At 40.0% G+C, this 137,923-nt stretch overlaps 3 protein-coding genes and 1 pseudogene across 3 annotated transcripts; 1 reads left to right on the plus strand and 3 right to left on the minus strand.

The window, feature by feature from the left end:
• The first annotated feature begins 20,886 nt into the window (after nt 1–20,886).
• On the plus strand, nt 20,887–47,715 carry LOC148365009 (histone-lysine N-methyltransferase SETD1B-A-like). Its single transcript, XM_088334967.1, has 18 exons — nt 20,887–20,893; nt 24,830–24,874; nt 24,975–25,090; nt 25,168–25,272; nt 27,358–27,628; nt 27,701–27,813; nt 29,431–30,336; nt 31,924–32,460; nt 32,535–32,633; nt 32,701–32,976; nt 33,626–33,743; nt 34,332–34,721; nt 36,606–37,514; nt 38,086–38,246; nt 38,327–38,443; nt 41,958–42,077; nt 46,939–47,076; nt 47,167–47,715. Exons 1-18 carry the CDS (start codon nt 20,887–20,889, stop codon nt 47,338–47,340), a joined length of 4,602 nt encoding a protein of 1,533 aa, XP_088191093.1. The 3' UTR covers nt 47,341–47,715.
• Nucleotides 47,716–50,403: 2,688 nt separating this feature from the next.
• Nucleotides 50,404–79,247, minus strand: LOC148365010 (4-hydroxyphenylpyruvate dioxygenase-like). The gene is made up of 15 exons (XM_088334969.1): nt 78,510–79,247; nt 75,141–75,215; nt 70,665–70,691; nt 70,007–70,069; nt 65,666–65,770; nt 63,925–63,967; nt 62,105–62,187; nt 61,943–62,032; nt 61,761–61,864; nt 59,601–59,678; nt 55,570–55,732; nt 55,431–55,502; nt 54,114–54,236; nt 50,951–51,067; nt 50,404–50,890 (listed from the first exon to the last, which is right to left on the minus strand). The coding sequence occupies exons 1-15, from the start codon at nt 79,245–79,247 to the stop codon at nt 50,768–50,770; spliced, it is 2,004 nt and encodes a 667-aa protein (XP_088191095.1). The 3' UTR covers nt 50,404–50,767.
• LOC148365011 (U2 spliceosomal RNA) lies at nt 58,368–58,504 on the minus strand (annotated as a pseudogene).
• Nucleotides 79,248–100,557: 21,310 nt separating the features above from the next.
• On the minus strand, nt 100,558–103,584 carry LOC148365012 (apelin receptor A). The gene has a single exon (XM_088335383.1). It carries the CDS (start codon nt 103,458–103,460, stop codon nt 102,378–102,380), a length of 1,083 nt encoding a protein of 360 aa, XP_088191509.1. The 5' UTR covers nt 103,461–103,584; the 3' UTR covers nt 100,558–102,377.
• Between the last annotated feature and the right edge of the window lie 34,339 nt (nt 103,585–137,923).

A 137,923-nucleotide genomic window follows, 5' to 3' on the forward strand; every position in this document is an offset into this window, starting at 1 on the left:
TTCGAATCCCGGCTCGTCCGTGTTACATGTCGAAGTGTCCTTGGGTAAGACACTGATCCCCTAATATCCCGAATAAGCAGGTTAGCGCCTTACATGGCTGCAAGGCCGCTATTGGGAAATGTGGAGCACATTGTAAAGCGCTTTGGCAAGTCATTGACTTGAAAAATGCTCTATAAATGCAGATCATTTCATTTCATTTCATTTCTCATCTCATCTCATCTCATTAGCTACACCACTTATCCTCAGTAGGGTCGCAAGGGTGCTGGAGCCCATCCCAGCAATTATCGGGCAGTGGGCAGGGGACACCCTGAACTGGTTGCCAGCCAATCGCAGAGCACACAGGGACAGACAACTCACTCGCTCATTCACACCTAGGGACAATTTTGACCGGCCAATTCACCTGAAATGCATGTTTTTGGAATGTGGGAGGAAACCGGAGTTCCCGGAGGAAACCCACGCAAGCACGGGGAGAACATACAAACTCCGCACAGGAAGTCTGGAGCTGGATTTGAAACCACGCAGGAGGTTCCCAAGACATGAACTGTGCCGCACATGCGCTAACCACTGCGCCGCCGTGCTGCCTCATTTCATTTCATTCTGTAGATTTTGTATTTTCTTTTAATTATTAGACTAATGGATGCTCTAAACAAAGTTACATTAGTTATTTTGACAAAAATAATATTCTCATTAATCAAATAATGGTTTTCGAACATTTTTTGTTTGAACAAATTTATTGACACTTTTAACAGCAAATAAACAATGTTAGGTTTGAACAATTTTTCTCGACACTTTTAACAGCAATTAAGCATATTCACAATTTCATTATATCATTTTCTAACAATATGACGTTTGAACAATTTTTGTCAACATTTTAACAGCAATTAAACTCATTCACAATTTCATTATATCATGTTCCAACAATATGAGGTTTTATCGACACTTTTAACAGCAATTAAATACATTCACAATTTCATTATATCATATTCTAACAAAATGAGGATTTTTACGTTTGCACGCGCTCCGAAACACACCGAGAAAAGAAACGGGAATTCCATTATATGTGGTGGGTAGTGAAGGAGGGTGAGTATGTCGCGTGATTGCCTCTGTTAGGATTGAGAACTTTGGCTTGTGGCTCTGGTATCAATCTGTTTTAAGAGGTATATTGACCATTATCATATTGCATCCTTTCGGTCTGCGATATATTACGTTCTTATTAGCAAAGTAAAGCAGCCGAGTCCCGCCATGGCCGGTGTTAAGCCGAGAAATGCATCCCTGCCGAGATTTGCATCCCCTAGCTACTATAAGCACTTTTACCTCGTTTTATCTCACATTTATATCACTTTTCAGGAAATTAATGGTGAACATATAACCAAAACCACTTCGTCTTGCATTTGTTGGGAATGTAATCGAACGGTAATGCACACCGTATATAAATCACTTTTGAGAACTGTTATGCACTCTACCATAATGCTTACTATGCTAAAATAAGCTTTATGGTAAAGTGCATAACAGTTTTAATACGAGCGATTTGAGTAGAAAAAGGCAAAATAAGCATGTTACCTGCTTACCGTTCGATTAAATTCACAACAAATACAAAGACAGAATGGTTTGAATTGTATTACATTCCCAACAAATGCAAGACGAAGTGGTTTTGGTTATATGTTCACCATTACATTCCCGAAAAGTGACTTAAAAGTGAGATAAAACGGGGTAAAAGTGGTTATAGTAGCCAGGGGATGCAAATCTCGGCAGGGATGCATTTCTCGGCATAACACCGGGCAATTGCCGGCGGGCGGAGACATAACTGCGTGTGATTCCTGTTCAAAGATGTGGGAGCTGAATCCGAAAAAATGTCAAGGCTGGATTTTTCAAAGAGGTTTGTTCAAAAGTGTCTGAAGTTTAAACCGGAGGATATATACAGTGGAACCTCGGTTTTCGAATGACTCACAGTTCGAACAAATTGGAGTCCGAACAAAAAATTCGAGAAATTCTTGCTTCGTAGTTCGAACAAAAATCGGAGTTCGAACGCCGGTACGACAGCTATGGCTAACTGTAGTGCAGTGGTTCCGTCTAGGGGTGGATGTTTCACATCACATTTTTTTTACTCCTTTTAATTTTCTCAGGTGCAATTGCGCCTCCACTACACTAGGGAACGTCCGAGATTAAACAAACGTGTAGCAAATGGGCCGAGTTACAGAATTTTGTCGAACTCCACCACCCCGATGAAGCTGCAGCCACCAGAGTCAACAATGACTTTAACGACACTGTCACGAACCACTTCCGAAAAGTGCTAAAAAGAAGGCAGAAGCAAGTGTCATTGGACAGATATTTTAAGAGAAAATAACATCCTGTAGCCGAGTCATCCGTAGCAAAGAGATTTGAACGTGTGAGCATCCCTCAGACAGAAGAGCTCCCCGAAGTTTTTATGGAAGGGGACTCTCCTTCCAAACAATAATTTTCCTTCCTCCTCCATCCCTCTCCACCGTCCACCTGCACCTTCTGCTGACCACCACAAAGGTAAAAAAATCCTATTCATAATTCTTTTCTTTATCCTTTTTTTTATTTTTACACGTTCATGTTAGCGTAATCTTTCGTACGGAAGATTACGATAACGCGAACGTACGATTAGCCTGGGTTACTTTTATGTTTATGTTATTTGTGTCTTAAAGGTCAACAAAGGTAAACATTCAGGGTGTTGGAACGGATTAAAACAATTTACATTATTTGTAATGGGAAAAATGATTTCGGTGTTCGAACAAATCGCTTTTCGAACAGGGTTCTGGAACGGATTTTGGTCGAGAACCGAGGTTCCACTGTATTGCATTATAACCTTGCCTTTTGCCAAAGGCTTTGATGTAAGTTTTGTAACCGTGGCTCTTTTGCAAGAGTTTTGGGATCGCTTTGAGGGGGTGAGGCCCCAGTTTTCTGGATTTATGGTGGAGAAGCTGACTGATAATGCTAGTAAGATAGTCATTGTCAGAATGCATAACGAAGTGGTGAATGCAGATGACATCGGTTTTTGGTTGAGCAGATACTGCTCGATAAAAGGCCAGGCTATGAAGGTGAAGGATGAGGACGGCATTTGGATTTGTACCTGGAGGATACCCATCCAACAATGGCAAGACTTTCAGGGCTTCCAGGGACTGAAACACCCCCCTTCGATGATAGTCCTGGGGGAAAACCGTGGCTTTATCCACTATCAAGGACAACCCAAACTCTGCCGCAAATGTGGTGAGCATGGGCATCTGGCTGAGGTATGTGATCAAATTATTTGTGGAAAGTGCAGGGCAATTGGACATTCTTTTGAGGAGTGTACCAATAGCAAAAAGTGCAACCTCTGTGGAGAAACGGACCACCTCTATAGGAACTGCCTGAAATTGTTTGCTAACAAGTTGAAAGCTAGGAAGGAAGGTAATAAAGACAATTAAATGAATACAGACAACATAGACAATGAAATAAATAAATGTAACAAAGACAATGAAATGAATAAAGATAACAAAGACAATGAAATGAATAAAGTTATGGAAATACCCAAAGAAAATGAACAAGAAATGCACAAAGAAAATGGACAAGACAAACAAATTGAAAATACAGATGTCCCTCCCAAAACCCCTAGTCAGGAAGGACCTGGAGGAGAGGCCAAAGAATCAAATTTGAGTCAGGAAGGACCTGGAGGAGAGGCCAAAAACTCGAATTTGAATTTTCATACAATACCTGAATTTAGACAAGACAAACAAATAGAAAAGGCAACTGTCCCTCCTAAAACCCCTATTAAAAATGCGAATGTCCCTCCCAAAACCCATATTAATCAGGAAGGGCCTGAAAGAGAGGCCAAAAAAAAAATCAAAATTGTTTTTTCCTCCACTACCGGAATTTAAGAAGACAAACAAATCGAAAAGGCGAATGTCTCTCCCAAAACCCATACGGCTACTGGAAAGAGGGGTAAAAATAGGACAAAATTGGGGGTGGTGAATACACTGGAAACAAAGATAAGAGATTTAGAGGAAAACCGATTGCCGATGAAAACGCCCACAAGCGAACCGTATGAAGTTGAGCCGGAGGAAGTCGGGGAAGGAAAAAATCTGATCCCTTGTGGGCAGGGAAGTAAGGGACCCCCCGATAGGTTCTCTGGCCCACGCCCTAACCCAGAAAAAAGGGGAAGACCTCGAACCATAGACAGAGAGTCAGAGGATTCCAGAGTTTTCCCCAGTGGGTCTCCAAATGAGGTACCGTTCTTAAGTGGTGCTTTGTGCCCCAATCAGGAGTCCGACACAGGTGACACTCTCAATGACAACCAGAGAATGGACTCGGATCCCCCGGTTTCGTCTAAGTAGTTTGTATACTTTAACAACACTTATGAACATTACCTTCTCTACTATCAATGTGAGAAGTGTGAGTTCAAAGGTTAAAGCTCACAGCGTTTTATCGTTTTTAAAAACCATCAGAACGGATGTGTTTTTACTACAAGAATGCTGCATCCCCTTTTTAAAAAATTATAAACAGTGGGAAGAGATTCGGCCATATCCTTCATTATGGAATGGCTCAAATGAAAACCGTAACGATGGGGTGGCCATTTTAATAAACAACCCTCAACTCATCTTAAAGGGGAGTACAGTGATGAGAGACGGACGCGCAATTTTAGCAAAGCTTTCCTATATAGGGCACGATTTTAACCTCATCAACATATACGGCAATCCTGACAAACACCTCAGGTACGAACTTTTAGAAGACATCCAGTCACATATGCTGGGCCATCAACCACTAATCGTGGGATGCGATTTTAATTGCATCCTAAGTAGAAAGGATAGAAAGGGGACCGATGAGGAGTTTAAAGTAGATAAAACATCAATTTTATTACAGGACATGTGCCGGACATTTAACTGGAAGACTGTTTCAAATCCATACATCCAGGCTTCACCTGGTTCAGTAGTGACAATGCCAGAGCCTCTCGAATAGACAACATATTTACAAGGGGTTTAACACTGAGTGATGCCAGATTAATTCCTGTCTTTTTTTCGGATCACTTGCTACTGTCCTGCTCTCTCTCACTTCCTTCAGGTATGACTGTTGGGAGGGGTCTGTGGAAGTTGAACTGCTCCCTGCTGGAGGATGAGGCCTTAGCCGCACAATACAAGGAGCGGTACAAGGACTGGCAGACCCTTCAAGATTCGTATGATTCACGAGCACAATGGTGGGAGATGACAGAGAAACGAACGCAGATTTTTTCTTAAAATGCAGGGAAAAATAAGAAACTTAAAGAGATGAAACGCACGTCGGGACTACAAAGAAGACTCCAATGCTATTTTACCCTAACACAAAAGGGGATGAACTTTAATGATGAAATCAGAGAGATCAAACAAGAACTAAACGCTTTGATGGAAATAAAGAGCAAAGGCATCATAATAAGAAGCAAAGAAAGAGAAATAGAGAAAGGGGAAAAATGTACGCCCTATTTTTAAGAAAAATTATGAGCAAAAGTGAGGGGCTTTTTAAACTCCAAAACGAAAATGGGCTAATAACAAAGGAAAGTAGTGAAATAACCAAATTAGTTGAAGACTACTACAAAAAATTATATGAAAGGTAAGAAAAACATGAGAATGAAATGGGGCATGTATTGGATTATATCTCGAGATCAGTGAGTCAAGACCCCTTTTTTGCATCGGACTTTACGCAAGACCAACTGGATGATTGCATAAAGAATTTTAAAAAAGGAAAATCACCCAGGGAGGACGGGCTCAGCCTCGACTTTTATTGGACTTTTTGAGATATTTTAGCACCGGATGTGATTACTGTTTTTAACGAAGTTTTAAGTCGAGATAACATGCCAGACAGTTTCAGAATAGGGATAGTGACTCTATTGCACAAAAAAGGAGACAAAACTGACTTAAGAACCTGGCGACCCATAACGCTTTTAAACGTCGACTGTAAAATCTTCAGCAAGCTTTTAGCAACACGAATGTCTGTAGTCTTGGGAGACTTGGTTGATCCGTACCAGACCTGTGCCATCGTGGGAAGATCGCTTGACTTTTCGGGTTGTTGGGTGGGCCCACAGCGTTTTGGAAGTGGAGGGAGACATATTTGCTCCCCAGGAAGAGCTGGAGGTCAGGCACCCCATTCCCCCCTTTTTCTTTTTTTCTTTTTCATTGTATCTCTTTTTATCCTTTCCCACTTTGAGCACCAGATAAAGTGAAAGATGGCTCGGTCCAGTTGTCAAAGCACGTTTCTTTTGGGCATAAAAAGTAAACTGATTGATTAAAGTAATGGGAGGGTGATCGCTTTGATGATTAGGACCTAAAATGAAAGAAAAAAACAAAGGGTAAAAAAAGGGGAAAAGTTCACCTCTGACTGGCTCTCTCAAAATGAACGGTGGGGGTGAAGAGTGAAGTTGAGTTGTGTGTTATGCATAGGGAGGATTCACTGTATTACTATACATAAAATAATTAGTTGGCAGCTTCTCTCTTCCAAATAACGCACATTTGTCATGATTACTGATGCGAGGCATCTGGGTCTTCTCCTTTGGCGCCAACTGCCTCGGACGCTGATTGGCTGCTTGTCTCTTTTTAAACCACCCGTTACCCGTTGTCAGTCCGTCTGCGAACCTCAGCTACGCTAGACAAGCCTTCCGACCCTGACTCTTTCCTGTTCTGATTCCCGTTTGTTTCCCTCTCCGACCCATTTTCTGAACTTGACTACGTTTTTGCCGCTGATCTCTTTTAGCTCGCTCTCGACACTGCCTTCGCTCGCCACGGAAATACCACTTATCCTCAGTAGGGTCGCGGGGGTGCTGGAGCCCATCCCAGCTATCTTCGGGCAGTGGGCAGGGGACACCCTGAACCGGTTTCCAGCCAGTCGCAGGCCACATAGATACAGACAACTCAATTGCTCATTCACACCTAGGGACGATTTGGACTGGCCAATTAAACTGACATGCATGTTTTTGGAATGTGGGAGGAAACCGTAGTGCCCGGAGGAAACCTACACAAGCACGGGGAGAACATGTAAACTACACACAGGAAGATTCGATTTCATGACCTCAGAACTGTGCCGGACACGTGCTAACCACTGCGCTGCCGTGCTGCCACATTATTCATAACTTTGAAAATACAGGCTGTGCATTTTTTTCTGAACTGTGTGAAACGGAGGTGACTGGCCTTGCTGTAAACAGCGTTAATCACGAAATAGGGGAGTAGATTGCTTATGACGATATTGTCGATGATTTTGCAACATGGAAAGCAAGAAAGGTCAGGTTTTAGTTTGTTTTCTTTTCATGATACATCTACATTTTCTTGGTGTGTTTTCAAATGTGTGTGATTTCCTGCAGAAGAATGTAAGTCAATTTTATTGTTCTTTTCACAATTTTCTCTAAATGTTTGACATTTTTATGCATGTTGTGTATTTGTATGTATTATTTAAGAATTGCTTGATGAACATTTGCTAATTTTATTTATAAAGTGTATTTGTATTTATTATTTAAGCATTTTGATAAATATTTGTCATTTTTTTGTATATAGTGCCTTTGTATTTATTATTTGAGCATTTTTTGATATCAGCCACTTTTATGTATATAGTGTATTTTCATTATTTATTTGAGCATTTGTACGATTGACAAATATATCTACCTCTTTTATTTGTGTTAAACAGTTGTCTTGGCAATTTTTGGGTGGGGAAGCGGTGCTTGGGGTGGGGTGGGGGTTTTCCTGGAGGTTGGCGTGCCCAGGGAGTAATTTAGTATAGAACCGCCACTGGACCCGACCCCGGAAAAGCGGAAGAAAATTGACAGGTGTATGGATGACTGAGATGTCAATGTTATTGCAATCAGTTGTTGTTGTTTTTTGTTTTTAAACTTTTGGACAACTTACAAACCCTTACTTTAACGATTACTCAACTATAATAGCTCATGAGATGTCTTTTAATTTAAGAAATGAAGACATTGTGCTCTCCTTACGTCAAATCTTGCCTTACTCAGTCAGTAGCATCTTGCTCGATTGTGTTCGTTTAGTAGCAAGCCACCACACAGTCTACGATGCGTCTGATACCGTTGTGGGGGGGGGGGCACTGCCGTTTTGGGAATGGCATTCACGAAAACGGTTGCCATTTCACCTTTAATCATTACAACCAGATGCATTAACCTCTTTTTAGGTCAAATGTAGAACAGTTTCCCATCTGTGTAATTGTAACCTGTACAGTCCTCTGAGACATATCCTGTTAAGGGTTATAAATGTCACTTGACTTGACTGTGTAGAATGTTGTTTCTTTTCTTTTTTTAAAGGAAAACACCCACACAAGCACACACACACGCATACACACTCACAAACACGTGTGCACGCACACACAAACACACACACGCGCACACTCACACAAAGCTGTACAGTTTCAGTTTTTTCACCTGTGCTTGCAATACTGCCTGTAAGTCCTTCTATGGTGTTGAAAGCAGGAGTCGGACTGTATCCATGCAGTCATGCTATGCACTTTCTAAAACATGATTTCTAGCCTTGTACTTTAGCATGATAGCCTATTAGCAGAGGTGAGATCACGATCCTTAGGTCTCAATTTGAAGAGACTTTAGATTTTGTGGACTGATTATACAAAATATAACCTTGATGTTGTTTTAATTGTGTGTGCTGAGCTTTGTGTTGTAAATTTTACTCACGCTTTGAGAAAAGGCATGATCAAAGGTCCACGGGTCAAGAGGCTGCATGATCTTTCCACTGTATATTATGTATTAACTTTGAAATAAACAGAAAAGACAAACCTATGAAGAGACTTTGCAGAGCTAAGTTTAGTTTATCGCATACCTGTCAATCCCAGACAATTTCTACCCTTATTAAAAATTCCAATTCCCCTTATTAAGTGATAATAAACCTTACAAACACAACGCAGCACCTATTTACTCACAGCAAAACAGACTATGAAGGATCCAGCGACAATATTAGCCTTCTACGATGACGCTTTCTGCTACTATTGACCAAGATGATCAAGATTAGAGCCGAAATCGGGATCGGCTAACAACAACAACAAAAATATTTTTTTTTCCCGTACAAATATTCTTATACAATGTACACAATTTAAAGTGATCAATAATAATAATAAATTATGCGAAAATTTATAAGGTGACAGGTATGCTATTTTTCACATACTGTCCAAATGACCTGTTAGCAGAGGTATGATCACGTTCCTTTGGAAACAATTTTTAGGAGACCTTTGTTTTTTTTGGACTGATTATACAAAAAAAACAAACTTTTATGTTGTTTTAATGGTTGTTGTGCTTTTCTTTGTGGTGTATATTCTGCTTGTACTTTGATAAAAGGCACGCAAAAAGGTCCATGTCTCAAATGACTGGGTGATAAACAGAAGGATACAAACTCTTGAAGAGACTTTGCAGACCTAAATTTACTCTATTGTTCACATACTCAATGCAGATGACCATATTTGTAGTACTGGAGTGGCATAACTTCCTAGTAACTTAACAGACTCATAAATATGCTCAACATATATTAATATTTTGGAATTGCACCTGGTGATGCAAAATCTCAACTCATAGCAACAAGGTTTTGCATTACTATTTTGTACAATGTTTTATCCTTTTATAGTGACAAGCCAAATTTTATCCTATTGTTTATAAGATATTGACTTAAATAATAATTAAATCCATAGTTTTTTTGTCTCCACAACTGTCAAACTGGATGATTATTTACCAATCTCAAACTTGGAAAATTACCCAGCTTTTTTTCCCCCTAATAAAAATATATAAACTTACTTGTAAAAATATATAATACATGTATTTTTTTTTTACTAAAACGTGTATCAAAAACACAAATTCAACACTAAACATAACATTGTTATTAAAAGATAGAAATAACAACCAAAAAACAGCTTTGATACAAAATAATTGACAAGGTACTCTATATATACATATATATATATATATATATATATATATATATGTAACGGGTGTAATAATAACTTTTATTTTATTGAAATTCCTGCTAAAATATGTGTATAGTTTTTGGTAAATGTCCTGCAATGCTGAGTCCAACAGTGCCATCTGCTGGTATGGGGTGGGGTTTGGTTTTGGCTTCTAACATGTGACCAGGAGGCGGGGTTTTGTCAGTTTTACCAGAGTACTACAAAGGTAAGACATATCTTTTGGTGCTCCACAAAATAAGTTAATTTTAAACTTTATAACCCCAGCTGACAAATCTCTCACCATGCATAGTAATGTGATTGATATTGTCAAGCTGTTTAGGTTTATTTTTGTTTTGTTTCTGTTTTACTAAATATTAATTCCCCTTGTAGAGATCAAAGAGATCAGACCCAGCAGAAAAAGCTAATGTTGTGACTCATCCATTTGCAGGTAAATTGTACCCATTTTTATACTCATTATTGTTTTTATTCCTATTTTTCATATACATTAAAAAAAAGGATGATGTTGGTTAAAATTCAGAGTAAAGAAAAACATGTTGAATTCATTGTAAACGTTAAAAATCCACTATACGATCTCTTGTTAAAAGTATCTTGTTAAAATGCAAAGATTTATAAATGTATTGTGATATTCTAAAATGTATTTTCTGTAAAGTGAAAAGACAGCTCTTTGATATGCTTTGTTGTCAGTTTTACCAGAGTACTACAAAGAGATCAAAGAGATCAAACCCAGCAGAAAAAGCTAATGTTGTGACTCATCCATTTGCAGAAACTGTAATAATAAAAACCTCATCATCCAGTCCAGCGTGAATGTGGATCTTTGGTGGGACACGTACACCGCGGTGACATTGGTGCCGTGACCCGTGACTTCATTCAAACTCTCCGAACCGAGGACTGTCCTACCTGCCACATCGTTTCATGAAGTCATCAGCTCACAAGGAAGTTGCACTCCAACGCCTGCAGATGGTGTTTACTCGCCTCAAGGAACACAACCTCAAGCTCGCACCCAAAAAGTGTTTTTTCCTCAGACGGACTGTGAAATTTCTTGGGCATGTCATCAGTGAGGATGGAATTCGGACTGACCCCGAGAAGGCATGGTGATGTATTTCCAAAGCTTCATTGAAGCATGTTCTGCGAAGGCAAAACCTCTGTTCAGGCTCACATCTGAATCTGGTGACAAGCATAAGCGCAAGAGAGCCCGCAAGAAAGGTCAAGTGAAGCTGACGCCTGCAGATTGGTCCGATGCATGCCAGAACGCCTTTGAAACACTGAAGCACGACCTTGTGACAGGTGTCACTCTGGCCCACCCAGATTTTGATGCGCCGTTTATTCTGGCTGTCGACGCATCCTTTGATGGGATTGGAGCAGTCCTGTCACAGCTGCCACCTGGTGGAAAAGTAGCCAGACCAGTCGCCTTTGCAAGTAAGACGCTCTCTCGCTCCCAGCTCAACTACCCTGCACACAGGCTCGAATTTCTTGCCTTGAAATGGGCGGTATGTGATAAATTCAGCCATTGGTTGAAAGGAAGACACTTTACCACGTGGACCGACAATAACCCACTGACATACATTTTGACCAAACCAAGACTTGATGCGTGTGAACAGCGGTGGGTAGCGAAGCTTGCTGCATACAATTTTGACCTGAAGTACATTCCCGGCCCAAAGAACATCGTAGCCGACGCTCTGAGCCGTGAGCCATTTGTACAGTCATGTGTGGGTCATCGCCTTGTTACCGAGCCCTATACTTTGCTCTTGGACCAAGTCAACGGGGTGAACAACAGTACTGTGCAAGAGGTGTTCAGAGTATCCAACAATTGTCACGCTGTTGTAGACGAGAGTGCTGGGACATCAGACGAGTCAGTAAAAAGGGCAATTCCATCAGGCTCCAATGGTTCTGTGACATCAGAAGAAGTTGCTGCTGTCTTCAGTGCTCAGTCCACTGGTGGCGTGGGTCAAGTGATGGGAACAGATGCCAACCTCAATCTTCTGCAGAAGGGAGATCAGTCAACGGCACTCCCACAGAGTCAGCTTGTTGGTTTACAAGAACAGGACAACACAATAAGCAGAACCATGTACTTTGTGCATAGACACAAGAGACCTACCAGGCGTGAGAGAGCTGTCGAGTCGCCTAGTGTGATGAAACTACTGAAACATTGGAGCAGACTCACCATACAGAATGGCATGCTCTACAAAATAAGGAAAGATCCTCACATGGCCAAGAAAATCTTCCAGTTTGTGGTGCCTGATTCATTGAAACAGAAAGTCCTTCAAGGTTTACATGACTCAGCAGGTCACCAAGGCCAGAACCGTACTTTGTCTCTGGTGAGGCAACGATTCTTCTGGAGTGGCATGGAACGTGATGTTGTGAATTATGTCAAATCCTGTCAGCGCTGTGTAGTAGGGAAATCACCGGAACCACACAACCGTGCACCACTCAAGAACATAGTCACCTCTGAGCCTATGGAGTTGGTCTGTATAGACTTTTGGACTGCTGAGCAAGAGAACAAGTCTGTAGATGTCCTGGTCGTAACTGATCATTTCTCCAAGATGGCGCACGCCTTCCCTTGCAGAAATCAAACCGCCAAACAAGTTGCTCGCCGTCTGTGGCAGGATTTCTTCCTTGTCTATGGTTTCCCACGGCGTATCCACTCTGATCAGGGAGCTAATTTTGAGAGCAAACTGATCAAAGAGCTTCTAGAGATGGCAGGGGTGCAGAAATCCCATACCACTCCGTACCACCCCATGGGAAATGGTATCGCAGAACGATTCAACCGAACATTGGGAGATATGATCAGAACCCTTCCCCCTCAGCCCAAAGCAAAGTGGCCACAAATGCTGCAGCAGCTCACATTCTGCTATAACTGCACAGAGCATGAGACAACAGGGTTTGCACCGTTTTACCTAGTGTTTGGTAGGATCCCTCGTCTCCCTGTCGATGTCATGTTTCAACATGCTAATACCAATGATGCTGTTGTCAGCTACTCTGACTTTGTACGCCATCTGAAGAAAGATCTACATGAAGCTGCTCAAATTGTACAGAGGAATACTCTCAGAGAACAGACTCGTCATGCCAAGCTGTACAACCGTAGGGCCAAAGGATCACCTCTCGTCGTGGGAGACCGGGTGTTGATCGCCAACAGAGGTGTCCCGGGGAAACGCAAAGTTGCAGATAAGTGGGAGTCAACCCCGTATGAAGTCATATCAGTCAAGCCTGATCTCAATGTCTACAGAGTCAAGGATTGTCTGACGGGCAAAGAGAAGGTAGTTCACAGGAATTTGCTGCTCTCTGTTAGCTTCTTGCCCTGTGAGGAGGATCTGGCCAGCGAATCTGAACACTCAGAGTCTGACGCTGCTATGCATGGAAGTGATGTATGCCCTGATCTACCTGACGCGGTTGAAGACAGTGATGTCCGTACAGTAAACTGGGTGATACAGGCAGGTGAAGAGCAAGTTCATCCAGAGGTAGAGGATAACTCACTAGACAGCAGATCTGATGCCCAGTCCGACTCTCGCAGTGTTGATACATCCAGTCGAGGAAGTCAGCACATCCCCGAACAAGATGTTGACCATACTTCAAGTGACAATACGGAAAGCCCATCACAGTGCTCTGAAAACATGATCCCTTTGGGTATGGGTCTCCCAGACGAGACCCCATTGAACACTGACCATCTGGACGCAGACTCCCCTGATACTGACTGTTTAGACTTGACTGCCCCAGACCTTCAAGCTCAGGTTATTTGTGCTCAACCTAACCGTTATGGTCTTAGGGTCCGCCAGTCCATCAGGCCTCCTAGTCGTCTTATTTGTCAGATGAATGACCATGTGGTAGGTGACAATCCTCTGTCCGCAATATCTGCAAGTTCCTAGTTTAAGTTCAGTAGAGATGCACTTTCAGTTTGAGTAACAAAGCTTGAGTAAGAAACAAGAATTGTGCCTATGTGAGCACTTACAACTACAGGAACAATGTTTGATATTTCAGAGATGTAACAGGCATCTTTGAGTCTGTGCTTAGTTAGGAGTTTGATCGCCTCCTTTCTTTTCACACTCCTTTTTGGGAGAGTTTTAGAACTGACATGCACTTCAGTTTGTTCCTTGTAACACTGTACCAGTTTTCGTGTCCTCTTTTTCATCAGTATTTGCCTTTTTGGCATGTGATTTTTTTTCTGTTTAGTGTAGCACTCCCATATTTAGCAGAATTTCAGGGGGGTGTATGTAACGGGTGTAATAATAACTTTTATTTTATTGAAATTCCTGCTAAAATATGTGTATAGTTTTTGGTAAATGTCCTGCAATGCTGAGTCCAACAGTGCCATCTGCTGGTATGGGGTGGGGTTTGGTTTTGGCTTCTAACATGTGACCAGGAGGCGGGGTTTTGTCAGTTTTACCAGAGTACTACAAATGTAAGACATATCTTTTGGTGCTCCACAAAAGAAGTTAATTTTAAACATTATAACCCCAGCTGACAAATCTCTCACCATGCATAGTAATGTGATTGATATTGTCAAGCTGTTTAGGTTTATTTTCGTTTTGTTTCTGTTTTACTAAATATTAATTCCCCTTGTAGAGATCAAAGAGATCAGACCCAGCAGAAAAAGCTAATGTTGTGACTCATCCATTTGCAGGTAAATTGTACCCATTTTTATACTCATTATAGTTTTTATTCCTATTTTTCATATACATTAAAAAAAGGATGATGTTGGTTAAAATTCAGAGTAAAGAAAAACATGTTGAATTCATTGTAAACGTTAAAAATCCACTATACGATCTCTTGTTAAAAGTATCTTGTTAAAATGCAAAGATTTATAAATGTATTGTGATATTCTAAAATGTATTTTCTGTAAAGTGAAAAGACAGCTCTTTGATATGCTTTGTTGTCAGTTTTACCAGAGTACTACAAAGAGATCAAAGAGATCAAACCCAGCAGAAAAAGCTAATGTTGTGACTCATCCATTTGCAGAAACTGTAATAATAAAAACCTCATCATCAAGTCCAGCGTGAATGTGGATCTTTGGTGGGACACGTACACCGCGGTGACATATATATATATATATATATACAGGGAGTGCAGAATTATTAGGCAAGTTGTATTTTTGAGGATTAATTTTATTATTGAACAACAACCATGTTCTTAATGAACCCAAAAGTCTCATTAATATCAAAGCTGAATATTTTGGAAGTTGGAGTGGGGCTTTTTTAGTTTTAGCTATTTTAGGAGGATATCTGTGTGTGCAGGTGACTATTACTGTGCATAATTATTAGGCAACTTAACAAAAAACAAATGTATACCCATTTCAATTATTTATTTTCATCAGGGAAACCAATATAACAGCTCAACATTCACAAATATATATTTCTGACATTCAAAAACAAAACAAAAACAAATCAGTGACCAATATAGCCACCTTTCTTTGCAAGGACACTCAAAAGCCTGCCATCCATGGATTCTGTCAGTGCTTTGATCTGTTCACGATCAACATTGCGTGCAGCAGCAACCACAGCCTCCCAGACACTGTTCAGAGAGGTGTACTGTTTTCCCTCCTTGTAAATCTCACATTTGATGAGGGACCACAGGTTCTCTATGGGGTTCAGATCAGGTGAACAAGGAGGCCATGTCATTAGTTTTTCTTCTTTTAGAACCTTTCTTGCCAGCCACGCTGTGGAGTACTTGGATGCGTGTGATGGAGCGTTGTCCTGCATGAAAATCATGTTTTTCTTGAAGGATGCGGACTTCTTCCTGTACCACTGCTTGAAGAAGGTGTCTTCCAGAAACTGGCAGTAGGACTGGGAGTTGAGCTTGAGTCCATCCTCAACCCGAAAAGGCCCCACAAGCTCATCTTTGATGATACCAGCCCATACCAGTACCCCACCTCCCCCTTGCTGGCGTCTGAGGCGGACTGGAGCTCTCTGCCCTTTACCGATCCAGTCAGGGGCCCATCCATCTGGCCCATCAAGACTCACTCTCATTTCATCAGTCCATAAAACCTTAGAAAAATCCGTCTTGAGATTTTTCTTGGCCCAGTCTTGACGTTTCAGCTTGTGTGTCTTGTTCAGTGGTGGTCGTTTTTCAGCCTTTCTTACCTTGGCCATGTCTCTGAGTATTGCACACCTTGTGCTTTTGGGCACTCCAGTGATGTTGCAGCTCTGAAATATGGCAAAACTGGTGGCAAGTGGCATCTTGGCAGCTGTACGCTTGACTTTTCTCAGTTCACGGGCAGTTATTTTGCGCCTTGGTTTTTCTACACGCTTCTTGCGACCCTGTTGACTATTTTGAATGTAACGCTTGATTGTTCGATGATCACGCTTCAGAAGCTTGGCAATTTTAAGAGTGCTGCATCCCTCTGCAAGATATCTCACTATTTTTGACTTTTCAGAGCCTGTCAAGTCCCTCTTCTGACCCATTTTGCCAAAGGAAAGGAAGTTGCCTAATAATTATGCACACCTGATATAGGGTGTTGATGTCATTAGACCACACCCCTTCTCATTACAGAGATGCACATCACCTGATATGCTTAATTGGTAGTAGGCTTTCGAGCCTATACAGCTTGGAGTAAGACAACATGCATAAAGAGGATGATGTGGTCAAAATACTCATTTGCCTAATAATTCTGCACTCCCTGTATATGTAACCGCGTTGTACGTGTCCCACCAAAGATCCACATTCACGCTGGACTGGATGATGAGGTTTTTATTATTACAGTTTCTGCAAATGGATGAGTCACAACATTAGCTTTTTCTGCTGGGTTTGATCTCTTTGATCTCTTTGTAGTACTCTGGTTAAACTGACAACAAAGCATATCAAAGAGCTGTCTTTTCACTTTACAGAAAATACATTTTAGAATATCACAATACATTTATAAATCTTTGCATTTTAACAAGATACTTTTAACAAGAGATCGTATAGTGGATTTTTAACGTTTACAATGAATTCAACATGTTTTTCTTTACTCTGAATTTTAACCAACATCATCCTTTTTTAATGTATATGAAAAAATAGGAATAAAAACAATAATGAGTATAAAAATGGGTACAATTTACCTGCAAATGGATGAGTCACAACATTAGCTTTTTCTGCTGGGTTTGATCTCTTTGATCTCTACAAGGGGAATTAATATTTAGTAAAACAGAAACAAAACGAAAATAAATCAAAACAGCTTGACAATATCAATCACATTACTATGCATGGTGAGAGATTTGTCAGCTGGGGTTATAATGTTTAAAATTAACTTATTTTGTGGAGCACCAAAAGATATGTCTTACCTTTGTAGTACTCTGGTTAAACTGACAAAACCCCGCCTCCTGGTCACATGTTAGAAGCCAAAACCAAACCCCACCCCATACCAGCAGATGGCACTGTTGGACTCAGCATTGCAGGACATTTACCAAAAACTATACACATATTTTAGCAGGAATTTCAATAAAATAAAAGTTATTATTACACCCGTTACATACACCCCCCTGAAATTCTGCTAAATATGGGAGTGCTACACTAAAAAGAAAAAAAATCACATGCCAAAAAGGCAAATACTGATGAAAAAGAGGACACGAAAACTGGTACATTATTACAAGGAACAAACTGAAGTGCATGTCAGTTCTAAAACTCTCCCAAAAAGGAGTGTGAAAAGAAAGGAGGCGAGCAAACTCCTAACTAAGCACAGACTCAAAGATGCCTGTTACATCTCTGAAATATCAAACATTGTTCCTGTAGTTGTAAGTGCTCACATAGGCACAATTCTTGTTTCTTACTCAAGCTTTGTTACTCAAACTGAAAGTGCATCTCTACTGAACTTAAACTAGGAACTTGCAGATATTGCGGACAGATGATTGTCACCTACCACATGGTCATTCATCTGACAAATAAGACGACTAGGAGGCCTGATGGACTGGCGGACCCTAAGACCATAACGGTTAGGTTGAGCGCAAATAACCTGAGCTTGAAGGTCTGGGGCAGTCAAGTCTAAACAGTCAGTATCAGGGGAGTCTGCGTCCAGATGGTCAGTGTTCAATGGGGTCTCGTCTGGGAGACCCATACCCAAAGGGATCATGTTTTCAGAGCACTGTGATGGGCTTTCCGTATTGTCACTTGAAGTATGGTCAACATCTTGTTCGGGGATGTGCTGACTTCCTCGACTGGATGTATCATCTGTGAGAGAGTCGGACTGGGCATCAGATCTGCTGTCTAGTGAGTTATCCTTCACTTCTGGATGAACTTGCTCTTCACCTGCCTGTATCACCCAGTTTACTGTACGGACATCACTGTCTTCAACCGCGTCAGGTAAATCAGGGCATACATCACTTCCATGCATAGCAGCGTCAGACTCTGAGTGTTCAGATTCGCTGGCCAGATCATCCTCACAGGGCAAGAAGCTAACAGAGAGCAGCAAATTCCTGTGAACTACCTTCTCTTTGCCCGTCAGACAATCCTTGACTCTGTAGACATTGAGATCAGGCTTGACTGATATGACTTCATACGGGGTTGACTCCCACTTGTCTGCAACTTTGCGTTTCCCCGGGACACCTCTGTTGGCGATCAACACCCGGTCTCCCACGACGAGAGGTGATCCTTTGGCCCTACGGTTGTACAGCTTGGCATGACGAGTCTGTTCTCTGAGAGTATTCCTCTGTACAATCTGAGCAGCTTCATGTAGATCTTTCTTCAGATGGCGTACAAAGTCAGAGTAGCTGACAACAGCATCATTGGTATTAGCATGTTGAAACATGACATCGACAGGGAGACGAGGGATCCTACCAAACACTAGGTAAAACGGTGCAAACCCTGTTGTCTCATGCTCTGTGCAGTTATAGCAGAATGTGAGCTGCTGCAGCATTTGTGGCCACTTTGCTTTGGGCTGAGGGGGAAGGGTTCTGATCATATCTCCCAATGTTCGGTTGAATCGTTCTGCGATACCATTTCCCATGGGGTGGTACGGAGTGGTATGGGATTTCTGCACCCCTGCCATCTCTAGAAGCTCTTTGATCAGTTTGCTCTCAAAATTAGCTCCCTGATCAGAGTGGATACGCCGTGGGAAACCATAGACAAGGAAGAAATCCTGCCACAGACGGCGAGCAACTTGTTTGGCGGTTTGATTTCTGCAAGGGAAGGCGTGCGCCATCTTGGAGAAATGATCAGTTACGACCAGGACATCTACAGACTTGTTCTCTTGCTCAGAAGTCCAAAAGTCTATACAGACCAACTCCATAGGCTCAGAGGTGACTATGTTCTTGAGTGGTGCACGGTTGTGTGGTTCCGGTGTTTTCCCTACTACACAGCGCTGACAGGATTTGACATAATTCACAACATCACGTTCCATGCCATTCCAGAAGAATCGTTGCCGCACCAGAGACAAAGTACGGTTCTGGCCTTGGTGACCTGCTGAGTCATGTAAACCTTGAAGGACTTTCTGTTTCAATGAATCAGGCACCACAAACTGGAAGATTTTCTTGGCCATGTGAGGATCTTTCCTTATTTTGTAGAGCATGCCATTCTGTATGGTGAGTCTGCTCCAATGCTTCAGTAGTTTCATCACACTAGGCGACTCGACAGCTCTCTCACGCCTGGTAGGTCTCTTGTGTCTATGCACAAAGTACATGGTCCTGCTTATTGTGTTGTCCTGTTCTTGTAAACCAACAAGCTGACTCTGTGGGAGTGCCGTTGACTGATCTCCCTTCTGCAGAAGATTGAAGTTGGCGTCTGTTCCCATCACTTGACCCACGCCACCAGTGGACTGAGCACTGAAGACAGCAGCAACCTCTTCTGATGTCACAGAACCATTGGAGCCTGATGGATTAGCCCTTTTTACTGACTCGTCTGATGTCCCAGCACTCTCGTCTACAACAGCGTGACAATTGTTGGATACTCTGAACACCTCTTGCACAGTACTGTTGTTCACCCTGTTGACTTGGTCCAAGAGCGAAGTATAGGGCTCGGTAACAAGGCGATGACCCACACATGACCGTACAAATGGCTCACGGCTCAGAGCGTCGGCTACGATGTTCTTTGGTCCAGGAATGTACTTCAGGTCAAAATTGTATGCAGCTAGCTTCGCTACCCACCGCTGTTCACACGCATCAAGTCTTGGTTTGGTCAAAATGTATGTAAGTGGGTTATTGTCGGTCCACGTGGTAAAGTGTCTTCCTTTCAACCAATGGCTGAATTTATCACATACCGCCCATTTCAAGGCAAGAAATTCGAGCCTGTGTGCAGGGTAGTTGAGCTGGGAGCGAGAGAGCGTCTTACTTGCAAAGGCGACTGGTCTGGCTACTTTTCCACCAGGTGGCAGCTGTGACAGGACTGCTCCAATCCCATCAAAGGATGCGTCGACAGCCAGAATAAACGGCGCATCAAAATCTGGGTGGGCCAGAGTGACACCTGTCACAAGGTCGTGCTTCAGTGTTTCAAAGGCGTTCTGGCATGCATCGGACCAATCTGCAGGCGTCAGCTTCACTTGACCTTTCTTGCGGGCTCTCTTGCGCTTATGCTTGTCACCAGATTCAGATGTGAGCCTGAACAGAGGTTTTGCCTTCGCAGAACATGCTTCAATGAAGCTTTGGAAATACATCACCATGCCTAGAAAAGATCTGATTTTACTAGGGCATGGCGTCTTGCCATCCGACTCCATTAGATCAGTGACTTGTACGTCATTTATCGCTCTCACTTTCTCGGGGTCAGTCCGAATTCCATCCTCACTGATGACATGCCCAAGAAATTTCACAGTCCGTCTGAGGAAAAAACACTTTTTGGGTGCGAGCTTGAGGTTGTGTTCCTTAAGGCGAGTAAACACCATCTGCAGGCGTTGGAGTGCAACTTCCTCTGTGGGGGCAAACACCATCAGATCGTCGAGGTAACATAATAGGCTCATGAAATTCTGATCACCAAATATTGACATCATCATCCTCATAAATGTTGCTGGGCTGTTGCAAAGTCCCTGAGGGAGCCGGTTGTACTCGTGAAGGCCGAATGGTGAGGAGAATGCCGTGTACTTTTTGTCGTCAGGGTGCAAGGGGACATTGTAGTAGCCTGACGTCAGATCCATTGTGGAGAAAAAGGCATTTCCCCCAAGTGCGGCCAAAGCATCAGCTTGATGCGGTAGTGGGTAGGCATCCTTTATGGTTCTTGCATTAAGCCTTCTGAAATCAGTACATACCCTTAGTTCTCCATTCCGCTTCCATATGAGAACAAGCGCAGATGCATAGTCGCTAGTCGACTTCTGAATAATTCCTTTCTCTTCCATCTCGTTCAGAGTCGTCCTCAGTTTTTCATACTGACTTGGTGGTATACGTCTGTAGGGTAGACGGAACGGCTTATCATCAACAAGGTGGATACGATGTACAAACTCTTTGGCCTCTCCACAGTCCATCTTATGGCGAGAAAAGATTGACTCGAATTGTTCGATGATATGAAGGAGCTTGTCTTTACACTGCAGCGAAACCTCACATGACTTCAGGTCAATGTCTTGCAGTCCCAGAGCTTCCAATGCACGCATCATGTCCTCTTCTGACCTGGGTCGGACCTCTTTGCTCTGTACACTCTGCACGTTGCACTTGACCTCCTCTGCATTGGGCAGGTCTTCCGCTGCGATACAAGGAGACACATCTGCAATTTTCCTGTTTCTTCTCAGCACCACAACTCTGTCCGTGGGATTAAAGACTTTAACAGGCACCCATCCATCTCCCCAGAGTGGAGTAACAACTCGTCCGACAAGGACTTGTCTGGGCGCAGCCTTTGATTGGGTTGGCTCAACGACCACTGTGCTGCCCACAGACGTCCCGGCCAACTCAGATAACTTGCCCCAAATAACGTACTCGGTCCGTGGATTCAGCGTCACGCAACTCTTGATTTTTACTGTCCCTACTTTGTCTGGAATGCAGTCACCTCTCCATCTCTCTGTGTTAGAAAGCATTGACAGGAATTGACTGTGGTTATCGGACAGACCGTTGTCAGGAGTGGAAACTAATCTCCAGTAGCCATCAGTACTTTTCAATTGAGTCAAAATATATTTGATGGCATTGCTGCCAAGGATCATCTGTTCGGTCTGGCCTGGCACAACCATTACTGGTATTATCATTTGGCACCCGTAAACTGTGACGTGAATGTCGTACATATCTCTGGGAGAAACTTGGTGTCCACCGCAGCCTACAATGACATAATCATCGGCCGTGTAACTCATCATATCAGGGAATTGCTGCAGGAGGGACTTAGCCGTGTCCTCACTTACTGTACAAGCCATCGACCCGCTGTCCAACAGCGCTCTGAAAGTGGGGCCTTCTTGCACAAGTACAGGTGTGTAAAACAGTTCGTCAGTCTCCGCTATTCTCTGAAACCCCTGAAAGATCAGCTTCTTCGATGGAGGTATCTTGTTGCTATACAACTCATAAATTGATTTATTGTCTTGCATGTCAGGCTTCACATTAGTGGTGGGAGGTTTACTCAGTTGATCTGCACTGTTCTCCCCTAAGCGCAGATCAGTTAGTTTCCCTGAGGCAGCGGGACAACTTTCGTCACTGGACAATCACGTCGAGAATGCCCTGGGGCATGGCAGTGAAAGCAAAGGTTTTTGTCTCGGCAATGAGAGAGAGCACTGTGTTCGACTTCTTTGCAAATGATACATGGCTTGGCAGTGAAACCATTTATTCTGGCTCCAGGTCGCCTGGTTGGAGCTCCCCCTCTCTCTTGAAACTGGTTCGAAGTAACACGTATCAGAACTTTCTCCAACATACTAATAACGTCCGTTAGAGAGACATACTGTGGGCTCGAAGTCTGAGGTGGCTCGTGCACGAGGGTTGGACCATGGTTCACCTCAGCTTTGTGTACGGCAATTTCCGCTCTATTCGCAGGTTGTTGTAGGGAATCTGCTTTGTAGCTCTTCTCAGCGTGGTATTCATTCAGCACCTCTAGTACCTCACATGCTGACCACTTTTCGATGGTTTTTGATCTGTAAGTGAGTGCCAGTTCCTTGCATGGGCAGTTCCGAATAAACATGCGAGTAACCTCTATTTCAGGGTTGTCAAATGTTTTGCCCTGCTCACTCAAGCACTCAGAGGCAAGGTCAGCTGCTCTGTTTAGTCTCAGCCAGTAGTCATAGGGGTCTTCCTGGTCTTTGGGCAAAGTTGAATAAAAGTCAGCTAAAGGGACAGCAGAGTACTTGGTACAGCTAAAGTATTTCCTGAGAAGACTATAAATCATGTCAGGGCGGGTATAGACGTCTATATTACTGTTTCTAATGCTAAACCTAACTACATCTTTAGCTTTTCCTCTCAAATGTATAAGGATTTCCTCTGCTTGCTCTTCAAGTCTCACATCACTCCTTTTTATAAATGTCCTCATTAGATCTTCCCACTCATGTATTGTTATTGAGTCTGAGCCATCCCCAATAAATGACGGCGGTTCCTTAACCTTTCTCTGCGTTACCACCTGACTCAATCTGTTTGCTTCATCTTGTGTGGCAGCAGCGTTAGGTGCTACTATATTACGTGACTGTATATTTGTGAATATGCTATCAGCCAATTTATGTCCTATCTCCTGAATAATATTTGTCATCTGATCAGCTACACCCTCAGAAACGTCACTTGTGCTCTGAGTAAACATGTTTCAAAGATGTAAATAAGTCAAAATCGCCTGCGTAACACGTCACTGTATAGCAGTTTTAAATACTGTGAGCTGATGGCTTTATGAAATGATGTGGCAGGTAGGACAGTCCTCGGTTCGGAGAGCTTGATAGAAGTCCGGGTCACGGCACCAATGTAACCGCGTTGTACGTGTCCCACCAAAGATCCACATTCACGCTGGACTGGATGATGAGGTTTTTATTATTACAGTTTCTGCAAATGGATGAGTCACAACATTAGCTTTTTCTGCTGGGTTTGATCTCTTTGATCTCTTTGTAGTACTCTGGTTAAACTGACAACAAAGCATATCAAAGAGCTGTCTTTTCACTTTACAGAAAATACATTTTAGAATATCACAATACATTTATAAATCTTTGCATTTTAACAAGATACTTTTAACAAGAGATCGTATAGTGGATTTTTAACGTTTACAATGAATTCAACATGTTTTTCTTTACTCTGAATTTTAACCAACATCATCCTTTTTTAATGTATATGAAAAAATAGGAATAAAAACAATAATGAGTATAAAAATGGGTACAATTTACCTGCAAATGGATGAGTCACAACATTAGCTTTTTCTGCTGGGTTTGATCTCTTTGATCTCTACAAGGGGAATTAATATTTAGTAAAACAGAAACAAAACGAAAATAAATCAAAACAGCTTGACAATATCAATCACATTACTATGCATGGTGAGAGATTTGTCAGCTGGGGTTATAATGTTTAAAATTAACTTATTTTGTGGAGCACCAAAAGATATGTCTTACCTTTGTAGTACTCTGGTTAAACTGACAAAACCCCGCCTCCTGGTCACATGTTAGAAGCCAAAACCAAACCCCACCCCATACCAGCAGATGGCACTGTTGGACTCAGCATTGCAGGACATTTACCAAAAACTATACACATATTTTAGCAGGAATTTCAATAAAATAAAAGTTATTATTACACCCGTTACATATATATAATATATTTTATTTTCCCTATTATTACCTTGTTGCAAGTAATGTGTTTCCCAATTAGCGTCAATGTGAAAGAATAACGGCATTAATCCATAGAGGGAAACGCTTCTAGTTTGTTCCTCCGCCTTGGAACTATTTTACTGCAGGCGCACGGATCTGCACTCCGTGCTACCTGGGCAACGTTCTGTCTACACTAAGCCCCAAAAAGGAGGAAAAAAGTGGAGTAAAGAATGTTAGTCCATGAACGAATACAATCATAGGTAAGTTTTAACATACTTTATTCGGTTTTGAGTAGTTTTTGTCCAAGTGTCGGTTTGTATGAATATAGCTTGAAGGGGAAGCTAGCTGCATCACCGTATCACCTGTTGGGGCGTGTATGCCTCCATCACTGTAGCCTGCAAACTATATTCGGAAGGAAATTGCATAAACGTGAAGATTTCTTCATTTCAGGTCCGGACGAATGTAATGGAAAGCGAAAAACAAGTTTTAGGGGGAGAAACGACATCGCATCAGCCATGGAAAAGTTACAAATTGATAATTGATCCTGCAATAACGAAAGGATTGTATAAAATCTACCGCTATGATGGCCAAGACTTTGACATCCCCGTGAGCTCTTAAAGAGTATTAATCTTCTATTTTTACACTAGCAAACACGTAAAAAGCTTGTTTTTGTCCAAAAACAGGTTGACGACTTGGGTTTGTTTCCAGTGGATGGAGTAAAAGATCCGCGCATCTGTCGCATGTGGAGCAAACACGTCAACATTGACCTTCCCATTCCCAAATTCAAGGTTCTTTTTCTTAGTGATGTGTCGTTCGGAAAAAGAAAGTTTTATGAGCCGGTGTTGTGCCGACAAATGTATGAGTATACAGTATTCTTGTATTTCGTGTTGTTGCATCGAAAAGTCACATTTTTAAAACATTTACATTTAGTTGCTTTTTCAGAGATTCTTAGTCATCGACTCTGATGTTGCTTATTATAAAAACCTTCAAATGTAGACCAGGGGTAGGGAACCATATATATGCAAATTAATAAAATTACTAAATTTTGTGCAGTCTTGGGGAGTAAAGGAATACATGGAACGGCAAAAATGATGTTGGCAAGCTGTTTGGATTTATTTTCATTTTGTCTGTCGCATTTTATGTTAGTTTTACCGAGATCAAAGAGAACAAAGCCAGGAGAGAAAGCTTAAAACGTGTTGTGAGTCATAATTTATTCATATTTAGTTTCTTTTGTCTTTTATTAGCATATTTGGTAATGGAGTAATCCAAAAGTAATTGAAAGTAATCAAGTTTTTTTGGTTTGAACAAATTTATTGACACTAATAACAGAAAACAATCATGACAATCTCAACAGCAATTAAGCACGTTCACAATATTATATTTCAATATGTCTTTTTTAACAGCAAGCACAATGTGAGGTCTGAACAACCCTTCTCGAAAATCTTAATAGCAATCAAGCATATTCACAATTTCATTATATAACATCTTTGTTAGTGTCAATAGATCAGTCCAGGCCAAAGTCGATTATTTTTGGTCTGTGGTTTGAACAAATTTATTGACACTAAAAACAGAAAACAATCATGACAATCTCAACAGCAATTAAGCACATTCACAATATTATATTCCAATATGACGTTTTTAACAGCAAACACAAAGTGAGGTTTGAACAAACCTACTCGAAAATCTTATTAGCAATCAAGCATATTCACAATTTCATTATATAACATCTTTGTTAGTGTCAATAGATCCGTCCAGGCCAAAGTCGATTGTCCTCGGTCTGAACAAATCCACCGACACCAACAGCAGCAAAACAAACACGACAATCTCAACAGCCATCAAGCATATTCACAATTTTTTTATATCTGACAATATGACGTGATGATCAAGTTAAAGTAACTCTACCCAACCCTGCCTAAGACAGCTCTGGTCCATTTACTGTCGGTCCTGTATGACACAATTTTAACTATGGTTTACAGTCAGTGTGTCACACCAGCAGACCCAATTGTAGTTGTTAATCGCTAAATAATCCTTCATACGGAGGTTCATTAAACAATCTATGTTCCTTGTTGAGACATTTTATGATGAGAAGCCACAGAACAAACTTTAACAGAAATCATACGTTTTACCCAGAAGCTCTAGCTAAGCTCCTACAGCAATTTGATTGGGTGAGTGGTAGGAATGGGCAGAGCTATACACTGGGCACTCTTTCTCCTTTTCCCAGCGTCGTCTGCACAGAAGGTAAATACGTTAGTATCCTCGTTGTGCACCTTGTTTCGAAACCATTATTTAGAACAAAAATGACGGTCAAAATGAGCCTCAACAATCAAAAGTAACTGAAGGTGGGAGACACATTTTAAGTGGTTTATTTATTATAATATTGGACACAAGCTCTGGGCTATTGTTATTTCATATATTTTATGAAACCATCAAACATTACACAGAGAAATAAATTGGCTGAAGAATTAGCTTTTCTCTTTTCGGTTTGGCGTTTTTGTGGAATTTGTCTTAAAATATATGGTGTGGCTCTCTCAAAAAAAGAAAAACCCCAAAAATCAAACTATTTTTGCTTTTATGGCTCTTTGGGTCGAATGGTTCCTGATCCCTGTTGTTGAGTAGTAAGTAAACACATGCTATCATAATGTTATCATAGTGTTTCTTTTTTCATATGAGTCCATTTTCTATTTTTGCTTTATTTTTACCCATTATCAAGCATATTGTTAAATAATAAGTGGTTATTTATGGATCAAAGAAATAAAAAAATCTGAAGAGCTATTTGGCTCACTAAAAATAATTTCCATTACTAATATTTCTGGTTGATAATTAACTCAGCAAAAAGCCCATTTAATGTAGGTCTTTTGCGCATCTCCTTCCAGACTGATGAATTTTACATCGGCCCGATTCCTCCCAAAGAAGTGACATTTTGCAGCTTGAACGACAACATCAACAAGGCTTTCCTGACAGATATGTGTTCTAAATATGGACACACGGAAGAAGTAGAGATTTTTTACAACCCAAAGAACAAAAAGCATACGGGCATCGCTCGAGTAGTTTTTGACACTGTGAAAGCCGCCAAGGATACGGTTCATCACCTTCATCAAACATCAGTAATGGGAAACATTATTCATGTGGAAATTGATCCAAAAGGTAAAGAAGATTTTTTTCAAATTAAAAAAAAATGTTGTTGCAAAACTTTTAAAATGAGGTGTTATTCAACAGGTGAAAACAGAGTGCATTACCTTAAACTGCTCTACAATGGCATCTGCACTCCATGGAGTTTACCGGTGGGAAGCAGTGATCAAAGTTTGCCAAATATAATTGACAATTTACTGGTATGTGCATTGTGCAGTACTTTCCCAATCTAGATGTCTTGTGCAACTGTTACAGTATTTGATTTCATTTTTTTCCTAATGAGTGAATTGTGAGCACACTCATCAGATTTTAACTTTAGGAGAGAACCAATATATTGTACGCTTCAGTACTAGGAAAATGACTTTTTTGATAGAATATTTTTAAATCATCCAAGCCCGACATGCTAACATACAAAATTCAGATTGTTGTTTTCATTTATATCAAATGTGGCATTATCACTTTCTTTATCAGCAAGCAGTGGATATTAAAGGGGCAGTGTGTATTACTTGACCACTAGAGGCTGCTGTATTGTGTGGGCCAGGGGTCTCCAAAGTGGTGCCGGTGGGCTCCAGAGTGCCCCTTAAGGTCAGTTGAGGTCCCCTCAGTCCTGTTCTGAAAACAGTTCATGAAGGCAAAGGACATTCCGATGTCTTGCCGTGTGTTCTTTTCCGGGACCAGACCGAGTATTACGTCTTTGAAAAAAATAGAGCTGGAGAGAAGCAATTCAAGTTATAACAAAGCTTCAAGATAAAGATAAAATCAGAGTGCACTCAGGACCAATTGATAGAGACACGTTCTCCAGAGGTGGGTACATTTACTTCGTTACGTTTACTTGAGTAAGTTTTGGGAAATGTTGTACTTCTAGGATTATTCTTAAATTCCTATACATTGACTTCAGTTAATTTATAAAGAAAAAAAAACGGTACTTTTACTCTGCACCATAAGGCAACATTGAAGTTGTTAGATTGTTGATTAATAAATCCCTTAAACGTAAGTACGCGTCTGGCTGTCCCTGCTAAAGGCCCGGTCACACAGCCTTTCACGGGCGTATCGAGGCTGAATCACGGCCAGAAAATTCTGCCCGTGAAGCAGACGCTGTTGGACGCTTTTGAGATTGCGATACAGACGAGATACAGCCGTGCTTTACACGCGGTAAGAAATTCACACGCGGTTGGCCGCGCAAAAAATTTTTGCGCTGCTCAAAATTTTAGACCACGGGTAACCGCGGGCGGCACAGCGATGCAGCCGCGGTTACCAGCGATAAGGACGCGGAACAGTCGCCTGCCAATTTTGCACATTTTCCACCGCGGGCAACCACGGGCAAAAAAAAAATCGCAAAATTTTACCCGCGATACAGACTCAAAAGGCTGTGTGCCCGGGCCTTTTAGCACGTGACGGACACCTCCACTAGGTTGACCCTATTCAACCTAGTGGGGGAAATGGTGGTTTCCCCTCAAAAGGGACAGACAACCATTATGAAATCCTCTGATCTTGTACTTTATTTTACTAATATGATATAACATACAATTTAAAAAAAATGATAGGTTAAGTATATGTCAAGTGGGGTGAAGAGTATTTATTTGATTTGACCCTTTAGGTTAGGCGTGGGCAATACTTGGATTATTGGTATCAATCAGAGTCTGAGGGCAATTTCTTAAGACACTGGCCACACTTGCTAATATGACTTACACCTTCAGTTGGACAAATTTTACATATATATTAATAATATATTTTTTGGTGTATAAAACATTCATCCATATCAGGTATTGTTTTTTAATGTGACAATCTGCATCCTTTGTTTTTCCTAATTCTTGCAGTGCAATTCAGCCCTGCTGGGACATGGAAGCCCAAGCAGCCTGACAACGCCGCTCTCTCTCGACACAGCATATTCCAGTATTAGTCGCGACACGCCTTGGAGCTTTGGACTGACTCCTTGCTCACAAGGAACACCACGCACCCCTTGCTTTTCTGCGACTCCCCTTTCCCAGGACTCTTGCTACTCGAGTCTTCAGGGTACTCCCATCCTCCAAGGGGAACCCTCCACTTACAGTGTTCACAAATCGTTAAGACGGGAATTTTTCTGTCGAAAATTCCCAAAGGTTCACTGGGGAAGCAGAGAAGTCTCTGATGTCTTCTCGAATGTCAAGAACCGCCAATCCGAACCTTCCCTACAAATCTTGACTCAGAGTAGCTTGCCAAAGCATATATCGTCCTCTCCAGATTCTGGTAGCGTAGTCACAAGTACCTCAAAAGCACTACCAGTAAACTCTTTGAGCCTCTTGAGTGTTAATTTAGCAGCCAACAAGCAGGCAGACGAGCTCTTGCCACTTGAAAAACATGAACACCTGGATGAGTTACCTCATGTACAAAGGAACTTTCCCCCCCAATCAGAATCACAGACTTTAGATGCCCGAATACAGAGTTTGTTGACAAGCAGCCACATCTCAGATACGTTGCCTGGGAGCACGTTTGATGCTGATCTCTTGTGTCAGGAGAGCCCAACCTCTCCATGTTTACTGCCTAACTTCCCACAGTCAGACAACCCAGACAATATTTCGCAAGACGTCAGTCCAGTGCCACTCCTTGAAGACGATGAAACTTTGCAAGCTGTTTTTTTTCTTACATCCCAAAGGGAGGAAGGAAGTCCCTCTCCATTTGCTTTCACACAACCGGAGAGAACGTGGGATGGAAACAGTCATTCAAGATTGTTCCAGGTTCCTAAGGTAATAATTATCTTGAGCATAAAAATATTTCTAAGGTCAGTTTGATCTAATTGGCTGTGCAATTAATGATCAAATCAATCATCAACGTATTTATATACTTAATCGCTATTAGATACTTTTTCATTTCAAACTCTCTAAATCACACTCTCACGACAGTAAATATTTGTATTGTCTTTTACCTTAAAAATATTTTAAAAATGCTATTGGTGTAAAATGGAAATAAAGTTTTGGTAACTATTTAAAGTGGGTCATATTTATGTAAATTAACTACATATATTTAGGTTTGGTCACCTAATGACTCACAACACAGCAGTTGGGTCTAAAATGGCTGCATCGGCTCGCTACAGTTTAACTGTACGGGTCAGGTGTATCGACATTTCCTTCTGTGTGCATAGTTACAAAGAATGACAATAAAAGTAAATTCTATGTTGGTAATTCATTATTATTTTCACAATGTAAAAACAAGAGATCTTTTTGTGGTTTCATTGATAATCTTTACTTTGAATAAACCGTGATCAACATATTTTCTTATACGTGTATAGATATACGGTGTAGGCCAAACCAATTAATAAATTATTGTAAATTTATTGTTTCCACAATATCTATTTGAATGTGTATTCTACTTTAGAATATAATAATTTAATTTGTAACATCTTGATTCCATACAATTCACCAATTAGTTACTCAATTAGTTGATAAATTCATCAAATATTAATACACTTATTTGTTGCAGCTCTCAAGTCAAGCCAAGTCAAATTTATTCATATAGCCCTAATCACAAAAATGTCTCAAAGTACTGCACAGGATTACAATGATACAATTACCTGATCTTAAACCAACATGCGAACATTTCAAAACCTCAGCGTGATGAAAAAGAGAAACCTTGAGAAGGGACCTCACAAGTGGTATCCCCCATCCAGGATGACCTGGGTGAATTACATTTAGCATTACAGTACACAAACATAGTAAACACTGGGTAACATGTTAAAAATTTGTCCGGAAAGTGCATGACAGCAGCGACACCCCTAGCCTGTAAACTAGTCCAGAAAGTCTATGACGGCCACGGCGCAGCTTCCCATCTCTGCCAGCTGGTCAATGCAGGCGTTGACATGCTTCAGGTCAAACGCTGGTCCGCTGACTCATCTCAAATAGTCCTTCTCCTTCGTATCACCACCAGGCAGGCAGTCGGAAAAAGACTGTAGGCTGTAGTTTGAACCCGTCTTCATAGGCCATAATTTTATAAAATTGATATTTTTAGGGGTCTGGGACAATTTTTTTCTGGATTACGATTACTAATGGTCTGAAAATATTAATAAACCGATTTGTTTATTTTTGACACTGCCAAACCAGCAAATAATCCAATTGTTTTATGTTATGTTATATTACGGTTTAACAATACACAGATACAATAACATTTTTCTTTTAGTTTGTCCGATTCATTATTGAAAAATAAATAAGCCGGATATTAATCACACATTAAAATATTGCATGTTGTTTAAGACCAAGATTTAATCTGGTCTCTAGGATATGCAATTATGAAATGTGGAAATAAGAAACTGTGAATCGTCGCTGTCAATCTTTCCTTAGCCTCCTTGCCATACTCATCGTTCAGAAGTTGGTCCTTTCGTCACGTCTGCCATTCACCATCAGCCATTGGTGCCTTTATGTTTCTCCATTCCTACATTACCGCCTGTTCCACCTCGCCTGCCCAATGGCACAATTCCCATTCCGCCACCAGGCTGGCCCCCTCCTCTGGGTCATCATGTTGGCATCTGCTTTCCTCCACCTTCAATTCCACCACCTTTCCCAGTTCCCCTACCTAATTTCCCCCCACCTGTTCAACCTCCAGAGACCTTGAGCAAGGGCTATACACCAAGACTTGGAAGTTTTTCCCTATCGCATTCCACACAGTCTTGTGCCTCTTCACCTTTGCCCTCACGGCAACAACCACGCCTCCTACCCATAAAGGAAAATAATCACAAGATCACAGTGGAAAAGGCATTAGCTGTGTTTATGGACGAACTGAGGTTGATCATTAAGAAGGACATCAGTCGCAGAATAATTGAGGGCCTGGCCTTCAAGATGTTTGAAGACTGGTGGGATTATCAAGAGAAAAAGACAAAGGTAAATGATTCATCCATTGTTGAGATTCACCCCGTACTGTATTTTAACTTTATATTTCATTCTCTCCATGAAAGATCTATGTTTTGGCTTTAAATGATAAGAACACCAAATGTATCAATCCTCCAAATCCCATCAATGGTGAGCACAAGAAGCCTCCCCTCCCCTGCTTCAAGGTAAGCACCATTAGATATGATAGAAACACAACATTTGCATATTGAAAATAAATTGTTTCCAATGCAGATTAAGAAGAAAAGAGATGACAGTTGTGCACTTTCAGAAGTCACAGAAAGAAAAAAATCTGGGGAGGAGGACAGTATGCCAGAACCGACATTTGAGATTCGTAAACGGAGACAAGCCAGACCTCTTGATCTTGATAGCGATGATGATGATGAGGATAAAGCGAATCATGATGATGATGATAGAAATGAAGAATACAAGTCCCATCAAGTGGAAAAAAGAGAAATTGCAGAAGACAAAGACGAATTGGCGGGGCCTATAGAAGATGGAGATATTTTGGTAATTGAAATTTTAAACGAAAGCAGTCAATTGATTTAATTTTAATATAATAATAATGACACACATATATATATATATATATATCTATCTATATATATATATATATATATATATATATATATATATATCTATATCTATATATATATATATAGCTGAATGCAGTATAATTTAGTGTAACTATACATTTCCGATTGTATCCACCACATTTTACAGTTTATATTGTGCACCGGATTATAACGCGCACTTTCAAATTTCTGGTCAATTTTGGGTATTAAGGTGCACCTTATCGTCTGTAAGATACATTTTATTTTTTATCCCCATTCAAAATGTGTTTGATCAAACAAGTCAAGTTTTGTAATATAAATATGATGCACCTTTAAAGTTTCTGGTAAATTATTATGTCCCCTTACTGGTTAGCCAGTTTCAGACCTGTGGACTAACCATGTGGTGCTTGAGTAAACTAATTGCTTTTAAGTATTGCCGCAAACTTCCTCTAAATTGGATGCATAAAGTAAAACAAAAGGAAATGGTGTAGTTTGGAATAACACATTTAAAAAAGTCACAGCATTTTAAACACTAATAGAATACGGTTCTTGACCAAAGTCAAATGTTACACAGATGACTAATGATAACACTTTTTGTATCTCAGTGTTACAGAAAAGATACTGTTGAAAATATTGATGGGAATCTTCTGGAAAAACAGAACAGTGAAAAACAAACAGAAGCTGAAGAAACTTGCCTATTTAAGGATTTCTCTTCCGTCAGCGGTATGGTGAAAAGTTTTGCGTGTGCTCTTACTTCTTCTTAGTTTCAGTGTATGGCGCTCTTATGTTACTTGAAAAAAACAGTAAGTACTTTCATTTACTGGTTACTCTATTTAAAAAGTAATTCCGGTACCCCCTCAGATTACTGACACCCAAAAGTAGGGCATTACTATGAAAGTAACTACCTAGTTACAAATTACAGGGTATTCCTAAAACTGCTTTACAAAAGCCACATAATAAAATAAATAGAACTCTATTAACTGTACAGTATTCGGTTGTACTTTGTAGGTAAATATAAACCCACCCATCCTTCGCAAACATTGCTGGCAAATTAAGGGTTTATCTTTATCCCGAGCAAAGGATGAAGAGTTAGTGAGTAGAGGAAGTTGAAATCCATGTTCTGCTTTTAATAAGTAACGGAGTAACGCACCATGTTGTAGCGACAGTTTAGTTACAAAATTTTAATCATAACGTGTTACAGTACTCGTTACCGAGACAAGTAAATGCGTTCCAGGAATGCACTTCTTTGTAACAACACTGTCCCAACATTGCTCAATATAATGTTTACTGCATTTTGGTTTTCCTCTCTAGGGACATTGTCAGAGCCCTGCTCCTCTGAGGACTTCTCATCTGACTCTGACTCCCTTGACTCTTGCAGTACTGAGAGCTTTGACGACTCGTTCTACTCTGTCTTCAGCTCTGAAGATGACGATGAGGACGCAGGAGAAAGTGAAAAGGATGGCAAAGACTTGGAGTGTGTAGTGATCTCATCAGATGAAGAGTATATGGATCCGGAGCCCCCGTTAACGCCCTCAGCGCCGCTCACCCCTGGAGCTCAGCTGGAACTTGTTCTCCAGGAATTGTCAGATCCATCCGATAGGGAAAAAGAAGAGGACAACCGGTATATGCACCAAGAGAATTTCCCGACACATTTGGTCAAGTCTCAGGCACTACAGCCTTTACCAACTAGTGAACTTCCAGGTACGTAATTGCTAGGTTGAGCAAACAAGTGCTTTTAGTATTCGATTTATCTGTTTATTATTTAGTCACTGAAATGAATTAAAACATCTTATAATTTAAATCCCTGTATTCAAAAACAACAGATTAGTATTCATTTTACAATACAAATCCATGTTACTTTTCTCATTGTTTTTTCCCACAAAGCATTAGAAAATTAGTATACAAAGGGCATATTTATTCATGTATAGCGCACACCCCTATTTTTTGTTCACTCTTTCTTATTGTGAGTGACAAATGTTGTTGAATACTTGCGGCTATGATAAAATTGAATGATAACGGAAAACTATTTACCCAATAGAAAGATACAATTTACAATGTATTTATCTAATGTCGTGCTTTGTGAGTTTTTTTGCAGAAAGATGGCGGACAATTCGGTGATACTCATGTTACGTAAAATATATGCACATTTCTCGACCTACATGTAATTTAAAAAATGCACGTTAAAATGATGGGTAATTTTTTTCGCTTATTATTCAAATCAATATTTTTTGCCACTAAGAGGCATTAGATAACACACAATGTCCTTTTAAATTGAAATACTGGTATAGTGTTGTTGAGCTTGGAAGGATTTTATTTGTTTCTATTTGAGTCTGTCTAACAAACACTCGCTTTAATTTCCCTCCTTCTCTTTTTTATGCTCAATGTCATACGCAAAAATAGTTCTGTGCATAAAATAAATTACAATTAGTACAAAAATCAGCAATGCTTTATGTAAGACTAATATAAAAACACTCTCAAAAGGGATCATCATTAAAACATCCCCTGATCTGAATCTTGCACGACGGCAAGGAAACACTCAAATAACCTCAGCATGCGGAAAATTAAGAAAGTTAGATAAGGGGTCATTGTAGTAGTAACAAAATTGCACTGAAAAGTAGTGCAATAACATTTAGCAGCAATACAATTCCCAAAAGGGTCAATAAATAAGATATGAATACATGTTATTTTAGGCAAAATTGAATATTTTTGACTCAAGACAAAAATAATTTTTATGAAATACAACCAAAATCTGCAAATAATTCCTTTTTAGGAGCTAACATTTGGAGGGTTTGAAAAAAGTGTGAATCCAACTGGAAAGTGAATGTTTAAACCAGGCATGTCCAAAGTCTGGCCAGATACGACCCTGCGGCCTCTGTCATAAAATTAATAATATGTGGTTCGCCAGTAATGTTGACAGCAGTATAAAAGAAATTTGTCCACATTAATAGATAAATGCAAAAATGACCATTTGATGATGGCAGTAGGCTTTTTGTGAGAATTTTAGCCCCCATTTCAAACTTGGCGACTGTAAACAAAATAAGGGAAAGTTGACTATTAGGGCCGTGACAAGTGGAAATTGGAGTATTTTTTTGAATGAAATCCGAAACAACCTAATTTGCAAAGAGACTGTGGCTGTCTTTAAATATCAAGAGGCATTTCCTGAAGAATGCTCACTTCAAAAAGCTAGATGGAAACAAACGCTGTGAAAAGGTAACGCAAATTGAAAGTGGTTTTAACGGTACAGTAGCGCTTTTCACGAGACCCTGCGAGTCAAATGAAAATGCTACAGAGGTGAGCTACAAGGTCAGGACGCTGATAGCCAACCCCTGCAAACCTTTTACGGAGGGTGAATTTGTCAAAGATTATTCAAAGAATGCCAGGCTGAATAGTCAGCACTCATACATTTTCAGCTTACTAAATCTGGCCCCCTTTCTGAAAAAATATAGACACTGCAGGTTTAAGCAATTATATAAATTTGTTGCAGATCTTTGATACAATAATAAAAAAGTTGTGTCATTTCTGTAAATGAAAAATGTTTGACGGTACAAGGTTTTTTCATACTTATGTCGACAATCTATTTGGCAGTGGCTCTTGATCTCAACATGGCAACAGACTGCGGTGAATGGAACTTTGCATCTGCAGACTTCCCCTTGAGGCCTCTCACTCCCACTGGCTGTTTTAGTCTTGTAGACCCTGACCTTTTGATCACAAGCAAACCCACCTCTCCAGTCACGATGGAAAGGTTGGAACGACCACTGACCCCGGGCAAGGGAATAGTCTTTCAAATAGAAAGCGAAGAATCAGGAGACGATCATCTTTCTCTGCAATCAGACACATATTTGGTGGTCCGGGAAGAACCAAAAACCCCAGGTAGAGAAGAATCAACTGTTTGGAGTCCAAAAGATGGTGCAATGGTCTCAACAACTTCTTCATATACACAAGAGAATGCAAGAGTAACATATGCACAATTTAGAAAATCACAAGTAAGCAATACTTTATTGTTGCCGCCAAAGACTCCTGGAAGAGATATCCTTCTGCCACAGAGAACTTTAGCCCACAGAAAAACCACTGGAACAGTCGACTCCTCACAATTTGAAAAATCATTCAGAATGTCATCGCAGCGCCATCTTTTGGAGTCTTCATCTTTATCTGACGGCAAAGTAGCGAGAACATGGACAGGCATGAGAGACACAACTCTGCGAGGACTGGAGAACACTCAGGGTCTTCTCTATGAGGGAAGTGGGAGAAAGGCAAAATTGAGGCGACGAAGGAGAAATCTGAAGAAAAGTAGTTGGAGGAGGAGGAGGCGCCACTTTTTTCTCAGTCGTGGTCTCAAGTTCCGTTCGGAGCGGGAGGAGAGGAGGATACTTGACAGTATATGGAAGGACGGTCTGGATGAGGAGGATGCGAGGCTTCTGCGGGACACTTATGAAAGGCTTCGGGAGCGTGAGGAGTGCAGCTGGGTCAGTCACACCCACTGGATACCGCATCCTTATATCCTCCTCTGTTTGTTGTGGGAATTTAGTCACCTAATATGGTTTAGCTTTATTTTTCCTATGGTTACTTCTCTACCTTATAAAAAGGGCAAACAAGCAAAGTGTAGTTATATAAGAGAAAGGATCAGATGGACAGACGGATGGACAGATAGATAGGTAGATAAATTATTTGATTTTTGATGTATTTTAATTTAAAATTACATTAGACATTTACATATCAGGGTGGCATTGTGGTAGACTGGTTAGCATGTCCATCTCTCAGTTCTAAGGTCCCTGGCCAGTTCCAACTACCAGTCCCCCTGTGCGGAATTTTCTGGGCAATTCCGTTTCTTCCCACATTCCCCTAAAAATACATGGCAGGTAGTTTGCGATGTCGAAATTGTCCCTAGGTATGAGTTAGCGTGTGAATGGTTGTCTGTCTGTGTGCCCCTGGCTGGTATCAGCAGGATAGTGACACCTGATATTGACACTCCCATATCCCAACTTATTATGATTATTATAATTTAACATGAGAACAAATTTTGTGTGTGTGCATATTTTCATGTTTTATCTGCTTAACTGCTACTTACTGACTAAAGTCACAGAGAACAATAAAGGACACCAACAACGGCAGCAGAAACATGTGACTGGCTCAGCCCGAAGCGAAGGCTTTTACAAAATCAACTGGAGAGAAAAACTTGAACATCTCAACCAAGCCAGAACCACTGAGCCTCCACCAACAAGTTCTCAGGTGTTTAATTTAGAATGAGTCTTTCTTTGTGTGCAAATAAACACAATGGGCTACAAATTGAATGTGCTTTGTTCAAGCAGGGACTTCCAACAAAGCCTGCTGTACTTCGGGCAGGGTCGGACTTCAGGTCAGAACAGCGCCGTCTGCTGTCGAGCCTTAGCTGCGATAGTGACCTGATCAAATTTAACCAACTCAAGGTTTGTCAAATTTGGGGACCAAGTGAACTATGTCAACTTGAAAAAAAAGAAAGGACTAAAAACAAAAAGTTCACACGTAATTTTCTGGATTGCCTGAGTCATGCAGGGGTAATGCAGGGGTCATGCTGGGGTCATACAGGTGCTTGAAATCCTTGAAAATGCTTGAATTTTAATATTGTATTTTCAAGGATTGAAAGGTTGTTAAATTTTGGGTGAAATTCTTGTAAATTCATGAAATTGTTGCCATGTTTCTCAACAAGCCTGCTTAAAAATGATGCCGACACTGCTCGCTGTTGGCTGCACTTTGCCATTGCATTTCTTCTTGTCTGTGATAAACGGCAGCGTCCATTAGTTTGTAGGGCATTAACTCATTAAGCGTCATCGCCCCTACAGGTCGCACCCAAGATTACATGTGCATGCTACACCGAAACAAGGCACTAGAAATGTGTATTAGTGCAAGTATTACGTATCACTTATTGACATTTATTATGTGCACTGCAAAATAAGGTAGCGTTTCCCAGTGATAAACTGTAATAGGAAGAACATCGTGCAACTGAAAATATAAGCTATAAATTACTGTTATTTTTACCTTGAATATGGCCATGAAAGAAGTGTATGAACCCTGGTTATGACAAAGACAGCACTCTGTTTTTTTTAAAATTTCGAACACAAGATGTCACGACAGAACCATCAAAGAGATAGAGAGAGGGAGTGGGAGAAAGATGGCGAAGGAGAAAAGGGGTGGGGGAAGATGGGTGTACTTAACCCTCTTTGCCTGTTGAGATATGGCTAGCCTATCTTCCCAGGGAACCTTGAGTTCAGCTGCAATGGCGGACTTTTAGCCCCTAGAAAGAAGGATCATATCCAGTCGGACAGTAGTTGCCACTAGCTCTTGAGGAAAGACCAGCTTGTGCTTGAGATCTACCTGCAGCTTCCAATCTGATGCACGGTGCAGCATTGATGGTAGGTGGCTTAAACATTTTTCCTTTAGGACTTTGCTGCCCTCTAGTTGGAAGCTTGTGAGCCTCAATGGTACCGGTGGCTGCTTCTTGCTGTTCGTTCTCTGTAGTTCCACCCACTTGGTTAGCTCGGTGAGGACTGTGTCATGTCTCCACCAGTAACGTCCATCTGCCAGAGCTTTTGTAGAGGCTGGTGCCACGCTGATTACGGGATGCCTCTTGCTCTTCTCCCTAGACCTTCAAATTGCTTGGTGTGGGTAGGAGATCAGCCACAGTGCGCAACAGGAAGTTTAGTTTTCCTTGGTCGGTGTCCAGAGCTCCTTCTGAGACAACAGCTACCCACAACATCTAGAGTACCTTGGAGCCCAACCCTTCTACTTTGATCCGACAATCTTCTTCAGCTACTTCTTGCACCTTTTGTACAACTAAGTCCCTTCTGGCTCACACGTTGGTTTTCAACCAGCTCTTGACGGTGTAGTTGCCAAGCCCTAGTCGCGACACACAGTGCCCACGATTCCCTGATGCTGCAGTAGGCTTTTGCGTCTTTCATCGCCTCATGGGTTTTCCACTTCCTGCCACAGTTGATGCCAGAGCTTGTGTGCCTAACTCTTGCGTCCTTAGAGACTAAAAGGGTGCATGCTGACCTTGCCTTGGTGGCCTTGAATTCCTTTATGATATAGGAGCATGTTGACCGCAGTACTGATGACCTCGTGTAGATGCTGACTGAGCTGAAGGCCTGAGTAACACCCAGCCATTTGTGGATAAACCTTCTACAGACTCTCCCTATTGCTTCAACTCTGGTCATCGGGAAGTTGTAGAGCAGAAATGGCCACTAGAGTCTTGGTATGAAGCCATGCTGAAAACACCATACCTTGAACCTGCCCAGTAGCAAACTCCTGTCTACTCTCCTCAGCCACTCCTTAAGCTTGGCTGCGGTTTCCTCCAGATTCCCCCTCTCATTCAGAGTGCTGCTCTGTAGCTCTTTCCCTCTGCTGAATGGTTAAAATCTCTGACCCCTGGATGATGAAAGTGTTTTTAGACAGATTTCCCTTGAGGATGCGCAAGCTTCTGAAATTACCAGGCTTGAACTGCATGCGGGCCCAGGTAGTCACCTTCTGTCTTGCACTCAGCACCCATTGTGTCCCAAAAAGTCTCTCCCAGCTTAAAAAAAGTTGGAGACCCCTGATATATATTGTATGAGAAGCCTACGCTCGCCCCAGCCACCACCTCCTTGACCAGTTGCCCTCTTAAAGGTGCTACAGGTCCCTCGAATCAAGGACTAACAGGCTCAGAGACAGTTTTATCCCCAGGGCCGTTACCACCCGAAACAAGTGTGTAATCCTCTGAAAAATTTAAATCTTGCCAGTTGTATTTTAATTAGTTTGCTGCCAAATGTTATTGCTCTACTTTTCATTGCACTATTTTTACAAAAGAAATTGCACTTAGAACTTAGACCAATCGCTAAGCACTACCCTGTAAATATTTTTGCCTTTTTATCCCGGCATTTTTATCACATTTTACTCTTTTGAGTCACTATGATGTGAAACTGAATCGTAAATATATAAATAAAGGCAAAACACCATGGCGAGGGAAACAACTCTTATGGGTATCTGATGATGGATCTTACTTTGCGTTTATTGAAATCTTTTCAGAGACAATTGTCTAACTTTAGTTTCTGGCACCGTGAGTAAAACTAGTGTGATAACATGATAAAGTAGAATGTGTTTTCACAAGTGATTTGAACCACTGCAACCAGGGTTCAATTCCAGTTGCATGTAATGGCCTTGCATTCGCAATGATCGCAACAAGGCTTTAGGGCTAGGACCTTAGCTTAGCCTTTTGGCTGAGAGTAAGTGTCCCGGCTCCTAGGCTTTGTAGCGTATAATGAACTGACCGATAACGGATAATGGATAATGAATAACGAAGATAGAACAATAACCCTTAAAAACCCCAAAACCCCGTAATGCTTGGCAATTACTGTCAGCGATGATTTGCGATTGATCAAATTGAATAGTATACTATTAAATTACACGCATGTCAAGTCAAGTCATTTTTATTTGTATAGTCCTTAATCACAAAGAGTCTCACAGGGCTGCACAGGTTATTGCAAACCACAGACTATTATTACAGACTGTTATTACACCATTCCCTTGTCTAAAACCTCAACAAGAGGAAAATGAAACCTTGAGAAGGGACCGCACATGTGGTAATCCCCCTTCCAGGATGACCAGGCTACAATGCATGTTGCAATAACAACTAATACACATATATTGTCAACAAAAAAATATAGGTTATTTTTATGCTATAGAGTAGAAGTGTGTTTTAAGCCTAGATTTAAACATTTCCACTGAGGTTGCAAACGCATGAATGCAGTTTGCATTTCCAATGTTATCCAGTGTATTTTGCAATACATAAGCCACACTATAAGGTGTACTTTTACATTTCTGGCCAATTTGGGGTTCTCAGGTGCACCTTATAGTCCAGAAAATATAGTAACTTTAGGTTTTTGTACAAATTAATAATTTAAAACATTTACAAAAACATCTATCTTTCAGTTTCGGAAGAAGAGCATTAGTTTCAGCCGAAGTCACATTCACGATTGGGGTCTTTATGCCATGGAGGCCATAGCAGCAGATGAGATGGTGATCGAATACGTAGGTCAAATTATCAGACAGGTAAGGAAAAAGTCATGCACTCACACACCCGACCATCTTCAAATAGCCATTTGTTTAAGTTGTTGCCCATTCTAACAACCTGTGAAAACAGGGGTGTCAAACTTATTTTAGCTCAGGAGCCACATGGTAGAAAAAAAACATTCTCACGGGACTTGAACATAAAAAGTGGGCTGGGGGTCTTTGAGGAGGCTCACAATGAAATTATGATTCAGGTATTAAGGAATTGATAATAAAATTATAATTGAGGGGTTTTTTTCTGTTAAAAGTTTTTTTCCCCTTAGATTTAACCCCTTGTAGTGTTTATCGACTGTGCATTTGAAAAAAAAAATCCACTACAGTTTATATACCTCTTAATGTTCCGACAGGGTCAGAATGTTGATAAACAAAGTCGTGTCTTCATGATGTCTCCCGTCACTGAAATAAACCATGCCACATATTATTGAACAGCTTAAACTCTTGGAATTCAAGATATGATATGACCATTACAATATACTCATAAGAGAAACCAGTACAGTCTAAAACAAGATACCTGAAAACTAGCTACCCAATTACGTCCTGTAATTTGTCATTAAATTAGAGCAGGGGTCGGGAACCTATGGCTCGCGAGCCATATATGGCTCTTTCTATGAGTATCTGTGGCTCAGAGACCAATTTGATTACATGAAAAATTTCTCCATCTTGTTCAAAACCGGAGTTGTCTATCCTATCCAAGTACACGTAAAGCCAAACCAAAGCTAAACACGAGGGTAACACTTCGCAGTATATATAGGGCACGTTTTTCACTACAATTTACAGTCAAGGTGTCACACAAAAAAAGGGGGAAAAAAAACTCGTTTTGGCTGTACAACGCTAAAGAATCCTTTATTTAAAAGTTCACTATATAATCTGTGTTCAGTGTTCAGATACTTTATGATGAATCCACAGAACTGTAAATACGCCAAAACACCGGAAGAGAACTTAGTCATTTGATTGGGTGAGTGGGAGGGATGGGTGGAGCTATGCAAAAAGTACAAGCATTCCCTCCCATCTCTCGCCAAAGGTAAGCACATAAGGCTCCCTATTCTCAGAATGTTGTGACGTTTTTACAAAATAAATGCTTGCATCTGGTTTTGAAACCAATATGTATGAAAAAAAGGGTCAAAAGGAGTTTAACCGATCTTGAGTAATTGCAAGAAAGAGACAAGTTTAAAGTGGTATGTTTGTTGAATTTGGGACAGGGGCTCTGGCATTATTCTCTTTTCATAATTTTTATCAAATCATCAAAAATAAATGTGCTGAAGACTAAGCTTTTGTCTGGGGCGCCGGTTTAGCAATTTAGTAAATTTGTCTCATAATATATGGTGTGGCTCTTTCCCAAAATAAAATTAATATTTTTTGCTTTTATGGCTCTTTGAGTCAAAAAGGTTCCCGACCCCTGAATTAGAGGATGGTCCGCAAACTTGGTCTGGTCACATTCTTGAGAGTCTGGTGAATCCAACCGTGTAAAATATTTACTCAAACACAAGATAACGCCAACAGATAAAAACATTCCACCTTAAAGAATTCTTGCATCGTTTGATGATCCTTGTTGGAATCCGTTCGTTTCGCACCATAAATCCCCTTCAAAAATAAACATCTAATGATATGGCTGCTTTTGACCTTTTGATTGATACTTCTCTCGACCAATTTTATTTCCTTCGTCTTTTGCCCGTGACAACCCATAAGGGCCTGTATTGATAAAAACGTCATGACAACTTCGGCTTCGTCTTTAGCCAATAGTGACAGATTCAAATATTGATTGACGAATTGGTTAGCCAATGAAAATCCCAATGTAATTTTATGGAATTTTACCGGCTGTAAAGAAATCAGAGCCAAAAAAAAGACATGTGTAATGAAATCTCGGAACCTTATGCACGATAATAACGTGCAAGTGTGCACAATCATGGATTGACTTATGGAAAGAGAAGTAATATATTTACAATTCTCTTACAATGTCTAAAGTTTTTAGCGCTGTAAACTGGTCGTCTCCAAATGGCCACTTTTGGAAATGCTTTGACACACCTTTATGAAAATGTGTAAATGAAATACACTGCTTAGTTTTTCAAATAGTGATCAAGCTACTGCTTCATGCTGTTGTCCCAGCTGTTTCACAGCTAAGATGCCCATGCTACACTCTGCAGGCATGTGATTGCAAAAGAAAATTCAGGCGAGAATAAAAATGTCCTGAATTTGAAAATGTATTACTCTTGTGGATCAAGATTGAAAGGTTCGGGCGCATTCCTCAAGCGAGAGCCTTAGCCGTGACATAATGCTGCTTTTCTATACTGTGGAACACAAAGTGTAGTGTTCATACTTGAACGTTTTGTACTCCTTTAGCAAGTCATCGCTGCCTTAAATTAGCTTCAAGTGCACCTCTTTAATAACCTCCAAATCCGTAATTGGCCAAACTGTATGTTTGCTTAATGTAGTTTAATTTCTTTGCATCAGCATTTGTATATATTTTGGGATTCATTACATTTTTAATGTATACAGCTAAGATAATATCATTTGAGAAATATAAGTGATATATTTCTTAACCAATGCATTTGTGCCATTCAATATTGGAGCATTTGGGTTACAGTATGTGTCATATTTTTATATAATGTACAACAAACACACACTAATCATGTTTATGTGCTTTCAGCACTATTTATCTATGTCAATATTGTGGTGCTTGTAAGAATATTTTGATACTACAATCGTTACAGTAATTTTCGAAAGATTAAATATTCAACGATTAAAGTCAGGTTGTAGTCCAGGCATGCCAACCATATGGCTCGGGGGATATGGTTTGTATAGCGTGGTGAGTTGGTTCAGGTGTAAAACTGCATTCACTCAACTTTTCAAATAAACCATGGAACACATTCAATGCCAAACATTAACATCCCTTTCCCCATTGTTTGTGAATAAATGTGTTTTGTTTACAAAAACATTTCTTGTCAATCCGTGATCATGTATTATTCTTTAGGGTAAGTGTCTAATCTAGGCTGAATGATGAAGCGTAATGCCGAGCTAAAAAAATTGACATTGAATTGTCGACATTCTTTTACTCATCTAGCCAGCCTCAGAACAGAAAGTTTGGATCCAGCCCCAGAGCTAAACTGAATTTGACATCCCTGATCTAGTTTTTAAATTATTATTTTTTGGAGACGTGTTTACTGGAGTTGTATAATCATATTGCAATTGTAAACAAAATAAATAAAATGGGTTTTGTATGTGTTTTGTATGCTCCTATATCATAAAGGAATTCAAGGCCACCAAGGCAAGGTCAGCATGCACCCTTTTAGTCTCTAAGGACGCAAGAGTTAGGCACGCAAGCTCTGGCATCAACTGTGGCAGGAAGTGGAAAACCCATGAGGCGATGAAAGACGCAAAAGCCTACTGCAGCATCAGGGAATCGTATCAGTTATTGTTATCAACAGAAATAAGTTACTTTGCATCCCGACTCATGGCTGAATGCAAATAATTTCCACAAAGCAAGAGGATTGCTGGAAAAAGTGAACAAGACAACATATTTCTAGCCCATTAAGAATTTTGTTTTAATGTAATTTGTATTTCTCTCATTTCTTTTCTTCTTTTCAATCACGTTGCAACAAATATCACATCACAAAATGAACAAATCAACTGAAAAGAAAAAAGAGGGATGACAGGTTGAAGCCAAAGGCTTATAAGAGACAAGTTCCCAAAATAACTTTGGACGCTTCTTCTATCAATCATGTAGACAAACTATCATATCTTGTATCATTATAACAATCATTTGTTGGATTATTTTTCCAATCCTTCCAATATGATGTGTAAAACCTGAGGCGGATTTTTTATCCCTGTAATGATTAAATTTACTGAAACCTAAACCACTGGTGACAAACAGGCGGCACGTGGGACAGATCAGAAAGGGTTTTAATCCAGCCCAAAACGACACTGAGAGAAGCACGGGGATAAACTGAGCTGCAGTTTTAAATATGTCCACTGGATGTCACCCAAGCCAGGCACCACTTGCACAGCAACTGTAGTAGTATTTATTTCTCTCTCTTTCTCTCGCCCTTCTTTTTTTCTCTATTTTCTCTATCGCTCTCCCTCTTACTTTTTAAATCTCTTTCTTACTGTATTTCTCTCTCTTGCTCTCTTTTTTCTCTCATTAACTCACTCTTATTCTGTTTCTTTCTCGTCCTCTCTCTCTCTCCCTCTCTATTTCAATCATTTTTTTTAATTTTTATTTTCCTTCTCTCTTCCTTTTTCTATTTCTCTCTTCTCTTTATTTTTCTCTTATGCTTTTTCCTACTTTTTCCTCTCTGTTATTCTTTCTTTCTTTTCTTTTTCATGTTCACTTTTTGCTCTCTCTGTCTTTTTCCCTTCTTGAATTATTTTTATTTTTCGCTGTATTATTTTCTCTCTTTATTTCTTTGTCTTTTTTTCAGTCTCTTTTGCTTGTGTCTTTCTTTCTCTTCCTCCATTCTTTTGTTCTCCCTTTCTCTATTGCTCTCCCTCCCTCTTGTGCTATCTTTATTTCTCTCCCTCTTTATGTCTTTCTTTTTCTACCTCTCTCCTTCTCTTAAACCTACTAGTTTGGCACCCGTGAGATTTTTTTTCTAGCATGTGGCCCCCAGCTAATAGTTTGACACCCCAGGGATAAATAGTCCTTAAGAGAGCAGTTCTTTGTAAAACAATGAAATAAAAATGTTTACAGCTACAGTATAGAACACTTTTTATTGGTTAAAGGAATTGGTTTGGCCTGTAAAAAGTATTTAATTGTAAATATTATTAGATTTCGCCTATTGTGGGTGTTTTTTGGGAACGTAACATCATTGTAAACCTATTGAATGTATTTTTGTCTTGTTTTTGTTAGAACATTGCTGACAGACGAGAACGTCAATATGAGGATTCAGGCATTGGGAGCAGCTATTTGTTCAGAGTGGATCAGAACACTATAATAGATGCCACCAAATGGGGCAATTTAGCCAGATTTATAAACCACAGTTGCAGCGTGAGTATGGCACTCTACTTTTTGATTTCTCAATGTATTTAAAGGACAAAACAAATTGAAAAAATGTATTTGTTGATCCACATCCTTCAGCCAAACTGCTATGCAAAGATCATCACTGTGGAGTCCCAAAAGAAGATAGTGATTTACTCGCGGCAGTTCATAGGAATCAATGAAGAAATCACATGCGACTACAAATTTCCAATTGAGGACACAAAGATTCCCTGTTTGTGTGGAGCTGAAAACTGCCGGGGCTCTTTGAACTGATTCCGTCAAGAGATCCTTCGTCACATCACAAATAAAAGCCCGCCTTGCCAAAAGGACCAACACAGCCACTAATGAAATTGTTATCAGAAGCAATCACACTTTCTACAACTTTGTCCAAGATTTCTAAACAGTGGCGTGGGCATATCAAATGGACGGGGGCACAACTATTATCACCACAACAGCACTGTGTCCAGTGTTTTATCAGGGATGTGGTTCACAATTAGCTTTTTTTTTTAAATGTAAATTTTGTTTTTGTATTTTGTAATGTATTTGTTGACGCGCTGAAAAGTCAATATATTAATAGACATTTTGTTGTGTCGTGCAGGAATTCCAGATTAAAGTTGAGGAGTATAAATAAGTTTAAACAAGTTCAAAGTCACGGAAGAGTAAAAAAAATGCTATTATAACTTCGTAGAACAATAGTTTTTCAAAATGCATTGATTTATTTTGTGCAGAATATTACATTATTATTTGTAATATACTGAACAAAAGGGAGGTACTCGTCTTTTTCCTGCTTTTTTCTTCTTTTTCATTTTTTTTCTTTTCTGTTCTCCCTTGCTTTTACTCCCCCCTTATTTTTCTTGTTTTTCTTGTTTTGTTCTCCATTTCCTTTTTATTTTATTTTTCTTCTGTTTGTTTTCATAGCTTTATAATGATCTTTTTCTTGCTTGTTCATTTTTTATTATTATTTTCCTGCTTGTTTTCTTCTTTCTATGTGTTCTTTCTTTTTTATCTTTCTAATTCTTTTGTTTTCTATCCCCCTAGCTTTTTACTTTTCTGTTGCTTTATTTTTTTCTCCTTTTATGTTTTAAATATTTCTTATTTTATTTTTCCTAGCCTTTTCTATATTCTTTCTTTTCCTATTTATCTATTTTTTCCTCCTTTTTTACTTGTTCTCTTTCTCTTTCTTTCATTCTTTTGTCCCCCCCCCGGCTTTTTACATGTTTCTTACTTTATTATTTTCTTCTTTTCCTCTTTTTTCTTCTTTTGTTTGTCTTTTCTTCAATTTTTCAGACAGCCCTCACCACTACATTCAGTTTTCTTTGGGTGGACAGAGTGTGTCCATTGGTGGGTGCTGCCCACCTCTGTTCCCCTCGGCCCTTGGTAACACCCCTGCTTCAAAAAATCCCAGAAAAGGACAATGCAAATGTTCCCAACCAGCACTTAAGCTATTGTGTAAAGCAATTTGAACCAGGAGGCATTTGGATGCTTGATCTTTCTTTATTGAATGAATATACTGTACAGGCTTACTGAAAAAAACAAAACATTTTAAAGATATGCTATGAGAAGATATTTTTGACTAGACATCACAGTATGGCGGTCAGCACGGCAGCGCAGTGGTTAGCGCTTGTGCGGCACAGTTCATGTCATGGGAACCTGTCGTGGGTTCAAATCCAGCTCCAGACTTTCTGTGCGGAGTTTGTATGTTCTCCCCGTGCTTGCGTGGGTTTCCTCCGGGCACTCCGGTTTCCTCCCACATTCCAAAAACTTGCATTTCAGGTGAATTGGCCGGTCCAAATTGTCCCTAGATGTGAATGAGCGAATGAGTTGTCTGTCCCCGTGTGCCCTGCGATTGGCTAGCAACCAATTCAGGGTGTCCCCTGCCCACAGATGGCTGGGATGGGCTCCAGCCCCCCCCGCAACCCTAATAAGGATAAGCGGTACGGCTGATGAGATCACAGTATGGCAGGCGGTTAGGAAATTCATTTGGTGCCCTAGGTCTGGGAAGTCACAAGTTCAAGTCTTGGCCGAGTCATACCTAAGACTTACAACATTGGTACCCATGCCTTCCTGCTTGGCTCTTAGCATCAGGGGTTGGAATTGGGGCTTAGTCATTTAATGACTAAAAATCGGGAAACATGTTGGGCGATGTGCATGTATATACTTGAAATTATTGCCATGTTTCTGAGCAGTATGACTCAATAGACCACGCAATGATTGAAAAAAAGTAATCATGTCAGCTTAAAAATGACACAGACTTGCTTTAGTTCACACATAAGTTAAACTTTAGATCTGACTTTCATTTTACTAGTTTGTGGTCATTGAGTTCCAGTAAGAAAAAGAACAAGAACATTTGAAACAACATAGATCAAACAGACTGCAGCAAACACTAATGAAATGGGGCACAACTCAGTTTCATTTACATATTCTATGCCCCCAGGGTTGGGTAGGGTTACTTTAACTTGATTACTTTCAATTACTTTTGGATTACTCCAATACCAAATATGCTAATAAAAGACAAAAGAAACTAAATATGAATAAAATTACTAAATTTTGTGCAGGCTTGGGGAGTAACGGAATACATGGAACGGCAAAAATGATGTTGGCAAGCTGTTTGGATTTATTTTCATTTTGTTTCTGTCGCATTTTATGTTAGTTTTGCCAGAGATCAAAGAGATCAAAGCAAGGAGAGAAAACTTACCACGTGTTGTGAGTCATAATTTTAATAATTTTAATTAGCATATTTGGTATTGGAGTAATCCAATAGTAATTGAAAGTAATCAAGTTAAAGTAACCCTACCCAACCCTGTATGCCATACAGTAACTAATATCTGGTGGCTTAATATTTGGTTTAGGATTTATGACATTTTCTGTTTGTTTTTCCTACAGGCAGCACACAGGGACCTCAAACAACAGGGCTATATATTGATTACTGTTTATATATCGGTTGAATGGAAAGATCTGAAATATGGCTTTAAAAGTGCTTCAATTTTGCCATCAAAAAGGTGTACAAACCCTGTAGTAATGAATATGAAAATCAATTAATTGGTAATAAATCAATTTATTATTTGCTTGGGCTGCACTTACGGTAAACTTTCATATTAAGGCAGAGGCCTCAAATTGCCGATTGCGGCCACTGGCCTGTGCGTTTGAGACCCTTGAGTTGGAAAGATTTGGCCATTTAGATCATTTCTTCAGTAAATAACCAATGAGAGCTTCAACAACCACCCTTATCTTAGGAGGCAAAAAAATATATATTTTTAAAGGTATGAATTATTGCAGATACAATAATGTATTATTGGTTAATTTTTTAATTTGTTCTCTAATTTATTTATTGTCAATTGTTAGATACTGCAGATACATTTATTTTTCCACATTTCTCCTAATACACTCAAAGGTACCTTTTTAATTGTGCACCAAATTGACCTGTATAGGAAATAGGGGATACTACATGTTAACTGTTTTATGTATATAAATATGATTATTTGTTTTAGTTTCCACATTAACCCAAATTTTCATAACTCCAACTGTGTTTTCTTTCACTTTAATCTCAATTCAATTATGTGCTTAAAATGTGTTTCAAAAGGAATACCACCTAAAAAACACTGAATTGTAATCTAAGAGTCAAGTAAGTTTACATGTGTGTTTAAATAAGGTTTCTCTACGTAACTTGTCCAAGAGGTGTGTTAACCAGAATTTACATTGTTTAAAAATTGTTGAGATTATCCTTGGTAACACTGTTGGGTGTAAGGATAGTCAGATTTCCTCTGGCATGTTGATCCGCTTCAATGGCTTCAAAAAGAGATTTGAAGTTTCCGGCACCAAAACCCTGCATACATACAATGGGAATGAAAAAAAGTTTAGTCATTCCTTAATTTGGTGTTCTAACCTGGTGATTATGTCTCTGAATGACTTCCAAGAAGACAGTGGGGCGGTCCTGAACTGGTTTGGTAAAGATCTGAAGTAAGTAGCCATTGTCATCGTAGTCCACAAGGATCTTCAGCTCCTGGGAAGAAGGGAAATGACAGATGTAATCAGACTTTCTGTTATTTACGAGGCCAGTAAACTGTAGACAACAACAATAAAAGCTATACTATCCAACGCCATTGGCTGTGACTGATCAAACAAATATTATGCTGCTGTAGGATAAGGTGGCTCACCTTGTCGGACAGCAGAAATAGCCCTATGAACAAAAATGGCGGCTTTAGGAATGCTAGCTACGGACCGATACACATGGGCGTTGTTTTTTTCACCAGGCAGTTGCTTTGTGGCCCCCACTAGGTGGCGACAGAGAGTCAAAAATTACCATTGCAGTTGATAGAGATGTTAATAATAATAATAATAATTTCCTTTGTATTGTCATTCTTTGTAACAATGTACACAGAACGAAATGTCGATACACCTGACCCGTTGTAGCGAGTCGATGCAGCCGCAGCCAACAGAGGGCGCCGCCATTATACCAATTAGGTATGACTCGGCCGAGGCGCGAACCAGCGACCTCCCAGTCTCAAAGCGGGCACACTACCATCTAGGCTACTGAGCTGGTTGAGTGAAGAATTGAAAATTGCCATGAAACCTTCTTTATGAAGGGAAACTATCCTTCCGGGAATGAAAAAAAGAAAGCAAAAAAGAAGAGGAGAGAAGAAAGCAAGATGGTAGTTCACTAGCAATACAATAATGAACAGAGATCAATAGAGTGCTTCGAGGTCCTAAGATTACCCACAATGCATTGCTGGCGCCCATTTTGGAAGTCCACAAAGCTTTTCACTTCATTGTTATTGTTCAGCGAACCAGTTAGATTCTACATTGTAATGCCGAATACGTGCGTTATTGTTGGCTGTTGTAGCCGAGGGGAAAAGGGTGGGAAGGGCTTCTTTGGACTTCCGAAGTGTGTTTACGATCAGGGGATTGAAGCTCAGGAGAAAAGTGAACGACGAAGACGAATGTGGCTGGCAGCTATCAACCGGTCGAATTTGCCAAAGCTTGACTGTGTTCGTGTTTGTTCGGACCACTTTCTGACAGGTAAATTGAATTATTTATGATGTAGAAATGAATTTTAAAAAGGTTATGGGACATGTGTACGTCATGACAACAGCTCGACGACCCCAAACTACTTTTATAACATATATGTGAGGTATTTCGCCGAAAACGACATTTAAAAACCGAACAAAACTCCGTTTCTCATTCGTACACTATTTTGGTGGAGAAATTCAACGCGGTTTCAGGGAAAGAGAGTCTCCTTTCCTCAGTCAACTCGCGTCAATAGAGGATTTAAAGCCCCCGAAAGCTAAGCTATCTTAGCCACCGGTGCGCCGTTCGGAGAAGCGTTGCCTTTCCCGGGTTGTTCAACATAGAACAAAAGGGAAGCAACATGAGAACAACATTCCCCTAAACCTGCAACACAGTTGCAATGGGCACACAGAATCGATGATGACTTGTCAACAATGATCCATGGTTGTAAACTTGGCTGAGACAAACTCTGAGAATGTAGAACTTTCCCTTTCACAGTCTTGTTTTCATCACCTTCGCTTGTGTGCACAGACACATCCCGAACCCAACCAGACACAAATCTGTCGTAGGCTTCCATACTTTTGTAATTTTGAAAATCCTTCAGTTCACAAAAGGGACTTGGGTGGAAAATAAGATAGTTAACAAGTTCGATGTAAGTCACACACGGCAACAAATCGGGATCAGACTTCCAGTCCTTGTTTTTAATTTTGTAGGGATCCAATTTTCCCATAAAATGCAACTTCGCAGCGTACCGCTCGCGTGCTTGCTTGTCTAAACTCTCCACGTAGTTTTCCATAGTGTTGATGGACAAAATCCGTACACAAACGAAGCTAGTTGAGTAAATAAATAGACAAACTGAGTAAATATTTGATCCTCTCGCTATCACAGACTTCCAAGATGGCGGCACGAAGCCGTTTTACTATTTTTAGCACAAAGCGCGGAGCCCTCTATAGTATCTTTCCCCTACCGTTGATAATGAATGATGTAGTGTAAATGGGGCTGGTCTAGTTTCACTCACCTTAGCAATAGCATGACCATACTTTATTCATGTTGTTTTTTTAAACGTCAAAAGCTATGGCCATATTATTAAGTAGTCTACAATACAATAGTACTTTTTTTTTCTTTAAAAGCCCATTAAGGGTAATACAAATATACTCAGATTGTTGTGGATTTATTATTGCCATTTAAAATTGTAATTATTCTTTTTAAACGTGGCACGTTGTTCGTGGTTTGGAAAGGTGAAAGCTGTCATCAGCAAATCTGTGATGGTGATGCCAATATTCTGTATTTATTATTTTACAGGTGGAGCTACTTTTCAAGCTGTGCATCTGTTCAAAAATCATCAACCTGTTCAGATCACCCGTGTAAACTGTCTTTTCTAAGATTTGTTCCAAAATGAGGAAATATGAAACCCATGTAATTGATGAAACTAATATAGCCTATTTACCATCCATAGCCTATTTTCCTTCTATATACATTTATTTTAGGATCATTGCTAAAGTTTCTGACATTAGTATGTAAAGAAACCGAGAACAATGATGTTCCTTCTTTGCCAGCTGATGGCAGTAATCCAGCATCTACCTCCACTACACAGTCGAGACCTTCCTCCAGTGATGACCACCCAATTTGATGGTTATCTATTAAAATTATAAAGGCGCATAGTTTGTCCTTGAGAAATTCTGTTGCGTATGGGGGTCGGGCAGTTGTGGACAGCCCCCTGGAATAATTTAAGGGGCTGCGAGTCCCTCAGTGTTATTTGCAGATAGACATCTCCGTCTTCTGTCTTGATCAAAACGGATACGATAACATTTCAAATTGGGCTAAGAACCTTGCCGGTTGGCAAAGGAATAAATCATCATGGTAAAAAGTGGTGATTCTATTCTTCTGTGGTGGTTATTGGTATTTGGTTCAACTCAACATGCTTATTCAACTGCTGCGCGCACAAGTGCTCTTACCGTCCGCCATAGCTCTCATTCTGCCAGGGAAGGCGACGTGACATCACGTGCAAAGGACCAATATGGTTCTGCAAAAATTGACTCTACCTGAAGGACATCCAAGTCCTCAGAAATCTTCACATTGGAGTGTTTTAACTTCTCCCTCAGTTGGACATAGTAGGTATCAGGTACAGACATAAAATCCAACCCACGCTGTTTCAGGTTGCGGATCTGCAAATATATATATTATATACTGTAGGATTTAATTATGCAGTAATGGATAACAAACAAAAGAGGAATTTGAGGCCAATGTAAAACAAAACCATTCATCCTTTGCCTATTAAATGCAGTGGCAGGCTGTCTGTCTTACAAGGCCTTCTCTCCTGGCCTAAAAAATATCTTCAAAGACTTATTTTAAATATATTTTGTCCATCAATGCTTATAGAATAATGCCAAATTGTCAGCTTCTCTTCATTGTTTTTTTTCTGGTTGCACCACTTCCAGATTTGTGTTTTCATATTCAAGCATTTAACCACATTTTAGTCATGATTTGTTGCCAAGGACAGAAATCTACCTGTAGACCAGGGGTTTTCAACCTTTTTCAAGCCGAGAGCTACTTTTTGTTCCTAAATAGTGCAAAGGGCAACCAGTTTGATGTATATTTCTAAAACATCAACCTATTGTTGTTATTACTATGTTGTTACTATGATATTATTAGGTTACTACCATGTTAATAAATGTAAGTAGGGTTTAATAGACTCAGTCAACCACAAAAACTAGAAAATCAAAATATTCACAATTTCTTCTTTTTTAATTGTTGCATTTCTTCTGCTGTACTTTTCCCCTTTTTAAGTAATTTTGTGCATAATGTTACATAATAATTGGTATTTGTAATATATGTATTAAAGCAACAAAAACAATCAGAAGAGTCGCTTAGGAGCCGAAAGAGACAGCTGTTTTTAGTCAGCCAAGCCAAAAGAGCTGCTTCTCTAAAAAGAGACGGAGTTCCCAGTTTCCCATCACAACGACAAAGGGATATGAAGAGAGGGGCTGCTCCGTGGTGACTGACACACACGCTCTGTGCTGTATGCTGTAGGGGGCAGGAGAGTCCACGCAAGTGTCCGCTGACATACACAATATGAATGAGATAGCATATGCGCTGCCCAGATTGCAGTCACTACTATATCCACATTTCTTTGGGTGGGCAGAGCCTGTCCCTGGGTGGGCACTGCCCATCCCTGTAATAACGCCCCTGATACTAATAACAATAATCGGCACATACAATATATATCCATACATCCAGAATTTACTACATTCTAAGTGAGCTCAACCACTAGTAAATGTTTCGATATTTTGTGCAGGAATTATTTTGGATTTCAATGGAAAATAATTCTGTAATACCCAGGCTTAATTTTACAGACTTACTGATGTAACAATATCTGATGTGTTCATGGCAATGTGCTGCACACCTGGACCTCCATAGTATTCCACATACTCCTGTAAATACAATTTTTTTGTTTTATTTATCACACGAATGTTTGGCTGATAATGATTTCAACCAAACCTGGATTTGAGACTTCCTCTTGCCCATTGCAGGCTCGTTGATGGGCATCTTGACAGTCTCTTCATAGTTAGCTACTACAACAGAGCGCAAGGAACTAAACTCTGTCTGCAGCTGCTTGTCATCCACTGACCAGAATCGGTGAAAAAGAAGGTTCTTTCGGTACCTTAGGAGTCAGGAATCAGAGTTAAACAATAATTTGTCCCCCACCATCAGCTCGGTCAATTGTCTCAGGGCACATGTGTCAAACTCATTTTAGCTCATGGTAGGAAAGATATTTTCATGAGGGCCGGACTAGTAGATTGAACAGAAAGAAAGAGATTGAGGGAAAGGGAGGGAGCGAACAAAAGAGTGAAAAGATTTAAAAATAAAAGAAAAGAAAAAGATGAAAGAGAAAGGAAAAGAGGTAAAGAGAGAGACAGAAAGAGAGATATAACGAGATAAAGAATGAGAGAGAAAAAATATTGAAAGAAAGATGAGATAAGGAGAGAGAGGTGGAGAGGCAAAGAGAGTCAAAGAGAAGTGATAAAGGAATAAAGAAAAAGTAAGAGAGAAAGGTAGAGAGAGAGCGAGGAGAGAGAAAAAAGAAAAAAGGGAAAAAAATATGAAATAAAGAAAGAGTGAGAAAGAGATAAAATAGATAAAGAGGGAAAGAAAAAGAAGAGAGATGAAGAAAGAAAGAAATATACAGGGAAAGAGAGAGAAAGGTAGTGCTGTAAAAAAATAAATTATGTAACTGTGTAAGTAATTAATCTTATTTAAATAAAAGTCCTGTTCAATAAAATTATATATTTTTTTACTTCCCCCCTTTTTTACACCAACTTCTAAAACAGGGTCTCAAACTCTTGGCCCAGGAGCCGATTGCGGCCAGTGAGATGGCAGTTTGAGGCCACCACCCGAATACAAAAGTTTTAGAGGGAGTGTGTATAATTAAGTTTCCTCTTGGTAAAAACAAATTATAATTCATTAAAAAAAATCTTTTTCTTTTCTTTTTTCTTTTCTCTCTTTATCATTTTATCTTTCGATTTTTTGGCAAGGCAAAAAAATGAGGAGCAGTGTTTTTGTTCACTTTGAGTGTAGTTTGTGTTCTTCCTTGTGCTTTGTAGTGCTTGTTTTCATTTTTCACTAAACAATACAGCGACATCTCGTGATCAAATAATACACACTGTACCTTTAATATAGGTGCATCACATGCGCATTGGTGATTCATTTATTGATGATTGATTCTCATGATAAGTCTTGATGTTTTTTTAATAACTTTTTATGAGTAGCAAAGTGTTTGCTGAATATATACGACAATAATCAGACGTTTTATTGTGGATAACCTGACAGCCCCAACATTATTCAGATCTTAGCTCCGACAGCCCCGAGTAAGTTGAGTTTGAGACCCCTGTCCTAAAACCTCACTCCTCACAACAATGATCAGAGCCAGAGGCGGAAATGAGGGTATGGGGAAAAAAATGGATCCTTGCATTTTGATGAAAGGAGAATAACTTGAATTCATCCTAATTACATGTCCAAGAATGGGCGGCACGGCGGTTGAGTGGTCAGTGCGTCCCCAGCACAGTTCTGAGGTCATGGGATCAAATCCAGCTAGCAACCTTCCTGTGCGGAGTTTACATGTTCACCCCATGTTTGCGAGAGTTTCCTCTTGGCACTCTGATTTCTCCCACAGACTGGGATGGGCTCCAGCAACCCTGCGACCCTACTGAGAATCAGCGGTGCAGATAATGGAATATCGTGCCCAAAGATAACCAATAAGGATAGTTATCTATAATTTTAGTATAGAGAAAAACAGGAAGGCATGAATTGCCCAAATGGCAGGTTTCCTGTAGGGAGGTTGGTGCCTTCAAGAATGTGTTCTTCTCCTCCCTATGGAATCTACCAATCAGCAACTTTACTTGGCCTAGCCCTTTACGAGCTAAAACATGGTCCAGATGTGAAGAGCCACAATGGGAGAAAAATATGCAACGTCACCCTGGTTGCTGATGTACACCCAAAAACAATTGTGTGAGGTTCAGACAAAAAAGGCTATAGTCCAGGGGTCTTTTAATGAGTGCGAAAAGCTTTGAGATAAAACAAAGTCAAGCAATTATTTCATATGATCCGAAGAGCCAATTGTCAGACTTGCAAAAGCCGAGATCGCTCTTATGTAATAAGAGTTCAATTCAGTCTCTATAGGAGACAAGTTTAACTATCTCGGTCTCTGCTGATAGCGCTGATTTTAAAAGGGTCTATTGAACTGTCAGAGTATTCTACCTTAATATGCTTGCGTTTACTCTTAAGTTATTTGAATTGTCAGAGCTTCCTATCTGCTTTCATCTGAGTATTCTTTTAACGAATTATAATGAATATTCTACCTCTAAAAAAGGACGTATTTGACAGAATATTCTACCTGCCTTCATCTACAAGCAAGTGTTCAATTTTCCCGATAAGCAGTTAGGCTTCCTGGATGACTGACATTGCTGTCAGTGTGTTTAATGGATGGGTAAGTGGCACATTGCACACATATGACTAATTAGTAAGGGCCTATGGAGGTCTAATATGACTTGGATTTTGTCATGATAATGCACTGTATTTACCATTTCCAATTGACAATTTACAGTCAAAGTCTTACATTAACAGACCCTGTTGCGGCTGTAGGTTTTTTTTTAAGGGTTATTGTTCTATCTTCGTTATTCATTATCCATTATCCGTTATCGGACAGTTCATAATACGCTCCAAAGCCAAGGAGCCGGGACACTTACTCTCAGCCAAAAGGCCAAGCTAAGGTCCTAGCCCTAAAGCCTTGCCGCGATCATTGCGAATGCACCGTTCCCGGAGGTACTGCAATACCGGGCCGATGCGTGGAGTGGACAGAGCAAGCTCTTATTCCATCTCCGGATTGCAAAAATCAAAGATCATGGCTATTACACTTCATAGATAGAGTGAGAACGATGCATCAACACCAATATATCCATTTGCTCACAGCTGAGCATAAAGTACTCAGTGCTAAATAAGCCTTTTTATGGAAGCTCATTGAACAATCTATGGTAATTGTTGAGACACTTTATGATGAAATGCTACAGAACAAACTTTAACCCCAAAAAAACGTTTTACCCAAAAGCCCTAGCAAAGCACTTACAGCAATTTAATTGGGTAAACGGTAGGAATGGCCGGAGCTATACACAGGGCACTCTTTCTTGTCGCCCAGCGCCGTCTGCGCTGAATGTAAATACGTTGGTATTTTCGTCTGCTGTACTTTGTGACATTTTTACAAAATAACTTTACTAGCACCTTTCTTTGAAATCATAATTTAGGACAAAAAAAGGCAGTCAGAATGAGCCGCAACGATTTTAAAGGTGGGGTGCGTAGTTTGAGGTGTTTTTCAAAAGTTAAAAGTTAAATCTTTTCTTTATTAAGGACTTCTCAACAATGCCCAATTGAGTTCAAAGAGCCCTTATGCTTTATTTTACATCGCACCTATCTGCTTTTATCTTACTTTTATAAGGCCTGCTCAGGGGCAAAACAAACCCCCAAAAAATGAAAAAGGAAGAGTTTTTTTCGAGCGTGTTAAACATGTGTTACTCTACTGCCATCACCTGGTGACTTTATGTCATGATTGCAGGCTCAAGTTTTCTAATGACTCACACCACCTTTAAGTAACTGCGAGAGGGAGACGAATTTTGCATGGTATATTTATCTATTTATATTGATATGGGACACAGGCTCTGGCATTATTGTTATTTTATAGATTTGATCAAATCATCAAACATCACACAGTGAAACAAAATGTCCTAAAGAAATAGCTTTTGTCTGGAGAGCGGATTTGGTGGCTTTGTTGAATTTGGTCTTAAAATAGATGGTGTGGCTCTCTCAAAAAATAAAAAAAAAACAAAAAATAAAAATCTAAATATTATTGCTTTTATGGCTCCTTGGGTCAAAATGGTTCCCAACCCCGGAGCCATACTGTAGTCATTATTGTTCAGAATATAAAATGAATCAACTGCCACGGAAACAGCCAAAACATAATAATTAAAATAAACAACCATCACCATTCCACCACAGGAACCATCTCATCTTCAGGTTGGTTTCCCACCACATGATCGATAAAGTTGAGCTTTCCCTCGGGCCTGTCGGTAAAAAGTGAAGTTGCGTTAATAGTTCCAACAATTGAATATACAGTAATCCTTTGTTTTTTGCGGGGCTTGCGATATTCAAAAAGTAGTAATCATTATTTATTTATTAAATACTCTCTTACTGTATTATACAATAAAATGAAATGAAATGAAAATGAAATGAAATGATCTGCATTTATATAGCGCTTTTCAAGTCAATGACTTCCCAAAGCGCTTTACAATGTGCTCCACATTTCCCAATAGCGGCCTTGCAGCCATGTAAGGCGCTAACCTGCTTATTGGGGGTATTAGGGGTTCAGTGTCTTACCCAAGGACACTTCGACATGTAACACGGACGAGCCGGGATTCGAACTGGGATCCCTTGATCCCAAGACGAGCTCTCTACCTCCTGAGCTACTGCCGCCCCAAAGAACAAACCCAATACACTTGCTCAAGTATTTGTTTAACAAATAAAAGTATTGTACTTTCCCCCTCCCAAAAAAGGGAAATTAACTATTTCCTTTTCTTTAAAAATAATTTGTTGTATTTCAAATAATTTGAAATTTTTTGAGCAAATACGAAACACCTGGAGAGATGTGAATTCCGATTATTTTTAGAGGACCAGCTTTTTCGGCTTGGCTTATTAAAAGAGCTGTCTCTTCTGGGTCCCAAGCGGCTCTTCAGGTTGTTTTTGTCGCTTTAATTCCTACATTAGCAATTATTATGTTACATTAAGCACGGAATGACGTAAAAAGGAGGGGAAAAAAGACTAAAATGAGAAATATTGAAAAAAATAAACAAGAGGACAAATACAATAACAAAAGGAAAAAGAGAGATAAAAGAACAAAGAATCAACTTTACATTTATATTGAAACACATTAATACTGAAAAACACAAAAATTATAATTGAAATATCAATAAATCTACAAGAAAAAGATAAAATACAAAACAATTTTAACATTTTTGTGCTCAACAAATTTAAAGTCAACATCTCCCAAAAATGCCTTTTGACCAATCAGAGGACGACAAAGGTGTCTCGAAGGGAACCTGTCATGATTGCCGATTCAGAGCACCTGCGACTGCTTATTGGCGCCAACAGCCCGGACAGCTGATTGGCTGATGTACTCTTTTTAAACCCGCGACTTCCAAGAGATCCCTGTCAGATCGTTATGCAAACCATTGCTCCCAGCTCGGTAAGCTCTTACGTCAGACTCTGTTCCTTCCCTGTTTTTCTGTGCCTGATCCTCGTTGCCAACCTGTTTCCGGACCTGACTCTGCCCCGTTCTGCCTGCCCGTTATCCGATCTGTTTTGCCCCGTAACCTCCCTGTCTCCTGTTGCCGACCTCGTTTCCGAACTTTACACCGCCCTTGCTCTCCAGTTCCGGCTAACGACTTGTAATTCCTGCCTGTCCTCGACCCTCCTCGCTAGACACGGAACTGCTACTTGTGCATCTCCTGCTCCTCTTGTCCGTCAACCATCGGATCGTGGAAGCAAGCCCTGCTCTCCCTCTCTATTAATAAAAACTGAGAAAACGAGCGCTATTGGGTCCTGTGTCTGTTTCTGGTCTGTGACAGAACCAGCTTTTGATTGGTGAGGAACCGGCTCGCCTTGTTCCCTTGCAACAACCGGCTCATAGAGACCTTTTGTCCGCGATCGAAACGAGTTGGTTGCCACGGCAATGATGGCTGCACATTTGCCTTTTCCTTTGGCACATTAGTAAATACTTTATTCGTAATTGCTATCTAACTATGTGGGAGTCGCTATCTTGAAAGGTGTTGGCGTTCTGCAGTCTAAGTAATGCATCGTTTTTACCGTCAAAACATGAATGCCGTTGTAACGGCAGAAAAAATAATTAGTTAGATTACCCCATTGAAAAAAATAGCACTGTTTCGTAACAGCGTCTTTTATAAAGCCGTTATCCCCAACACTGCTGGTAACGAGTTACTTTTACTATCGAGTAATTCAGTTACTAACTCAGTTACTTTTTGGAAAAAGTAGTAACTATAACCAATTACTTTTTAAAAGTAACATGACCAACACTGCTTACCAGCCACAAACCACTCGATAAGTCACTGGATGAATGAGGTGATACTCACAATGTGGCTAACAGGGGATCTCTAAAAGGAGGTGTCTGGAAGCCTGGCAAGAAAAGCCCACTGTATCCGGCCCTTTCCACAAATGTGTGTGTGGTGTCACCGTACTGTTGCAATTAAAAAGAAGCACATGAATCCTGATAAGGGATTCTTAAACATTTGAGTAAAATACATTTTTTTCTTACTGTTTGCAGTACAGCAAGCCTAACTTTGCCATGTTTGTCCTCAAGAGTGTAGGGTTCCTTTACGATGATTGCTCCTCGCTCTCTGGCTTTCTGTCACATATCATTAAGTTTGCTTTTTATTCAGGTTAATGGGCAGACGAGACTGTTTTCTTTTTGTATTACCTGAACCAAGAAGTCACAGTTTTCCACAGCAATTGCAATATCTTTTACGCCATCCCCATGCTTGACTAAATGATCTCCCATTTCTGACAAATAGTAGATAAGGAAATTTAATGTATGATTTACCAAATTGACTTATCAGTAAAGTCTTTTTTTGCCTATATTACACCAATTCCCCTTCTCTGAACATTTTGATGTCACCTGTGGCGTTCCACAGGGCTATGTACTTGGCCCCGTCTTTTTAGTATTAATATGCCCGCTTGGTGATTTTATCCGCAAGTACAATATTGGTTTCCATTGTTATGCAGACGACACTATGAGCTACTGGAGACAAACGCTCCGTTAAGTGGTATAAATTAGGAGGCCTACCTTACTGAGATACAAAGATGGATGTCACTTAATTTTTTGAGCCTTAACGCAGACAAAATTGATATGTTGATTGTTGGTCCAGCTCATCGTCGTGATTTGTTCTCAAACACTGCTCTGAACCTTGACAAATGTAATATCACCCAAAGAGAATTGGTCAAAAATTTCAGTTAGACGTGTAAAACATTGCTAGATTAGCTTTCTTCCACCTCGTTAATATTACGAGGATTCGCCCGACGCTGCGTAAAACAAAGACTGAGATTATAAATCATGCATTTATTACTTCTCGGCTTTATTACTATAATGTATTGCTCTCTGGTCTCCTGATGTCTAGCAGCAAAGGTTTGCAGCTGGTTCAAAATGTGGTAGTGAAACTTTTGACTAAGACAAAAAGTTTGACCATATAACTCCTATATTAGCTAGCTTGCACTGGCTCCCTATCCGCTTAAGATGTGACTTTAAGGTTCTCTAACTAACAAACAAATGTTTGCATGTACTTGCCCCCTCTTATCTCTCTGATTTGATTTCCCCCTATGTTCCTGCACGGAGCCTCCGTTTGTGACTTGTGACCTTAAGAGGCAAGAAGAAATCTGCAGGCTCAAGAGCATTTTCCAGGAGAGTCGAACTGCTGTGGAATGCTCAGCCACCTAAAATAAGATCTGCAACCTTAGTGGAAGTTCTTAAATCTAGACTAAAGACCCACTTCTATTCTATAGCTTATGACTGATGCTGAGCTCATACATTTCTTTTCCTGTCTTTCCCACTGCGGTTGTTGGTGAAATAATGTGTTAGCTGCCCAGAACCTGGACCTGAAGCATGTCATCATCTGCATCAATGAGCAGGCTGAGATGGGAAGCTGAGTCGTTGCTGTCATGGACTTTTTGGACAATGTTACATATTACCTGTGTTTTTTTATGATGTTGACTACATTTTGTGTATTGGTATCCAATGCAACATGTATTTCAGCATGGTCATTCTGGAAGGGGGATTACCACTTTTGTGGCCCCTTCCCAAGGTTTCTTCTTTTTACTTATGTTGCGGTTTCGAGTTTTTCCCTGTCCGCATGTTGGTTTCAAATCTGGGGATAGTGTAATTGTGGCCTGTGCAGTCCTCTGAGACAATTTGTGATTAAGGGCTATATAAAAAAAAGTGACTCGACTTGAAAAGGGTACCTTCAAGATTACATTTGTCATGCTACACTCGTGAGGAAAAGGGGTTGGAAAATTAAAGGGACATGGTGTAATATTTGACCACTGGATGTCACTGTATTTATTAGTGCAGGCAAGTCAAACTAATTTTAGCTTGAAGGCCACATGGTAAGAAAACCATTCTTAAGGGGGGCAGACTTGTAAAAATAATGACAAAAATAGTGTGCCTGAGCATGCAAATAGTTTCATTGACACTAACACAATTTACTTTGATTAAAAAGTATACAAGTATTTGTAATTCTGCTTTACCTTTGTTTCCAGGATTGAGAGCAGATGAGAATACATAAATGATCTGTTTGATATACACAAAAAAATGAATAAATGAAAAAATACATGAATGAATGAATGGACAAAATTTTATTACTAACATCAGAAAAACAAAAACAAAACAAGTCAACAAACAAAAGCAATGTTAATGTAACATGTCCGAAAAGGAATAGGAAGAGGCATATGCTTAAATATATCATAGCATAACGGAAAACAACTGTAACAACTGTTATTAATTAGGATGTTCGATAGCGGGATTTTTTTTTTTTGTATTTGCAGTTGTTGTCATGTCCTGCACGGTTGTCATGGCATCCAGCTAGCCCCACCCCTTGACACTGGTTGAGACGCATTGAACTGATTGTTTGTGGAGTACTTAAACGCTCCTTCCCACCGGTCTCGAGGTCCGTCCTTCCGCCTGTCTCGACGCCTGCCTTCCCAACGGTCTCGAGGTCCGTCCTTCCGCCTGTCTCGATGTCCGTCCGTTTGCTTGCCTTCCCACCAGTCTCGAGATCCGTCCGTCCGCCTGTCCCGATGTCTGCCTGCCATGCCTGCTTGTCGACCTGTCTGCCTGCCTGATTCACCCGTCCGCACGTCTGATTCTTCTGCTCCCCACTCCGACTCGTCTGCCTGCCTTTCTGACTCTTCGACTCACCCGTTCGACTCTCCTGCAACGCCCTATATGTCTGTGGTTCCCGCCTGCTTGCCTGATTCAACCATCCGCCTGTCCGATTCTTCTACCCACCGGTCCAACTCGTCTCCTGAATGAGCTCCTATTGGCAACGGCCCCGCCTTCCGCGGCTCCTTCTCTGGCCGCGACGTCACCTTCCCTGCCCACTCAAACCACGGCCCCGCCCGTCATGGCCATTGCTGTGCCTCGAATGGGGTTCCCGGGGAGATTTGGCGCCGAGCTGTCTGAGGCACCTGTCGGCCTCAACGCCGCGCCTGTCGGCCGACCTTCTATTCCCATCTGTCGGTCTGACTCTCCTGCTTGCCTGCCTGACTTTCCTGCTTGCCTGTCTGACTCTCCTGCTTGCCTGTCTGACTCTCCTGCTTGCCTGTCTGACCCTCCTGCTTGCCTGTCTGACCCCCTTGCTTGCCTTTCTGACTCCCTTGCTTTCCTGTCTGACTCCCCGGCTTTCCTGTCTGACTCCGCCGATCGCCAGCCCGACTCCGCCGATCGCCAGCCCGACTCCGTCGATCGCCAGCCCGACTCGTCCGCCTTCCGCTCCTGCCTCTCTCCGTTCCTGTGTTTTCGGAAGGGGGAGTGGGGTTGCCCTTATCGGGAGCGTCGACCCATTCTGGGGGGCAAGGTATTTGTTTCCTTTTGGGACCTCAGGAGCTGTCCCTTGAAGGGGGGGTTCTGTCATGTCCTGCACAGTTTTCATGGCATCCAGCTAGCCCCGCCCCTTGACACCGGCTGAGACGCATTGAACTTGATTGTTTGTGGAGTACTTAAACGCTCCTTTTGGGACTGCCCGTTGCCAGACCATTGCTTAACCTTGAGGAAAACCTGTTCATGCCTGTTTGTTCTGAGTAATGCTTAGTTTGTAATTTTGATTACCTTTGAACCTGTTTTGTTTTGTCTTTGGTCCGTTTGTGTGTTGGACAACTTTTATTTCCTAATTAAAGTGACAGATCCTCTACGCATATGAGCTCTGACTTCCTGCTTCCCTGTCCGTTTCCTGACAGTTATTTTTTCAAGATTTCTTTTAATTCATCTTACCTTTCCTTGTTTAACTGCATGGGACACGACATCTCGACTGCCCGTCTCCAAGCCTTGGTAAGCAAATGCTTCAAATCCAAATTTATTGCAGTAAAACGATGCTGCCTATCAAAAAGAACATTTGCGTTATACTACTTCATTTAAGGCAGGGGTGGGTAAAATATGTCAGGCTTTTTAACCCGTAATAACAAAAATACTACGGCACGCTGAATAAAACTGATAAACGTATCATAACAATATCCATCCATCGATTTTCAGTTTATCCTCACTAGGGTCGTGGGTGACAGAATATATAATTGTTAACAAAGTACTACTAGTAAAAAATGTTTTTTGTGGTGCCAGCTCTGTCCCCGTTATGCCTTTTTGTGTCTACTACAAAAAAGTACAACAGAAATACTACAAAGAATATTACAGAATTATTACAAAACTAGATATTCTTGCCCTCACGTAGGTTTGGCCCCCAATACGCAGGTAGTTTCCTTGCATGACCGATGATGCTATCGGTATGTGAGTGTGTGTGAATGCGTAAGGGTAAAACACTTTCGGAGGTCTTCATTGACTTGATTTCCATAGTACCTTTTTAATAATTTTTAATCATACATATTCAATATTATTTTATATGTATATATATATATATATATATATATATATATATATATATATATATACATATAACACAGTAGCATTACTGTAGTTGCTTTTTTATAGTATTTCTGTTGTGTCCTTGGCCGCGACGATCCCCGGCTACAGAAACTGGCTTTTGGGACATGGAACGTTACCTCTATGGCAAGGAAGGAGCCCGAGTTGGTGCGAGAGGTTGAGAAATTCCGACTAGATATAGTCGGACTCACCTCCACGCACGGCTTGGGCTCTGGTACCAATCCTCTCGAGAGGTGTTGGACTCTTCCACTCTGGAGTTGCCCGTGGTGAGTGGCGCAGAGCCGGTGTGGGCATATTAGTTGCTCCACGGCTCGGCGCCTGTACTTTGGGGTTCACCCCAGTAGACGAGAGGGTAGCCTCCCTCCGCTTTCGGGTGGGGGGACGAGTCCTGACTGTTGTTTGTGCTTTTGCACTAAATAGCAGTTCGGAGTACCCACCCTTCTTGGAGTCCTTAGAGGGTGTGCTTGAGAGCGCGCCCCCTGGGGACTCCCTCCTACTGCTGGGAGACTTCAACGCTCACGTGGGCAATGACAGTGAGACCTGGAGGGGCTTGATTGGGAAGAACGGCCCCCCTGACCTGAACCCGAGTGGTGTTTCTTTATTGGACTTCTGTGCCCGTCACGGTTTGTCCATAATGAACACCATGTTCAGACATAAGGGTGTCCATATGTGCACTTGGCACCAGGACACCCTAGGCCATAGTTTGATGATCGACCTGCGGCCGCATGTTCTGGACACTCAGGTGAAGAGAGGTGCGGAGCTGTCAACTGATCACCACCTGGTGGTGAGTTGGCTACGATGGTGGGGGAAGATGCCGGCCCGACCCGGCAGACCCAAGCGTGTTGTGAGGGTCTTTTGGGAACGGCTGGCAGAATCTCCTGTCAGAATAAGTTTCAATTCACACCTCCGGCAGAACATTGCCCATGTCCCGACGGAGGCGGGGGACATTGAGTCCGAGTGGACCATGTTCCGCGCCTCTATTGTCGAAGCGGCTGATCGGAGCTGTGCCCGTAAGGTTGTCGGTGCCTGCCGCGGCGGCAACCCTCAGACCCGTTGGTGGTCACCGGCAGTGAGGGATGCCGTCAAGCTGAAGGAGTCTTATCGGGCCTTCCTGGCCTGTGGGACTCTGGAAGCAGCTAGCAGGTATCGGCTGGCTAAGCGGAATGTGGCTTTGGCGGTTGCCGAGGCAAAAACTCGGGCATGGGAGGAGTTTCGCGAGGCCATGGAAGCCGGCTTCCGAACAGCTTCAAGGAAATTCCGGTCCACCATCCGGCGTCTTAGTGGGGGAAGCGGTGTGCCATCGAAACTGTGTATAGTGCCGATGGGGCGCTGCTGACCTCGACCCGGAACGTTGTGAATTGGAGGGCGGAGTACTTCGAAGACCTCCTCAATCCCACCGACACGTCTTCCTCTGGGAAAGCAGAGCCTGAGGACTCTGGGTTGGGCTCTTGTATCGCTGGGGTTGAAGTCACCGAGGTGGTCAAAAAACTCTTCGGTGGCAGGGCCCCGGGGGTCGATGAGATCCGCCCAGAGTTCATTAAGGCTCTGGATGTTGTGGGCGTGTCATGGTTGACACGCCTCTGCAACATCGCGTGGACATCGGGGACAGTGCCTCTGGACTGGCAGACTGGGGTGGTGGTTCCCGTCTTTAAGAAGGGGGACCGGAGAGTGTGTTCCAACTACACGGGAATCACACTTCCTCCCTGGTAAGGTCTATTCAGGGGTACTGGAGAGGAGGGGCCGCCAGGAAGTCGAATCTCGGATTCAGGAGGAACAGTGTGGTTTTTGTCCTGGCCGTGGAACGCTGGACCAGCTCTATACACTCTGCAGGGTCTTTGAGGGTGCATGGGAGTTTGCCTGTCCGGTCTACATGTGTTTTGTGGACTTGGAGAAGGCATTCGACCGTGTTCTTTGGGAGGCCCTGTGGGGGGTGCTTCGGGAGTATGGTGTACCGCACAGTCTTATCCCGGCTGTGCGGTCCCTGTATGCCCGGTGCCAGAGTCTGGTCCGCATTGCCGGCAGTAAGTTGGATTCGTTCCCGGTGAGGGTTGGGCTCCGCCAGGGCTTCCCTTTGTCACCGATTCTGTTCATAACTTTTATGGACATAATTTCTAGGCGCAGCCTTGGTGGGGATGGAGTCCGGTTTGGGGGCCTCAGCATTGCGTCACTGCTTTTTGCAGATGACGTGGTGCTTGTTGGCTTCCTCTGGCCGCGATCTTCAGCTCTCGCTGGAGCGATTCGCAGCAGAGTATGAAGCGGCCGGGATGAGGATCAGCACCTCCAAGTCCAAGGCCATGGTACTCAGTCGGAAAAGGGTGGTATGCTCCCTCCGGGTCGGGGAGGAGGTCTTGCCCCAAGTGGAGGAGTTCAAGTATCTTGGGGTCTTGTTCACGAGTGAGGGTAGGATGGAACGGGAGATCGACAGACGGGTCGGTGCAGCGTCTGCCGTCATTCGGACCCTGTACCGGTCCGTCGTGGTGAAGAGGGAGCTGAGCCCGAAAGGCAAAGCTGTCGAACTACCGGTCGATCTACGTTCCTACCCTCACCTATGGTCATGAACTTTGGGTCATGACCGAAAGAACACGATCCCGGATACAAGTGGCCGAAATGAGTTTCCTCCGCAGGGTGGCTGGGTTCCGCGTTGAGAGGAGCCAGTTGAGGTGGCTCGGGCATCTGATAAGGATGCCTCCTGGACGCCTCCATCTGGAGGTGTTCCGGGCATGTCCCACCGGCAGGAGGCCCGGGGGCGACCCGGGACACGTTGGAGAGACTATGTCTCTCGGCTGGCTTGGGAACGCCTCCGGGTCCCGTCGGATGAGCTGGAGGAGGTGGCTGGGGATAGGGACGTCTGGGCTTCCCTTTTAAGGCTGCTGCCCCCGCGACCCGACCTCGGATAAGCGGAAGACAATGGATAGATGGATGGATGAATTTCTGTTGTAATATTTCTGTAAAAGTATTTTTTTGGAATTTATGTCTTAATATTTATGTTGCAGCATTTTTTTACTAAAGTGTTACAGTGTTGGTATTTTTTTTAGTATTTCTGTAGAAATATTTTGAAGTATTTCCATACTAGTGTCTTTGTGGTATTTCCATACATATTGCTGTTGTTGTATTTTTTGTATTTCTGTTTTTATTATTTATGTAATAGTATTTTTGCATCATAGTTTTACTGTAGTAGTACTTTTCTTATCAGAATAAAATCAAAATAATATGTCCTTGCTTTAAGCACTAAATTTGATATTTAGTTTTGTAATATTTTTGTAGTATTTTTATTGTATTTCTTTCAAAATTGAGACAAAACAATATGTAAGGTCCCTGTTTTTAACACTAAATTTGATGTTTAGTTTTGTATTCATTTTGTAACATTTTTGTAGTACTTTTGTTCGACACACACAAAAGAACAATGGGGACAAAGTTGGCACCCCAGTTTTTTTATTACTAGTACTACAAGTAAAATCCTATATATCTTCAATATATTTTGACCATTTTTGTTTGGCGGGCCTGATGAAGAAGCCTTATAGGCCACATATTGCCCGCGGGCCATAGTTTGCGCACCCCCAAAGCTCTGAACCTAAAATCACCCCTGCGAGTAACCATTTTCATAAAAATGTATTTACTTCTAACTTCGAGCTGATCGTGTACTGTTTGTGTTTTGATTAGAGGCACCCACATTCAGCATACCTGTTTTGCATTCCCAACCCAGAAAGTCAAGTGATCAAAGCACAGGAACTGTCCATGCTGATGCTGTACACACACAAAAAAAACAAAAAAAAAACAACAAAAAAAACATTAAATGATGACTTTGAAGCATGGGCGTAACCAGCCCGTTATTGGCACCCACGATTTCAACGCAAGCACCCCCCAAAATTATAAAATTTTCAAAACTCTCTCTTCCTGAATAACAAACAGGATAGGCTCAAATGAGGAAAAACGCTAGATATATTCAAAAAAAGTCAAACAAAACTAAAATGTGAACAATGCAGCGTTGAAAATACTTGAAATGGTTCGGTCTATTTAATTTCCAGGACCGATACTTATGTATTTTCTCCACGTTATCATCACTTTTTGATGGATTATCTATAAACCTTTAAACATAAGAAAAAAAGTTATGAATTGATACTGATTTTTATGACACTGAAATCTCATCTTCTTAGTATTAAAACAGGTAGTTTTTTATTTATTATTCAAAATGTATTACTTATTTAAATGACTGAATTCATGTTTTTTAATGACTGAATGACGTTTGTATGTGGGTTTTGGTGGAAAGGGAGAGACACATGACATTCTGAACCTAAAATGGTCCCTTCTTTGAAGCATACAGTCAAGTTCATTTTCTTACCTTCTCGCCTTTGTCCGTGTATGTTGTCTGCAAAAGGAAAGCACATAAACAATTTACTATATTAAATGAAAGTTTATTCTACCAGGCCACCCTTGTGCCAAAAGCATGGTCTTATTATTTTTTTTTAATTTTTTTTTTCCATACTTTTTTCAAGTACAGTTTTTAAAATAACTCACCATGTTGTCCCTGGTGATATTTCACGTCCGTGAGGAATCCGATTAACCTTTGGATTGAAAACTGACAAAAAATATGTGCCTAAGCCATCCCTAACTTTGAGGAGGAGTTTTTGGAGGAGGAGATTAGGAGCTGCCACAATAGAAATATTTTAGAACAATCACTATGTAAATAGAATAATAATAGTAAAAACAATTTTCAAAAATAGATGGGGAAAACGAGCATATAGTGTCTTGATAGTTGAAATTAAACCTAATGATGAGGGACAAAAAGAGCAAATAGTAACACAAATGGTAAACATGAACCTAAATGAACAACTGTAAAAGTTGTTGTGCTAGTTTCCAGTTCATACATATTCATAGGAGCTGTTTATAGTCAACTTAACATGCTTACAAACAGTTGTAAAGAGAAGAGAAACAACTATATATGTACACAAAAGCCCAGAATTGCATACATGTTTTCTGAAACCAAACAGTAATATAACAGCCCATCTGTTATCGTTTAGCAGCAAGAGGAGGCTCAACTGTTAAGGGCTCTCATTGGTTTGAAGGAAGATCACTCCTCATTGTAAAACCTCACAGTTTTCTGAACTGTCTGGAAAAAATGTATATATTGTTGGGCATCAGTGATTAAAACAACAATCCATTAATTTGTATTTTTTTCATGTTTCCTTGGACAAGACACTGAACCCCTAAGAGGTCTTCAGTGACTGTATATAAATGTGGACCATTTACCATGCTTAAGGCACTTGTCGAGATACAAGTGCAGAGATACAAGAAAACTCCACAAAACAGTTTTTTCAATAAAATACTCTTGGGACTTAAAGAAATATAGATAGTGTGTCCCAAATATCTGTATACATCTTATCGGCTGGTAACTCAATTATTTATTCTTTCTTTATAGAGTAAACTAGAGGTAAGATCTTATGACTGGGCATGAAATTCGGGTGGAGTCTAAAATGTCAGTCATTACATTCAGGTTTGGGTCGGGTTGGCTTCTCTCTTGCTGACTTTTTTTTGCCGGACACAGAAAAGCAGGTGCGCGGCAGGAGGGCAGAGTCGGCCCAGATCAACTTTCCTCTTCCCCTGTCCTCACAAACAAAATATGAAAATTCGTTTACCCCGGGCTCGGTCCCTCATAGGTCAAGTGCGGGCTGGTTCGAGCTTTTACAACCCAGGTTGGTCCAAAATGGATTTCTTAGGCTCGAAATTACTTCTAGACCCAGGGTCTTAAACTAGTGGCCCAGGGTCCTTTTGCATCCCTAGGAGGAGTTAGCGGTAACCGCCATGATATGAAAGCTAAAGGGACAGTGTGTATTATTTTCCCACTAGATGTCACTGTATTCTGTTGTGCCACTGAAAACGAGTGCTAAAAGCGCAACAGAAGGAGACAAAATACAGAGAATCAAAATGACCAAAATGCACCTTATTAATTTGGAAAATAAAACAAATAGGAAAAGAACAAAGAAAAAAACACAAAGAAAAAAAGAAAAGAATAAAGGACAGAAAATAAAAAAAAGAGAAAAAAAGAAATAGGGCAACAAGTGAAACTCAAGATGAAAAAAAAAAAGATGGAAAAAAATTATTTGGTTTTTGTCTTTGTTCTTTTTAATTCCCTTTTTTTTCATTTTTCTTTCTTTTGCTCCATTTTTCCTTTTTCTTTATCTTTTTCCTTACTTTTCTTTTTCCCATTTTCCATTTTTGGTACTTTTTTTAATTTCTTCTTCCCGTATTTAACTTATTTAAAAAATATATTTTGCCTTTCTTTTGTCTTTCTTCGAGAAAGGTTGGGTAAAAAATGAAAAAAAAGGGCCTTTTTGTTTACTTTCAATCTCTGTAGTTTGCGTTTTTTCTTAGACTCATTCTTGGTATACTACACATCACAGTGACATCTAGTGGACAAATATAAAACACTGTCCCTTCAGGAACAGCATGATGTTTTTATCAGCGCTGTTGTGTGAAAAACTCAATTTGGACCAGCCACACCCGGACCCTAGCTTCAACGGCCCCCAACTCATGTGAGCTTGAGACCCCTGCTCTAGACTGAACGCATTAAACTGAGTGATGGCCGCTAGACTTGACTTTGAAGAAAGGAAATGTATTAAGAAATGTTACTGAAAGTCTGAAAATAATTCAGAAAGGAGTTTAACAAATAACCACCAACACGACTTACCATCAGTCAAATTAGAATAAGTTTAAAGCTGATGGAAGTGTTCAGATGGTAACTCCTCCATCGACAACGTTTCATGATGCAATAGATGATTTTGAAATGCCTACCTCACCAGTATCTGCTCTCAGCCTGTTTGTCTTTGTTTGAACCCCTTATCGTTCCTGTAAAATCTGACTAAAATCCCAATCCAAGACGTATCCGAAGTAAATTGAATGCTGTTTTTGAACCATTTGGAGAATATGGATTCTTTTGGTCTCTTCTGAAAGGTAATACTCTCAAGTTTTGTCCCAAACTCAAATAATCACTGCAAATGCTACTAACATTGAATAAGTGAGACATTTGGTGGGTGTAGAGGTTAGCACATTGTGCTAAAACACAAAAGGTCCCTGGTTGGAGACTGGCTGGAAACATCTGTTGGCCTGAAGAGGGATTGGCCCACGACAACACACAGGAAATGGTGCCGCTACGACCCTAGTGGTAACGGGATCCAACTCACCAACCAGTATTACAGTACCGGTAGTTTTGGGAGTCGTGTTCTGGTAGTATTTTTTGTGGTATTTTTAAAAGATTTTAATACTAATATTTTTGTAGTATCTCTGCATTTTTGTAGTGTTTTAATAGTAGAAATGTTGTACTCTATCTGCAGTATTTTGCATTAATATTTTGGTTGTATTTTTTTAGTATTTCCCAAGTAGTATTTTAATTGTCGTATTTTTGTAGATGCTGTCCACCCTACGAAATGAGTTAGGTTCCAGACAATCGTTCGTAAGTGGAATTTGTTCTTAAGTTCCTTTGGTGCTATATTTTGTATGTTTAAGATTTATATAAGTATGTTTAAGGCTTGTATAATCAACCTGTATTTTTGTACTAAAAATAAACATTCCATAAATCAATACGCTCTATAAAGATAAATAAGGTGGAGTTTACCTTATTCAGATGCACCCAACTGCATCAAGCTTTCTTATCCCACCTTAATTTCAAAAGAAACGGCTTGCCTCTTTAAACTCGGTGTTTGAAACTCGTGACAAAAAGTTACCGGACACCAGGACAGACAACTCTGAAAAGTTGCCTGCCCAGACATAAAGTCGCCTGCCCCATTTTTCACAACTTGAAACACAATAAGACGACTAATGGTAAAAAAAGAAAACATTGCTGCAAAGTATTAAGGATTGATAATCAGAATATATAACAGAACAACACTTTAAGATTTTAAGTTTATTATAAATCTACTTATAACATTCATTGCATGTATATGACATCACTGTTTTCCATCTGCCATCTGATATACCTGTATTTACTCATCTTCATTCATGCAATGTTTGCGTTGCGTCATCTGCTACAAGCCACGTGAACTCTTTCCACGATGCTTTTAATGTACGTTTACGTTTTGTAGCGTCATACATTTTGGTAGCTTCTTTTGAATATTTTTTCTGGGGCTGAGGTTTTGGCTTGATTCCTAACCACTTATGCATTTTTCTTGTATTCTCTGTGTGTCTACTTTTGTTAGGATTTGTCAATTTGATAGCGCTCTTACTTGTTATATTGCGTTAAGATGTTTTCCATTGTGTGACGTCATTACGCACGCACCATATTTCGTTTTGCTATTGTTGATTGCCATGTTGTATCGAATGGAGCCGTGTTCTTGTTTTGCTTGCTGTTGAGGAATAAATATGCTTAAAGACTGAACCACAATGTCCCGCTTATCTTCTCACGCATAAGGAAACTGCAAACTCTGACATATCCTTAACAACTTTGGAAAATGATATGCAAATGCGCGACCTTATAACGCTCGGGAAAGTTATTTGATGTCTTTAGATCGTGTGCCGAATATGCAAATTGCTAAACGAAACGAACAAAGATTTCAAAATCAGAATAAAGCAAATGTTTGATTTGAAAATAAATCTTTTGCCTTTTTTTTCCCCTTGAAAAAGTTGTCGGCCACCCTGGCAGACATCGTTGTGTAAGTTGTACGCCCGGTGCACGCCCCGGGCGTCCAGGCAAATCTTATTTCAAACACTGTTTAAACTTTACACCAACCATATTGAATGGATGTACGAGATATTAAACAATAAAAACGTCAAAGTTCTTAGCGCACTAGCGATACATTACAAGTTGTTACGATTACACACGAACCAGGAAGTAGAAGCCGGATTTCTTCTTCGGCGTGGATGCTGGGTGACCTCTCACAGCGCCACGCGGCAGAAAGCACTAGAATACTGTCCTCTACTCTGATAAAGGTGCACACAATACAAAATCTAACTTACAGCAATGTCCGGAAATTTTTCAACATCCAGAAAAAAAATGTTCGTATCTACCATTATGCGTAAGTCGAATGGCCACAAGTAGGGGAGCGTCTGGATTTCAGTAGTATTTTTGTCACATTTCTTCATTGTTTTTGTAGAACTACTATAGCAGTGTTTTTCTGTAGCATTCCTGTTGTAGTAATTCTGTTGTAGAATATGGGAATCAGGGTCGAAAAAGGCTTGCCTAGTATGTACTGGGGTTCGCAGATGGACTGACAACAGGTCAGATAAGAGTAAGGTGAAAGCAGATACGCGCAACAGAAAATAATGCATAAGGGCTCTTTGAACACAGTTTGGCATTGCTAACACATACTTAAAGAGAAAATATATGACTTTTAACTTTTTAAGAACACCTCAAATTATCCACCTCATCTCCAAAACGAATAGTAAATTAAAGGGATAGCGTGTATTAATTTGTGCCTCTTAGTGATGAAAAAAACTGTATTCATAAAAGAAAACAACAATTTAGGTTTAAATTATGAGCAAAAATACATAAAAAATACATAAACTGTCATACTTATTTTACATAACATGAGCCTCACCTAGAGGCAGCTGACATCATTGTTGGCCTTTTTGCTGCTATAGGTACCCAAAACCGACTGGCTGGCAACCTGTTCAAGATGTCCCCTGCCCACTGACCAAAGATAGCTTGGATGGGCTCCAGCACCCCCATGACACTATTGAAGATAGGCGGTGGAGATAATTAATGGATGGATGACACCCTAAACCTAAAAAAAGAAACATGGTTACCTTTGGTCACTTTGAGTCTCTGCAGTTTGTATTTTTTCATGTGTTTTTTAGTAAAAAAAAAATTATAGCACAGTACACTGACATCTAGCTGCCAAACAACACACACTGTCCCTTTATATCTTTAAAAATATACAGTTATACTGTATAACAACAATTCAACCAAAATATCTTTCATTGCACAATTTGTTTAAAAAAAGACATCAGTACAAATAAAGCGTAGACGCAACTTATCCAATCTGAAAGATATAATGTACGTATGTGAACTTACAATTCACAAACACAATTATTACTGTGCTATTTAAAATGGTAAGACATTTCGTTCTGTGTACATTGTTACACAGAATGACAATACAAGGAAATTATTATTATTATTATTATTAATAGTATCTATTTGATCCTAGTACATGCACAGTATCGATAAGATTGATATTTGGATCGATATGCAGCCCTTATAGAAAAAACAAAGGTCTGCTTTATAACCCAATCAACACCATACCGAAAAAGAGGATTGCCTTATCACCCTTACAAAATCCTTGACAGCACAGTCCCTAAATACTCCTCTCCTATGTAGTGTAGGTAATGGTCAACAAGTGTGAGGTCCCTAAGTCTGTCTGCCAGTTGGCGCCATCTGAAGGACGGGTACTCAGCCAATAAAAAAAAGCATATTTGGGCAATACATAAGTTGCATCGGAATAAAAAAAGTAGTATACATCATTTGGGCGCATAAGACAGTGACACTTCTTCTTGTTAGAGAAAGAGAACGCTAGCCTACTAGGCAAATTTTGACACAGAAAAAGTACACCACATTTTTGCACACAAAGGTAAAAATATATATTTTCAGGGTAGAAACCAACGTACTAGTCCACTCTAAGAAGATGGTTCTACTTTATGGCATACAATACAAAAACGCTAGTTTCTATCAAAGAAGACGTCATAGAATCCGACAAAACAAGAGATTTCACTGTGAAGAAAAATCGCTCGGGCAGCACGGCGGCGCAGTGATTAGCGCGTGTGCGCCACAGTTCTGAGGTCATGAGATCAAACCTCCTGTGTGGAGTTTCCATGTTCTCCACGTACTTACGTGGGTTTCCTCCGGGCACTCTGGTTTCCTCCCACATTCCAAAAGCATGCATGTTAGGTTAATTGGCCGGTCCAAATTGTCTCTAAGTGTGAATGAGCGAGCGAATTGTCTGTCCCTGTGTGCCCTGTGACTGGCTGGCAACCACTACCCAAGGATGGCTTGGTTGGGCTCCAGCACCCCTGCAACCCTACTGAGGATAAGAGGTGCAGATAGTGGATGGATGGAAAATCGCTCGCATTTTGCCACACTCGATACACACTACATCACAAAACAGGTATCTCTTGAAATAATATGTATATTTTCGTGATTAAGTCACTGCAAAGTATCCGTCCCACAGGAAAGAAAACTGACTTATCAAGAAAATCTGGTACTCAAAAAGTGGTAATGAACATTCCTCCATTCGCACATCATGTATTTAATGCAAAAATTAAGTGACAATGAAAAGTATTTTGATGGGTATAAATGTGTTTCCAAACTGCTTACACAATAATGACAGCTCAAAAATAAACCGTATTATTAAGTGCAACTGCAATACATTGTCCCTTGTGATATATTTTTCATGAATAAAGCGCACTCAACTATAACATGCATGGTATTGAAACTACGAGCTAAAGTTACATAAAAATACATTTAAATTAGAATACAGAAATTTATTTTATAGAACATAATTTAACATTATGATATCTGGTTTGCTGACTAAAATTATCTTTAGCAACAAACAATGAGCCTGTTAACAACAAGAGGGCACTCAAAGACTACTCTAAATGTTTATCAAAGGCAAACAGTTACAGAGTGAAGTATCATCTCACAACAATTCAATCGAGAGTATGTTATTTTGTATAAAACGTTACCATAAACAAAGATCTTCATTCAAGTAATCACAATTATTGTCCAAAGCAAAAACAAAAGAGGGTTTTCAATGAGCTTTCAAAAGTTGGCGTCTGAGCTGTCTTCGAGGTTCTGCGCTTCTCCTTTCTTTCTTTTTAGCAACAAACGATTGACACGTTAACCAAGTTAACCAAGAGGGTTCTCCAAGATGACTCCAGATTTCTCAAAAGCAGAACAGTTACCATGTGTGGTATCATTTAATTGTAACCAAACATTTACAATTTCACCATATTTTCCGGTATCTAATGAACACTGGATTATAATTAGTTCATTCAAATTTCTGCCCAGTTTTGGATTTTAAGTGTCCCTTATGGTCCGGAAAATACAATGCTAAAAGACAATCGCAGGTCATTGATTTTTTTTTCTCCCCATTGAATCTAACTTCAATACATAGACATCCAGGATGTTTGACATAAATCACTTTCTTATTTTGGGTTTTTCCCCAAAAGTCTTTCTGCCGGGGTGTAATGGCGGCCAAACCGGGGGGAGGGGCTTGCGGATCTGATAGAAAGACTTGTCAGCTGTGGTAGAGACCCAAGTCTCTCTTAGCGAAATTCTAGAGTTTTCCTGCTTCTTTGAGGAGCACAGAGTTTCAGATCGTGCACGTGGTCCTAAAATGATGGACGGGGAGGTCTTGGGGGTGATAGTGGTCATGGTCCGGGTCAAGGCCCGTCCTCTCTTGGACAACGCGGCTGCAGGAGTCTTCTGCTTCTTGTCTGATCCTCTGCCTTTGTGTTGCTCTTTGAGAGGTGCCCTTTGAATCTTACATTCCAAGTCTTTAAGAGCCTGTTCAATGTAAGACTGCATCTCGCTTCGAACTTGTAAAAGTTGCCCTTCAAACTCATCTCTTAGAAGCTTTTTGGTGTCCTCCAGCTTCTCCTCAAAAAGGGCACACAGCTCTTGTTCTCTCAAATCTGTTTCTGTTAACGGTTCTTCCTTCTCCTGCTTCCTTCCTCTGCTTTCCTTAGAAGACTGTTTATCTTTGAGCTGGCTAACTAACTGGATTATGCCGCCCTTTGAGGTTTTCACGGCCACCTGCGACCTGATCTGACTACGTACCTGCTGGAAAACAGAATGCATCTTTGCCTGCATCTCATTGTCCGCGAGGTCGCATTTTTCGATGCTTTCACCATCTGGAGACCCTGTGTTGAGCCGTTCGCCAGTTTCTTCACCGTTAATGTAGATCTGGGGATTCATCTCTGCTGACGGTTCACTCATGTCTGTTGTTACTGCTTTGAGACATTCTCTATTATAGTTATGTGAGAAGAACAAGCTTGGGAGGGGGTTGGAGTATCTCGAGTGACTAAACCATTAGGGATTTAGCGATGCAGATTTCTCCAAAGCATGATGAACTTTTTAACATTATGATAAATCAATTGATTATTGAGTAGCAGTTTGGTTGGCACTTTTTATATAATTGAAATTCCCTTCTAAGATCAAACAAATTATTTCATAATGCTTAATGATCGCATCCATTGGGTAGTATTGGATCCCATGAGCGTAGATGGCCGCCAGGCAACGATGGGAAAAACAAAGGTCCCCTGGGAAAAATATGTGTTTGATTGTGGTTGTTTTATGAGAGGTATTGTTTTGTGTCTAGAATCAATCGACAAAAAAACTGTTTCAGAGACTTGTGTTAAAAAAAAAAAAAAAAAAAAAAAAAAAAAACGTCCACTGTCAAAATGAAAGGATTTTGTAAGGGTGATAAAGCAATCCTCTTTTTCGGTATGGTGTTGATTGGGTTATAAAGCAGACCTTTGTTTTTTCTATAAGGGCTGCATATCGATCCAAATATCAATCTTATCGATACTGTGCATGTACTAGGATCAAATAGATACTATTGTCTTACCATTTTAAATAGCACAGTAATAATTGTGTTTGTGAATTGTAAGTTCACATACGTACATTATATCTTTCAGATTGGATAAGTTGCGTCTACGCTTTATTTGTACTGATGTCTTTTTTTAAACAAATTGTGCAATGAAAGATATTTTGGTTGAATTGTTGTTATACAGTATAACTGTATATTTTTAAAGATATAAAGGGACAGTGTGTGTTGTTTGGCAGCTAGATGTCAGTGTACTGTGCTATAATTTTTTTTTACTAAAAAACACATGAAAAAATACAAACTGCAGAGACTCAAAGTGACCAAAGGTAACCATGTTTCTTTTTTTAGGTTTAGGGTGTCATCCATCCATTAATTATCTCCACCGCCTATCTTCAATAGTGTCATGGGGGTGCTGGAGCCCATCCAAGCTATCTTTGGTCAGTGGGCAGGGGACATCTTGAACAGGTTGCCAGCCAGTCGGTTTTGGGTACCTATAGCAGCAAAAAGGCCAACAATGATGTCAGCTGCCTCTAGGTGAGGCTCATGTTATGTAAAATAAGTATGACAGTTTATGTATTTTTTATGTATTTTTGCTCATAATTTAAACCTAAATTGTTGTTTTCTTTCATGAATACAGTTTTTTTCATCACTAAGAGGCACAAATTAATACACACTATCCCTTTAATTTACTATTCGTTTTGGAGATGAGGTGGATAATTTGAGGTGTTCTTAAAAAGTTAAAAGTCATATATTTTCTCTTTAAGTATGTGTTAGCAATGCCAAACTGTGTTCAAAGAGCCCTTATGCATTATTTTCTGTTGCGCGTATCTGCTTTCACCTTACTCTTATCTGACCTGTTGTCAGTCCATCTGCGAACCCCAGTACATACTAGGCAAGCCTTTTTCGACCCTGATTCCCATATTCTACAACAGAATTACTACAACAGGAATGCTACAGAAAAACACTGCTATAGTAGTTCTACAAAAACAATGAAGAAATGTGACAAAAATACTACTGAAATCCAGACGCTCCCCTACTTGTGGCCATTCGACTTACGCATAATGGTAGATACGAACATTTTTTTTCTGGATGTTGAAAAATTTCCGGACATTGCTGTAAGTTAGATTTTGTATTGTGTGCACCTTTATCCGAGTAGAGGACAGTATTCTAGTGCTTTCTGCCGCGTGGCGCTGTGAGAGGTCACCCAGCATCCACGCCGAAGAAGAAATCCGGCTTCTACTTCCTGGTTCGTGTGTAATCGTAACAACTTGTAATGTATCGCTAGTGCGCTAAGAACTTTGACGTTTTTATTGTGTAATATCTCGTACATCCATTCAATATGGTTGGTGTAAAGTTTAAACAGTGTTTGAAATAAGATTTGCCTGGACGCCCGGGGCGTGCACCGGGCGTACAACTTACACAACGATGTCTGCCAGGGTGGCCGACAACTTTTTCAAGGGGAAAAAAAAGGCAAAAGATTTATTTTCAAATCAAACATTTGCTTTATTCTGATTTTGAAATCTTTGTTCGTTTCGTTTAGCAATTTGCATATTCGGTACACGATCTAAAGACATCAAATAACTTTCCCGAGCGTTATAAGGTCGCGCATTTGCATATCATTTTCCAAAGTTGTTAAGGATATGTCAGAGTTTGCAGTTTCCTTATGCGTGAGAAGATAAGCGGGACATTGTGGTTCAGTCTTTAAGCATATTTATTCCTCAACAGCAAGCAAAACAAGAACACGGCCCCATTCGATACAACATGGCAATCAACAATAGCAAAACGAAATATGGTGCGTGCGTAATGACGTCACACAATGGAAAACATCTTAACGCAATATAACAAGTAAGAGCGCTATCAAATTGACAAATCCTAACAAAAGTAGACACACAGAGAATACAAGAAAAATGCATAAGTGGTTAGGAATCAAGCCAAAACCTCAGCCCCAGAAAAAATATTCAAAAGAAGCTACCAAAATGTATGACGCTACAAAACGTAAACGTACATTAAAAGCATCGTGGAAAGAGTTCACGTGGCTTGTAGCAGATGACGCAACGCAAACATTGCATGAATGAAGATGAGTAAATACAGGTATATCAGATGGCAGATGGAAAACAGTGATGTCATATACATGCAATGAATGTTATAAGTAGATTTATAATAAACTTAAAATCTTAAAGTGTTGTTCTGTTATATATTCTGATTATCAATCCTTAATACTTTGCAGCAATGTTTTCTTTTTTTACCATTAGTCGTCTTATTGTGTTTCAAGTTGTGAAAAATGGGGCAGGCGACTTTATGTCTGGGCAGGCAACTTTTCAGAGTTGTCTGTCCTGGTGTCCGGTAACTTTTTGTCACGAGTTTCAAACACCGAGTTTAAAGAGGCAAGCCGTTTCTTTTGAAATTAAGGTGGGATAAGAAAGCTTGATGCAGTTGGGTGCATCTGAATAAGGTAAACTCCACCTTATTTATCTTTATAGAGCGTATTGATTTATGGAATGTTTATTTTTAGTACAAAAATACAGGTTGATTATACAAGCCTTAAACATACTTATATAAATCTTAAACATACAAAATATAGCACCAAAGGAACTTAAGAACAAATTCCACTTACGAACGATTGTCTGGAACCTAACTCATTTCGTAGGGTGGACAGCATCTACAAAAATACGACAATTAAAATACTACTTGGGAAATACTAAAAAAATACAACCAAAATATTAATGCAAAATACTGCAGATAGAGTACAACATTTCTACTATTAAAACACTACAAAAATGCAGAGATACTACAAAAATATTAGTATTAAAATCTTTTAAAAATACCACAAAAAATACTACCAGAACACGACTCCCAAAACTACCGGTACTGTAATACTGGTTGGTGAGTTGGATCCCGTTACCACTAGGGTCGTAGCGGCACCATTTCCTGTGTGTTGTCGTGGGCCAATCCCTCTTCAGGCCAACAGATGTTTCCAGCCAGTCTCCAACCAGGGACCTTTTGTGTTTTAGCACAATGTGCTAACCTCTACACCCACCAAATGTCTCACTTATTCAATGTTAGTAGCATTTGCAGTGATTATTTGAGTTTGGGACAAAACTTAAGAGTATTACCTTTCAGAAGAGACCAAAAGAATCCATATTCTCCAAATGGTTCAAAAACAGCATTCAATTTACTTCGGATACGTCTTGGATTGGGATTTTAGTCAGATTTTACAGGAACGATAAGGGGTTCAAACAAAGACAAACAGGCTGAGAGCAGATACTGGTGAGGTAGGCATTTCAAAATCATCTATTGCATCATGAAACGTTGTCGATGGAGGAGTTACCATCTGAACACTTCCATCAGCTTTAAACTTATTCTAATTTGACTGATGGTAAGTCGTGTTGGTGGTTATTTGTTAAACTCCTTTCTGAATTATTTTCAGACTTTCAGTAACATTTCTTAATACATTTCCTTTCTTCAAAGTCAAGTCTAGCGGCCATCACTCAGTTTAATGCGTTCAGTCTAGAGCAGGGGTCTCAAGCTCACATGAGTTGGGGGCCGTTGAAGCTAGGGTCCGGGTGTGGCTGGTCCAAATTGAGTTTTTCACACAACAGCGCTGATAAAAACATCATGCTGTTCCTAAAGGGACAGTGTTTTATATTTGTCCACTAGATGTCACTGTGATGTGTAGTATACCAAGAATGAGTCTAAGAAAAAACGCAAACTACAGAGATTGAAAGTAAACAAAAAGGCCCTTTTTTTTCATTTTTTACCCAACCTTTCTCGAAGAAAGACAAAAGAAAGGCAAAATATATTTTTTAAATAAGTTAAATACGGGAAGAAGAAATTAAAAAAAGTACCAAAAATGGAAAATGGGAAAAAGAAAAGTAAGGAAAAAGATAAAGAAAAAGGAAAAATGGAGCAAAAGAAAGAAAAATGAAAAAAAAGGGAATTAAAAAGAACAAAGACAAAAACCAAATAATTTTTTTCCATCTTTTTTTTTTTCATCTTGAGTTTCACTTGTTGCCCTATTTCTTTTTTTCTCTTTTTTTTCTTTTCTGTCCTTTATTCTTTTCTTTTTTTCTTTGTGTTTTTTTTCTTTGTTCTTTTCCTATTTGTTTTATTTTCCAAATTAATAAGGTGCATTTTGGTCATTTTGATTCTCTGTATTTTGTCTCCTTCTGTTGCGCTTTTAGCACTCGTTTTCAGTGGCACAACAGAATACAGTGACATCTAGTGGGAAAATAATACACACTGTCCCTTTAGCTTTCATATCATGGCGGTTACCGCTAACTCCTCCTAGGGATGCAAAAGGACCCTGGGCCACTAGTTTAAGACCCTGGGTCTAGAAGTAATTTCGAGCCTAAGAAATCCATTTTGGACCAACCTGGGTTGTAAAAGCTCGAACCAGCCCGCACTTGACCTATGAGGGACCGAGCCCGGGGTAAACGAATTTTCATATTTTGTTTGTGAGGACAGGGGAAGAGGAAAGTTGATCTGGGCCGACTCTGCCCTCCTGCCGCGCACCTGCTTTTCTGTGTCCGGCAAAAAAAAGTCAGCAAGAGAGAAGCCAACCCGACCCAAACCTGAATGTAATGACTGACATTTTAGACTCCACCCGAATTTCATGCCCAGTCATAAGATCTTACCTCTAGTTTACTCTATAAAGAAAGAATAAATAATTGAGTTACCAGCCGATAAGATGTATACAGATATTTGGGACACACTATCTATATTTCTTTAAGTCCCAAGAGTATTTTATTGAAAAAACTGTTTTGTGGAGTTTTCTTGTATCTCTGCACTTGTATCTCGACAAGTGCCTTAAGCATGGTAAATGGTCCACATTTATATACAGTCACTGAAGACCTCTTAGGGGTTCAGTGTCTTGTCCAAGGAAACATGAGAAAAATACAAATTAATGGATTGTTGTTTTAATCACTGATGCCCAACAATATATACATTTTTTCCAGACAGTTCAGAAAACTGTGAGGTTTTACAATGAGGAGTGATCTTCCTTCAAACCAATGAGAGCCCTTAACAGTTGAGCCTCCTCTTGCTGCTAAACGATAACAGATGGGCTGTTATATTACTGTTTGGTTTCAGAAAACATGTATGCAATTCTGGGCTTTTGTGTACATATATAGTTGTTTCTCTTCTCTTTACAACTGTTTGTAAGCATGTTAAGTTGACTATAAACAGCTCCTATGAATATGTATGAACTGGAAACTAGCACAACAACTTTTACAGTTGTTCATTTAGGTTCATGTTTACCATTTGTGTTACTATTTGCTCTTTTTGTCCCTCATCATTAGGTTTAATTTCAACTATTAAGACACTATATGCTCGTTTTCCCCATCTATTTTTGAAAATTGTTTTTACTATTATTATTCTATTTACATAGTCTCATCTCATTAGCCGTACCGCTTATCCTCATTAGGGTCGCGGGGGGGCTGGAGCCCATCCCAGCCATCTCCGGGCAGTGGGCAGGGGACACCTTGAACTGGCCAGCCAATCGCAGGGCACACAGGGACAGACAACTCATTCGCTCATTCACACCTAGGGACAATTTGGACCGGCCAATTCACCTGAAATGCATGTCTTTGGAATGTGGGAGGAAACCGGAGTGCCCGGAGGAAACCCACGCAAGCACGGGGAGAACATACAAACTCCGCACAGGAAGTCTGGAGCTGGATTTGAACCCACGACAGGTTCCCCTGACATGAACTGTGCCGCACAAGCGCTAACCACTGCGCCGCCGTGCTGCCCGTCTATTTACATAGTGATTGTTCTAAAATATTTCTATTGTGGCAGCTCCTAATCTCCTCCTCCAAAAACTCCTCTTCAAAGTTAGGGATGGCTTAGGCACATATTTTTTTGTCAGTTTTCAATCCAAAGGTTAATCGGATTCCTCACGGACGTGAAATATTACCAGGGACAACATGGTGAGGGCAGCACGGCGGCGCAGTGGTTAGTAATCTGGGGGAACGCAATTACTTAATAAATGAAGTTCCTTGTAACTGTAACCAAATATTTTTTCAGAAACTCGCCTAACACGGCTCAAGTGTGCCAATCTTAGACCATAATAAGATTTTAGACATCTATATATTTTGTGGCGATTAAAGTACAAGCGTCTGCAAAACGCAGAGCACTTGTTGTAGTAGCAGCATTGAACCAACAGGAAGCAGCAAATCACTGCCACAGCACTCCATTAAAAAGTGTCTGGCTTCATATTATCCTGTGGAATTGTATCATCTCCAATGTACTAAAAAACCTTGTCTTTTTGAGTAAAATTTCAATGTCCCAATATAAATTTATAAATTCGTATTTTGTAAACTCTCTAGCAACACCTCTTTCTAAATTTAAACCAAAATAGAATTCACCATGACTGTTTCAGCAGCACATCAAATACTCCAGATTGATTAACCCCTTTGGATTTAGTATGGAGAGTTAAACACTTTAGTGCCTCCCATGAGCAGCTGAGCAATCTTTTAGGGCCAGCCCCAGTGACAGAAGCTGCATTTATGCCTGAAGCGAGCGGGTCTCACAATGGACTGGATAGAGAAGCGCTTAAAGAGGATCTTTATGTCCCGCAGGATGATGAGTCTACTGCAAGCACATCCGGAAGGCCTGCACATTCAGGTCTGGCCAACACATCACCGTTTTCGGAAGTGGCATCTCTAGTTTAAATTATAACCGGCGGCGGGACTGCTCCTTACAATGCACACTGTGCTCTCTTCTTCCAATAAACGGCTGAACACTTGATCCAACGGCTTTAGAATTGACTAAGATAGGGTTTTAGAACTTATGGCTCGAGAGCCATGTATGGCTCTTTTCACGAGTACATATGGAGCAGAGATGATTATAGAACTTCATGTTATTAATTAAATTACTCCATTTTGAGCCGATAGTCACACATGCAAAGCTGAAATAATTCTAAACAAATGGAAACTCGGTCCAGTATATATTGTAAATTGTAACAGTTTACAGACAGTGTCACACCAGCAGACCCTGTTTTGGCTGTAAATCCCTAAATATGGACGTTCAATAAACAATTTAGGTTCACTGATGAGACACTTTATAATGAAAACTCAGAGACCAAACTTTAATCCAAAACAAATATTTTACCCAAAAGCTCTAGCAAAGAACCTCGAGTAATTTAAATGGGTCAGCGGTAGGAATGGACAAAGCTGTACACAGGACAGGACGCACGCACTCTTTCTCCTTTGCCCAGTGCCGTCTGCACCAAGTTAAAAGCGTTAGTGACCTCGTTTGCAGTATTTCGTGACATTTTCACAAAAAAACTTTGCTTGCACCTTGTTTTTGAAACTATTATTTGGGGGAAAAAAGACGGACAAAATTACCCTCAACACTTATAAGTAACTGCAAATTTTAGGTGGTATATTTAAAATGGTGGGGAACACAGGCTCAGGCATTATTGTTATTTCATAGATTTTATGAAACCATCAAACATCACATGTTCCAAATAATTTTGTTTTTATGGCTCTTTGGGTCAAAAATGTTCCGAACCCCTGGACTACGACATTTGCCTGTACTGTTAACGGATGGCTAATGCAGAGATGTTCAATCGCAGAATTTATATATGCGATAACGACTCTGAAATACAAATCTTCAGCAGTCATCCTTATCAATGGTCAGCCACTTTTACCAGTCGTTGTTTTACTGACACTAGTACGTTTCAGACTGAACATGAACCAGAACTTTTAGGTCAGGGTCCTCTAACATGCGGCCTGGGGGCCATTTGCTGCCTCCAGCATGATAGTTTGTGGCCTCCGCCTTTATATGAAAATTAAAGGAATGTGTGTATTAGTTTCCCACTAAATGTGGCTGTATTCTGCCGTGCCACCGAAAATAAGTGTTAAAAGCACAGCAACTTTAAAAAAAAAACGAAATATGAAGAAAAGGAAAGAAAATATAAATGAAAAATATGATAAGAAATGGCAGCAAAAAAGGAAAAAAGAAAAACAAGAGAAAAAGGAAAGAAGACAAAAAGTAAAATAAAAAAGAGAAAAATAATTTAGAAAAGAAAAACGATAAGACAAACATGAAAAAAGGAAATATGTCAAAAAATAAAACTCAAGAAAAAAGGTAAAAATTAATTAAAAGGAGAAAAATAAAAAAATGAAAAAGGGGATTTTTTTTTCATTTTTGTCATCTTTCTCTTTAACTCTTTTCTTTTCTTACTAATCCTAACCCCTTTTTATTTTTCTTCATTTTCCTTTTTCTTTATTCCTTTTTCTTGCCTCTTTTTCTTATTTCATCTTCCCTTTGATTCCTTCAAAATATTTTTCTCCCCTTCTTTTTGTTTTTGAATGAGTAAAACCAAACTTTTGCGCTTAAGGCCAATCAGCGTGGAGTATGAAGTTTACATCACGCTAGAAGGATTATAAAAAAAACTTATTTCTATACAAAAAAAATACATTGGCATGGAGTTGGAGAATGCATGTATCCATAAGTCAAGAACAAGATACCAAGACCACATAACATTGACAAACCTTTTGTGGGGTTGGTTCATTTGGTGAGTTGGTATTTTTAATGACTTGGATAAATGTGGGGTTTTGTGTTACACATTAGGATAGTGACCAGAGTGTGTTACTATCAATACGTCCGCCCCATAATTCAAACAATTGGGAATTATTTAAAAAGTATTTATGGATAAAATATAATTATATCACATGATTCAGATAGTTTTAGGCCAGCAGAGAAGGCCTTGTAGGCCCTGTCGTCTTTGTCTTACTTCACTGTACTGTCAACCTATTTTCAAAGTAAAATTAAACATACTTCAAATGGACCAAATTATCTGAAAAGGTCTGACCACTTTTCTTAAGTTAACCATATCTTTAATGCTTAGTAGAACTATTTAAAATTAGTGATTTTCAATACCACATTTTTTAGACTGATAAGATACTCAACTCTTAAGAAAAACAATACCAGGTACAAATGCCATCGGTGTATGAAGTGTTCTTCCATCTGTAAAAAAGGCTTACACTTATATCCTTCCTATCATTTCTACTTCCTCATTGTTAAATGCTCTCCACTATGGCTTTCTAAAGGTATTGATATTTACAACAGAGGGCAATAGCTGTGTTGCCTTTCTGGTACACAGCAGTGTTCATTTTACCTCTGAAAAGTGATGGGTCCCGGGGACTCGCATGCTCAAAAATCTATGGGTCCCAACAGAGATCTATGGGTCCCCAAAATTTAGTGAAATTGTAAATCGGCGACAAATATATAAATAGATATATAAATCTATATATTCATTCAGTTTTAATCATCACACTTAATCGGTAATACAAACCAGTTATCACTTTAGATTTTTCAGTTCACAAAAATATTGAACATTATACAAAATAATATTGCTGAAATATTAGTCTATGTATTCATGCAGTTTTAATCACTTCAGATTTTTCAGTTCATATATTCTTCGTGGTTTGCTGTCCCGCCACAGTTGTAATGCCTTCTCAAGGTCCAATCGCAGCAACGGAATTTCCATAGCTAATTTGTGGTTTTCATTGTCGTTGTGCCGATCCAATGTGCTTTTCTGAAAGTTCGTATTGCGAAATGATTTATGCGATCCAGTTTTTTTGTCACGCTAGGTGCACGCATCACAGAACATGTAGCCTCCATTATCATCCTCCTTATAGCGTAACCAGGAATATAATTGAGTCAATTTTGGCAGAAAAGTCCTTCTCTTGCTAGGAGTATTCTTTGTTTATCTTTCGTCGAATCATTCGCTTCAAAACACGTGTTTTCCTTGCCTTCGCGGTCTTCAGAAGAATTTCTCCGCCGTTTTTTCGTGCCGGAATGATTGCCGTTGTTACCACTTTCTGTATTATGTTTCGACTTATTACCGAAACTGAAGAAATTACCAATTTTTTGTTGATTTGCACCTTATACCAACTGTTTTTACGGAGGCATACTTCTCTTTCACTCGACAACCACCAAAACAATGACGTCATCTCGAAGCAACGAGATCTCGTTTGCCGAGATCGGCGCGAGACCAAAACAACAATGGCGGATCTGCCTGACGAAAAGTTTGGAATCTGGTAAATCTTTGTTAAAAAATAAAGTAATCGGGTAATAATGACAATTAGGTGTCAAAAAAGTTGCGTTGATTTGACACAATGCGTGGGGCGCGGGCAAACGAGAACACTGATACAGCGTCAAAGTGTGGTCTGCTGGGAGCAGACAGCAGAGAGAAAATGTGCAGAGAGTCATCAAAACAGCCCACAAAATCAATGACTGCTCTCTGCCCAGTCTCGAGGATATTGCCGGCATGCAATACTGCTTCTCACACCCAGCCACCTCCTTTTTGACCGGCTCCTGGTAGGCGCTATAGGTCCCTTAAAATAAGGACTAATCGGCTAAGAAGCAGTTTCTTCCCCAGGGCCATCACTACCCTCAAGTGCACGAGACTGTGAAAAATATCTATATCAGCTCTGATACATTGGGCATAAAGCACAAATTCAATGTCGTGGTTCTGTTAGACTAAACACAATCAAAAGATTTGTGGTTAACATGGTAAGAACACAACATATGTGCGAAGATCAATGCATAAAATTGGCATATGTTTATACTGGTAAAACTGCAACTACATATCTTTGATTGCAGATGCCAGGATTGCATTAAGGGACTGTGCTTCTGGATCTTCCCTGGGCTCAGAGTCTGTAAGGGAGCACTTGTTTTGGTACATGAGAGGCTACACTGTCTAGACAGGCACTGGGCCCCCTCTCAGCCCCCGCCTCACGCAGACGCTTTATATTATTAACTGTACATTGTGATCTTAATCCCTCGGACAGTAACTCATTACAAGGTGTCAATCCGTTGCTGAGCCAGAAACTTTTTTTATAATGCTGTTGTGTCATAGCAATAGTACGTTATCAAGCGTATTTGTTTGCTTGTATGCGAACCCTTGCATTTGTATTTTGCATCTTGCATGTATTACTACACCTCAGTTATGTTTAAATATAATAAATACAGGAATTGCCTTGCAAGGCCTAGAACATATCGAAATCACCTAGCGAAGGCCTAGGTGTAAAATGCATGGACTGCCACTGGATAAATATAATATACATCACAAATGAGGTGTTGATTTTGAGCATTTGAGCATATATGTCCATAAGTGAGCAACTGGTGGACAGACGCCACAGAGAATGTTGGCCAAGCGTTGACAGCCTACGGAGTGTGTAAAGATCTCAGTAGCCATGTGCATTTTCACATCCTGCTTGGGTGGGATGGTACAGTAGGGAGATCCGAGGTGAAGCAAACACTTGTGTCTGGGTGGCGGCCGTTTGTTGACACATGACCAGAACACACAAAATCAGGCACCTGTTTCTGCTTATTTAGTCCACTATTCACATTTGCTTGTTACCTTAAAAATTCTACAAAGTCAAACATTAAGGCATTACGAGACATAAAATAATGAATGGTGCAGGAAGCATGTTTGGACTGAAACATGAACAGGTTGAAAGAATTAGGGTTTGTTTTTTATGTTATCATTAGGCAGGGGTGTCAAACTCGTTTTCACGGAGGGCCATCAGCATAATTGCCGTCCTCAAAGAGTCTGATGTAACTTATGAATGTATCAAAATGTTATTGGAATGTAAATAAATGTAACTACTCCTTCATGTAAAGTTACTTTGAATTCATTATTTTTTTCAAGTCACAATCATAACAGTTGCATTGAAAAAAAAATCATTAAATACTGTATATATAATGCTATGAATTGAAGACAGTGATACCTCTAGATACAGTACAAGTTTCTTGACCTACAAGAATTTTGTGATTGAGATGTCTTTCAAGCAAAGATTTTACCCAATAAGCCAGAGACTTTCTAGACGTTATCTCAAGAGACCTGGTTTTAAAATCTTTTGACTATCATCTTTTTAATCATATGACTGCATTTTTAATTTTCATAACTTCAATGTGTTTTTAGGTGATCAAGAAGATGTGTTTATTAACTATTGAGGGTTAACTTGGACGCTTTTGGGAGGCTGGGAAAGAATTAATTTGTCTTCATTTATTTGGTATTGGGAAAATTTGCTCAAGATACGGGGAATTCGAGATACGAGCAGGATTCGGAAACAAATTTTTCTCGTATGTAGAGGTATCACTGTATAACAATATAAAAAAAAATCTCTGACATTTTAGGATTATTTATTTCTCTATTCCATTGAACGGCATCAATATAGAAACACAAGCAGGTAGTGGCGCTGAGCCTTCACTTAGCATTGGAGCTAGGAATATATGGCTAGCGAGCCATAAACGGATTGTTTTATGAGACAAAAATTGAGTCCATGCTAATTTTCTCCATGACGGTACCTATCTGAGTGATAAAAGCTGTCAAAGTGTCCCTAGGCAAGACGGTGAATCCCTAACGCCCCCAATAAGCAGGCAGTTGCCTTGCATAGCTGACACTGCTATCGGGTGTGTGTGAATGGGTAAGTATCAAGCACATTGTAAAGCGCTTTGGGAGGTCTTCGTTGAGTAGAAAAGTACTTTATAAATTTACATTATAATTCACGCAAGACCACATCAGCACTAGAGTACTTATCATATACGGCATCTTTACATTTTTAAATACAGTGGAACTTAGGTTTTCGAACGCCTCTCAGTTTGAACAAATCGGAGTCTGACCAAAAACTTCGAGAAATTCTTGCTTCGTTCATGTTAGCGTAATCTTTCGTACGGAAGATTACGATAACGCGAACGTACGATTAGACTGGGTTAGCTTTATGATTCGAGGTAAACATTCAGGGTGTTGGAACAGAGCCCAAAATTCAGGGTGTTGGAACGGAGCCCCTTTTCCAATGAACCGCTCACCACTTGTTATGGAGACCCGGGTGCTAAATGAATTGTAAACGACCTGATTTTTTCATTTCTACACGTTCATGTTAGCGTAATCTTTCGTACGGAAGATTACGATAACGCGAACGTACGATTGGCCTGGGTTAGCTTTATGATTACGTCAAACATTCAGGGTGTTGGAACGGATTAAAACGATTTACATTATATTTAATGGGAAAAATGATTTCGGTGATCGAACAAATCAGTTTTCGAACAGGGTTCTGGAATGGATTATGGTCGAGAACCGAGGTTCCACTGTACAGTTTACAGCCAAAGTGTCACACAAAAGAAAACTTGTTTTGACTAAACGTCTCCAAGGAATCCTTTATATGGAAGCTCAATAAATAATCCATGTTCACTGTTGAGACACCTTATAAAGAAACTTTGACAGAACAAAATAAAAATACTCCAAAACGGGAGAAGAGCACCGAGAGCAATTTGATTGTGTGGGCCATAGGGATGGGAGGAGCATACACCTCTTCCAGTCTCTCGCCCTGTTCTGTCTGCGCCGAGAATATGTCAGGATCCTTGTTTGCAGAATTTTGTGACGTTTTTACAACATAACTGCTTGGACCTTGTTTTGAAACCATTATTTATGAAAAAATCGGTTTTGTTAAATTTTGTCTCAAAACATATGGTGTGGTTCTTTCCCAAAATAAAATCAAACTATTTTGCTTTTATGGCTTTTCGAGTCAAAAAGGTTTCCGAAACCCAAACTTAGCGATATTGTAGTCGAAAGGCATTGTGGTAAATATATTTTTTTGGTCAAAGCAATCTTTGACCTGTTTTCTTTTAAGCTCTCGCAAAATGAAAGGGGAGATTTTGAACATGCAAGAAGAACAGGAGGAGAAGCCGATACTGTAATAGTCATAACATTGATCAACAGTTCTAAATAATAGTCTACATAACAAACTGGCATCCTATGAAATCTCCTCTGAAGGGGTCATATAACAAAAACAGAATAAACTTGTCAGCCACATCAAATGATATGGCGGCCATATTTGGCCGGCGGGCAATGATTTAAAATAAATGTTATGAGGTATCTTTACATCAGTTACAGTTTGACTTCCGAGCACATGAGAAAAAATGATCTTCGGGTGGAATAAGATTTTTATTATGTCTACACACAGCTGTTATTCAATTCTACAATTCATCATTTGCTTCAGAAAAAAAGGTCTGTGATTGCAATTTGATTTGGTCATATTTTAAATGTAATCAATTTTAATAAAAATATGATTTGATACACTCAAAGGCAGACAACATCCATAATAATAAACAATGACAACCAGGCAAAGTAATTTTTGGAATGATTTTCCCAGGCACATGCGGGCCACACACGATTATAGACAACGTTGACGTGTTTTCTTGAGTATCCAACTGTTGTTATCCTAGCGCAGCCATTTCCTATAGAACCCCACAACCCGCTTCACCCCCCACTTCTTTCTATGCAATGCTCGGGTCAGCTGGTCTTCTGTCTGACTTATCCTGAATTGTACTGCTAACAACATCAGACAAGTTGCAAGCCGCCCGGTGCATCTCAATAATAACAACGTTAGCTCAGTCATTCTTGCATGCATGATTGGTTCCTCCCGATTTCCACTACTTTGCTCTTGATCTGAAATTGGCTATGGTGTGCGAATATAAACCAGATGAGAACTTTGGGTCTTTTTTGTGACAGTATTTTTTAGGGTGCAGTTTTGTAAGTTTAGTTAAGTATAGATGCCTCTTTTGCCATTAAAAAACAATGGATTTTGTCCCACACTCTATTTTTTTTCATACAAAACTAAATCTAGCTCCAGAATATTAAAAACAAATGCAAAGACACAAACAAATCTTTGATGACATTGTAGAGCAGGGGTGTCAAAGTCAAAGACAAAAAAGTCATCAAATACTAATTCAGATGATTGATTTCCATTCAAAAGTCTTTCTGCTTTTAATTTTTTTGTATGAAAATGTTTATCCGAAAATTGTAACTTTGCTGTTTTATATCTATTATAAAAAGTACCAAAAGCTCCTTTGAACTTTTGCAAAGACAACCAGGTGCTATTTCTTAAAACTTTGTATTTTTCGTGTGGCCTTAAACAGCGCATCTTTGACTTTCGTTTTAAGGAAATTAACATTGGGATAGGGTCTAAATGTTCTCTGGTTGATTAATGGTATTTGGAAAATAAAATTTTGGGAGTGGTGATTAGCTCTGGCGATATGTAGTGGACATATTACACCCTCATTTTTTTCCATTGAACATACAGTGGTGACTCGACTTTCGAATTTCATTAGTCCTGGGAATAGCTTTGTAACTTGAAACATTTGTGGGTAGGGACGCTTTTTAAATGTAAATGCAATAATCCATTCCAAGCCCCACAAAAGTATGATTTTCTTCAATAAATCATAAAAGCGCATCAGATCATGAAACAAATACGTATTAAAATTAAATTTCTGCACAATAAACATAAAACAACAAAGAATAAAGGAAATAATAAATATATTCATTTAACTTGGCTCTTTGTTTACTGGTTGTCAACAGTGTTTTTTTGCCTCGCGTTTCTTGAAAAACAAATCCAATGACGTCTGCTTTTGCAGGCTTTTGACAATCCGTCGGAAATGCACGATAGCCTGACCTGTCAACACTTTCTCTGGGTGATTTCTTTCCACAATGTCTGAGACTTTGTGGGAATTTGCCAAATTGTTTTGAATTTGATGGAATGATGACTGCATCCTTCTCCCTGTCATCTCTGAACTCCAGCTGCACGGCAGTGAGTGTTTTCATACCTTTCTGTTGTCTTTTGCCTTGTTTCAATGGCCAGGAAAAGTCTCTTCCTCTTTTTTCACTCATAAATTAATTTAATGCTACCCTGGCTAGTGCCCTGGTTTCAGTAGCGCCCATCCGGCTTAAATCACGACCTAAAAGACGCACGCCTTGGTTTAATCACGAAACTAGATCCCTTAAACGAGAATGCAGGAAATCTGAAAAAAAATGGCGCGCTACCAAGCTTGAGGTTTTCCATCAAATCTGGTGTGATAGTTTGTTGAAGTATAAAGCGGGCCTTGCTTCTGCAAAATCAGCCTACCTTTCGAAGGTGATTGCGTCACAAAAGAACAATCCCAAAGTCCTTTTTGACACTGTAGCATCGCTTACAAGGCAACATACTATCCCAGATAGCTCCATTCATTCTGCCCACGACATAATGGTCTTCTTTACTAAGAAGATCCAAAGCATACAGGAAGAAATCGCTAAAGACAGTAGTAATTCAACACATACTAAAGCACTGAAATCTATAGATGCACAACATGGTGGCTGTCCAGGGATTTTGTCCCGTTTTAGTGAACTGTCACTCAATAATCTTAAATAGATGGTGAATGCGGCCAAACCGACGACTTGCCAGTTCGACCCGCTTCCAGGTTCACTTATTAAAGGTCTCTTTGGCGTTCTTGCACCTTCAGTTCTAAATATTTTAAACATATCACTCTCCTCAGGTGTAGTTCCAGCGGCTTTTAAGTCCGCCGTCATTAAACCCACACTGAAACGACCCAACCTTGATCCAGAAAACTTGTAATTATAGACCTGTGTCAAACCTACCGTTTCTTTCTAAAATACTTGAAAAAGTAGTGGCACAGCAGCTGAATGATTTCATGCCCGAGAACAATCTCTTTGAATCAATGCAATCAGGATTCAGGGCTAACCACTCTACTGAGACAGCTCTGATTAAGGTAACCAATGATCTCCTACGGGCAATGGACTCTGGCGCATCATCACTTTTGCTGCTGCTGGACCTTAGTGCTGCATTTGACACAGTGGACCATAATATCTTGCTAGAACGGTTGGAAAAATGGATTGGTCTCTCAGGAAACGTCCTCTTATGGTTCAGATCCTACCTCTCAGATAGGACACACTGCGTTAAATATGGCGAATTGACATCTGAGCCCTTTAGTGTTACCTGTGGTGTTCCGCAGGGTTCAGTGCTTGGCCCCCTTCTTTTCAGCATTTATATGCTTCCACTAGGTGATATTATTCGCAAGTATAATATCAGTTTCCATTGCTACGCAGATGACACTCAACTCTATCTCCCGATGGAGGAATCTGCGACACTAAACTGTGGAAATTTGGAGGCCTGCCTCACCGAGATAAAAGAGTGGATGTCACTCAATTTCCTGCGTCTTAACTCTGAAAAGACTGAAATGTTAGTTATTGGTCCATCTAAGTCCCGTAACTTTTTATCTCAAACTGCTGTGAACATCGACAATTGCCACATCACACAGAGCGACTCACTTAAAAATGTAGGTGTCATATTTGACCCCGATCTGTCCTTTCAAACACATGTGAAGAAAATTACTAGAACCGCTTTCTTCCATCTTCGTAACATTGCTAAAATTCGTCCTATACTTTCTTAGTCGGATGCGAAAATCATAATTCACGCGTTTGTTACCTCCCGTCTCGATTATTGTACTGCACTACTTTCCGATCTTCCGATGACCAGACTCAAGAGTCTTCGGCTGGTACAAAATGCCGCAGCGAGGCTTTTAACTAGGACAAAAAAGTTCGATCACATCACCCCAATTTTGGCTAACCTGCATTGGCTCCCTGTTAGCCTAAGATGCGATTTTAAGGTTCTCCTATTACTATACAAAATCATACATGGACTTTCCCCCTCATATCTTTCAGATCTGATTTCCCCCTATGTCCTGGCCCGAAGCCTTCGTTCTGAGAGCGCCGGTCTCCTGGTGATCCCAAGAGCCAAGAAGTGTTCCGCTGGTTCGAGAGCGTTCTCCATCCGGGCACCGGTGTTGTGGAATGCTCTTCCCCCTGAGATCCGATCTGCTGCCTTAGTGGACATGTTTTAGTCTAAGCTTAAAACTCACTTTTACTCTATAGCATATGAATAACCTAAACTTCTTATATGTAATAACTTGTGAAGCCCTTTGAGACTATTTGTGATTAAGGGCTATACAAATAAAAATGACTTGACTTGACTTGACTTTTTTTCCTCCCTCTTCTTTTTTCTGCATGTCTTTCGTGGGGTCCATTGTGAATGATAGCTCTTTGTGGCGGTACAATACATGACGAATACCCGTCAGTCGAACACATATTGCTGCTTTCAGATGTTGCCCCCCTCAAAATAATACTTTTTTCAGCATTATGCTGTACATATTTGGTGTCTGTCCTCTTCAGGGTGCCCCCCTGATCCATCCAACTGCAATCTTATGTCATCACAGACAAATATTGACTTGTTCAGTGGCTCAGCTTCTGCCCTGATAGAGCGCAGCTTCCTCCCCTCTATCACCAATCAGTACTCAAGTCGCAGCAAATCAAAGCGCATGCTTGAATTTTTGTCCCCAAACGCTCAAGTAAAATTTTTTATTTGACTTTGAATCATTTTTTACCCACTCATACATCATTTTCATGCAATTAAAGACCAATTTCCCCAAAATCATTTGAAATGCCGCAGTAACCACTGACTCATTAAGAAGAAGATATTAAGTACCAACACCACATGAATTTAAAGGCTTTTTTAACTAAACAGCTGGGTGTTGAAGAAGTGTTGAAGAAAATTCTGCTTGCTCTAGAAATTGGATCCCGGAATTGCCAGTCTGGAAAGCTACCATTGATATATCGTACAGCCTGGTACTTTTGCGCTGGGCGATATGGCCCAAAAAGAAAATCTTGATTTTATCAATTAATCATGTTTTAAAGTTAACTTATTATTAACACATATTATTTTTCGCCACTCATGAAATGAAATGATCTGAAATGTTCTGCATTTATATAGCGCTTTTCAAGTCAATGAAGACTTCCCAAAGCGCTTTACAATGTGCTTCACATTTTACCCCTTCACACACACTCACACACCAATAGCGGCCGTGCAGCCATGCAAGACGGCAACCTGCTTTTTGGGGGCATTAGGGGTTCAGTGTCTTACCCAAGGACAGTTCGACATGTAACACGGAGGAGCCAGGATTCGAACCTGCGATCTCTTGATCCCGAGATGAGCGCTCTACCTCCTCATGCAAAAAAAATATCTTAATGCAAAAGAAACAATGTTGATTTGGATAATAAGGGGAAAAAAATACAGTACATGAACTATCGTACAAACCTGGAACTTTTAAATACCTTTAGGTCAAAAATTGTGTTTTTGTTTTGCATAACATGAGGTTCACTGAGTTCACTGGGAGCTGACATAATTCTCTGCCATCTTGCTGCAGATTTTCAAAGTGTCAATTTTAGGGGTTCAGTGTCTTGCCCAAGGACACATTTAACTCAGAGGAAAAGGAAAAAATTAATGGGTAAGCTTTGCATAGCATTTGCATAACAAAGGCTAGGGTTTAAAAAAAAGGTAAAATGTCACATATATGTCAATGTAGAATTTTTTCTTCAATTAGATTAATGGCCAGTGTTATTCTTTCAATTTTTAATGAGTACTTCCTGATTTATAACAGAGGGTGGGCGACTGCCACCAATAACGTGATTATTAATACCTTGAAGTGAGGCCTCGTATCAGCCAGGTTACTCATTTTTTTACAAACGTTACACATTTTTTTTATGATTTTTCTAATACATTCTTTTTTTCATTAAAGAAAATATGTGTTCATTCACAACTAAATTTAGATGAGATTGACTAAATACGGAAAATATGTTGCGCCGCGTGGTAGAAGCACATATGTTACAGGTGAGTACTGAATACACACTTTCAAAGGATGGCCAATGCTTTGCATAATCTGGTTACAGTCTGGAATCTGACTGTGAATCAATAGAGATTAGAGATCAATTAGCCTCGAGGTGTAAACCAACTGCCAGGCATTCCTACCAAAAGCCGAAGATACATTATCACTCAAAGAACAGGATGGGGTCATGAAACTGACACGTTCCGTCAGTCTTTTGTTTCAACTTCAAGTTTCTGTGGTGCAATTTTGGGAATCGGGAATTTGGCGGATTGATCCAAATATTGATATTATCGATACTAAGTAAGTACTTGTATATGATTGATACTGATACTGAGACCAATACTTCACCCTCCTCCAATTTCCTTAAAACACTGCTTCTATTTGTAGATAGCACTGTCCTTCTCTCTCTCACTCAGCGCATTCGGCCCCTCTCTAAGTTTTGGCCTGTTTGTGTTACTGACAGGCACACTTATAGCAACTCTCCCTACCTGGCCTGTTGCTGCACCTTGCCTGCCAGGCAAAAAAAGGAGGGCCAAACCTACGTGGAGCACCCTTGTCATAAGCTAGATATGACAGAGGCCAACGGTGACTTTTTTTTCAACAAAAGAAAAGGACAAGCGGTCCGCTAATGTAGCAAATTGACATTAACATATGAAAAAAAGGTCACTCTAATGTAGTAGAAGTATTTCATATTTTATTCTGTTAAAGGTTTTTTTTTATACTGTATTATTTAAACCATTTACACTTCCTGACTTTATTTTAAAAAGCTTTGCAATCGAACAGTTGGCATATTGACTTTGTTACATTTGTATTTTTGTTAAATTGCTGCTTTTTTATTTGACTCTCTTGGGTTTTGTTCTGAAGCATTTGTAATCGATACTGTAAATGTTTTCTTTATGTTTATTCTGTTAAATTTGAGTTATTAAAGAAAAAAAAAATTCTTAATGCCTAAAATCTGAAATGTGCTGTTTTTTTTGTAAATATAAACTAACGCACGGGGGAGGGTTCAATTATTCAATGATCAAGACATTTCTCTAGCAAAGTATTGGTATGGGATCGGCTTCGATCTATACTACCATGTATTTACTTGCATTGGATCAATACTAAAATTCCCAGTATCGCCCAACCCTATAGTGCAATCGTAATGTGCACACTCAATGAAGCTTCGGGGACTCGGTTTCATCGAACAGGTCTTTAATGCAGTAGTTAGTTACAGTGATGTGAAAAATACAACATATACAAATTCACCAATTATGCGGAATCCCGTAAAGGAGCGAGACCACGCAAACTACCCATCCACCGGTCCCAACACTCCCGTCCCCCAACAACAACATTTGTCAACTGCCATCTGCCACTCAACACCCATCACCCAAATCTATATCGTTAAGCTGCAACACCTCAGTTCCCTCATCTGTCTCTAGGAGCTTAAAAGACACGTTGCAGGAAAAATAAACATTCAGTATACAAGTGCTTCTAAAACAAAACAGTAATGCATCTGAAAAAAAATGCCACGGTAAGAAAATACTGTACACCTTTTAAGATTCATCCAGTGTCATTCTTTTTTGCCCCCTGTAAATTCATTAAAAATTCAAACAAAAGGAGGAGGAACAAAGCAGCAAAGGAGCTCAGCCAGCTGGCTCTTGCCTTCCAATTCCTCTACAAATGATGAGTAAAACATCAAAGTTTATATTCCAACCTGTTAAAGACTTTTTTTTATACAAGCTTCGCAGTAGTCGGAGCTGGGACTGTCCCATCCTGAAAAATAACTTGCCAATTGGCAGATAATTGTGCTCTTTTTATTTTCTTTTTCCTGGTCTACTATATTTAGTTTTAAGTTATACCTTTTTAACTAAATTATCATACTCCCGAAGACTACAATTTTACTCGTTAGACAACCGCTTGTCTCCCCTTAAAAATCGCCTTTTCAAATTCCGACAACAACAAAAATTCTTTACTTGTGACTAGTATTATAGTCTTCAGCTGCTTTTTTTAAGCGAGAGTTAGTCTTTGTGCGTGACTAGACAGCTCCAATGATCACATTACATTTTCGTTTTAGTAAAAGTTTTCCAGTTCCGGTTATATGTATATTTCTAAATTGTACTTATTTTTAGTATTTTCATTTATTGATCTGATTTCACATCTGGTTGTCGATATATTTTTTTACTTCACATTCTTCTTAAAATTATTTTAATCTAAAAAAAAAAAAAAAAGAGAGAGAAAATAATTAAAAATAGCCAAATTTTCTCATATGGCAGACAACAAATCACTTTACTTATTTTAATGATTCATTTTCTTATTTTACTGTATTTAAATTGTTTTCTCTTGAAAAACAGGAATAATCTTAAATATTTTAGGTAATTTATCTTATGGCGCTGTTTTTTAAATCTGCTGTATCTATATTCAATTCAAGTATATTTTGTGTGCTTTTTTTAATTACATGTTTTTCTAGTTTAATGAGAAAATTAGTTTCAAAATTAACAAAACTGTCTGATATGCCAGATTAATATTCTAATCCTACTGTATTTTAACTTCTTTTTCTTGCCATTTAGGATCAGTCTTGAATGAAAATAATAATGTTCCTATAATTCGTAATGAGAAAAAAAAAAAAGTATGTTTTTTAAACAAGATAGAAAAATAAATTTCTTTTAATATTTAAAGAAAATCATGTTTTACAATAGAAAAGAAATAGTTAATTAAAAAAATAGAAAGTGAAAAAAATAATCAGAAAATTGGATTTTTATGTTTTTTTCTTTGCAGTCCACAGCTCGTTTTTGCTCAAATCTTGGGCGTAGTTTTGGCATGGAAGAAGGGGAAATGTCCCAACAATATCAAGCTATTATCGTTTTCTTCCGTCTAAAATTACGTGATTACTTAAAAAATATATGCTACGTTCCCATCAATGTTTAGGAATCATTGTCTCTTCCCTCATTTGTGGTCACTTAAATAATTTCGCTATATCTCCACCAAAGCCAAGACCAAACCTACGCCCATTGATCCTATGAAAGCCTTTCTCTCTACACCTTGGTAGCCAAAGACTGAATCTCAGACTTCTGAGTCTGGGCGCTGAGCGTAGACGACATGGAGCTCATGTGGCCGTGCATGGCCTTTTTCAGGTTGAGCAGGCACAAGCATTGTGAGCGAAAGCGGAGATCGAAAAAGGCGTACAGGAACGGGTTGAGGCAGCTGTTGACGTAAGCCAGGCAGGTGGCGTACGGGTGCGCCAGGAGCAGGAAACGCAGGAACCCGCAGGAGCTCGGAGCCAGGCTCAGGTAGGACAGGGCGTCCATGCTCTTCAAAACATGAAATGGTGTCCAGCATATGGCGAACACCACCACCAGGGTAGTGATGATCTTCAGCAGTCGCTTCTTCTTCTGGTCCTCCTTGCGCACGTTGTTAAAGTGGCGCGTGACGGTGCAGCCAATGAAGCAGTAGAAGATGGTCATCGCCAGGAAGGGCAGCAGGAAGCCCAGAGCCGAGGAGGACAAGCTCAGCCCAGCAATCCAGAAAAACTCGTGCTTCTGGTTGACTGTCACCAGACTGAAGTCCATAGCGCAAATGGTCCGGTTGCTGTTCTGGTCGTTTACAGTGGTGCGGAACAGTAGCGTGGGGAGAGCCAGGAGCCCGGACAGGAGCCAGATAGCACCAAGGGAAGCCAGCATGGTGCCTCTGGACCTCAACCTGCTGCTGGATAGAGAGTGCACAATGGCCAGGTAGCGGTCGAAACTTAGGCAGGTGAGACAGAAGACGCTAGCGTACATGTTGACCAACACCACATAGCTGCTGATCTTGCAAAGCGCCACCCCGAAGGGCCAGTGGTACCCAAGGGCCGTGTACACTGCCCACAGGGGAAGCGTCACCACGAAGGTCAGGTCGGCCAGCGCCAAGTTGCCAATGTAAACGTCAGCTGCCCGTCGCTTGGATTTGGACCTCCAGACGGTGAAGATGACCACTCCGTTCCCAGATAAGCCCAGGATGAAGATGAGCATGTAGAGGACCGGGATGAGAGAGTAGGAGGGCTCCCACTCGGAGAAATCGCACATGGTCTCGTTGTCGTCATAGTCGTAGTTGTACACGTATTCCCCGGTGGTGGCCTCCATGGTGCTGGGGGCAGACAAATATTGGGGGGAAGAATCAAAGTCCAGGTCCGAGAGAACTTGCTCGGAAAGCAAACTTGAGTGGATGTCCTGCTGCTGGCAACTGGAGACGGAGGCAGAGCGTGTGAGTGGCTGTTGCCGGCTGGCTGCCTTTTTTAAACTACCCACCGCCCCCCACCCCCACCCCCATCCCACTCGCAGGCCCCTGTCAGACCCCCCACCCTCCACAGGATGACCCCACCTTTCCACTCCTCCCTTAGCCCCCCTCCCACAAACATCTCTCAGCCCTCCCCCTCTTTTCAAGAATATGTTATTCTTGTTCAGACAGGTCAAACCCGATCTGGATTTGTTTTGTGTCACAAATTGCTGTAACGGTTTTCTACATTTGCGCTCATTGGGAAAGTATATAAAATATTTGTCAAACTCATGGCCCGTCACATCATCTCATGTGGCTTGCAAGAACATAATATGTCTGAACGTCTAAGTATAAACAGGTCAAAAGAGTGCCTTGACCAAAAAATTAATTTACCACAATGCCTGTTGACTACAATATGCATGAAGATACCATTACATTCCAGTATTTTCATATTGATGCCAGTGAGTGGAATTAAGGAATTAGTGATCCTAAAAATGGTCAAAAATATTTTGTTATTTTGTTATACTTTGATACCTGTACGTACCGGATTAATTTGTTCCCGTATCCTGCTCATATCACATATTTCCTATATTTCAAACACATTTCCCCCATAAGAAATTACTGAAAACCAAATAATCCATTCCCTAATCAACCATAAATAGCTATAAAGCACATCTTCCTGATAACTAAAACACATTCAAATGTAAACATAGAAATACAGTACTTACATGATGATAAAATGACTTAACATCTGGAACTTCTCATAAGGTCAATCAAGTCACGTTTTTTTTTGTATAGCCCTTAATCACAAGAAGTCTCAAAAGGATGCATAGACCAGTCGATTACAGACTACAGGCAATTATTTCACCACCCCCTAATCTAAAACCGACATGAGGGCAGGCAAAAAACTCAAAAACCTCAGCGCGAAGAAATAAAGAAACCCTGAGAACGGACTGCACATGAGCTAATCCTTCTAGGATAACCAGGTTTACAATGGATGTTGCAAGGGCATCAACAAACAAAACTCAGACATTGTCAACACAAAAAAGGTCATTCATAAACTAAAGAATAAAAGTGTGTTTTAAGCCTAAATTTAAACAGTTTCAATGAGATTGCAGATCGAATCTCAGAGGGCAGACCATTCCAAAGCACCAGGGCCCGAATGGAGAACGCTCTCGAACCTGCGGATCTCTTCTTGGCTCTTGAGATCACTAGTAGACCAGCGTTTTCTGAGCGAAGGCTCCAAGCAGGAACATAGGGGGAAATTAAATCTGAAATATATGATATGTGCATTTTCTCTCACATCTCGGGAAACAATTTTTTTCTCGAAAGACATCTCATATCTCAAGTTTCTTGTAGCCCAAGAAGCTTGTACGTAGGGCTACCGCTAAATTCAATTCATAACATGTCATACACTATAGGTGTACATTACTGTACAGTAATGACATTTTTTCAATGCAACTGTAATGTTTGTGACTTGAATCATTAATAAATATTAATAAGTTACTTTGCATGAACGAGTAGGTACATTTATTTTACTTACTAATTATGTTAAGTAACATTTATTATTTTCATTTTGCTCTTTGAGGACAACCTTGATACTGTTGTGGCCCTCGACAAAAAATGAATTTGACACCCCTGGTATATAAAGCTACAAGGACATTTTTTTCAGTTACACTCAAAAATACAAATTTAGATGTGATTTATTGGGGGGGAAATCTTGGGCAACATTTTGTTTCACATTTGCTTCTGCCCTGTGTGGGTTCATCAAAATTCTGTCCCAGACATGCCTTGACTTGACTCTTGAAATTTTACATCACAATTAGTCCAGTTAGGCACCTGTTAAAATGGTAAGTGTCAGACGTTTAGTCACTCCCTCTACCAATAAAACAAAACAAAAAAAAAAACCCTCCAGAGCCACCTAACTTTAATTATCACAAAACTTTTGATATCTGAATTTACATTAATCTTATTATGAGGTTGAAATTCCAAGTCTTAGGATAATTTTCGATAAGGATATAAAAGAAAAAAAATACTGATAAGTTGTTCGTTGGCATTCATATTATATAACATGGGCCTCACCTATAGGAAGATGACATAATTGTCCTCCATCTTGATGCTAATGTTACCCAAAAAATATGGCGAAAAGCTGGGCAAAAAAAAAAAGAAAACTGTTGTTTTAGGGTCACTATCAGTCTCTGTAATTTTCATTCTTACTTGTGATATGTAACACTCATTTTAGGTTTCACAACAGAATACTACAACAAGTAGTGAAGAAATGATACTCATTTTCTAATTATGGCGGGGGCCTCAAACTATCAAACTGAAAGCTGCAAGGCCCCAAGGCCGTGGATTTGAGACCCCTGCTCTAATGTGTTATTAGTATTCATTTAAGATGTGAAAACTTACATTTTCTTAAGTTAGCTCGGGTATCTAAACAATGAGACACTGTCGGAGTATATTTCTACAGTCTAATCTCAATTTGTTTTAATTAATTTGATTAATAACAATCTATTTGAAATATAGCTATTAGAAACTTCTTAGTGATAATGTAATTTGTTTTCCATCCCTACGTATGCTCGCAAGTGACCAGTGACCATTTGATCGTCCAAGCAAACAACGGCTGTGGAGTCGCCTACGCCTCTTTGGCGCTCCACATTGCCTCCTTGGGCTTTTTCAAAAATGTTTGATGATGGAAAATTGAATGGTTTCTGTCAGAGGGCAAACATGACACAAACATTTCAAGCTACTTCTAATGAATATAGATATATGGTGGGTGGTTCCCTTAACCACTAGGGTTGTAGGTGCACCATTTCCTGTGGTATGTCTTGGGCTAGTAAAGCTTGGTGTCGCCCATTCCTCTCCAGGCCAACAAATATTTCAATCCTTGTTTCCTTACCCATAAGGCTAATATAAAGCTTTTAATTTTTTGCAGCTCTTAACAGATGTTTTTGAGCGGGCTCCAATATGGCTCTTTCAACATTTTGGGTTGCTAACCCCTTGTCTATGTTGGTGTGGGCTCCAGCAGACTGCAACCATAATCAAGGGGGATTGACAACTGATGGAGAACAACCAGAGGCCACTAACGGTAAATATAGGTATCACAGATCCAGATTTGCACTTGGCACAAAATGTTAACACATCCATCACTCAGGAACCAATTAGGTGAGCACCCTAAAAGATATTTTCCCTAATTCATCATTTTAAGAAAAAATGTAAAAAAATATACATTTCAAAACTCTTCTAGATCACAAATGGGATTGTTTTCTTTACTATTTTAGCTCAAATCTTCCAAGAGAAAACAATTATTAAACAAGGCCATCAAAATTATCTCAACCATATTTTCATTTTTCAGATATTCTGATTCTTTGTTTAAAAAAAATGCCAAAACGTCTGGGTTGTCAGTAAAGTTTAGTCAGTTTTGCATTCAATTGTGAGGCCTAGTTGAAATAACCCGAGTAAAATTGTTGCAGTGATAAACTTAAAACGATGTGCAAAATACCTTAAAATTTTAGGATATGGGTCAACAGCAACATTGTAGATAAAACTTTCTGCCACTTGTTTAACAGCGTAATCTAAAATAAATGAATCACGCAAAATAGAAGTTAGAAAAGTTTTTAACCAATCCAAAATTTAGCAAAGCCTAACAATGTTACAATTTTTCAAATATTTTAATTAAAAATATTTTTAAAAATCAATATATTCCTGGGTTTTACATTCTCCGACACTATGTTGACACCAAAAAACTAATTGAACAGAACATGTAACACGAAAAGGCGATTAATCACTTAATAAAAACAAAATGTCCGGAAATGCTATTTACATAAACTTTAGGAAAAATATCTTCGTTGAAAGCAGAAATTGATCATAAATATATTACGGGTTTATAATCATTTTAACTCTAATTCTGTGAATGTATCACAAAACACACTATGTAGAATTTTAGTTAATATTATCTTTTGCAGGAGTGTGAAATGGATGGAGGGCCAAATTAAAAATCTAGTTAGAAGCAGGGGTCCATAGTGATCAAATGTTGAAAATGAAGAAGGCTTCTAATGCTCTTTGCTAGTCACTGCTAGCAACCCCTATAGCAATGACAATACAGATACAAAAGCTAACAGCTACCCTTTATTCCAAAATATGTTCTCACTGCTTAAAATAATTATTTTTGTGGTAATGTATGTTCATTTTTAATTCCCATTTTTTTAAATTGACAAGATTGATGCCAGTATTGCCCTCAGTGAAGATAACCACTATTGTCCATGCACCATCAGTGGTCAAGTCATGTTTATTCGCATAGCCCTTAATCACAAGGAGTCTCAAAGGGCTGCACGGACTACAGACTAATGCAAAGGGCAAAGAAAACAACTCCAAAACCACAGCATAAGGAAAATGAAGAAACCTTGAAGGGACCGCACATGAGGTAATCCCCCTTCCAGGATGACCAGGCTCCAATGGATGTTGCATTAACAAAGAACGAAATAAAAAATAAAGTATAAAATAATTAAAGTGTAATATAAAATGAAAAATGAAATAAAAAGGATGACCAGGTTGAAATGGATATAGCATTAACAAACAATACACACATATTGTCAACATGAAATATAGGTAATTTATAAGCTATAGAATAGAAGTATGTTTCAAGCCTGGATTTAAAAAGTTCCACTGAGGTTGCAGATCGACTCTCAGTAGGCAGAGCAACGTTCTCGAACCTGCGAATCTCTTCTTTTGCTCTTGGGATCACTAGTAGACCAGCATTTTCCGGAACGGAACATAGGGGGAAATTAAATCTGAAATATATGAGTGAGCAAGTCAGTGAATGATTTTGTATAATACCAACAGAACCTTAAAATTGCATGTTAAGCTAACAGGGAGCCAATGCATGATAGTTGAAATCTGGGTGATGTGATCAAACTTTCTTGTCTTAGTTAAAAGACTCGCTTTTGCACCAGTTGCACCCTCTTGATTTTGGACTTTGGGTGACTGGAGAGTACAGTAGATCATTACATTAATAGAGATGGGAGGTAACAAAATAGTTTCTGTTTTAGCAAAAATGGGCTAAATTGACTTAAAAAAAAAAAATTCTTCAAGAACTGCACGGCGGGGCAGTGGTTAGCGCGTCTGCGGCACAGTTCTAAAGTTTCAGGAACCTCCTGTGTGGGTTCAAATCCAGCTACCGGACTTACTGTGCGGAGTTTGTATGTTCTCCCCCTGCTTGCGTGGGTTTCCTGCGGGCACTCCGGTTTCCTCCCACATTCCAAAGACATGCATTTCAGGTGGATTGGCCGGTCCAAATTGTCCCTAGGTGTGAATAAGCGAGCGAGTTGTCTGTCCCTGTGTGCCCTGCGATTGGCTGGCAACCAGTTCAGGGTGTCCCCTCCCCACTGACCGATGATTGCTGGGATGGGCTCCAGCACCCCCGCGACCCTACTGAGGATAAGCGGTGCAGCTAATGAGATGCGATGAGATCATTCTTCAAATTTTTTTTTATCTTAATATAATTGGATAGAAATTTGATCAAATTAAGTTCAAAGATTGATTAACCATAACAACAATAAAATATGCAATAATTCCTGGTGTATGATACAATAATGTACCTTATCAAGATGATCTCAGCTGCCATAAAAAACATCACATCTGGCCCGGGGGCCTTGACATATGTGATCTGTTTTAAAAGAGTACATCTCGTTATTTGTATGGTTAAATCAAAACACTGAAAACAAATGACGGCAATTTACTAAAAGGAGCCCACTCCAATTGTGTCTCCTCACCTGAGAAGGAGAAACGGTGGTAGGCGGCGGAACACACACCAGGTGGGTCCCACCTCAACCTCGCCCCCCAGTGAGAGGATTGGTGCCCTGCCGTTTGCAGCCCTTGGACAAATAAATGTATAGATTTAAAAAAATAAAAGCGAGAAGATAAGAAACAGATGGCCAGATTAAAGCCTGGTTTTGGATATCTTCTGAAGGCCTCTTTAGTTGGTAATCACAATAATGATAGTGAAAAGATAAAGACCTGATGCTGATCCCCGAGACACTTTTATGGGAGCTGGAAGGTGTTTTCTTTTTCTATATTTTGGGGGGAGTGAAGATTTACTCCCCTTTGTTTCTCTATGAAAAAAGATGCGTGACATTTGTCAACGATTGTGGGCGTTATGGCATTTATCTGCAGTTTGTGATATAGCGCCGTAAAATGTGAGCACATGGAGACACGGGGATCGTTTAGAATCACTGCATGTTGTGATCAGAGCTGAGATAAAATGACTGACGTAACCAGGATTGTTTGAAGTGAACATTTTTGCCGGTGCCAGCGCTCTCCTTTACATGATTTGCAGCCAGAGAGACCCCACAAATCAGGCGTCTGCATTCGGAGAGGTCTAAGGTCGCGTGGGGCTTTTTGGGGAGGCGATGCAGCTTTGCCAGAATCAGATTGGGAACTTGGTTGGATACAAAGCGGGCCAAGTCCCCGCTGACCGCTTCACACTGCTCCAAAACAATACAGTGGTACCTCTTCATACAAGCCTAATTATTTCCAGGATCGTGTTCGTAGCTTAAATTGCTCATCTTACAAGCACATTTTACCCATATAAAATAACAAAAACTAATTGGTCTGTTCCCGTCCTCCCAAAAAGAATTGAACCCCAAGGTGGTGGGCCGCAAGGACTTCTCTGCTGGTCTAAAAAATATCTTAATGATGTGACGTTAATTAGATTTTGTCCATGAATACTTAATAACTCATTCCAAATCATCTTTCAGTTTCCTTTCATTGCCTTTCCCCTGTATTCGCTGCTCCCAGATGTGTGTTTTCATATTCAACCATTTAACCGATCACATTTCAGCTGTGACTTGCTTCCAGGGTCAGAAATCTACATGGAGGCCTTCACAATCAGTTCTGTTGGAAGAATTGAATTAAAATACTAAATCAAACTATCCCATTTGTAATCTAGAAGAGTTTTGAAATGTACAGTATATTTTTGAAATTATTTGAGCAAGTGTGATTAAAGCTGGTGTTTTAACCAATCAGATTGGTCTTTTAGCTGGAATAGACAAAAATCAACGTTTTCACAAACTATGATTGGCTAGGGGGCAGTAATGCAACTACGTGATGGTACCAACTGTTAATGATTGGCTAGTGATAGATTTACTAGTCAGAGCAACTAAGGTTCTGCTTTAACTCCGTGATGCCATCTTGGCCATCAGCCTCGCCAAACAAACTACCGTGATTGAAAATGCCTTGAGCAAGCTGAAAGCTGACCTCTACAATAAGTTCACTGACAACCTTCAGGTAATCAGCGTTAAAATGAAAAACAATGACTGATCGACCAGCGAGACTGGTGTCATCGGATCAAGATCGACTTTTGGCCCGTCTCGTACAATTTAATTAAACACACACAATAGAAAAAGAAAAGAAAAAAGGTTAATTAGTGAAAACAAATGATCAATAACAAGGGTGGGTCATCAAGGCGAACATAAAGGCAAACATGAAATTGACACATTGTGTTAAACATCCATCCATTATCTGCACCGCTTATCCTCAGTAGGGTCGTGGGGGTGCTGGAGGAACGTGTGAATGAGGGAGTGTCTGTGTGTGCCCTGCGACTGCCCACTGCCCGCAGATAACTGAGATGGCCTCCAGCAGATGACAACGTCCTTGTTGATTCATAATTTTGTCAGGGTATTCTGCATAGTTTATCTTGCTGTAAGTAAATAAGTGCCGTGTTATGTTTGTATAGTGTATCATTTGCTTAATAAGGATGATTTGCTGTCTTTATTAACGGGAGCAATTGGCTGAGGTTGACAGGTATGAAAATTAGAAACTTGATACGTAAGCGCTTAATTTACACTTAAAGGTGTGGTTCGTAGTTTGAGGTGTTCTTAAAAAGTTCAAAGGTTAATATTTCCTGTTTTAAGTATGTGTTAGCAATGACCAACTGAGTTCAAAGAGCCCATATGCTTTTTTTTCATTGCGCCTATTTGATTTTATCTTACTTCTATCAGGGCCTGTTCCGGCGGAACAAACCCCCAAAAAGATGTAAAAAGAAGAGTTTATTCAAGCCCATCAAATAAATGCACGGAATCTATGTGTTACTTTGCCGCCATCATCTGGTTTAAAGTCAAGATTGCAGCCTTAAGTTTTCAACTGCCGTACCCGACATTTTAAAATTACAGTCGCTGTAACTTTATATGAACATATACAAATGTTTGACATCACAATTTATCTATTCATTTTTGCATGTAGTATTTTGCCCATGCTAGTGGTGAGCAGTCACGAGCGGTAAGCAGTCACATGTGGTCCCCAGTGGTAGCCTCTGGGAATGCTCGTAAATGGTAAATAGTAAATGGTCTGCATTTATATAGCGTTATTCAACTCAATGAAGACCTCCCAAAGCGCTTTACTATGTGCTTCACACCCATTCACACACACACTCACACACCAATAAGGAGTCACCGCCCCCTCGTGACCTGTATTTTGCTCTCCATAGCGAGCACGATTTTTGTTGCAAATAAAACCCGTATACCGAAATTCTTGTGTGCTTGAGCGGTTTAGTTGTGATCGGAGAAGTTTCGCACGGGCCTGCTAAGTGCCGACTCATCTGTGTCAGACGGAATCACACACTTGTGCTGCGGAGCCTTTGGGCATACCCCCAAATGTGTGAAGGCGCGAGTCCTGCTGAGGCGTCTGCTGATTGGCAGAACAGCCTGTGACATTTGGCCGTTTGCTGTCTTTTTGAAGACAAGTTTATAAGAAAACTTAACCATGATTGATTCTTTTGACTTTTATTATGAGCGACCCCAATTGCACTTTTCAACTTAAAGTCATGACACAATACATTTCATTCACATCTGACAAACACTTGAAGTAGTCCAGCTAGAACACAAATGTAAAAGTCACATTTGGCCCCTGAGATAGTTTTCTTCGGCCCCTTGAGAGGATCATACACCAGGAATTTGTTATGTATTTGTATCACTGTGCGGTACTTGTCCTATTTTATTGTAGTTTAGTGAATGTTTTAAAAATGCTATTTCTTTTGCTTTGAACTCATTTCAGCCCACATTTGCAGAAATATAAAATATAGGCTACTGACAGTGCAAGAAAAAAAAACAGGTTATTTCATTACATGTCCATGCATTTGGCATTTTTATATCAAGGACATTTGTATTCTATTAAACACCAGGTATTGTGTAATTTTTTTCACTGTACGTTACTGCTCCTTAAGGTTGTTTATGGTCAATTCATTTTGTAACTTTGTTTTACAGTATTTCAATTCAATTATCTCATCTCATCTCATTAGCTACACCGCTTATCCTCAGTATATTTCAATTGATTTATAAAATTACATATGATTTTAAGCCAATTTAGCTTAATTTTGCTCATATAGAAGTATTTTGATGGAGAACGAGTTATATTACCTTCTTTTATTCAATGTTCAGCATATGGAGACTTTTCACAGAATAAAAATGGGTCTTTTGTGCTTGTTAAAAATAAAAAATGAATTTATCTGATCACATCATAATACATTTATTAGCATTTCAGTGGGTTCAATCAGATTCATTAGACTTTATACATGTACAGCATTTTCACATTTTTCAACATTCGACATGTCTGGTCCTCAGCTTTTAGTTTGAAAATCGTTGGGAACAAAGACTAAAAGAATCATCTTCTAAAGTAGAATGTTGTAATTTTAACAGCAGATGAGCTCATGTTTTCAATATCCCTGTTTTTGCTAGGATTATGTGTCAAAAACAACTTATTAGAAGTTAAATCAGAAAAGTATTAACAAGTATTTTTTCATTTTTGATCATTATACAATCAAACACAATTCCAAAGAACAAAACCTTTTTTAAATCAAAGATTTTCTGGAACAGAAAAGTACAGTATACTATAGCTGTAAACATTTTTAAAATTATATTTTCATAGACTATTGAGCGGAATGTAGAATACAGTGCACAATGCAAATCCATAAAGCATGAAGACCGTGAAAAGTGAACCGGGTTCTATATTTTTTACCCATAAACGAAAATTTTTAACGATGGATACGTCATTTGAGGTGTCCTTAAAAAGTTGAAAATAGATTATATTCTTGGTTAAGTATGTGTGTACGATGCCCAACTGAGTTGAAAAAGCCTTTATAATCTTTGTTCTACCGCATCTATCTGCTTTTGTTTTATTTTTATCAGAGCTGTTCGGGACTTGCAACACATTAGGAAGCAGGAAAGGGGGTAGGGGGTTGGTGAGTCATTTCATCCTCGTCCTTGCAGTTTTCTGTTAGTTTAGCTTGATATGGTGAAAGTTAGAAAAGGACTGTTTCGAATACAGTCTAAATGTTGTCAAAAAAATACTTTTTTCGAGTGGGTCTAAAAAATGCACATACTTGCATGGGCCACACAAGCAGCTTGACAGAGGCTGTAAAGTTGATTTAAGCCTGAAGTTGACGTCAGCGAGTTGAATATTTTGATTTCTGAATAGCACCTTTAATTTAAGCAAAAGTCTCTCACATTCCACCAATAAAAACAAGTAAAGGTATTGTAGAACGAAAAATTCCCCCAAAATTAATTTCCAAAGGTAGATTACAGTTTAAAAAAAAAAAACTAAAACGAGCAAAATCTGCCAGTGAACCAGTATACCCATCAGCACTAAAGTCCACATATTTAGAATCATGTCATCTATTGGTTCTTGTCACACATAAAGCTGTAGAGCCATTAAAACATGTTTTTGTACTAAGCAACAAAGTGGGTTTTATGTGTCATCAACCTTAAATAATCAAACAGCCATTTGGGTCATGACCAAAAGAACAAGATCCCGGATACAAGCTGCTGAAATGAGTTTCCTCCGCAGGGTGGCTGGGCTCTCCCTTAGAAATAGCTCGGTCATCTGGAAGGTGTAGAGCCGCTGCTCAGCCGAGAGGAGCCAGTTGAGGTGGCTCGGGCATCTGATAAGGATGCTTCCTGGACGCCTGCCTCGGTAGTTGTTCCGGGCATGTCCTACCGGCAGGAAGCCCCATGGAAAACCCAGGACACGCTGGAGAGACTATGTCTCTAGACTGGCCTGGGAACGCCTCAGGATCCTGTGGGATGAGCTAGATGAAGTAGCTGGGGATAGGGAGGACTATCAGAGGACTCGACCCCGGATTAGCGAAAGAAAATGCATGGATGGAGCAGAGAAGGCCTTGCAGACCCTGAGGCCTACCAAAGCTTAAGTACCTTTATTTGAAGTAGAATGAATCCAAAATATGCTAAAAGACAAAACTCAAAGTGCAGTCTTAGCCTTTCCAAAACAAGATCGTGATTCACTCCCTTCTATTTTTGCTTTTCTGGGCTCATGGTCGTCCAGCCAGAAGGGTCACAAGGTGTTTCCTATCTCACTATTCGGGAGCCCAGGCAACCCCCGCCTCCTTTCCAAGATGTATTTGCTAGTGCGTGAGTGAGAGCAGGTCAATACATAATTTTTTTTATCGGAACAGTGAGGCCAATTGTTTTATGTAATGATTATATCAATGTACCATACAGGAGATGTTTGAGGTCAAATGGAACACCAGGAAGGAAACGGTGTAAAAAATGCATAGGAAACCATATCACTGGAGAAAATACAGGAGTGCTAGATGAGCCAAATAACAGAGAGGATGTTGTGGAAGAAGTAGACGGACAAAGTGACGCTATTGGCATTGATGAGAGGGCAGCGGCTGCCGGGTCGGCCCACTTAATGGTGGAGATTAGAGACCCGGGACTGCTGGGATCTCCGGGCTCCGGCCGGGACCTCCCACACCCAGGAGGAGTGCGAGAATCTGACTCCATTTGCTCTTAAGTCTGCTGACAAAACAAAGAGCTTGTGGACCAATTAAGGAGAATTTGCTCTCTTTTTACATCAACAATGCTCACTTGAAGACTTGAATATAACTTCTGACCTGAATGGGCTTCTTTATGTCCTGTAAAAGTAGGAGTGGGAGATACTGGAAAGTTTGGTATCTATGTGATCCAAGTAAATACAAGGTTAGAATCGATCAATTCCAATCAGATATTGATACTTTTTGCTTGGATGTATTAAGATCATTTAATTTTTAAACCCTTCCACCCTTGAGTTAGTTTATATTTTCAATATACACAACATTAAGATTTTAGGCCCCAGAAAGGTTTATTTTTTATTAAATAAATACATCACGACATTAAAGGTACAAAAAAGTAAATATAAATAACTATATTACAACCTTTTTAAAACAAACAAAAAAAAGCAGCAATGTAACAAAAATACAAGTAAAGTGAAAACTCAATTTACGAAATTAATTCATTCTGGGAGTAGCTTTGTATCTTGAAAACTTCATAAGTAGAGACGGATATGTATATGCACTCATCCGTTCCAAGCCCCGCAAAAGTACATTATGATATTTTAAATAAATCATTAAAGAGCATCAGGACATGAAACGAATACATGTTAAAAATTTATTAAATCTAATGATGTCTGCTTTTTGCGCCTTTTGATAGTCCGTCGGAAATGGGTGAGGCAGACGTAGCAATAGACCAACTTGTTTTTTTTTTTGGTTTGAACAAATTTATTGACACTAAAAACAGAAAACAATCATGACAATCTCAACAGCAATTAAGCACATTCACAATATTATATTCCAATATTACGTTTTTAACAGCTTGTTAACACCTTTTCCGGGTGATTCCTTTCCAAAATTCTGAGACTTGATGGAATATTGCTTTCATTTATTTTTCATTTGGGCTGATTGAATGATGGTTGCGTCTTGTCGGAACCCCTCCACCTCATCGTCTGTGAAGTCTAAACTGTGACTGTGACACAAAGAGCAGGCTTGGAGCACGCATGGGCACTGGTTAACGTGCAGATTTGAAGCAATAGCCAGTTTGTCTGGGAAATTCTGGAACCGGTGAATAGCAACGCGTAGTCTACTGTGCTTTTGACTTTTTAACTAGAGGCTATCTTTGTAATTAGAGCCAATAATTTACCGTTCAGGTACTTTATAACCTGAAACCTTTGTATGTAAAGACATTCGTAAGTAGAGGTACGACTGTACTGTAAAACAATGTCAACAAATATATCTCCCAATATTTTATAATGTTATTGCACTTTTTTTCTTTGCACCTTGCACGACTCACTGTTCTTTTCCATTGCACTATTAGTATAATTTAGGCCAGTCCCTAAGCACTACTACGTTGTAAATATTTTACCTATTTTCTCCTTAGGGCCCGGTCACACAGCCTTTTGCGTCTGTATCGCGGGTAAAATTTTGCGATTTTTTTTTGCCTGTGGTTGCCCGCGGTAGAAAACGCGCAAAATTGGCCAACCCTCTGTTCATCCTTTGTATGCCCGCAAAACAGACGCCGGCGACTGTTCCGCTTCCTCATCGCGTCAGTTCCACGTCGTTTCCGCGTGTGGACCACGGGTATAAAAGCTGCCGAGCCGGGCTGTAACCGCTCAAGACACAGTCCCATGAAGATAAAGATATCAAACTATGGCACCGAAGAAGAAGCCAATATGTTATTATTGTAATCCTTTTTCATTTTTATTTTATTATCTTGTTATGAAATGAAAAGAAATGTCAAGAAATAAAAATGGATTAAGACGAGGTCACTACGGTGACGGGGATCCATGTTCACCCCTTGACGTCTCGAGCACAACTGACGTGTGCTCGGCAAATCGCGCTGTACATACGCGGAGAAAGGCGTTTGACCATCACATGCGTTACACACGCTAATTCACGTGATAACACCGCGATACAGGCGCAGAACAAACGTGCTATGACCGTGCTCCACCCGCGATTACCCGCTAAAATTTCGCGTCCTACCCGCGTGTAACCACGCCCTGGCCGCGGCCGTAGCACGTCGTTCCGCGTCTGTAGCGCCATTACCTCATGTGTACCACATGTGTCACCCACGGTTACCCGTGGTCTAAAGTTTTGAGCAGCGCAAAACTTTTTCGCGCGGCCAACCGCGTGTGAATTTCTTGCCGCGTGTAAAGCACGGCTGTATCTCGTCTGTATCGCGATCTCAAAGCGTCCAACAGCGTCTGCTTCACGGGCAGAAATTTCTGGCCGTGATTCAGCCTCGATACGCCCGTGAAAGGCTGTGTGACCGGGCCCTTAATGTCTGTATTACATGTTTACCCTGGAGAGCCATGTCTAATCTCATAGAAAACAATGTTTTACAATGTTGACATCATTGACAATACAGACAATTCAGTTAAATTAAATTTTATACTTAAGTCAGCGGTGCAGAATAAGTATTATTGCCTCGTACTGGCTCTGTTTCCATATTGACACCGGTTTTGGTTTAGCAACAGTCCCATGTTTACAGTTTTGGTTGCAGCTTGTTGCCCTCTGCAGAGGGAGCTTTTTCAGGTGTTTTAGTTCATTTTTGGTGTAGCAGACCACTTTCCCACACAAATGACACCTGGAATTGTATTTTATTAAGAAAAAAAAAACACACTGCACTAAGATTCCTATTTGTCTTTGTCATTTTTAGCTTCGGGTACGGGTGGTCACATTGATTTGGCCCTTTATTTTGCCTGGCAGCAGCATGCCAGGCGGGGAGAGGTTCTAATAGTGTGCCTGTCAGTCACAGCCAAGGGCGCCGGGTGAGAGAGAAAGGGCCTGAGCTCTACATAGAAAAGCAATACTTTGAGGAAATTGGTGGGAGAATGAAGTATTGATCAAAAGACAGTAGTTTTGATCTGATCCAAGTACTTGCTTAGTATTGCTGATATGGATATTTGGAACGAGCCGCCCGCCCTTATGTAAAGCTAAATGCTTGTTCTGCTGAAAGCATCTGGATATCATGAGGCAAAATAACTCAGTGCCCCAGGTGTGATTCCTTCTGCTTTTTGTAAAAATGCACGCTAACACCTAAAACCTGTTCTCTCTCAGGGAAAGTAAAGGTAAAAACGTAGGCTATGTGAAAACGAGGAGCAGCTTAGACTTTCCAATCCCCTAAATTCTCTTACAATGTTAGACTGCAGATTTTTTTTCTCAAAACAGAATTGAAGCACGGTCACCTGGCCGACTGGCGGGGAAAAAGACCAGAAGCTGATACCTGAGCAAAAATATTCAGTCTGACAAAACCACATATTGGATTTTCAAGCAAAGTCACAAAGATATATTGTAATAATGCAGCAGACTACAAAGTGCTGTTGGCTTTTGGATGGCTGCCAGAAAAAAAACAAAATATTATTCCTGCTAAAATGAGAAATATGTTGTGTCCCTTAATATGGGACTACTAGGAATGCTACAGACTATCAATATTAGTTCAAGATAGACTTGGGCTGGTTTGTTCTCTGGTGAATTGTGACTCATCTCAGCCCCAAAAACAAGGATATAAATATGTCTAATCTGATAATGTAAAAAAGATCATTTTTTCAGAAGTATTTATTTTATTGACATTAGTTTAAATACTGGATGTTGCATTAGAACAAATATATGCAACTATTTCGTTACTGATTGGCGCAAAGGGCTACCATTTTGTTATATACTTCTAAAATGATTCCCGCAGGGACCAGGTAGCTTCCCAAAGCAGTGGTCCCCAACCTTTTCTTTACCATGGACCATGTCTAAAGTCTGACAATGTTCTCATGGCCTAGCACAGGGGTGGGCAACCCGCTCCTCAAGAGCCGCATGTCCTGCATGTTTTGGAGGTTTCTCTTCTCCAACTCAGGTGATTCAAAGTTAAGATTGTTAGTAAGCTGTGTGGGACCTTGATAGCTCTTCAGTGATAGGTCATTATGATTTTCTAGGAAATTGTATTCCAACTGGCATGATGGTTTAGTCCAGTGGTTCTTAGTGTGGCGCGGGAATGGGTGACATCGCGGACCTTTTTTGTTAAAAAACGTCTTGAAATTGTTTACCGACTTAGTTGCTTTTCCCAGTACCTGAGAAGGGACTGCACAATACACAAAGAGGTAAGTATTAGTTTCAGGAGCGAGCAGCAGCAAGTCAACTGCAGGAGAGAGAGTGGGAAAGGTGAGAGGAGAGAGAGTGGGAAAGGTGAGATGGCACAACATTCATTTGGACAGGTAACTTAAAATTAGTTCTACCTGGTTATATCAGTATCAGAAATTATTTTCCCCCCATTTTATTAACACTCCACTTATTGAAACATGAATATTTTGTTTGTTTGTTTGTTTGTACATGATTCAATTGTTTGTTTGTTTGTACATGATTCAAATTGAATCTTTTCTTCCGGCGCCGTCACGAATGGCAGCCACTCCAGCAGCTCCCGTGTTATTTTCGATTGTTCTCGATTGTTCTCAGCTCAGGAATGCTGCTGGAAATGTGAATTTCCCTTCGGGGATGAACAAAGTATCTATCTATCTATCTATCTATCTATCTAAAATAACAATGTATGCTATTACTGTAGTGTTACTACGTTATTACCAGTTTGTAATGCTTAGATGCTAAGTCAACCACTAAAACATTATGTCAGATGGAAATCTAATTGACTAAAAAAATCGCAACAACCCATCACCGGTGCGCTATTTTCCGAAACTGTTTACGGCTTTTCAGGTGTACTTAGGGGCGAGCTGGTGCCCACGGCCACCACATTTGAGCATTAAATCTTGTTTCCCAACCACGGGTCCACAGCACATGGAAGGTTGTTTGGTGTGCCTCAAGAAGTACCCCACTTTCAATGTACGGTTTAATTCACTTATTTTATAAATATTTGCACTTTTGACATTTTTTTAATTTTGTAAAAAAAAAAAGAAAAAAAAACCCTCAACCGTTACACTTGCAGATACATTTAAAAATCTTAAACTAGGGAAAAAACAAGATAAAAATCTAGTAAAAGTAGAAAATAAATCTGCAAAAAAACAAAACATAACAAATAAAACAAAAAACATTAACAAATGAGTTACCAAAATGATTTACCAATACTGCCTCCTAAACCATGGCTAGAACACCTTTTTCTTTCTTTTCTTTTTTTGTAAACTTTTCTACCGGGCAATGTGCCTTGGCTCAAAAGGACCCCTTTGTCAATCCTCTAAAATTAACCTAAAATTGAATCCTGTTGTTGAACCGTTTTGAGACTTCAATCTCTTTTGAAAACAGTCTTAAGTTTTTTTCCCCCCACTAAATTACAGTTCTGGGATCAAACCTCCCTCTGTGGAGTTTGCATGTTCTCTCCGTGCGTAGGTTTCCTCCGGGCACTCTGGTTTCCTCCCAAATTTCAAAAACATGCACGTCAGGTCAATTGGCCTGTCCAAATTGTCTCTAGGCGTGAATGAGTGAGTGAGTTGTCTGTCTCTGTGTGTCCTGTGAATGGGTGGCAACCAGTTCAGGGTGTCCCCTGCCCACTGCCAGACGACAGCTGAGATGGGCTCCAGCACCCCCGTGACCCTACTGGGGATAAGTGGTGCAGATAATGCATGGATGGATGAATCAATCACTGCAAGTGCTACTAACATTAAGTAATCTAGGTTAGAACACACAGAAATCTAAGGTTTTTATGCTCGCCCGAATTTACTTTTGCAATCGCATGCCTTTAGATGATGATGTAGCTGGTAAGGCGCCCGCTTTGAGACTGGGAGGTCGGTGGTTCGCGCCCCGGCCGAGTCATTCCTAAGACTTAAAAAGTGGTCGGCGGCGCCCTCTGTTGGCTGCGGCTGCATCGGCTCGCTACAACGGGTCAGGTGCAATCGACATTTCGTTCTGTGTACATTGTTACACAGAATGACAATACAAGGAAATTATTATTATTATTATTATTATTATTAACAGCTGCGACAATAGCATGAAGCTATTATTAGTTTAGCACAATCTAAAAAACGAAAACATCTGAAAAATATTAGTATTGTACACATTTTTCTAAGGGTATGGAAAACATCCTACGAGTTTGTTTACTTGGAAAAGGGAATTATGAGGCAAAACAGACGGACTACAACACGTGAAGTCAAACAATGCAGAAATGCTTTTAGGCCGAATTATTTTTATCTTTTGGTATTATTGTGTGTTTTGGAACAATTATTTTCCAAAGTTAGATTTACTGGACTGTTGTGAATGTAACGAGACCATGGTTGTGGAAAATCGTTTCATCAGTGTAATAATTGGACGCTTTTTTTGATGTGTTATACCGGCTCTATAGTTTTCGGGTACCTTGAATCAGGCTGATCGTGATATTTGCTTGATGAGTACATTTTGAAATAATCAGCATATTTTGAATCCCAAAGGTGGATTGGCCAGTCCAAATTGTCCCTAGGTGTGAATGAGCGAGCGAGTTGTATGTCCCTGTGTGCCCTGCGATTGGCTGGCAACCAGTTCAGGGTGTCCCCTGCCCACTGCCCGATGACTGCTGGGATGGGCCCCAGCACCCCCGCGACCCTACTGAGGATAAATGGTGCAGCGAATGAGATGAGATGAGGTTTAAGCTTTCCAATTATGTTTGGCAGGACGTATTTAAGATACTTGTGACATCATATAGACACATCTCTGTTTCTCAACAGTTAAGGAATACATAGTTTTCCTTTATCGGGAACCCTTTTGATTCAAAGAGCCATAAAAGCAAAATATATTAATTTTATTTTGGGAAACAGCCACACCATGTATTATGAAACAAATTTACTAAATTGCTAAACCCGCGCCCCAGACAAAAGCTTAGTCTTCAGCAAATTCATTTTTGATGATTTGATAAAAAATTATGAAAAGAGAATAATGTCGGAGCCCGTGTCCCAAAATCAACAAACATGCCAATTTAAACTTGTCTCTTTCTTGCAATTCCTCTGTCACGAAGTGGGTCGGGAAGCAGGAAGTTGGAACACATTTGCGTAGACGATCTGTCACTTTAATTGAGAAAGAAAAGTTGTCCAACACACAAACGGACCAAAAACAAAACAAAGCAGGCTCAAATGCAGGCAAAACTACAAACTAGGCATTTAACGGGATTAAACAGAATTTGCAGGAATCTCTCAGAATGTTACACCGAAGAGCAACAAAGTCCAACAAGCATAACAAGAATAAACAGGTATCAAACAGGCATGAACAGGTTTTCAACAAGGGTAAACAATGATCTGGCAAAGGGCAACTCCAAAAGGCTTGTTTAAGTACCCATAGGAGTAATCAGGAAAATGCAGGTCAGCCGGTGTCAAGGGGCGGGGCCAGCTGGGCGCCATGACAACTGTGCAGGACATGACATACTCAAGATTGGTTAAACTCATTTTGACCCTTTTTTTCATACATATTGGTTTAAAAACAGATACAAGCAGTTATTTTGTAAAACGTCACAACATTCTGGAAGCAGGGAGCCTAATGTGATTACCTTTGGCGCAGACGGCTTAGGGCGAAGGATGGGAAAGAGTGCTTGCACTTTTTGCATAGCTCCACCCATCCCTCCCACTCACCCAATCAAATAACTTTAAGTTCTCTTTCCGGTGTTTTGGTGTATTTACAGTTTGTTCTGTGCATTCATCATAAGGTATCTGAACATTGAGCACTGATTGTATAGTGATCTTTTATATAACGGATTCTTTAGCGTTGTACAGCCAAAATAAAACACCTTGACTGTAAATTGTAGTGAAAAACGTGTCCTATATATTCTGTGAAGTACTGCCTCTTAGTCCAGTTTTGGTATGGCTTTGCGTGTATCTGAACAGAGTTAATAGCTTAAGTTTTGAACGAGATGGAGAACATTTGCATGCAATTAAACTTGTCTCTGAGCCACAGGTGCTCATAGAAAGAGCCATATATAGCTCGCGTGACATAGGTTCCCGACCCCTGCTTTATACTTTGTTGAAGGAACAATATGTATTTTTTCACCACCTAGTGGTTAAAAACTTAATTTACTAAATAATAAGCAAAAATACATGAACTTTCATATATATGTGCATTTTCTAAAATAATTGTAGTTCAAGAAATTTGTTATCGTTTCACCTAATTTTAATCTCACTTAGATGGAGCTGACATAATTGTCCTTAATTTTGCTGCTACGTGTACCCAAAAAACAAAAGCAAAAGGCTGGGCAAAGAAATAGATGGAAATGGAGCGGTTCCTAGCACTAGCTTCCGTTACACTACACAATACAGCAACATCCACTGGTCGAATGATACACAGATAGATAGATAGATAGATAGATAGATAGATAGATAGATAGATAGATAGATAGATAGATAGATAGATAGATAGATAGATAGATAGATAGATAGATAGATAGATAGATAGATAGATAGATAGATAGATAGATAGATAGATAGATAGAAAGATAGATGGATGGATGGATGGATAGATGGATGGATGGATGGATAGATAGATAGATAGATAGATAGATAGATAGATAGATAGATAGATAGATAGATAGATAGATAGATAGATAGATAGATAGATAGATAGATAGATAGATAGATAGATAGATAGATAGATAGATAGATAGATAGATAGATAGATAGATAGATAGATAGATAGATAGATAGATAGATAGCTAGATAGATAGATAGATTGATTGATTGTAATATTTTCAGGTCTAACTATTAATCAAATGAGGCCAGTAGTATGTAAAATAATGACCTAAGATATGTGTCTCCTCCATGATCAGCTACCTTACCGTGGTGGAGAAGTTTGTGTGTCCCAGTGATTTTAGGAGCGATGTTGTCTGGGTGCTTCAAGCACACATGACAAGCAGGTTATAGGTGAGGAGCCAGACAAAGCGCAGATCACAAACCCCATATGACAACCAAAAACTTTGGTCCAAGATTCCCTTCGCCCGGATGCGGATTACTGGGGCCCCCTCTGGAGCCGGGCCTGCAGGTGGAGTCCGCTGGTGAGCGCCCGGTGGCTGGGCGCAGCCTGTAGGGGTGACGTGGGTCCCCTTTCCAGTGGGCTTACCACCTGTCGGAGGGTCAGAAGGTGCCGGGTGCGCAGAGAGCTGGGTAGCAGCCAAAGGGGGGGTCCATGTTCAAACATAAGGGTGTTCATATGTGCACTTGGCACCAGGACACCCTAGGTCGCAGTTGATGATCGATTTTTTAGTCGTTTCATCGGGCCTGCGGCCGCATGTTTTGTACACACAGGTAAAGAGAGGGGTGCAGCTGTCAACTGATCACCGAACTGGAGGTGAGTTGGCTCTAGTGGTGGGGGAAGATGCTGGTCTGACCCGGCAGACCCAAGCGTGTTGTGAGGGTATGTTGGGAAAGGCTAGTAGAATATCCCGTCAGAAAGAGTTTCAATTTACACTTTGGAACTTTGTCCATGTCTCGAGGGAGGCAAGGGGCTATTGAGTCCATCGTCATGGTGGGGGATTGAATCTGTGGCCGTAAGTTGGTCGGTACATGCTGTGGCGGCAACCCTCAGACCTGTTGGTGGTCACAGGCTGTAAGGGATGTCGTTAAGCTGAAGAAAGAGTCTTATTGGGCCCTCCTGGGCTGTGGGACTCTGAAAGCAGCTGGCAGGTATCGGCTGGCCAATCAGAATGCGGCCTCAGCAGTTGCTAATGCAAAGAGAGGAGTTTGGCGAGGCCATCAAGGAAATTCTGGTACACCATCCGGCGTCTAAGGAGGGGAAAGTGGTGTGCCATCAACACTCTGAGAGAAGGTCCCAAGGGTTGATGGCATTCGTTCATTGATGGCATTCTGGACTGGGGTGGTGGTACTTCCCCTTTTCAAAAAGGGGGACCGGAGAGTGTGTTCCAACTACAGAGGAATCACACTTCTCAGCCTCCCTGGGAGGGTTTGGCCATCCAGTCTACATGTGTTTTGTGGTCATGGAGAAGACATTAAACCATGTTCCTCGGGAAGCCCTTTGGGTTTATCGCACAGTCTTGTATGCCCAGTGGTAGAGTTTGGTACGGATTGCCGGCAGTAAGTCAGATTTGTTTGAAGTGGGAGTTCGACTTCACCAGGGCTGCCATTTGTCACCGATTCTGTTCATAACTTTCAGAATTTATATGCATAACTTTGGTGGAGAGGGGGTTTGGTTTGGGTGCCTCAGCATTGCATAACTAGATACTTTATTCATCCCCGAAGGGAAATTCACATTTCCAGCAGCATCCCTGAGCTGAGAACAATACAATAATAAAGCAAAAAGAATACAACATACAAATACCCAGTGTGACGTGCAAATGCCCACTGTAGCCTGTTATATAGAATATCTTAATAGTGCTACACAGAATACATATTGCAATAAAATTCGGTAATATGCAATGTAGGGGGTGTGGTTTAATGTGGGCTTTTACTCTGCCGGGTAGAGTCATACCTAATTGGTAAAATGGCGGCGCCCTCTGTTGGCTGCGGCTGCATCGGCTCGCTACAACGGGTCAGGTGTATCGACATTTCGTTCTGTGTACATTGTTACAAAGAATGACAATACAAAGGAAATTATTATTATTATTATTAAAGAGCCTCATGGCATTGTCCCTTTATCATCTCATCTCATCTCATCTCATTAGCCGTACCGCTTATCCTCATTAGGGTCGCGGGGGGGCTGGAGCCCATCCCAGCCATCTTCGGGCAGTGGGCAGGGGACACCCTGAACTGGTTGCCAGCCAATCGCAGGGCACACGGGGACAGACAACTCATTCGCTCATTCACACCTAGGGACAATTTGGACCGGCCAATTCACCTGAAATGCATGTTTTTTGGAATGTGGGAGGAAACCGGAGTGCCCGGAGGAAACCCACGCAAGCACGGGGAGAACATACAAACTCCGCACAGAAAGTCTGGAGCTGGATTTGAACCCACGACAGGTTCCCATGACATGAACTGTGCCGCACAAGCGCTAACCACTGCGCCGCCGTGCTGCCCCCCTTTATCATATCTTAATAAATATATCTACCAGGAATATGAAATTGCTGGCTGAAAAATAGAAATAAGACTCTTCTTTCCTCTTAAATCTAAACTAATATACCCAAAGATCAACACTTTTATGCTGTCCACCCTTAGGATCCGTTTCAGAAGAGTCTTACTGACTTACAATAACCCTCGTGTGTTGTTCCGCCCCACAATTATGCAAATATGTTGTAAAATATGCCATGCGCCGTGGGACACTCAAACTTGACCCATCAGGCTTTTTTACTGTAGAGTTGTGACCTCAGTGAAAGAACACGCCTTAAAAATGGCTAATCCCGTTAACAAAGCGAACAGCAATTGCATATTACGCATTTCTGTTGGAGATAGGCGATTGTGGCCTTCTCTGCTTCAGATTTTATGCAAAAGAACATGTACTATATCTTCATAGTTTGCATTTTTAAGAATTTGGGATTGCCTTTAACCCTTTTGTGTACCTAAGAGAGGGGTAGTTTTGTTTTGTTGTAATGGAAGCTCAAAGCATTTCGAAGTGCCAAAGCTGTGTCAAAGTTTGCACTGTTTCCCATCTGTCAGCTCTTTGACACACACCAACACACTGTAAATCGCTCACCTCTCACCCCAGTCCAGCCCCTCTCCCCAAGCAAACAAAAAAAAGAGTGTGATTGTGTGTCTTTGTGTATTCTGGGCAACATTTTTTCTAAATCTGTCACATGATACACAACAGAAAGACCAATTTGTGCATTCCCAAACAGTAGTTAATGATCCGTCAGGCTGTTGAGAGGCAAAGACGCGTCTGTATGATGTCACCAGAACTGACCGATAACGGATAATGGATAATGAATAACGAAGATAGAACAATAACCCTTAAAAACCCCCCATATGTCATGCCACATATCATAGGAAAGCTTAAACTCTTGGAATGATTCAAGATATGATGACCATTTCAAAATGTACTCACAAAGAAACATCACAATCAGTCTGAAACAAGGTACCCAGAAACTATGAAGCTGGTATATCTCACCAACAAAGTGCTAAATATGAATACAATTACTAAATTTTGTGCAGGCTTGGGGAGTAACAGAATACATGGAACGGCAAAAATGATGTTGGCAAGCTGTTTGGATTTATTTTCATTTTGTTTCTGTCGCATTTTATGTTAGTTTTGCCGGAGATCAAAGGGATCAAAGCCAGGAGAGAAAGCTTACCACGTGTTGTGAGTCATAATTTTATTCATATTTAGTTTCTTTTGTCTTTTATTAGCATATTTGGTATTGGAGTAATCCAAAAGTAATTGAAAGTAATCATGTTAAAGTAACCCTACCCAACCCTGCCAATTACCTATACGAGCCTGTTTGCTAAAATGGAGATTGCCTCCTGTAGTTCTGAATATCTTCAGCTAGTAGTATACAAATTGAATCAAGATTGACACATTTGTAAGCCAATGAAATTCCCAACATAATTGTATGCCATATGCTGGGGGGTGTATTCAAACCAGAGCAAAAATTAATGTGTGCAATGCAATCTGTGATTCATTTCTACACACCATTATTACGCGCAAGTGTGCACAATCATGGATTGACTTCTGGAAAGAGAAGTCTAGCATTTTCAACTAATTCACAATGACTAAAAATGTCCAAATACACGTTTGCTAAGGTTTTAGTGTTGTAAACTGGTTGTCTCTAAATGGCCACTTATGGAAACGCCTAAACATACCCTGAGAAAAATTTGTAATAGACAATGTTTCGTTTTTCAGATTGTGATCAAATTTAACAAGGTACCAGGTCAGGCTTCAAGCTATTGTTTGGCCTGTTTTTCAGGTAAGATGCCTGGACTCATCTGTAGGCATTTACAGTAATCGTAATGAAAATTCAGGCGAGTTAAAGACTTAGGCTAAAATCCTGGTCTAGAGTCACAATTTCTTGTTGTTGTTTACATTTGAAAAAGCACTGGATGTTTGAAAAAAAAAAAAAAAAATGCCATAGTTATTGTTAGGGAAGGAAACTAGTAGCCTAACGCATAAAGCTGTCATTTTGGTGAGAATCAGATTAATACAATACAACAATACAACATTTTTACTTGTAACATTTGCTCTTTTTAAATATCCTTTTATTTTTTTACTATTTATTTGAAATAATATAAAACATTTTTTTAAAGAAAATTAGAATAAAGGAAAATTACCTATTTTACTATTTATTTTGTTTATATATATAAATATATATATATATATATATATATATATATATATATATATATATATATATATATATATATATATATATATATATATATATATATATATAAAACAATACTTAAAAAGTAAAAATACATACACAATTGCCAGAACAGAAGATTTATCATTTTTTAAATTTTACTTTAAAAAACAAAACAAACATTTTACTTGAAAATTTGAATGAGCAAAATTATCTGCCAAAAATATTGTTTACTTTTACTGCACTAGTAACAGTGTCACAAAATACATATTGCACTGTTTCGAGGTGGTCCATTCTGAGGCTGCAAGACCCTGAGATCTGACAACTGATCTGAGAAACAATAAAATTAACTTTTACACCCTGTTGACAACTTTGATGTGAAATCACAAGGCGTTTGTGCGTGTGTGGGATAGTGCTAGTCGGTCTGAGTGGGGGTGGAAGTGAAAACATCCTCTGACTAGCTCTAATTGTTTTGGCAGTTGTTTTGCTGTTACTATCACCAAGACTGAAACCGGGAAGAACATTTTTCGCGCTGTCCGTTTCCCTGAACTAATCTGTTCTCATTGTGATTACTGCCAGGCAATTGTTGTTTCATGGCATCCTTGACCCCAAGTATCTGTTATTAAGATAAGCATAAGGGGAAGATTAAAGATAAAGACATGAGCAGATGAATGAAAACAATGCTGGCGCGCAGGTTTATATTGCCCGAAAGTCCTCACATCTCATGTTAATGAAATTAGAGTAGGTGAAAATGTCGCATCCCATTAGACTAGTACTTCAGGTTTGTTAAAGAGGAGGTGGGACACAATTTAAATTAATCCCAAATAAAACATGAAAACTGTGAGGAAATATTACAGTTTTTGCATAAAGTCTATATTTTTCGATTTGGTATATTCTGATAATTTTCTGAAATAATGCACTTTGAAGACTTGTCTCGTCTATGTCATCATGTGAAAAGTGTTGTGTTTCTTAAATGTCACAGCTCTACAGGTAACCAGACGGATGAGTCAACTTTGAGACTAAATTTCTGGAATCCCCTGTCATTTTGGAGATGAACACTATACCTTTTGTTCATCTCATCTCATCTCATCAGCTGCACCACTTATCCTCAGTAGGGTCACGGGGGTGCTGGAGCCCATCCCAGCAGTCATCGGGCAGTGGGCAGGGGACACCCTGAACTGGTTGCCAGCCAATCGCAGGGCACACGGGGACAGACAACTCACTCGCTCATTCACACCTAGGGACAATTTGGACCGGCCAATTCACCTGAAATGCATGTTTTTGGAATGTGGGAGGACACCGGAGTGCCCGGAGGAAACCCACGCAAGCACGGAGAGAACATACAAACTCCGCACAGGAAGTCTGGAGCTGGATTTGAACCCACGTAGGAGGTTCCCAAGACATGAACCGTGCTATACCTTTTGTTCCTAAATAAAAAAAATCCTGTCTGGGAATACCTTTAACTGCGATACAAATACTGCTTCATATCACTCTTGACCAATGTCTTGACCTCCGCGCACAAAATAACCTATCCTGTGCATACAAATCAGGGTTGGAAATTGCAAAATTAATCTACTAGCAAATTTGGCGAGAATTATAGTGCATGTAGGCTAAAACAAGGCAGGTTCCCTCTGTGGTGTTTTAAGCGCGGTATTCTTAAGTCAATGTCAACACGAAATTGAGTAAATAAAAACAAGCAGGCATATGAGTTCTTGCGGAGAGTGAGCGGGGGAGGGGGACTAGAAAGGCTGCGGGGGTAATGGAGGAGAATAAAAAAAGGAATATTGTAATCATTATTCATCACTATGACAATAAACTGGGCAGCACAGCGGCGCAGTGGTTAGCGCATGTGCGGCACAGTTCATGTCTTGGGAACCTCCTGCGTGGGTCCAAATCCAGCTCCAGACTTCCTGTGCGGAGTTTGTATGTTCTCCCCGTGCTTGCCTGGGTTTCCTCCGGGCACTCCGGTTTCCTCCCACATTCCAAAAACATGCATTTCAGGTGAATTGGCCCGTCCAAATTGTCCCTAGGTGTGAATGAGCGAGTGAGTTGTCTGTCCCTGTGTGCCCTGCGATTGGCTGGTAACCAGTTCAGGGTGTCCCCTGCCCACTGCCCAGAGATGGCTCGGATGGGCTCTAGCACCCCTGCGACCCTACTGAGGATAAGCAGTGCAGCTGATGAGATGAGATGAGATGAGACAACATGGTGAGTTATTTTAAAAACTGTACTTGAAAAAAAGTATGAAAAAAAAAAGAAAAACGATAATAAGACCATGCTTTTTGTCACAAGGGTGGCCTGGTAGAATAAACTTTCATTTAATATAGCAAATTGTTTATGTGCTTTTCTCGACTTAAAGTTTTATAATGATTGGGTTGCCATACGCGGGGTTGATGTTGCATATCATTATTTTAAGCAACGTTCACAGACTTTGTGTGATTGCTCAGACCCGTGGAAGCTTCGAGAGAACATTGCTCTTGACCTTACGTAGCTGATATCAACGTTAGAAAGGGGAGGATTAAAGATAAATACAAAGGCAGATGACCGAAAACGAAGCTCTCATTAAGGTTTAGATTGCCCGAAGGTCCTCGTATGTCATGTTAATGAAATTAGAGTGGGTGAGGAACGTGGCCTTCCCATTAGATGAGTACTGTAGGTTTCTAAAGGAGGAAGTGGGACACAGTTAAAACACAAAAAGGTCCAGTCGCAAGGCCCCTTGAAAGACTACTTAGCGTCTCCCATGTGGCGAATGGCGACAAATTGGCTTTTAACGATCTCAAAACAGGCTTGCAGTCAACGTCATTGCCGTGTGTCACTCTTGTGAGTCTCATTCCAAAATGAGAGGAAAATATTTGGATAGAGCTCTGTGCTATTTCAGCTCTTGAAAGGGGCTGATTCACATCATCACTGCTTAACATATGTTATATTTTCGGGAGTAAGGCCTTCAAAATGCAGCCAGGGGATTTAGTACAAAGTCTTACGTAAATAATCAATATAGACGCCTGTGTTTTTAGCCTTATGAGGAAATTGAGTGTGACCACACACTGATTCGGCATGTAGAACACATGTGTCAAATTTTTAGCCCAAGGGCGAAAGGTGGCCCGCCGCATGATTTGAAAAGAGCTTAAAAAGTCTGGGCGTCTGAAAATCAATTCCAGAAGTACCTCTTTATATGAGCACCTCTAAATACGAGAATTTCTGTATACGAGTTTTTTGCACCAGAAGGAAAATCCAGTTGACGACCAGTTCCAGAGGCTACCACTATGGACTGCTCGAGACCACTCAACGCTCGTGGCGGCTCACTGCCAGCATCAGCCTGTCCAGTTTCCGCATACAAACTACTGCAGGTTAAAAATTAAAAATAAATTGTCCTGTGATTTTTTTTTGTATATGTTAATTTTCAATAACTTTAATTCCAAGTGTACAGTAAGTGCTTCTATATCATCAACAAATTTGCAGTATCATACCCGTCGACCTTAAGTAAATTGCTCATGATTGTAAATCCTTCTTATTAGGCGACAATCAACCTAACTACACAACATGGCACCAACTTACGACGCCAATTTTAGCAATCTACGATGAAGTTGGTGTTTGCTACTAGTGACCTTACTGGATCGGTCTTTATATAAAAAAAAAAATCACACACACACACACATATATATATATATATATATATATATATTTATATATATATATATATATATATATATATATATATATATATATATATATATATATATATATATATATATATATATATATATATATATATATATATATATATATATATCTATACCCCGCGACCCTAATGAGGATAAGCGGTACGGCTAATGAGATGAGATTATATATATATATATATATATATATATATATATATATATATATATATATATATATATATATATATATATATATATATATTATATATACACCCATTTTTCTTATATGGGGTACACAATTTGAAATGTGAAAAAACATACGTGGGAAACATATTGGTTGACAGGTATGCGATCTTCATGACTCCTCCTTGTACTTGGTACCCCACCCCTTTCTTCCGCACCACAGGCACACTCACATTCTATTTAGTTAAACTTACCCCATTTATCTTATTACTGTTTTTTATGTTAAATTACTATTGCAATGCATTTTTAGTGATCTGGAAGATATGTTTTATAGCTATTAAGGGATCCTTTGGATGCTTTTTGGGAAGACAGGAACGGACCATTCAATTTTTAATTGTTTTGTACTGGGAAAAAAGGTGCTTGCTCCTCGCCGCCAGGATAGGGAGCCAGGAGCGGCTGAGGTGCTTTCTCCTCACCACCATGACAGGTAACCAGGCAAGCCGTGGTACTTTCTCCTCGCTGCCAGGACAGTAAACCAGGCGTGGCCGAAGGAATTTTCCTCACCGCCGGAACTGGATCCAAAATCCGCGGCAAGAACTGGGACGTGATTGGGTCATTCTGTTTTGGTGGAAGACCCAGAAACTGGAGGTGTGCCCAAGAAGAAGGGTATTTGTTTACAAAACTAAGAACAAAGCATCAAACAAACAAGTAAGCAAAAACCTACTAACAAAATGCCCAAAAAAGAAACCAGATACAAAAAAAACCTAACCAGGAACTGGAAAAAAAAGCAAGGAGTATAGCAAAATAGAAACCAAAAACAAAACAAAAAGAAACCTGGAGTTGTGTTGGAATGAAATGTCAACGACAGAAGAACTCCAAAATGATAATGAACCAACACCAACAATATTGGTGACCAAACATAGGTATATAAAAGGCCAGGATGATTAGGCACAGTTGTGAAGAGATTGGCCACACCAGTGCCCAGTTCCAAAGCCGGTTGGGGCCCTCTGGAGGAAAGAGGTGCTTCAGATCCTAACAATTTTATCAGTTTATTCACAAGGCTTATCTTTGAAGAGTGGGATGATGCTTTACACCGAAAAACAACAGCGACCAGATGATCAAGGTGCTGTAACTGAGTCAGATCGGGAGGATTTGATTCCTTCAGAATGGGTGCCACCAGGCTGTACTTGCCTGAGACACACCACAGGAAGTGGTGCCCCTACGACTCAGGTGGTTAAGGGATCTGTGAATCATGATAATTTGAGTTACTGACACTATTGATCATCACAAAAAATAACTTCATTTCAAGTATAATTTGTCTTAATTTGACATATTTCCTCTTCATTGTTTGCATTGTTGTTAGAATAAGGTAGAATAAGATTACCACATGTGAGGTCCTTTCTCAAGGTTTCTCTTTTCTCCTCACACTGAGGTTTTTGAGTTTTTCCTTGCCCGCATGCTGGTTTGCTAGTTTAAGATCAGGTAATTGTGTAATTTTGTAACTGTAATCCTGTGCAGGGCTATATAAATAAATTTGACTTGACTTGACTTGATAAGAAAAATCACCCCTTTAAGTTAGATATATCCTTCCAAAAAGGAATATTAGTGTCTTAGGGGCTTACATGGATATTAGGATATTGTGTCTCAAGTCTTAGGACATATTCCTAGCTAGCTGGTAAAAGATCTGAACTTTTTTGAAAAAGGTTCTCAAAATCTAGCTGTGAGTGGGCGCTAGCAGAGCAGATAAGAGTGTCGCCTTCACTTCGTCTTTGTCTGAAACAACTGGCACTCTGTGTGAATATTATACTAAGACCTGGATTTAGGCAGTCCTAGCTTTATCGCCTTTGGCTAACTGAGCTCTGCATTGAATGAACTCCCATGCAACTATTTGATAACAACAGGGAGGGCTTCTACAAATGGCTATTGTTATGTATCATAAGTTTTATGCCAATATTTGAACGAACCAGACTTCATGATTATTGAATGATAAAAATGTTGAACCTGTATTTTGTTCAAAATCTCTGATTCTTCACATTATATTAAGAATATTATTAATACAATTAGTATGCAACATATTACTGTGCTCAGCGTTTGCAGATGCAGAGTGATGCGCGCAGTTTTCTTGCCTCATGGCAGCGGAAGATAGTTAAATGAAGGATTCTGATTTGGCGCATACTTCAGCCTCGAACAATAAAATTAGTGATATCTAAAAAGCTAACAGAAAGTAGAGCGGTCCATTATTTTTTTTGTCTCGTTGCATGGACCTTTTGTTCCTAAAGGGGGATTACCTACAGTATCTATTGATGCTTTTATTCAAAAGCAGGGCATAAACTGAATTTACAAGTTAAGGTAAGACAATAAAACAGTTTGTATGTTGCTCTTGCTCTGTCATTAAAATGGTGATTAAGATGTAGGATCATTTATTTGGCTCAAAAGTGAAAATTCACTGTCTTCCTGTGTCTATCGAGAAAGTGTCGTTATCCTAATATGGTTTGATGTTATTTTGGATGCCAAGATGTGATCCTGGCCAGACCGCTGGAGTGTTCCCCAACATGAAACGTTGACCTGCTGCTGGCACTAAATAAAACGCCAATAAAAGTGAAACTTTTCAATGTTTATCAGCACGCCTGCCCTAAGATTTTTCCAAGTTGTCTCTCACCAAAAGGTAAAACATCCAACAGTGGCCTCCTTCTCCTAAATTGTTTGTCCCTCCTCTCTCGAACTTTGAGTGAAGTTGTTTACGTTGTGCCGCAGACTCTCTGCTTTCTCATGGCCTGTCCTCCGAGAATACATTCCCAAACAGGAAAAACAATCTTCCTCTGCCCATCACAAGCTTACAACAACCGTTAACTGCACTTGGTTACGGGGTTCAGCGGCTCAGCCCTTCCTGCCTTTGTTGGACTTTGTTTAGGGAGGTACATCTTCATCGATCAGGGGAGGACACTTACGTGACCCTCCTGAACTGCAGGTTCCTCCCGAAGGTTCAGAGTTTTACAACACTTTGTAATGTCAGCCCAGACCTGGGAAGAGGTTTGTTTTCCTGAGTAGCATGTAAAGTGACAGCTTTCTCAACAGAAAGTTGAGCTGGTTAGATGCCTCAGGGTTCTTTTGCATTTGGATTTAGGGGGCAAGTCTAAACCTGATTTTTTTGGCTCCTGTTACTGAGGGTGTAAACCAGGGGTGGGCAAACTACGTTTTTTTTAATCCAGCCTGCCGAAGGAAAATAGCAAAAATATCATGAGAATATTTATTATTGTAAATAATCTTGTACTAATAAAAACAAGTATTTTTTTTTTGTGACAGCTTTGTTCCCGTTGTCCTTTTGTGTGTCTACAACAAAATAGTAAAAGAAAAATAACAAAAAATGGCTACAAAACTAAATATAAAATTACGTGCTTAATATATTATCTCTTTAATTCGAACTAAAAAAATACTACAGAAATACAACTGCAGTAATTCGATGAAAATTATACTACAGAAATACTACAATACAACAATAATATAAAAAAAGGCTGTAGAAATACTACAAAAGTACTGCGAGAGCAATGCTACAAAAGTACTGCGAAAGCAATTCTACAAAAGTACTGCAAGAGCAATGGTACAAAAGTAGCACTGCATAGATACTACAAAAGTACTACTCGAAATTATGTCTAAAATTCTACATAAATGCTTTAAAAATACTTAGACATACTGTGAAACTAAATATCAAAACAAGAGCTCAAAACAGGGAGGTAATATATTATTTTGCATTCATTCTGATTTTTTCAAAAATAATATGATGAATCAAAAACTATTTAAAACACATAGAAGGAATATAAGATGTAGATGTGTGTATGCATATTTATTCATAAAGGCAGATGAGAAAAAAATGGATGCATCTGCAGGCCCAGGTCCCTGATCAAATGTTTAAACCTAATGGTGCCCGTGACTCAAAATGTTTGCCCACCACTGGTGTAAACACACAAACTTTCAAACACAAGTTTTTGACAACAGGTGCACATAATGAAACCACAAGAATTGCTAACTGAGTATTGTCTTTTCGCAGAGAGGACATGGAAAGCAGGACCAATAAGAACAAAGATTGACAACTTGGACTGGGGAAAAGCAATGGGAGTAGCACATCAAAAGGACGACAACTCGACTCTTTACAGGGATAATCTCCAGCTTCCACACGATGGAGTTACACGCTTTCACGGTTGCAAAAAGACAAACAGCTTTCTGCATTCCAACATGACAGGCAGGCCAGAAGCATTGTGGCTGGCGACTCATCGCCTCGCTTCTCCGACATCTGAGGAGGGGGGCCAAAACAGAGCCTCACCTGTCAGGGTGATAAAGCCAGAGGGTCCAGATTTCAAGCGCATAACAAAATCTGACGGGACAGACTCGTGAGAAGGGGTGAAGAACAGATCAAAATGAATGAAGTAAATACATATTGTGTGGCTATTATTAAGAAAAGTAAACAACAAAATTAGCAGTCGTGGGCCGTCAGGGCTTGCAAGGCCTTCTCTGCTGGTCAAAAAAATATCTGAATTATCTGATGTTATTTTTTTTTTTGTCCATGAACATATTTCAAAATTGTCTGTCAAGTTTCCATTCATTGCTTTTCTTCTGGTTGTTTCATGAGGTGTCGGAAAGACACAAGGGATGTGGTCTAACCCCACTAGGGGGACATTTGTTTAAAGAGCAAAAAAAAAACGTTTATCGGTGAGAAGGTGGTGTAGGACTGGAATAGCAGAGGAGATCTTGAAAGGGAATCGAGAGAGAGGGTCTTTGGGTGATGAAAATCTTCAAGTGAAGATTTGGGAATACCTTTAAGTAAGATGGCTTGGGTGGACGATTGTAGGACAAAAGGGAAACCGGAGGAGGAGATAGTGTGTAGGAAGTTGGAGTGGCAAAACTGGAATGTGGAAGGCAAAGGCTTGTCGTTTTGGAGTGTGACAGGCATCAGGAATCAAAACAGTTCAGCAAAGAGAGGAGGGAGTCTGGGGTATTTATATCAGAGATGCCTGATTGTCTAACTGAAAACACCCGAGGAGAGGTAAAATAAATGGATTTGGACAATGGGGTGAAGCTGACAGCTTTTGGGAAAAAGAGACTGCAGGAGCCAAACCCTGACAGGTTGTGCTGCTTCCAGATGTGTGTTTTCATATTCAAGCATTTAATCAATCACATGTAGGATAAAATATGTGAAGATAAAGATGTTGATTTAACCAATTAGATTTCGAGTTGGCGAAGCCAGTGCCTTCTCCGGGCCAAGAAAAAACGTCAGCCTTTTTACAAACGTCTCAAAGGGCAGCACAGGCCACAATTACAACATCCCCTGATCTGAAATCTGCATGAAAAGTATAATTATATTTGTAATCATCATCATGATAATGGCTTTTATTGTAATTGTTATGAAAAAATTAGTCAGAACAGGCATGGCATGCATAACTCCTTATTGTACACTGAGCTTAGTTCAGGCTCCAGGAAGTTTAGAGTACAAGCTCAACTCTAGCTAGCTCCTCCTTAACATACATCTGTTAGTCACTGGCTGCAAAAACAGTAAAT

Source organism: Urocampus carinirostris, chromosome 5, assembly GCF_059441175.1.
Source record: "Urocampus carinirostris isolate Australia breed hairy pipefish chromosome 5, RoL_Ucar_1.0, whole genome shotgun sequence".
Classification (NCBI taxonomy): domain Eukaryota; kingdom Metazoa; phylum Chordata; class Actinopteri; order Syngnathiformes; family Syngnathidae; genus Urocampus; species Urocampus carinirostris.

Excerpts from the sequence above, each read along its gene's own strand:
- LOC148365009 (XM_088334967.1), top strand. Across the intron at positions 25,273-27,357 it reads TTCCCATTCCCAAATTCAAG|ACTGATGAATTTTACATCGG; the intron begins GTTCTTTTTCTT and ends ATCTCCTTCCAG. Across the intron at positions 27,814-29,430 it reads ATATAATTGACAATTTACTG|TGCAATTCAGCCCTGCTGGG; the intron begins GTATGTGCATTG and ends TAATTCTTGCAG.
- LOC148365010 (XM_088334969.1), bottom strand. The coding sequence starts at position 79,247 with ATGAGTGAACCGTCAGCAGAGATGAATCCCCAGATCTACATTAACGGT. Across the intron at positions 59,679-61,760 it reads GATCCCCTGTTAGCCACATT|GCCCGAGGGAAAGCTCAACT; the intron begins GTGAGTATCACC and ends TTTTACCGACAG. Across the intron at positions 54,237-55,430 it reads CATCAGATATTGTTACATCA|ATCCGCAACCTGAAACAGCG; the intron begins GTAAGTCTGTAA and ends ATATATTTGCAG.
- LOC148365012 (XM_088335383.1), bottom strand. The coding sequence starts at position 103,460 with ATGGAGGCCACCACCGGGGAATACGTGTACAACTACGACTATGACGAC.